This window comes from Vulpes vulpes, chromosome 14 (genome assembly GCF_048418805.1).
Source record: "Vulpes vulpes isolate BD-2025 chromosome 14, VulVul3, whole genome shotgun sequence".
In the NCBI taxonomy this organism is placed as follows: Eukaryota; Metazoa; Chordata; class Mammalia; order Carnivora; family Canidae; genus Vulpes; species Vulpes vulpes.
The window spans coordinates 5,157,529-5,298,589 of NC_132793.1; the positions used below are offsets into that span (position 1 = coordinate 5,157,529).

Consider the following 141,061-nt stretch of genomic DNA (forward strand, 5'->3'; position numbering starts at 1 on the left):
TGCGGCGGCGGCGGCTCTGGGTGACCTTGGATGACTCGCTCCGAGTCTGCGGCCAGCAAGGGAAACTTGGGAGCCTTCAGATCCGCCGCTTCCCTGCTGCGAGCCTCAGTTTCCCCACCTGGAGAGACGGGGCAGGGTGGCGGCAGCGCCTCTGCCCGCGTCCCCGGCTCCGGGGGTGCGTGTGAGCCGGGCGGTGGCCGGGCGGTGGCCCGGCGTCCGGCCGGGTCTGCGGGAACCAGAGACGCCGTGGGGCTCACAACAAAGCCCCCTCAGTCTCTCGTGCGCGTCCACGGCGGGAGAATGAAAGCGGCGTTTCCCTCCAGGCCTTCCGGGAGGGAGGGGACCCCAGGAGGCCACCGAGAAAGGACTCCGGCTCGGGGCTGCGCACCCCGCAAGCACTTGAGGGGGTGGCGGCGGGTGAGGATGGTTTGTCTGGGGAAGGAGCAAATGTCACAGGCTTAGCTCTGGGCCAGGAGGCAGCTCCGAAGTGCTGGCGCAGCCCACCCAGCGGCTCGGACCCCTGGCACAGGCCTGCTGCCCGAAGCCTAGGGCCCGCCGGGCTGCTTGCCCAGGAGCCCCCCGAGCCCCCCGTGGGGATAGCCCTGAGCAAATGCTCCCCCGGTTGCTCCGACTTTCACTCCACCATTGGTAACGTCTGCAAAGCCCTGGCTCCACCTGGGCCGATAGACGGCTGGAGGGCAGAGTGATGGATGCAACCCCTCTGGGCTCGGACTCCTCGGGGTTCAAGCCCTGCCCTGCATCCAGTGACCTCGCAAGTCACTATCCCCTGTGCCCCATAAGCCCGACCTTGGTGTCGTGGCTGCCTTGGCATGGTGGCTGGGGGCTCAGGGGGGCGGCCTGCTGCAAGCGCCTTCTCTGCCACAGGGGGGCCCGTGGGAGTGTCAGCTCCAAGGGGTGTCCCCCAACATCTGCTCGGCACTGGGCACCGCGCGGGGCACCAGTGGGTGGGGGTGGGGGAAGTCAGTACGGATCAGCCCTGTTCCTCGGTGGCTCCATCAACAGATGTTCATCAGTCCCTTCAGACCACAAGAAGCTCGTAATGCCTGTCCCCAAGGACCCACTGACACACTGAGGGGCGGCCCTTCCCCGAGTCCCGGCTCCCACCAGTCCCTGCAAAGTGGCAGCGTCCCCGGGGACTGAGGCTCGCCGCAGCGGCCTCCAGGGCGCCCCTCGCAGATCAACATGACAGCAGATGGGTCCTCCCCTCCGCAGGGTGCTGCGGCTCCGCGGGTGCGGGAGGTCCTGCTGCGTGCACTGCAGCATCCCAGCGCAGGCTGCACAGCTCAGCTCCTTCGTCCAACACACTCTCCCCGGCGGAGCCCCCGTACACAAAGGAGGCAACCATCGAAACGAGCTGACATTTATTGGGCACTTACACTCCGAACACCTGACACGCATCCCCTTCTTTGAGCCCTCACCAAGAGGCAGGCTTTGTTATTATCTCTCTTGTACCAAAGAGGGAGCAGAGGCGTAGAGAGGTGAGGTGGCTCGCTCAAGGTCACACAGACCCAGAAGTGGCTGACACCAGAGTCTATACTCTCACCCCCTGCAGCGGCTCCTTGCCCCAGGAAGTGTGCGTGGCAGTGTCAGGATGTAGTGAGACTCCGCTCCTTGAAAACAACTATCTGACCTGGGGAGTCACGGCACCACTCTGAACCTCAGGCTCCTCTTCTGCAAAATGAGAACAAGTGAGCCCACTCCCAGCTGGAATGTTCGTTCGCCAGGCCCACTGTGAAGAGGCACCTAAAGCACCAGCATGGTGCGGGGCCGTGGGTAGAGCCCCACAAACACACCCGCTCTCCACTTCCCGCCACTCTGGTACACACCCTGTGTCAGAAGTCCACCAACAGCCAGCCCAACTCTGGGAGAAGGGTACTTTGGAAGGAGGTGAAGGGGGAGGCAGAGGCCAAAGCTGGGGCACAGCTTGCCTACTTGGCATTGCCTGCAGAGGGGTGGAGGGTGGAGGGTGGAGGAGCCTGAAGCTCACTGGGGAAAAGGTCTCAGCTTCTGAGAACAACATTTCCCGGGGGGTTCAGCCTCCACTGCTAGGGTTTCTGATCTATGGACTTTTCACCTTGGCACCAGCTCCCTGACCACGTTGGCAGTATTTACCCTGAGGGAGGAAGAAGCAGCCACATAGGTTGTGTGGGTATGTGTGCATGTGCACTGGAGCAGAAGGGCAGAGCCAGGACAGCGGGCCCCAGGCCTTCCGGAGCCCCCAGAATCTCGGGTGTAGGTTCCCCTTCTGGTCTTTCATCCTTGCTCTGCCCCTCTCCTCCTTCAACTCTTGCTCTTAGGGCTGAAACGCTGGTGGCTGGAAGATGCCAAACCCACAGCCACCTTTCTGAGGATTTGCACCCAGGATGGAGACAAGGGCTAAAAAATCCAAGCTCCCACCCTCGCTAGCTAGAAGAACTCCCCTGCTGCCTCATCTATAGAGTGGGGATCATAGTAACACCCACGTGTTTAGGTTGAGAGGAGGAACTAAGGAAAGGTTCCTGGAATGTGCCTGCACACACAAGCACTCAGGAAGTGGCAGGTGCTGTCCCCAGCCATATGGGTGCTCAGTAAACGTTTACTAACTAGACGGATGGAGGGAGGAGAGGATAAATGGGTGGGTGAGTGGAGGACAGACAGATGGATGTATAAGTGAACGGATACCTAGATAGGCAAATAGAAAAAGGCAGATACGTGGATATGGATGTGCAGTCACCATCCATCCATTGATTTATCCATTGGTCCATCTGTACATCCCGTCATCCATCCATCCATCCATCCATCCATCCATCCATCCATCCTTCCTTCCTTCCTACTATCTCAGTGGATGTGTGCATACGCACATGGCTAGGTGGATGGAGAGAGGGACAGATAGAAAGACAGATACGCAGACGGGTGGGTAGAAGAGTGAATAAACGGGGGGCTGGCTGGCCTGATGGATGGATGGATGGTGGGTGCATGGATGTTCCAATGGACAACTGGATGAATGAACAGATGGAGAGATAGATGAATGGACAGATGGATTGCTGGATGGCTGGGACCAGAAACTAAATGCTAAATTGCCTCCCTCCCGAAGGTGGCAGATAACAATTGCTTCAGCTCCTGCCTGGTACCACATACATTACCACGGCCACGGGGGGCCGGAACACTGCAGCCGCCACAATCTGCTCATTAACTGACTCACGGTGCTTTTCACCTATTCGAAACCGACGGGGTAGCAGCGTGACATTTAAGATTTCCTTTCAGCAATCACTTGCTTGGCCTTTCACAGAACACAGCGTGCAGCTGTTCGCTGGCTTATATTCTGCTCCAAAGGTGCCTTCAAGCCCCCCGGGTGCAGTAATGGGCCCAGCTTCCCCGGGGCTCGGGGGGGGGGGCGGTGTGCCCTAAAAAAGTTGGGTGCCCCCTTCCGACCCCCCCTCAACCTCCTTGCCACACTGTCGCTCTGCAGCAGTGCTACCAATTACCTTAATTACCCTTCAGTTAGGGGGTTTCATTTATAACATAGTGGCGAGGAAGTATTGGAGAAAGAGTTTCCTTGGCAACCAAGTTTTTAAACACAAGATTCTCTGAGTTTTAAAGCCACTTCTCATCTAATTTCCCCCCTGAAAATTAGCTTGGAACTTTTCAGATGCTGAAATTTTTAGCATAACAGCAGGCTAGCACTTATGTCTAAAACCATAAAAGACCTAGATTTCTCCCCTGCCAGAGGCAAGAGCCTGGGAAGTTGTTCAATTTCCTGTGTCACTTTGTTCTTGGTGGATAAGCAGAGACGGCCGTGGCCATTAGGGAGTGACCGTGGGGAGCGACATTTTCTGACCTGTGGCCCGTCGTACTCCCCACGCCAACCAACCTGTTCTCTGGACTCATGTTGTTCGAGATCCCTGCCGGCTGAGTTCTGCACCATGGGCTCGATGGACAGGCCCCTGGGACAGCCAAGTGGTCTGGGCCCACCCCCGACCCCCCAGCTGGAGAAGGATGGCACCAACACGCACCCCAAAGCGGGAAGCACACCATGTCAGGGTCTGCTCTCCATCAAAGCTTCTCTCACTCAAAACTTCCCTCATCTGGAAGCTCCCTGACTCCTCTCTGTGCCGACAAAATGAATCCCAGCTCATGACTTGGCTTTTCATAATCTGCTCCAACCTGGGGCACCTACTCCAACTCTGCCCTCTTCCCACTAGCCCCACGCTGTCCTCTGACCGAGCCAGCCTCCCACCGGCTCAGCCTCCAACCATCTTAGACAACACCTACTCCCACCCTAAACACTCCACCCTCAGCTCACCTTGATCCTGGCTCACGCCCCTTACTACACCTGCAATCTCTATCCTCTGCCCTCTAGGTCCTGGCTTTCCAAATTTGACGTCATTTTACAAGCACTGCTCACACGCCGCTTCCTCTGAACCTTTGTAGTGATCTGTCTACACCTCCGAGAACATCCAGCTTCTTGCTCTGCCCAGCTTAGGGGTTATTTTGCCTTGAAGGTACCCGGTAGAGTGGGAAATCAGGGGGAGTTGATTCGGATTCTGGCCCTCATAGTTGGTAGCTGCGTTGCCCTGGTGAGAAGATGGAAAGGCGGATTGAGGGTCAGTGAAGGGTTTACATAGATGGGCCCTATGGCAGTGAGATGCGCCCCTAAGTGGAGGCTGGAAGGTCGACTGGGGAGATGTGTGGATGGATGGAGGGCATGTGGAAGCATAGATGGTTGGAAGATAAAGGAATGGATAATTAAGTGGAAGGGTATGGGGTCGGATTGATGGATGGAAATAAGCAGGGAGAGGGGAGATGCGGCGGGGGCGGGGGGGGGGGAGGTAGATTGCAAACGCCTCCAGCTGCCCAGGAGCAATTACAAAATCTGACCACTCGGCTGACCACCCGGGAATTCTGGAAGGGGCGGAAAGTGGATTCTTGTCCACAGGAAATATTGCTTCTGATAACTTGAGGCTTGAAGTTTTTCCATGACCCTGGGAAAAGGACAGAGGCTCCTGTGGGACCAATTCATTAGGAAGGACAGTCCTGATCAGCTCACCTAAGCACTTGGGCCGACTCTAAGTGCCAGGCAGTCAGAGGGCGTTCAATAACTATTCATTGGAAAGTGACGGATTGATTTGGAGGCCTGCCATTCTAGGGAGGCATGGCCAGCTGGGAAGCACACAGGCGTTTTGCTCATCAGAGGCACGCTCTCTCTCTCTCTCATATTCCGCAGCAGGAAAAGCTGACCCTGCTGTAAGCCGCCCGGCCTCCAGTCTTCAGGCTTGCTCCCATGTTTGCCCGGTGACAGAACCCACACCAGAGAGGGGCCCGGGGCACATGCCTCCCTAAAACACCAACACACCCGTGGTACAGGGGAGGCCAAACTTCCTCTAACCCATCGGGGTTGGGGACGCAAGGAAGATCAGATTGGAGCTAGTCAACCCAAAGCCACTTGGCTTACAGGTCCATTCTGGGAGTCAATCCACCCAATTCACCCAGGAAGACCCTATAGATAAGGGCCCTACTCCCCGGAGCTGTTGGGGGGCTAGCATGAAGCAAGAAGGACATCTGGAAAACGTCCCTTTCTGGGGAAGGACAAATCTCACGGGGCGTTGGTCACAGACACACTCAGAGGCCACAGGAAGGTGCAAACGTCTTCAGCTTTCCCGCTGAGTCTTCATCTCAGCCCGCAAGGTCTATTCGGTCTTGGACACTCATAGGGAAGGGGCACTGTGCGACCCCAGGGGGTGCTCTTGCATAGACACGGGGAGGGCAGCCGAGCGGGCCTCCTGTTCCTGAGCAGTGAATCTGCAAGACAAACAAACTTCCTAACCTATCTAGGGAGCCTTGGGTTGTTAATAAAACCCTCTTTACTTCTTCCCTCTGACTCCCTCCCCATGAGGGACGTGGGGAGGGGACCAGAAAAGGGGGTGCAGAGGGAAGACGAATTCACCCTCCCTTATCTCTTAAAGTGCTTAGCTAAGTGCCAGGCACATAGTAAGTGCTCGATAAATAACCATTATTAGGGGAGGAAGAGACGGAGGCAATCGGACAGATCAGAATTTAATTCTGCTGCACGGATCTATTGTGCTTCTGTCCGGGGAGAAAGAGGGAAAGAGTATCTCAGCTCCCATCTCCCTCTGCCGCTGAGGCTGGCTCTGTGGCAGTGCCCTCTCGTCCCCTTTTGCCTGCAGCCTGTTGAAGAAAAGAAAAAGAAACAGCCAATGTGGCATGCTTGGCCGAGCCTCTACCTCCCCAGCCCACGGCCCCTCTGACTTTATGTTTAATTTCCCCGGGTCGAGAGGAAACATTCTGATGATCCAAGTTAATTCAAAATGTAAATTCCGTCTCCTATCGGCTAATGGCTCTGAGCTCCGCTTTACATAACGGGGAGCAGCTGCCGCATGAGTCACCGGGGCCTCTGGCTCCCTGGTCTCTGCTCTTAATGGTGATGAAGCCCTCGCTGAGCCTCCGACAGCCACAGCCCCTGTGCCCACTGAGGCCAGACCGGAGTTGACCTCTGAGGGCGGGGTGTGCTGCTCACCCAGGGGACCGCGGGGTGCGGGGCCTATGCCAAACCGGTGGGGGGGGCGGGGTTTGGCCAGACCGGTCGGTCCCCTGGGGCCGTGAGATGCGTGTGCCCCCTCGCCCAGATGCGAGAGCCTCAGGCCCTGGTGGAGAGCTTCACCGCCAGCCAGGGGGCCCCACTGGGTTCAGGGAGCGGCCTTCACCCAGACCCCAACAGCAGCCTTGAGCCCTGCAGGAGCCAGCACTTGAATGGCAGCCAAGGCCTTTAGGGGCTGGCTTCCCGTGGCTGCTGCGGGCCTGGAGCTGCCCTGGGCCATGGAGCAGGTGCCTTTCATCTTCCCAGGAGATGGGAGGGCCTCTCTCAAGGCCAGCTGAGTACCCCACTGCCCGTGTCCTTAAAGACCAAAGCAGCCACAGGTCAGGAGTCTCTCTCCCTCTCTCTCTCTCCTTCCTGGCCTGCAGGGAAGCCAGGCTCTGGTCCCAGATGGAGGATGGAGGGGAACCGGGGACGTGTCGGGGTGGGAGAGCATCCTGTTCCATCCCACACCGTCCTTCCTGGGGACATGGCACTGGCGGAATTGAGCAATATGTGAGCGGCGGATGATGTCATCAGGTGGGACACACATGGGTGGGGGGCGTTCCAGGGTGGTCGCAGGCATGCTGAGGAGCAGCAGGTGAGCTGTTCGTGAGTGGAGTGTGTTCTCGCGGCCCTGAAGGAAGCTCACCCTCTCCACCTCGTCCTTCTCCCTGCACCTGGACCTAAGGGTCTCACCGAAGAGCCACATGGTTCCAACTTCATGGCAGGTTGGAGGTGAAAAGACTTCCAGGGGGCAAGGCAGGGCACTCGGGTACCACTGGGTAAGCTGAGGCTCAGAGAGGAAGAGCCCGTCCCCGGACCCTGCCAGGATTCTAGTGGTTGCAGGGGATACTAGTTTCATATCCCCAATCCCACTCCCCAGGCTTCTGCTACAGGGGGATGGGGGATAGGGAAGTGGACCCCCCTGCACGGCTGGAGCCCTTGTTGTTTAGAGCACCCGTGTCCAGACCCGCCCTTATGTGGTGTCATGAGCCCAACCCTCCCTTCCACGGCTGAGCCAGTGTGTGTGCATTTCCCAACCCAGTGTCAGAGCTGGGATGGTCTCTGGCCTCCTGACTCCGGGGTTTCTCTCTCTGCTGAGGACCAGGTTGGGATTGTAGCACCAGACTCGATGCCAATGCAAACCGGCCTGGAGTCCCAGGCTCCGGGTGGTCCCAGCGCTGCCACCTGCTGGGCTCACGACTTTTGCAGGTGTCTCTTCTCTCAGGCCTGATTCTCCCAGCAGTTGGTTGAGATGTTTTTTATGGTGCTGCTCATGACGACTGGGAGAGGTTCACGGGCCTGCTGTTAGACGACTTTGAACCCCATAATAAGAAGGTCTGTCCTTCTTCCATCTTCTCCGAAGCCTTCTGGTTGTCTCTGGGAGGGAATCTCAAGGGGGCTGCACCTGCCCCGTCACCTCCCTCACCCCTCAGTTCGCGCTGCCTTCTCGACAAGGCGAGCGCAGGCGTCCAGCTCAGAGCCTTTGGCAGACGACAGGTTTCTAAAGCCAGTGAAGAGATACTTTTGTTTTTGTTGAATTTATTCCCTTTTCCAACCACTTTAAGAGCTATAACTCGCATATCGTCAAATCCATCTGCTTAAAATCCTCCGTTCAATGGTTTTCAATATATTCGCAGAGTTGTACGACCTTCGCCACAATCTAATTGGAGAGTGGTTTCGGCACCCCGAAAAGAAACCCCATCCCCGTTAGCAACCGCTCCTCGCTCCTCGATGCCTCTCCCCACCCGACCCCTGGCAACTGCAAATCTAATTCCTTGTTGTGGTTTTGCCCATTCTGGACACTTACCATAAAGGGAATTGCACAACGGACATGTCTTTTGTGGCTAGTTTCTTTCACTTCATGTCATGCTGGCATGGTTGCTTTAGCCAGGAATGCCTGTTTTTTTTTTTTTAACTAATGGCTGGAATGCAATGATTTCTTCTAAAACAAACGCCTTTCGATCTAGTCTTTTTTTTCCAACTAAGGGAATTGATCATTTGCTCCAGCTACTACCAGTTATCCATGGGAGGTGGGCCATTCACTAGAACTTTTGGAAAACACAGTGCAAATCCTGTTGGGGGGGAGGTGGGTGCGCTGGGGGCACCTTTGCTGTTGGTTCTCAGATTGGGGGAACTTTACCTGCCCCTCCCACAGCCACCAAGCCCCTTCCTCCATCCGCCCTGACTGCTTTAAAAACCCCCACTGCACGAAGGCAGTGGGGGGAGGGCGCAGAGCAAAGTCTTTGCAAACAAATGTTCAGTCCCCTCCATTCAACAAACTCAGAGGGACAGCTGTGGTCTCAGCTTCTCTCCGGTCGTTTTGTCCAGAAGCAGCATCGACAACGAGTTTAATTATGCAATTAAAGTCATTTTCCTGGGCTGAACAAATATTTACAGCATATTTTGCTGCAAATTGCTTCGCCTGGAGAAAGGTTCTGCCGAGCGGGCTGGCGCGCGTTCCCACATTTACATAGCCCATTACCAGGGGGCCCTCGGCGCCGAGCAGGTGCCAGACAAGCCAGCCCCCAGGAACGCGCGTCGTGCGAAAACGGTGACAGGTGTCAGCCAAGCAAATGTGTTCCTGGCCCCGCCACGGTGCTGCCGCGGACCAATGACGTCCGCTGTTCCTCTGCGGCAGCCCTAAAGCCCAGCTCTGCGGCATCAGAGAAACCTCTGGGCTCTGTCCCGCTGCTGGGCGGGGGGCGGGGGGGTGCCCAAGGCAGAGGGAGCACCGTGCGTGGAGCAGCTCCACGTCCATCGTGCACCTGTCGCTCTTCTGGCCTCTGTGCGGTGGTCCTGGGGGGCGGTCCTTGACAAGAACCCCGGGGTGCAGCCTCCCCCAGGGGCCCCACTGTGTTCAGTTTCCTGTCCACGCTGGGGCAGGAAAACTCGAGGCAAAACTCTAAAAAGCAGAAAAAAGTCAGGACTTTGTCACCATCTCAAGCTCCCATTCCACCCCAAGCAGAAAACTTCCTTGTAGTTCACCGGGGTGATGTGGGCTGACTCAGGGTCTTCTCAACTGGAGGGTACCTCCCCCGGCCCCCACCCAGCTCCGTGGTTTGGAGGAAAGTTCTGGGTGGTGCTTGTGCAGCCGGAAGGCATCAGTGCTGGGGGAGGACAGGGGCCACCAGTGGGGGCAATGACTGCCAGAGGCTATCCAGACCCATGTTTGGGAGCCCCTCAGCTGTGGAACAAGGTCTGGTGGATGCCATCATCCCAAATGCCTGAGCCGGGGGTAGTTGGGGGGCCAGGTGGGGTGATTTCAGCTTCTCACCTCAGGCCGGCCATGGTAATATCAGCCCCAAGTGGAGGGGAGGGCTGGTGCTCTTCCCACCTTGGTCTGGGTGACTGTGTGCCCTCGTCCTCATGGGAGAGCTGCTTGGGTCAGTGTGTGCTCCCCCTACCCTGCCCCCCTCTACCCTGTGTCCCTCCCAGGCACAGGACCCCAGAGCCTCTTGGGAGTCCAGGGTGGTCATCGGTGGGCCAGCTGCCCTGAGGGACAGTGAGCTCCTCGCCCCCCATGTCGTGCGAGCATAGTCGCATTAAAGACCCAGACCTTGCAACCGTGTCCTACTGTGTGCCAGGCTCCTTACTCACATCATCCCGATTGACTTTCTCAACCCCCTGAGAAGATATGGCTGTTATGCCCATTTTACACTTGAGGAAATAAGGCTCCCAGTTTTGTGCAATCACCCAAGAGTATGCTCCTAGGAAGGCGCAGGGTGATGACTCGCACCCAGATCCCGGGACCCCAGAGCCTATGCCGAGCTGGGCTGTTTTGTTTTATCCTCATCAGACCCCAGCAGGCATGTTATTGCCCTACGACACAGATAAGTGTCCCTTCGGGTGACACTGCCGGCCAGAGGCAGAGCTGGGATGTGTCCAAGGTCGCCAGTGTTTACTGCCCCCTGGGAAAGGCAGGAGGGCAGGGGCAGGTGGGGTGAGGCAGGCCCTTTCCCATAGATGATGGAACCTGGTGCCCTATTTACTGCAATTGCTGACCGTGATGGCAGAGGTCACTGATCCGGTGCCCTTTGCAGGGGAGAGGTCAAGGGAGCCTCCGGAGCCTGTGCCCAGTGGTCTTAAAGCTCTGGGAGGAACATGCTGTGTGGCACCCAGAGGGGTGAGAGGGCAGCCTGGGGGCCTCGGGGCTGCTGGGCCTGAGGAGAGAGGGCAAAACGTGTAAGCACCTGCAACCTCCAAACGCACCCCTGCCTCACCCCGCCTGCCTGCCCCGCTGCCCCTGGATGCCTCGAGTGAGCTTAAAGGCAGGTTTATTGTCCTTTTTCAATATTTGCTGTGTACCTACTGTGTTCTGGGCTCTAACCCAGGCTCCAGCACTGCTCTGGGGGCCTGGGGGTGGCACCCACGCTGGGATCCAGTGGGAGATCTCAGCCAGAGGCGGCCCCGGGCTCATGTGTGCTGCGGGGGAGCTGAGCAGGAGTCGCACCTGCAAACCAACTTGGCCTTGTCAGTGCTTCTGCCTCGCAGAGACTGAGGCACCACACGGTACTGTGGGCAACTAAGGGCAGAGTGTCCTGATTACTGCAGCCACAGTCCCGGCACAGAAGGCAGGACTTGGAGGTGGAGGGAGCACTCGGTTGGTGTAGTTTGAGGAAAATGAGTCAAGGACCAAAGGCAAGGGTTTGCAGTTCCCTGGAGACATTTATTCTGTTCAAGGCATTTCCTCTAGGCTGCTCCCCAGACTTCCAGGGCCTGGAGGCCACACGGTCATACATACACCAGGCCACCGGGCACATGGATGATGCCGCATAGGAGCGTAAAAACCTCTGGAATGGCCAGCTTTGCCTGCCGATGGCCTAGAACAGGACACCTGGGGCCTGCATCTTAACACCGGGGCCCAAACTACCTGGGAGCCCCTCTCAGGGATCCAGGTAACCGCCTCAGAAGCCAGTGCAGGGGGCAGGGGCAGAGAAACAGAAGCCCGGTGCCCGCGTCCCCGCTCTCCCCAGCCTGGCGTGGACGCTCCCCTGCTTTGTCTCCCTCAGACATTCGGTTTCTGAGTCAGAGCACATGTCAAGCAAGGGCTCTGTAGCGAAAAGAAAAAAACAGGTTCGAAAGCCACCGATTTAAATTAATACAGCAGATAACATTTAATTCCATTAAACGGCTTTTCCCCCTCAGTGGTTTTGACAGTAGAACATGACACTTTGTCGGGAGAGCTGGGTCAGCTCTCAGCTCTTTAAAGGGAAAGAAGACTCTGGTTGCCATTTCCCAGCTCCGATGGACGCCCCTGGCCTCCGTTTCCCCAGCTGCGAGACTGGGGTGATCTCGGCTTCGCCTTCCAAGTGGAGCAAGGCACAAAGGAGTTTAGGGGAAGGAGCCAGTTTGCAGGTGGTGAAATCAAGGAAAGCCGAGGTGCTGGGGTGTGATGATTAATCCGAGAACACGCAGCTCGCAGAGGGGTGAGGGGTAAAGCCGCTCTACCGCCTGTGCGCAGACGGGGACACAGCAAGCCCAGATGCCGCGCTTATCTGCCGAATGCATGTGCCCTGCCCAGCTCCGGGTTTCTTTGCCTTGTTCCCAAACACCCAATCAACGCTGTGAGCCCAGGGATCAGGTGAGGGCTTGAGGCCAAACCACACCACCTGCTCTCATCAGGGCAGCCCACTGTTGGCGCACTGCTCTGTATACAGAAGGCGCTCCATTAATGCTTGTGCCATGGAACTCCGCTTGGCTTTCTCTCTATTCTCCTCCGTCGTGGATGACAGATGAGAAAAGTGCTGGCCAGGAAGTGTTGACTGACCAAAGCCCGTGAAATTGGCCTCAGTGTAATGTGGAAGCTGAGCCCCCAGACCCAAACTTTTGTCTGACAAAAAGCACATTTGAAATTCTCCCACTCGGTTACACAGGACCTATCGTTTAAAGACACTCACTAGTGGCTTCTAGACAGTAACTGGTGGTTAACTCAGAAACCCAAACTGTGGTGCCACGTCACCCCGGGGTGACATCCTCTCTGCTCATACCTCCCGTCTGGCTCCTTTCTGTTCCTCCACACCCCCTCCCCCAGCTCACTCCATCCTTAGGGACGATCCTGATGCCCCCGACCTCCTTTGGAGGTGATTCGGACCACAAGATGTTCCATCAGAGGGCTCCTTGCTTCTCGGCGGTTCGGATGAGAAAAACCAAGCAAATGAATTCATCTTTTCTACAAAAGTTTATTTTGCAATTTTTCCAAGAAGTGTCAGGGAAAACACTGAAATTACGTAAAGGCAAGTAACAGGAGTATATAAAAATAATTTAAACACACATATTAATAATAAAGCAACATTTCTTTCTAGCAACAACTAGGTCATCTTGCCCAAGATTTTTCCGAAGGTACTATATACACCTCAGATAACGAGAAGTACACACACACACACACACACTCACACACCCATATATACAGCTCAAGTATTTTATCTGTGCATTCCGGCTAACTGATAGAGCTGAAGTGATAAGAATGGGAAAGCCTAACTGCCTAGTGTCCTCAGGATTGAACAAATGTGCATCAGGTAGTGAATTTTGGAGACCTGCTATGATTTCCCTTCCTGATCTCATAGTTACGAGCCTGGAATCTGCAGTCTGATCTGAAAAATGAAAGCATTTTTCATTTGAAAATGAATCGGCTCATCAGTGTGGTCATTACGGTGGGATAGGCTGCGTCCGCTCGGGACATCGCGCTCCCTCCTGCTCCCGGTACATCTCAAGGACTAGAAAAGGGGATGATTGGAAAGATGACGCTCTCGGGTCTGATCACATCTGGCTGATTCTTTGCTTCAGGGCAAGGACCTCTCTCTCGATTTCGTAGGGGAGGTCGGTGTTAACCTGCTCGTCCAGGTACTTCTGGATGTCTTCCACCTCCTTCTCCCAGAACTCCTTGGAGATGTGGAAAAGCTCCTTTGTGTTGATCTCACCTAGGCCTTTCAGATTCAGGCCGCCGTCCTCAGGGACATAGCCTATGGGTGTGAGCTTGGCGCCCGCCTCCCCGTTGATGCGATTGAACATCCACTCCAGCACCCTGGAGTTCTCACCAAAGCCCGGCCAGAGGAACTTGCCTTCCTTGTCTTTCCGGAACCAGTTCACGTGGAAGATTTTGGGCAGCTTGGCTGCTGGGCGCTGGGCCATGCTGAGCCAGTGAGCCAGGTATTTACCAAAGTTGTAGCCAAAGAAGGGCCGCATGGCGAAGGGGTCATGCATGATGACCTTGCCTGTGGACAGAGCGGGGGCGGGGGGGGTGAGAATTGGGTTGGTAAGTGCTCTCATAGGATGATGTTGGTACCATATATCGTTGACATCAGCATGCTGGGTGTCGTCTCTCTCTCTCACTGCACATACAGATAGGCAGAGACAGAGAGAGACAGAGACAGAGAGTCACAGAGCACACCATCACCCTTTGTGGCTTCGGATCCTCCATTTGATTTACCTTTGTGCTCCGCAGCCGCTGTGGCTTCTGATCGCATGGCCGCCCCCACAAAAACTCCATGCTGCCAGCTGAGAGCTTCGTAGACCAGAGGGACACCTGTAGCAGGAGAAAAGAATTGTCCCTTAAAGGCTTTGGTCCAGACCCGTTGGCTGCTGATGGCATCCCACAAAATGGAAAGACAGGGCAGGACGGTATCTTTCTAACTGAGCTAATTTTGTCCCCCTAAAGCAGAAGTGCGCAAAACTGTCGTCAGAGTTACATCACCAAGGCTGTGCCACAGAAAGGTAAACTGGATAAAGCTACGTTAGGTCAAGGATCCAGAAAGGGTCCAGGTGCCTTGCCAATTATCCGGGATTTTTGGAAACTGGAGCTCTTTGGCACCCTCTGACAAGGTCATGAAAAAGGAGATTCCAGGGATGTCCTCTGCTAGGCAACACACCCACGTCCCCAACCTGAACAAAGGAGAGGCTCACCAGTAGGTCGGCGGCCTCCAAAGATGATGCCCTCAATGGGCACCCCTTCCGGAGACTCCCAGGCAGGGTCGATGATAGGGCACTGGCTGGCAGGGGTGCAGAAGCGTGAGTTGGGATGGGCACAAGGTTCCCCTACAACAGCAAGAAAGGGGAGGCCCCTCAGCATCTGGCCCAAACAAGCAGTGCTTGCAGGCTAGAGCCCTGGGGCCTCCAGAGGGGGCTCACCATCCTGGGGGGTCCACTCCTTGTTCTTCCACGAAGTGATCCTGATGCCTGGGGCCAGTGCCTGGTCGATACCTTCCCAGTAAATGCCCCCATCACTGGTCTCGGCCACGTTGGTGAAGATGGTGTTCTTCTGGATGGTCTTGATGGCGTTGGGGTTGGTCTTCACGGAGGTTCCAGGAGCCACACCAAAAAAGCCATTTTCTGGGTTGATAGCTCTTAAATTGCCTGGAAAGTTTTAAAGCAGAGAAGTAGAAGTGAATGTCGAGCAAAACCCAGCAAATACTCTTAGCTCTGGCCAGTCTAATTTTTGCACCAAATTCTCAAGTCCTTTTTTTCTCCCCCCTCCTTCCTAAAAGAGATTTCTCTTGTCTCATCTGAGCATTATTTTCCACTTTGACACTTTTACAACCCTTTCTTCCTTGTCCGTTTTCCTCCAGTACTATTTTAACAAATTTATTGTGTCAACAAGCAGCAACATATGGCCCCATTTCAATCCAGATTCTATATTAAATTAAAGAATGCTTACAGAATACATATTCCTAAGGCTTTGCAAGATGTGAAATAACTAACTGAAAAATCCAAACAGTGGATTTGGGAGGATTTGGCACGCCTTGAAAGCCAAAAGCTCACTTGGGTCCAATTCTTATTGTCAACAGTTAGGCCTAAAAGAGTCACCTTGTTGGTCAAACTTCATCCAGGCGATGTCATCGCCCACGCACTCTATTTTCCACCCGGGGAGGCTGGGGTTCATCATGGCCAGGTTGGTCTTCCCGCAGGCACTGGGAAAGGCTGCTGCAAAGTACTTCTTCTGGCCCTTGGGGTTGGTTATGCCCAGGATCTGTTGGGAACAAGATTCCTCCTTAATCTGTTCCTTCCTGTCCTCCTGGTGGTCAGTGGCTCAGTCTAGGAGAGTGCTCACCTCCCCCCAAAGAGAAGTTTCCCAAGATCTATGTCTTTTGGTAGCAAAAGGTACATTTTACATAATAAAGTCTAAAGGAGCTCTATTGGTTCCATTGCATTCAAAAGAGCATTGACAATCATTGGTAGAATTTCTAAATCTGTCCTCCCTGGTCAGGTCTTGCCCGATGGGAGATGCCCTTCCACACATGTTCGGACCTCCATGCTCCCACCTCCACATCCCACCGTGTGCGTGCAGAACTTCCTGGCCCCTTACCAGCATATGCTCTGCCAACCAGCCTTCTTCCTTAGCCAGCCGGCTGGCCATCCTGAGGGCAAAGCACTTCTTCCCGAGGAGTGAGTTCCCGCCGTACCCACTCCCGAAGGAGATGATTTCTCTGCGGTCGGGCAGGTGCGCGATGAGTGTCAGCTCCGGGTTACACGGCCAGTTGTTCACCAAAGGCTCTGCACAGGAGGACACATCCAGGGTGAGAGTGGGCCCTGTCCCCACCTGGGGATCCCCAGAGCAAAGGCCCAGGGTTTAAGGCCAACCTGATTTGTTGTTCGAACTTCTGATTCTGAAATAATACACTTACTTTTTAAAGGCAAAGGACATCCCACAGAATGGAGGCACTTGACGAATTCCCCGTCACCCAGCGCTTCCAGGACAGATGTGCCCATCCGCGTCATGATGCGCATACTGGCCACCACGTAGGGCGAATCCGTCAGCTCGATGCCGATCTTTGACAGAGGCGAGCCCAGGGGCCCCATGCTGAATGGGATGACGTACATGGTGCGACCTGGGGGAGCCAGTCAGTGGGAACTGGTGAGAAATGACCCCACAACCACAGACCAGGTGAGCTGGTTCTCACGGTCCCCGCTAGCAACATCAGGCCCTGGCTACCAGCACCCCCCCTAATTTTGAAGACTGCACTGAAAAGTGAACAGAATGCCAAAATGAAATAGTTTTCGTAAATGTGCCACTGGGTTCTGCTGAGCTATCCTCAATCTCAGAAGTGAGCTATACATTTTCAATCCGCTGCCAGTTTCATACATGAATTTAAAGCTATCTGAGGCCACGGGAGTGTTCAGTGCTGTCACAATTACCATTGGGAAGATATAATAATGAGAGGTTTGCCTTTGCCTCTATTTGATTTTTCCTGGTCAAACAAATGTCTCATTCACCTTTCATGCACCCTGGAAATCGGGCATTGAATGCTTTCTCAAAGTCCTCCTCTGACATCCAGCGACCTAGTTGGCTGAGGCCTGTTTTGGGGATGGGCACAGTATCTCTTTGCTCTTGGGTAATGATGACTGTCTTGCTTTCAATTCTGGCCACATCCTTGGGGTCAGTGAGAGCCAACCAGCTGCAAAAATAAAAATTAAAAAAAAAAATACACAAGTTAAGAATGGAGAGGGAAGTGCCACCATTGTACATTGCATCTGTACCTTGGATTCCCTTCAGTCAAGCATCATGTAGGAATGGGCCAGTCCCATTCATTGTCGTGCTCTTTGCACACCTCGCTGATGCCGACCATACTGACAGTTCTCCGTGACTGTGGACAACCACACCAGCTGGGGCAAAGTCAAGGAGACATTTACTAGGCTATGAGCTTGTCTTTTAGGACAGGGCAGGTCTGTCTGTCATTCTTATCAGGGATTTAGCTGGCAAAAAGTGTCTGTATGTACCATCTCATTGCAGACTTGAGTCACTCTATGAATATCATTAAATTGAAGTCTGTATGATTCCAGCCACTTCGTTAAGTGAAAAAGACTTAAGACTCTTAACAAAAAAAAAAAGAGTCTACAACCCACCCCAGCCCCTGCTGGGTCTCCATCCACCTCTTGCCAGTAGCACTGCAGGAGCTGAGGGGAGGCTGTGAATGCTAGGGCTGGGCGCCGGCTTACCAGTTGTTGAGCTTCCGCAGCCTCTTGATCATGCCCTGTCCCTCCATGTGCTCCAGCAGCTGCTGGTTCTCCTCCTCGGAGCCATCACAGATGTGGATGTGCTCAGGCTGGCACAGCTTCACGCTGTTCTCCACGAATGTTCTCACCGCCTGGGGCAGGCTGTCTAGGGTGCCCTGGATGACTTTGGCTGAGAAGTTGAGGCCATTCTGGAGCTGAGGAGGCATTTCTGCAGGGTTGTGCTAAGGGCCACGGACACCAAGGCTTCCTGAAACAGAAAACACAGGCTCCTTGAACAAAATGACAGACACCCTCAAAGAAATTCAACATGCTTCTTCGGGTGACACATCACGAGACAGCCGAAGGTCTAAGGAGAAAAGGAAACGGGTTGGTGTTACCTCTGTAATTTTTAGAAACGTAAATTAAAAATCTCTACCTACTGTTCTTGTTTTGGGATGACCTCGATGAGAGATCCAAGGGTTTCTTTCGCGGTTCTTCCTGCTGGTAGCCGTGCGTTCCCAGTGGGAAGGCCGTGCTCGCTGTTGGGTCCCAGAGCCTCCTGGTCTTAAATCCCATTGAGGAGAAAGGCCCCACCCCTCGGCTACACCCGGGGAGGCTCGTCTCTGACGTCAGGGGCAGGACTTTGGATCATGGCCACTGTCCGTCATGCTTCTGGACGGGCTCACCACAATAAGCCCCAGGGAGATAATCATTGAACAGATAGTTGTTAATGAGTGCTGGGAGGCCTTTGTCCTTAGACCAGCCACAGCAAGTTCTTACACAACCTGTGATTGACTAAACTTTGACCCAGTTCACTGCTGATGTAAAACACTCCGTCCTTCCACTGACAGGCAGGTGGGATCCTGCAAGGCTGGCGGGAACACCTTCCGGACATCAAGGGTTATTGGCAGCACATTCTGTGTACTGATGGCTGCTGGCTGACAAAACACAGCAGTGGTGAGGTGTCACCACACAGCCAAGGCCTATAGGAAGGATGTGCCCAAATGTAAATAAACATTTGGCTCATTAGCAAAAGTCCAGACCTCACGGAGGGCTAATAACCTTACTGAGTCTCCCCTGTGTGCCCACCACCCCAAATATAAACTCTACAAGGGCAAGAATCTCTGCCCGTCCTGTTATTTTCTGTCTGTACGGTTCCTAGCACACGGTAGGCACTGAATGCGTGCAGGCCAAGCGGCTACTCCCAACTCCTGGTTGTAGAGTGATAGAGGGAAGATTGGAACATAAGCCACTGAGGATCTGGAGCACCTCACCATGCTGTCCCTTGTGAGGTGCCATTCTCTTTTCTGGAACTTTCCATATATTCTCCAAGTAGTTCTGGGCTGGATGCAGCTACCCAAAAAGATGACTGCACACTTCTCAATGCCCTTGAGAGTCTGAGCGTCTGGGGAGGCGAGGGGGCTTGGTGGTTTTGCTAGATTACACTTGAGCAATGAGACCTTTATGCCAGCTGTAAAGAATTCGCTTTGCAAGCCATAAGAACTTCAGTCCAATTCAGTGAACTCTGGAGCTACTTGCTGGCATTTTGAGAGCACTGGGTGAGAAGTCAGGAGCTTGGGGCCAGGCTCCCACTCTTCACAGGCAACCCAACAGTGCAGCCAGTGGGCACCCTGTGCTTTGGAGGACAGTGGGTAGGGATTTGCCTGCCTCCCACATGGGGTGTGCAGAGATAATTCTGTGACTGTGTCCGTTAGGAGCTATAGGAATACAAAGCTTTGGGAATGGCAATCTCAGACCAAGAATATCTGAAGGACTATCCCTTAAGCCTTGGTTCCCATTGCGACATTAGGTATACACACATCACCAACTTCCACCAAAATCGCCAACCCATTCCAATGTCTCATTTACCCGGATTCGTATTTAACCAATTGAATCTTTCAGTATAAACAGAGGTTTTCATTTAGTTTAAAATTATTCCCCATTTAGGTCCCCAGATTTCATTCTTAGTGGCGCTGCCAACCATATAAGTTTGTGTCATGTCGAAATTCAACTACGACGTAATGTTCAGTTGCTGAGGGACAATGTCTTAGCATCTGACACCAGTGAAATTAGCCATTCAAATGCACAGCCATAAACACGCAACACACACATTTATGCCAGTGCGGCCCATCTCACCAAATGGGTAGAGATTCCCATTTTGCTGATAAAACTGTGATAGGTTTCATTCCCTCGAAGAGCACATAGATTGAAAACAAAAATGAGAAACCAGAACTTATCTGTGGTTCTAAATGCTACCCATAAATTCAAGGTGTTTATGTTTGGAGTCTTCCTGGAGAGAAATAGCCAGCTCGATTAAAATGTAGGAGCAGGAGGCTACCACTGCCCCCCGCCAATTGCTTAATTATTCACACTGACCCCAGGGAAGGCTGGCACTATTCCTTTGCAACTGTCCCTCAAAATAACATGAAAAGGTAAACATCGGGTTGCAGATTTACCTGAAAGTACTGAGTCCGTTGGAAAAGAGTGATGCAGACAGAAGCCAGGATGTTGAGGACACGCAGCAGAAGTATGGACAAAGTTCGCTTATCCCAGTGTTTTGTTTTTTAAAGATTTTATTCACTTATTCATGAGAGACACAGAGAGAGAGAGGCAGAGACATAGGTAAAGGGAGAAACAGGCTCCTTGCAGGGAGCCCGATGTGGGACTCGATCCTGGACCGCAGGATCACAACCTGAGCCAAAGGCCGGTGCTGAACTACCCCGGCGTTCCTATCCCAGTGTTTTAGGGCCCAACGGGGACTGCGTAAATCATAATGGTAATGGTCTCCCAGTATGGGCTGCATTTGTCACTTCTGCAATAAATGCCATAGGGACCTCCTAACTTCTCAAGGCTGGCTTAAGATGTAAGACTGCTCCTCTTTTTAACACTGTATACAAAGTTGAACCCAGACAAAATTGTTTTTGCTGAAAGAAGGAGAAGGAGGCAGTAGACACAGAAAAAAATAGTTTCCAACTCCAAAATTAATGTCTTCACTTCTCCTTGTGAGGTTCCACGCACATTTGTTGCTGTTGAAGCTGCAGGCTGGGTGTCCTCAGGATCCGAGGGAGGGAGGGAGCAGGACTCTGGAAAGCCTGTGTGGAGCAGGGAAGCTGAGAAGGCACCATGGAAACCGCAGGGCAGTCTAGAATGGCCAAGACTCAAAAGGTGTGAGCAGGTGAGAGTGGGGGCAAGGAACAGCTGCCTTCCAGGTAAACAGTGGAAAGGAAGCCATGAACTTAGGTGGGATCTCAAAAAGGGTACTGAAGACAGTTTGATTGAGAGATATATTGATGGTTTCTTGGTTTCCTGAGAACCAATTAAAAAAAAAAAAAACAAAGCAGAAATTCCAAAGACCATCAACACCAGTGTGTGGACCTACTACAGAGTCAAGAGATGGTTTCAGGTGCTGTGCTCTGAGGGATTCAGGGGGATTCCACTGAGCCACTTCACAGCACAGTGGGGAAGGCCCAGTGAGACGGGCTCAGAGCCTTCTCACACACAACATTCCTGACTTCATCTGTGGTATATCTTAGGCTTCCATTTTGGATCTTTGTTTAAATAAGGAATTGCACAGCCACAACGCATTGGGAATCCACCAATCACAACCCATTCCTTCCTTGGAGCTGTGAAACAGCTGAGACCCCGAGGGTGCAAGCGACATTTTCCTGAGCTGAGGCTCTTAACTACAAGATCGTGGCCTCCTCTCTCCACCCCACCGGTGATAGGGGTGCCCACAAAAATGCCCCTCAGTTCGGGCATCTGAACTCATAGGAAAGCATGACCCTTTCTTGGTAAAGATGGAAAGGGACAGTTGTTTTCCAGAAGGTGATAAGAAACTAGCTGTGTAAATCCTATATATCATCCTGGAGCTAAAGGTATGTGCGCAAGTCAATTCTGGTCTCCACTGCCAGGATGCTGCTCCATGGGCATGGACTGGCCCCGCCATGGAAGTTTCCAAACAGCAAGAAAACATGTTCAGCTGTGCAAGGATCTGCCATGAAATCATTTGCCAGGGCAATCCCAGTTGTGTTTGTTAAGGACAAATATTTATATGTTCTACATTTATGGGGTAATCCTAATATCTTTGCAGTCTGGAGGGTATTTTTACAGAGTTGAATGAGTTGAGTTTCTATTTTGGAGCTGTAGCGTCGTGTAATTGAAAGGGTCCTTAAAATACTAGGTTAATCCAGCTTAATGGGTAGGGGGTCTCCTTTGGGGGTGATGACAATGTCTTAGAACTGGACAGAGGTGCTGGTTGCACTGCACTGTGAATGTACTAAACGCCAATGAATTGTACATTTTAAGATGGGTGGGTTCATGTTATGTACATTTTACCCCAATTAAGAAACAAAAAAAGATTCTGTAGTACAATCTTTTATTTTGAAGATGTGGGAACAATGAACAGTTGTAGGGAGCAGGTGTACAGGGGAGGCTTATCAGAAACCTTCTCTAGGATACAGGCAGGTATCAACACCCTCCACCAGCCTGACCTAATCCTTTCCACTTCTCTCAATGGCCGTGCGATGTCTTAAGACCTTGATTGTGGGCTGAATGTGCACTCACCCATCAGAGAGGACAATTTATATCATTTGGGAATCTTCCCTGGCGGGGAGAGGGGGTCTCGATTTTGTTTGCGTATTCTTTCCACAGTGAAGAAATAAAAATGAATCTAGAAGTAAGACACTTTGCTCGGTGCATGTTAATAAAGCATGATTTTTGCTGCAAAGATGTGCACATGAGACGTGTTAAAATGAATGTTAATAACCAGGTGTTAGAACCTTTCTAGAGGGCTGGTTATCTCCTGTTTCAATCATTAGTGACCCATGGAAATAGTGACTCCATAAAATCTTGTTTATTTTCTTTGGAGATTTCTCTGTCAGGTTTATGGAGAGGCATAAAGGAGCTCTGGCCATGCAGAAATGATGCAGTTGGTGGACTCCAGCGTTACATGCCACATCCATCCCGTGAATGACTTCACCCTTCAGAGAGCAGTGTCACCTCTGTGGGATGCCGGCAGCTTATAGGGAGGCTGCGGCATTGGGCCATGACAAGAGAGTCGCCCTCAAAGTCAGGACAAGCAGATTCGAGAACTGCTCACATTATGCGCCCAGCCCTGCTCTTTAGCGGGGGCAATGTGACATAATGACACCAGTTTGCCTAAGCCATTTGGGGTGGGGGGGCCTGTAGTTTGCAGCCAAACACACTCCTAAGTGAGACAAGGATCCCACACCCAGTCGGCACAGGACCCAGACTCAGGAACCCTGGGTTGATTCCAGTCCCAGATTCTCTGGAAACCTGACCCGATCCCACTCTCTTCACCTGCACAGGGTGGAGGTAGATAAGATACAAGCCAAGGCTGTTTTCATCCATAAAGTCCTGCGCGTTTATCGCTGCTCACATCCACTGCACCATCCGTGGTGGCTTTGGTGTCATAGTAGTTCTCTCTCGCCTGCCTTGGAAGACTGGTGAGAGTGTGTTTGCTAAGCCTCTCTTCTTGTCGGAGACCAAGGAGGGCTTTATTGCCATTAGAATGTGAAGTCTGAGTCAGGGGCCAGGTGACGTAGGAGCACAACTATGTTGGGTGGGAAAAAGAGCTAATCAAGATGAGACAAAACAAAATTAAAAACTCACATTGGCCCTAAGTTTTTACAACCCTGCCTTAGCTCTCCCCCCATGCTGTAGATGGAGGGGACCCACATTGTGGCCCAAACCACCAACGTCCCACCATTCCCTTTGTTCCAAAGCTTTGTTTGCATCAGACTTTTGGTGTTGAAAGTGCTAGAGGTGCGGCAAGGCCCCGGGGCCCTGTGTACTCTCGTGCATTCTCCAGACTGACCCATGTAAGAGCTCATTCTAGATGCCCCAAGGATACAGCTGCCCCCAGGCCCGGCCCTCAGCGGTCCCCAGAGAGGTGGCTCATCCTCTACAATCTCAGTTTCCTCATTTCTAGACTGAGGTGGCCCTTCTGACTCCCCAGGGCCTTGATTTCAGGTCCCGCAGAGGAAGCCAGCCCATGTTCTGAGTTTGCAGCACGCAGAGTGAGAACAGGTTTGCCATGAAATACGGCTCCAAACATACTCACCGAGGAAAGACAGCCGCACCCGGCAAAGCACGGGGCAAAGAGAACTAATTGCATAGTTACCACAAAAACAATCCAACGCACTTATTTTGCAGCAAGAAAATGGATCCACTTTGCGACGCAGTTAACTCTATTGGAAATAATGGTAGTCCCTCTGGAACTGAACACCCCCCCCCACCCCCCCACCCTCCCCACCCCCCGATGCTCACTGATAACTATGCAAACTCTTCCCCTTGCCTATAATGTGGCGGCTCAGAACACAAATGCCTTTTTTAGTCCGTGCTGGGAATAACTCCTGAACTCAGTAAATCTTAACACACTCTCAGCTTCTCACACGGGGTGGGGGTAGGGGGTAGGATTCGTACCAGGGAGGCTCAAAGACACAGCCCCCTGGGGTGGGGGTCCAGCCAGCATGTCTCATCAGGAGCTTGGGGGCTTCTAACTTAGCCGTGGAACCCTAAAGTCTTTCCACATTGAATTATATCAAAATTGAGGCCCCTCAGGACTGCTGTTCTCATAGCCTGGCACAGAAGCAAAGCCCGACATCACACATGCAGAAAATCCAGTTGGTCTGAACAAGGACCACAGAGTCCGGTGGCAAAAGAGGCCTGCCCGGAGGCCCCCTTCCCCAAACTGGCATGCATTGCTCTGAGGAGACAACCAAGTGAGATAAGTGGTGAAGGGGAAAATAAATTTTTGTTTTTGTGTTTTAGATATTTAAAGTAAAAGCGTGATGGTTGGAGGCATGAGAAACCTGCTATGGGCACACGGAGTCCCAAGCCAACATGGGTCGGGACAATTCACGGTGTCAGGAGGTGGGTGTCTGGGGAAGGAGCATGGGAAGCAGTGACTGGGGGCCCCCTCCATACCCTCATACGCAGGAGGCTCTGTGATTCTTTCATTTCCAACCAGGTTGGCTTCCGTCCTGCAGTTCTTCTGCTGAAAGCGGGCGAGATTATGCCCATTTTCTTTCCCTGCCTTGCGCAAAGAAGCTGTGAGGTAAGAGTCCTCTTTCGGAACCCTTGTCTGCCTTGTGCAGAGCTGGCACGGCCAGTGCCGGCAGGATCCAGGGCTGGACACGTCTCAGGGGCTGGCTTCAGCTGCCAAGCCCCGTGGGCCCACTCTGTTCCAAGCTGGGGAGCAGGGACGGGCTGGGCCTTCAGACCCCAACTTCTGTACAGAGGCAAATCAACCTCACCGAGCAATTGTTTCTATCTGGCCATTAAGGTCATCTGAAACAGGGACTGGACCCACCCTCAGATCTGCAGATAGGGCCCACGGTGTCCTTAGGGGAGGCAGCGAAAGGTAGCCGAAGACATGCACGCCACAGGCAAATACTTGCCTTTGTGTCTTGACCGTGTGGCCCTAGTCAACTCATGCCCTCTCTTTGCTTGCTCAGGTCTCCCTGCTGTTAGCTGAGGACAATTACGGTACTTGCTTCCTAGGGAAGTTATGAGGATCAGATCTGGTAACTTGACAAGCCGAGGCTCAGAAGTACTAGAAGGAAAAAAGCGCCGTTCTCTATGCGTGCAAATTCTTTTATTTGCTCGACCATTGAGTCCTATGGGTTCATGCTAGGCACGGGAGGGAAGGGACAAAAAAAGCAAAAGCAAAGTCCTCGACTTCTAGTCATCTGGGTTCTCCCTCCTTTCACCATCCTCCACACCTCAAACCACACCTGGCATGTAGTAGGTGCTCAGCAAACATGCACTAAGGAAGCCCCTCCCCCACCGCTGGGGAGACAGGTTCTGCAAACATTGGAGGCACAGACGACTAAGCACCGAGTGTGGTGTGCAGACAGTAAATACACCCAATCAATAAACGTACCCGCTCCCCGATAAATCCCTAACCATAGAGTGATGGCAGTATCACCTCGGGTTTCTATTTAACTTTTTCCATATGCCTTCCTGTCTACTCGTCTTCGCTCTCATTTCCTTGAATCAGATTTATGTTATTATGTGTGTGGAATAACCGGCTCATTTTTCACTCCCGACGCTGCTGTTCCCCCACTCATCGGCTCCCCAGAGCACGTACCGCTTGGCCTTATTCGAAGCCACCCCGAACAGGCGTTGTTCTGAGCTGTGTTGTTTACTTTTCCAGAAGTCCCACGGTGCTTTCTCATAATTGCCAGCATCAAGAGCCGCAAGACGTACCCACATTCAATGAAATAGGTGTGCTACGTAGCCCGAGCCGTCCTAAAAGTCCTGAGTTACGGCCGAACAGGCTCCTATTAGCAGGACGCGGGAGCTCATTGTGAATAGTGGTAAACACTTCTGGTGGGAGACGGGTCTTGACAGCTTTGATGAATGGCTCGAATCATTTTCCACCTGCCCGACTCATTCCAACCACAAGATGCTGAAAATACCCTTTTTCACTTGCCCTTTGCTAAGTGCTGAGGCACGAACAAAAGTCCATTCCCGAGCTGGGTACCTAATTTTTATTAATAATATCTTCACTCTATCAATCATTGTTAACTAACGGGAACATTTGAAGAAATTAATTTAAGCCTGGCGAGAGGAAACATGGCAGCTCATTACAAGTCCCCTCCCCGATGGCTTCTGCAGCACTCACTGCATCACAAATACGCACAGTGACTCAGCCCGGCCCGACTTGACTTCCTCCCACAGAGGACACTTTCTCCTTCAGAGAGCCGCTTCCTCTACTAGGGGCTGCACCAAGGCTGCTTAATTAAGGCTTAACCTTAATCAACCTGCTAGCACAGGTTTCTCCATACCCCACCTCATCCCCCAGGAGCGTGGCAGTGGCCGCAGGCCCTGGTGATGTGGGAGCTGAGCTGTGGGGTGGGGATGGTCTATGGGCGAAATTCAGCTGCCACGGTCTCAAAAATGCACTTGACACCAAGGTGAGCCATTTGCAAGGTGACCTCTACGTTCTTGCCCAAGGGGGAAGAGCAAAGGAATGGAAAGATCTGGATGCAGGGAAAGGCTCACCTCCAGGCACCCTAGCAGATTCCTCGGGGACCCTTCCCTGAGACCCGCCACGCCAACCCAACCTGAACAGTGCCGACTGAAAAGCCTGATGTTCGTCTACCCAGATCTTGGGAATAAGACGATGGCCACGGAGCAGCCCTCTGGAGGATCCTGTTTGATATGGAAAACAAAGGCGGAAAAAAATTATCAAATTTCCTTACCATCTACAGCCCACTGACAAGTCCTTGAAACAGGCAGAGTGACCTTCCCTTAGGGACTCAACTGCCTTGTAGTCGAAGGCAATCTTAGCTCAACCCCCAGGATCCTGCGAGTCTACTTTAACACATAAAAATTCCTTTGGGAACTTCCTTTATCTCTACCCCTCCAAGATACATGTTGGCAATCATCCCCCAAGCATAGGACCCACTGATCTACATCTGAAGGGTCTCAGGACTGAGCTTTTCCTAACAATGGTCAGCCCCCTCAGGACCCTAGAAACCTTGCTTCCAAAATACCTGGGAGGCTTATGCTCCCCCCAACGGCCTCCCAACTTGAAAGCATAGAAGGGGCCACTCCTCATCACCTCACGACCCCAGGCCAGCTCTTTGTGCCCATGAGTCCTGTCCCTGTGTTTTAATCAAACCACCTTTTTGCACCACAGATGTCTCAAGAATTCTTTCTTGGCCGTCGGCTTCGAACCCTACCGTCTTTCCTACATCAATGTTTATTTCTACCCAGCAAACTACAACCTCAGGATGAAAGTTCAAAGAGCTCCAGAAGCATACTGAGCATGGAGCATTTTTCAAAAAAAAAAAAAAAAAAATCGTGAGGCACCATCAGCCAGCGAGATTGGATTTTCAGTGAGCTGCCCTGTGGTGGTAAATGAAAAATTCAGGCGCTTTGGGTCAAAACACGTTTTTAAAATACGTGTGTTTGATGATTTATATCAAGTACCTCTGCGTTTAGACATTTCTGCATACGTTTTGGGATGTGTGGAGCCTATTCAAGCAGTCTTAAGGCTTTGTTTTTTTCTTTCAGGTGAAAATCCCAGGTGTCCTTCATGTTCCAATGAGTCTTCACAGCCTCCATTTGCAGAGAGACGGGAAGGAAATAATTGCATTCAGTAGGCGACCACATATAAAGTAGCTCATGTGAATTATTAATGATGAATTCTTTGGGAAAAAAAAAACTTCTTGGACTTTCTTTGTTGTACTTTTAACAATTGAATGCAATGCTCGTCAGATGTCTTCTTGTGAGCTGTCACATTATTTAAATGAGGGCATGTCTGACATTTCCAGAGGAGCGTACTCGGTAAGTACTGGAAAGGGAATGGCCTCGCTTCTTTGATGGGCACCTCTTGGGCTTTTCAAAATAAAGGTTTTGAGCACTTTAATTTTGGAGCGACTTGCCAGAGTTCAACACAGAGTTAAAAGATTCTCAGGTACTTTGAAGACGATCAGCCAAGAAGTTTCGTGCTTCACTACAAACAGAACACTGCGCGAGTGACATTTGAAAAGCATCGATGGAAGGTAATGCCTGCTCAAAATACACTTAGAAACGCTTAGCTCTTCATTATTCTTTACGTATCTCATTATTCCAGGTATTGTCATGTCAAAAGAAGGTTGCGTGTGACATATGTTGTTCCTCGGGAAAAGAAAGTTCAAGGCTGGAGGTGAAACCTACCGCGGGAAGGGAGGCCTGAACAGCATCTCCGCAAGCACAGAGACCTCATGACCTCTGGCTGCAGGCATTTTCACCAAAAGCCACTTACTCGTTGCAGGCTCGCCCACCACAGCTCCACTGTACCTTCTGCGGTGCCTGGGACATTAGTTGCTACGTATGTGAGCTCACTGCGCAGGGCCAGGCGCTGTGCTGGCTGACTTGAGAGGGGCGACAGGGGCGTGGGAAGGCGACAGAGCAACCAGAAGAATCCTGAACATTCTAGTCCATTGTTTCAGTGACCTGCTCCGGCTGCTGACCCCACCGTCGTCGTCGGTATCAGATTGCGGCCGGCCAGTTGGCTCAGTCCTCGGGAGCTGCAAGGGTCATCCCTTCAAACCCAGCTTCCCTTCTGTGTGGCAAACTTGGTCCCATTCTCGAGCAACCTTTATTTGGACCTTGGGGCCTTTGCAACTGTTATCACTTCTGCCTGGAGCACTGCACGTGGCTCGTGCGTGGTTGGGCCTCCTCGTCGGTAGGGGCTCGGCGCTTCCTGGCACCCACCAACACGCGGTCCCCTAATTGTGTTTCCTTCCTGGCACTGAGAACTGTGTGACATTTGTGTCTTCATTTGTCTACCTGTTACATTGCCGAATCCCTGACATGCAAACTTGTTCTGAGCTCATCTCTTTGAAAACACAGCCCTGTGCCATGAGTCACCTCGGGCATGAAAGCGTGAAGCAGAAGCGCACTTTGTATTAGTGATTCATTTGTGTTTTTGAAATTAAACAATAATTTCCCTTATGCTCTGTTCTTTTATATAACCGTGCTGGTAAAAACTCTTATGAGTCAGGAAGTGGGGAGGGGGGGTCCTTGAGTTCACCTTTTATCATAAGATGATCAGTCACTGCTCACCAGATGTCAGCTGAGCACCCCAAACGCACACTGTTTTAATAGGACCTTTTTCTGGTCATCATTAATTAATTTATTCATTTATTCATTAAAACTTTCAGGGTAATTTACCATCTGAAAAGAGAGATGACAGCAGAAGTATAGGTGTGTTGTAGAAAGTCTACAGGATAAGACCTGAATGAGCCACTTTAGAAAATATTTTTAAGTTTTTCAATAGTCAAAGCTTAAAAATTAAGGGTGGGGGAGAAAGCCAAGTTTTGGTGGTAAATGATAATGTGATAATATACAAGAAATGCAGTTACTTCATCATTTGCAGTAAAATAGTTATGATAATAGCATGGTATTATAAAAATAATAGGGTTATTATAAAATCATAGGGAATCTATCTTACCTTTTTTGCATTAAGATATAATAAAATTATACTCGGAAACAAATTATCCCTTCTATTATCCTCATGAAACATTAGCTCGGCCTGGGCAGTCCGTTGGAAACTTCCTTCATTCTGCCATGAGTCTCCTTTAGTGGGGACCTGCCACAGAATTGCTCAGAGGTCCTGCTTGGGGGTAGAGAGGAATAAGTGAGGGGTCTGAGCTGGGTCCCGCAGACCCACCCTCTGAGGATGCTGGCCAAGAGGCTGGCAATAATTTTGAAGTCAGCATTCCTTTCTTCATTTGATCACGATCTTTGAGAACTGCAGAGAAACTTCGAGAAGGAGATTGAGTTCCTCCTCCATCAGCAGAGGCCACCGTGGCTGACGATGGCTGCACATCCCGGTGTGGGCCTGAGGGCAGGTTGACAGAGGAGCCCCAGTCTCTCCAGACCCACCCCCACTCTTGCCAGGACATGAGAGCTGAACTGCTCTGTGAACCCAACGCCCATCTGGACTGCAGGTCTTTGCCAGATCCACCCAGCTGGTTGGGCAGCGCCAGTGTTTGAGCGTACAGGGTTCTTTGTGCAACTTGTTTCCGTGACGCACTGGGGCACGCTTTTTGCAAGGCATTATTTTGACCAAGAGCTTGATGAAGCCACTGTCCATGAAGGGAGGCCAGAGGCAACCAAATGCCAAGAAGGTAAAGTGCTCAGAACGGCCCTGCCCATTTCCCTTTTGGTGACATGACAAACGAAATCAATGTTGTCCAAGGTTGGGTGGTCCATGAAAACCCCTCCCTGGGTCTGGAAACCATGCTCCATACCTCATGGGGATAGGCAGGTCTAACCATTCATGCAGTGGCTTCAGAAGGATGCCCAGCGGGGGAGCTGTCAGGGAGGCGAGAAGCACAGTCCCTGCTGTGTGAGCAAGCAAGCTGCCTCAGTGTCCTGGTCTGAAATAGAGGAATAAGAATAGTACCTACTGCCCAGGGCCCAGGCGGGAGGTCACCCGTGGCAGCCAATGCCAGGTGTACAGAGGCCCTCCATCACCTTAGCATCTCTTTCCCAGTGGAGAAGCCAGGAGATCCAGCAAAACCTCAGACATCACCCTGGTCCTGCATCATGGACACCTGCAAACTGGCAAGTCCGGACTGTCCCCGAGCTGAGTCGAGGGGTGGGCACCCACAGGACCCCACCCACCACGTCCCGCCACCCACCCTCCCAGCAGTGCTGATCTCAGGCTCTCCGATCACGTTTCCAAAGGAAAGTACACTTATAATTTGTCTGGCTTCTTCGTTTCTCCTAAGACAGAGTGACAGCCTCCCCTGCTCTCGCACTCTGTGTTGGCTTTTAGCCTTTTTCCCTCTGGTTTTCCATCTCGCCTGCTTTTCTCCATGGCTCAGCCCCCGCTGTATTCACTTGTCACTTCAGTATTAGCCCACTGTCTGCCTGGCAACCCGCTATTATGCACTTATTTTATTATTTGGTTTCCTACCCTGATCTTGTGATTCATTTCTAACCTTTACTGACTATAACGTAACTCCTTTGGTGTTCTTTCTTTCCTCCTCACCAGCCCCCTCAACCTTTAACTTTCAGATGACAGCTTCAGTTAAGGCCTGGAAAAACACTCTTATCTGCAGCTCCCAGCTGACAGTCTTGTTTTTCACTGAGCAATCAGTTTAATCAAATGAAGTGCTGTACTTAATGCTTTCAAGTCCTTTTGAATAAGATCGGAAGAGATAAACAGGAATCAAGAAGGAAAATAAGGTGATCAATTGGTCCCACAGGCACCTATTGGACCCAAGACAAAAGTCAAGACACTCCTGCTTTTCCCCTGAACTTGCTCAAAGGTGCATCCAGAGGGTCACACAAGTGTAGGTCCAGGATCATCATCCTGATGATCCGCCACTTGGGGCTTCTAACTATTTTTAGAATTGAATGTGACAGGTTAAGAAAAAAGAGGAATCTTGTTGGTTTAAGGATGCCCCACCCAAAGCAGACCCCAAATATAAAACATCACAGTTACATAAGGCAGTGCGTTCTGTTCCTACGGGTGCCAGCAACAAGGTGTCGGGTGGGATGTTCCAGGGGGATGCTAAGAAAGAAAGAGGACAGACAGCAAGAGATCCTTGGAAGTCGACGGGTGGTAAAGGCTGGAAAGGAGCACATGAATCATCTCCCCCAGCTCCCCAATGTTCAGATGAGGAAACAGGTCCCGGGTGGTTGAGAAGCTTGCCTGAAGACTGAAGCCAGATCTCTGAGCTCCAAAACCCAAACTCTTCCCAGCAATTCAGTACCTGGAAGCAGAATTTCTATTGATTTCCTTTAATTCCCATCTCAAGTTTTTATGATCATAACATCCTATGACACACACTCTCTTTGCTTTCTCTCATTTATTTGTCCATGGGGTGCCTCTCCCCTCTCCCTCCCTCTCCATAACAGCTTTGTTGGGACGCAATTCATACACCCTGAAATTCATTAAAAGTATACAAGTCGGTGGTTTTTACTATATTCCCAGAATTCTGCAACCATCACCCCAACCACTTTTAGAACATTTCATCCCCCAAGAAGAAAACATTTCCCCAATAGCAGTTGCTTCCCAGTCATCTCCCCCCAGGTCCCTGGCAACCACCAATCCACTTTTCGTCTCTATGGAGACTTTCACCTATTCTGGAGATTTCATGTACATGGAATCCCATAATACATGGTCTTTTGTGATTGGTTTCTTTCCCTCGGCATCATATTTTCCAGGTTCATCCATGTTGTAAAACTTTATCAGTACCTCAACTTTTTTATGACCAGATAGTATTCCATTGTGTGGATGTGCCACATTTCGTTTATCCGTTCCTCTGCTGGTGGACACTAGGGTGGCTTCCATTGGGAGCTGTTATGGATCATGCCACTGACCATTTCTTTTTATCTTTTATTGATGCTCCATAAACTTACTTAGTAACTGCAGCTGGCCCAGCCTTCTCCTAATCTTGCCTGTCTGGCACTAAGTCATGATGTGACCAGAGACCAAATATCGTTGGGCTGACCCCCTCCCCACTCCGTCCTCCTTAGCAGGCGCTGCGTCTCCTGTCTTAAACTTGACATTATCTCTAAATGGCAACGTGCTTTGTGAAATGTCCCTTGTGACATTTCTGTTTTTCTCTACAGCTCCCTTTCTGTACACTTGCTTAAAGATCTTTTTAAAATTCTGATATGCCAACCCATCCATTTTCATTTCGCAGATCCGTGAGACCCTGTTGACAGGGTTTTGTATGGAACATTTCTGCTTTCGGTCTTCGGATCCCCTCGCTTCCTGAAGCCAATCTTCACAACAGTGAAAGCCAGGAAAATCAAAGACTGTGCAAAAATAATGAAGCTGAATATCGAAGACATGAACATAGCTTATTAGAGACAAAACCTGGTCCTCGCCAGGGTCTGTTAGTGTTCAGTTCCCGCGAGCTTTCCAGTAGACCCCGCAGCGATGATTCAACTCACTAGGAACCAATAGAGTGCTGGTACGTGTGAAAGGGAATTAAAATTTCATTTTAAAATCATTCCTTGGCAATCCCTGGGTGGCTCAGCGGTTTAGCGCCTGCCTTTGGCCCACGGCGCGATCCTGGAGTCTCGGGATCGAGTCCCACATCAGGCTCCCAGCACGAAGCCTGCTTCTCCCTCTGCCTGTGTCTCTGCCTCTGTGTGTGTGTGTGTGTGTGTGTGTGTGTGTGTGTGTGTATGTATAATGAATAAATAAATAAATCTTAAAAAAATAAATAAAATAAAAATAAAATCATTCCTTTTCCAGGAGTGCCTGGGTGGTGCAGTCGGCTAAGCATCCAACTCTTAGTTACAGTTCAGGTCATGATCTCAGAGTCATGGGATCGAGCCCCGTGTCAGACTCTGTGCTCAGCTCAGAGTCTGCTTGATTTTCTGTCTCTCCCTCTGCCCTCTCCTTCTGCCTCTCCTGCTCGTGCTCTCAATCTCTCTCTCTCTCTCTCTAAAATAAATAACTCTTTTTAAAAATTCATTTCTTTTCCAATGAAAAGTCAATAGGTAAAATGGGACATAATTAACATTGGATACCCCAAACTAAGTGATGGGAAGCATCTATAAAGACGGTGTCATGATACGAACGTTGCCCAGCTCACGCATGTGGAGTGATCGCCCCTAGTGAGCAGTGAGCTAGCAGACCACATCAGCTCTAGACCTCTGCTAGTCATTCTGACAGGCGCTGGGTTAAAGTTTACCTCTTAAGATCTTTTAAGAAAGGCTCTGGTAAGCAAATGAAAAGTGTCAACAAGATTCCTATTGACTGTTGAAACTACTTAAGAGCACAAGCTGTTTCCAAACACATTAAAGCACAGCAGGGATCACATAGGCACTTATCTCTTGGTGGGTATTGTAGCTGGACATAAAATGAGCAATTGATATAGAGCTCGCAAAATGAAGTTCTGAGTCATTCTTATCTGTTTACTTAATACTTCCCTAAAGAATTTTATTGTCATGGTTTCCTAGGCCAATTCTTGCTTGGTTTGAAGGTAATAAAATATCTTCTTTTAATTGGAAAATAATTTAAAATTTTACTCATTGAGCCGGGCCTGCTCAGACATTAATCCAAATTACAATGGGACAAACTCTTCCAGTCATGATATAGAGATTTACAAACCACTGAGTTCCGCTGGTAAGGAACATTTTAAATTGGACAGTAATGCAGACAAATATAGGCACTGGGATAATAGAACAAAAAAAAAAAAAAACGAAGCCTAGACACATTAAGTTAGACTCTATCCTTAAAAACCATTTTGTGGTAAATATCAAGAGGCCAGATGAGGTGCTGCTGCAATTTAGAATAAGATTATCATTGGAAAGGAGAGAAAAGAGGTAAGAAACCATGGAATCTCAGTTAACTGGCTTGCAAGCATCCAACTTGGTGATCTGTCATCGTCCCCATTTTGCACGGGAATCTGTGATCCAGTATGGTTAAGTCACGTCCCTGAGATTACAACGCCAGTACCTGTAGTGGCCATCTACACAAGGAAAACGATGAATCCTCTAAAGAAAATGAATCCACGCAGAGAAGGTTTGTCACCATGGGGCCCAGAGGTGTCCTGCCCAGACTGCAGTGAGCCTCAGAAAGCTGTGGTCTAGTCTGTGGCACGTGAGCAAGGGCAGTGCTGACGGAAGCCAGTGGAGGTAAGAGGTCTATGGGCATGTCCCTGAGGGTGGAGGCTGAGCCTGTTCCCCAGATCCTTGGCTCATAATAGGCATTTGGAATTTGTCATAAAGTGGACAAAGGAGAGGACAGGTTAAGTCTCGAACAGGAGAAGCAAAAGTGGACAAAGGAGAGGACAGGTTAAGTCTCGAACAGGAGAAGCAAAGCAAAACACCGGCAGGTGGGAGCCTGTATGGGTGTGGGCAATGCAGCATCCATGGAGGACCACAGGCTTCTCCAGGGTCTGGGTGAAGTGGTCACCTAGCTCAGTGCTTTTCAAGCAGGGTGACATTTGGCAGTGTCTGGAGACATCTTTGGTGGTCACAGCTGGATGGTGCTGCTGGCTGCATGTAGGCAGAGGTCAGGGATGCTGCTAAGCTGTCTATAATGCATGGGACGGCCTCCCCCAAGAGAATCCTCCAGCCCAAACATCAGGAGTGCCAGGGTTGGAGAGCTCTGCCCTAGACTGTCCACCCCTCCATTCGGTTTTGTTCTCACTGAGCGACCTTCATCTCTGGGACGCTTTGCTTTTGTTGCCGGTGGTGCTACGCAGCTGCTACGATTTCTACCGCCCCAGCTACTCATGTTCCTGATGACAATGGCCTCCATTCAACAGAGCCCTCGCCATGGTCAACATGCCACCTGCTTTCCACACGGTGTCTCATTCAACGCAACAGCAAGTCTACGAGGGACATAACATTCTGCTCCCAATGTCTAGATGAGGAAACTGAATCTCAGAAATATGAAGCAGCGTATTTCAGGGGACTGCAGCTGGGCTAGGAGTCCACACACCGGCTCCGCGTCTATGCTCATCACCACCGCATCCGGCTGTCTCATCAAAACCTTCCCATGCTTCTTCCTGGACCCTGTGCATTAACACCTATTCTCCACTAATCTCCCCCCCTGCCCTGAGGATGGGATGCACGTGGCTACCTTACAACTATGGAAACTGAGGCTCAGAAAGGTCTGGCTCACCCCAAGCCGTTCGCGGAGCTGGGCTTCTGTTCCAAGTCTGTCTCTTCACCCTAACAGCTGAGATGAATCGGGCGCCCTGAGGCCTGTCCCCCTAGAAAAGGAGTGTTTATTGTGAATAAAGACCTTGGCATCCTGATCCATACCCTAATAGTTTTTGAGTCTAGATTGTTCCACTATGGAGTCCTAACAATCAAATTTCTGGACATTCAAGGCTACGAGTCAGATCCTGAGCCAGCCCAACAGGTCCAGGGTGACCCCCCTCCCCCGCCCCCATCACCCTGTGCCATCAATCACCCCAGGACATCCACCCATGACAAAACACAGCAATTAACAAAGCCGAATGTCACCCAAACAACTGCAGAAAAAACACAAACGCCACCTTATAAATATTAGCACGTATACGTTTGACATTTTTGCAGATAGCAACAACTATACAGAAAAACTTCCACTCTCAGATTAAAGCCCCAGGGTGTCTTCAGGCGTGATGACCTAGAACAGGCGTCAATAGCTGCTGCATCTTAACGTCTGTACTGACGATTCCGACTCAGAAGCGTTCCATGAAATGAGATGAACATTTTGATGGCGCTAAGAGCACGGACGTCCTTGAAACCGGCTCCTTTCATCAGTTCTGCTAGCTTAACTTCCACGCCTGGCCCGGTTTGAACTCCACTCTCAAGCAGCCAAACCCCGCGCAGCGCCGTCCCGCATGAGCGAAAGAAGCAGAAAGCTAATTGGTTTTTAAGCTGCTGATTCCCTGCATTCATCACTAAGACACAACAACCAGCTCCTGCTGGCGCGAGGGCCCGTGCGTGCCAAGGCGAAGAGTCAGCAGTCTTTTGTCTCCGTCTCCCTGACCACCGCTGGTAATTGGAAAAGCACCTCTAAATTCATCTTCCAGAAACAACGGAAGTTCAGTCGCATTGCTGAAGGGGTGCGTAGCCTGTAACTTCCTGGCAGATCGCTGGAGGCAGGCCAGAGACAACTCTCAGGAAGAAAGCAGGACTCGGGCACTGTAGGGACAGAAGGGACAGAAGACGTGTAGGTCCACGTTAACTATAGGCTCTGGGAAGCTGCACGTCGGAGAGGGTTCGCTTGCCCGAGCGAAACGCACACACAGGGATAACGAGGGGAAGAGTGAGCTGGGCCAGTTAGACTGTTGTCGAGGTCAAGAGCATCAACCGTGCCTTGACTCCAGTTCACCGCAGGAACCCGGAGTTAAAAGCACGTTGGTATTTGGACTCTTCCGGTTCATTCGGCCAATGAATGCCGGGTATGGTTCAAGGCTGTGTGGGACAAGGATGATGGGGCCCCTGCTCTCCCAGGGCCATATCCCAAAGGGAAGCCAACCGAAAAGAAGGAGCCAACATCCTGGCCTCCTTCTAGATCAAATGTTCCAGGTCAACGAACCAAAGACTAACATCCTTCCGCTTCGGCCAGCGCTGCTTCAGATAGTCAAGGCTAAATAGATCCCCAGCGAGCATCCCGTAAAGCGTAGCCCGACGGATGGGAAAGCAGTGGGGGCGCCTCAGAACTGCAGACGCGGACGGCGGCTTGCGTCGCCTCCACTTGGCCAGTCCGGCTATCACCCTCCGCGGGGCGACACTTTGCCGTCCATCATCCCTCAGAGCAGATGGAAATCCGCGGGGATCGCAATTACAATTTTGAAGTCTAAAGCACTTGTCCTGGGCTCTCCAGAGGAGACAAAGCCACGAGACAAGAATTAAAGGGAGGAAAGGACTTTGTAAACTGTAAATTCACCTGTGGGCGTGTTATGGGCGTGCGCGGAGGGCAATGGCTGCTACGAGGCTTGTTTGAGGGTGCTGAGAAGTTTGCTCTAGGAAAGCGCCGAGGCTCGGTTGCTGACACGGTCGTCTAAATTCCATGCAAGACAAGAAAAAGAAATTATAAATAAATAAATAAATAAATAAATAAATAAATAAATAAGTAAATAAGTAAATAAATAAATTCCATGCAAGAGCCCCTCAAGCAGCTCCGATAGCCTCTCGACCTCACGTCTACAGGGCAGGGCCGGCATCGCCAACGCTTCCTCTCAAGTGGGAAAAGCTCACTGCGTCTTCGGTTGGCTGCTGGAGTGGTGGGGGCTCGGGTGGGCGCCCCCGGGTGCCCTGCGCCACCCTGATCCCGGCCACTCCTGCCGTGGCAATGCGGGCTGTGCCTCCCCCCGGGCCTGCGCCCTCGGACGAGCTATCTGTGCCCCGTACCACCCCCTGGCCCCCCGGGACAGGATCCCACGCATGGCTTTGGTGAGTTGTCGGGCACTACACACACGATGATCACTGTCCTTCCAGAGCTCTCATTTGGGAAACACAACGACTTCATGAGTTAATCAAGTGCCACCAAGGGCCACCAAGGCGCCAACCAGCCAATTCCTCTTTCTGTGTTTTCTCGTTCTGTGAAGATGTCCCAGAGTCGGGGGCACCGGCCGGCTTGGGCCAAGTCAGGTTCCAGCATCCCTGTTGTTCGGTTGACAAGAGGACTTCACATGGTCTTTAAATTAGTTGCCGCCGTTTAAAAATCAGGAGAATTTACTTCCCCGTCTCCGTCTCGGCTTCTGCAGAAAAAGAAGACAAGTGCGCACCGGCCGCTGGCGGCCGCGGAGCCGGGAGCGCCACCCGCACCCCACCTCCGGCTGCTGAGAGCCAGTGACTCGCCGGTCCCCAAGGGCCGCAGGCTTTGCAGCCCCCTCCCTATGTGTCAATAGACATGCTTGACCTACAACGTACCCACAGTCTTGGGGCGCCTGACGTGAGCGGTCGCCGCCATGGGCCAGCAAGTCGGGTTCTGGGGCGCAGGGACACGAATCTGACCAAGTGGAGCCTCGGTGGGTCTCCGCACCCCGAAGCCTCGGTTCCCAGTCGGCAGGGATCCCGGGCTCAGACCCTGGCCCTTGTGCCGCCCCCGCTCCGGGGCCAGAGGCCGCTCCCGGCGTGACGGACTCTGTGAGCCCAGAGGCCTTTGGAGCCTGAGCCACTTGGGGTCCAAATCGGTGTCGGCTCAGTAACCCCGCGAGCTGCCGGCTTGCGCCCCGGGGCCCGGCGGCCTTCGTAGCCAGATGAGCCGGCGGGAGCCTCCGCCAGCCCAGCGGCCTGTGGAAAGGTCCAGCGCCCCGCAGGAGGCCGGCGGCGCCGGGCGGGAGCACACGCGATCCCCTGGGGTCCTGATGCTCGCGCAGGTCCTCACGTGGGACCCACGGAGCGCCTGTGACGGCGACCGTCGGGACGACTGAGCGGCCCCTCTGTCAGCCGCTGGGCCCGAGAGCGCACAGTCGGGCCGGAGGACGTCACCACGGAGGGCGGGTGCTGAAGGGGCCGCTTCTTGGCAGCGTTCTGTGCAGCTACGATTATTTTCGACAGAAAAAAAATTCAAAACAAAACCAAAGTCCGTGTGGGGGTCTCTGCGTCCAGGCGCCCGGTTGCAGGTTGATTTCATGTCTGGATCATTCTCCCAACCCTGCAGATGCCTGCACGGCGCTCACACGCGCGTGGAGCCCAGCCTGCTCTGTGACTCACACACACACATTCACCTCACACGCACCACACACACCCACACACCACAGACACACACATTCACCTCACACACACCCACACACCCACACACCACAGTCACACACGTTTACCTCACACATACACCATACACAGCACCACACACCACAGACACACATTCACCTCACACACACCACACACACCAACATACCACATACACGTTTACCTCACACACACACACCACACATACATTCACCTCACACACCACACACACCCACACCACATGCACATTTACCTCACACACACACCCCATACATAGCACCATACACCACAGACACACACATTCACCTCACACACACACCGCACATACACCACACACACACACATTTACTTCACACACACGCCACACACAGCACCATACACCACATACACACATTCACCTCACACACCACACACACCCACACCACATGCACATTTACCTCACACACACACCCCATACATAGCACCATACACCACAGACACACACACGCACCTCACGCACCACACACACCTCACACACAACCTACAACACACCCAACATGCGTGCTCCATCGTACCACACGTGCCACACACACCACACACGCACACAGCACACACACACACACACACATACCACACACACACTCCACGTAACGCGCACAGCACGCTCCAAGGTCTTGGTGTGCACACGGAGCTCCCTGGAGGTTGGAGGAGAGTCCCAGGACCTTTGGTTTGCGGACACAGCCCCGTAGGCCATGTCGGAGCCCTTTCGCGGAGCTGCTGGCCGTGCCTCTGCCCCCTCCTCTCCGTCCTCTCCCTCCCTCGCCCACCTTCCAAACCAACCAACCAACCAACAAAAACCAAAACGAAAGCAAGTGGATTCTCCCTTCCTAAGCAGAGCAGGCCCGCTCCAGCGTGGTCGGGGTCTCCCTTCCCGCCACCGGCAGCTGGGGGGGGGGGCGCCCCGTCAGCTCGGCTCCACCCTCAGGAGAAGTACGAGAGGAGCCGCTCCTCAGAGTCGTCACCCTGCGGGTCAGAGGCCCGCGCCTGGCCTCCGGGGCCAGGAACCCCACTTTTCCTGCCAGCCCCCCACATCCAGAGCCCCGAGTCTGCTTTCCCAGCTGCGGCCTCCCCCCTCCCCCCACAGATGCCAAGCGCAGGCCTGAGGACCCCAACGTGGAGGGGGCCGGCGCGCCCCAGGGCAGCACGAGGCCGGCGCCCACAGGCACGGAGGACAAAGCCGCGCGTCCTGCGTCCTCGGTCACCCTCGACGGGGAGCCTCCTTCCAGATGAGCGGCGTCCCTCCCCGCGGCCAGAGGAACGATCCTGACGTTTAATTCCGTAGACAACGCGTTCTGGACCGTGCGGATGAGGCCAGAGCCACTGTGGGCAAGGAAAGGCTGAAGCCCTGTCAGCCGCCCGGATGCCGCTTACGCTGCGTTACCCCGGCCCGCGGCCTTCGGAGTTTCAGACACGGAGGACGTGAAGAAACGTCAGACGCCTGTGACGTCCGACAGCATAGACAACCAAACGTCAGGGTAAAGCGAACGCACCACGCGTCCACTTTGAACGCTCGGCTCCTGGAACCGGGTGAAACTGTTGCGTCCAGGGATGGCCCAACCGCTCACTCGTATTCGTTCATTCGGAAGCCGTCGGCCCAGTGCCTCGCAGGTGGCGGGCATTGATCCCGTCCCCGGGGAGGGAACAAACAGGCCGAAGGTGACACGGAGGGGACCCTTGCCCTAGGGGAGCTGCGTTCTAGAAACACGTGTTGTCAGCAGACCCCGAGCGCTCTTCGGGGCCGAGGGCCCAGCCGCCTTCACATGCAGAGGAAAATTACGCTGACGGAGGGCTGGGGGGAAAGGGGGGGCTTCGGTTTTCATCAGGGAAGTCAGGAAGGCCCCGGAGAAGGGAGGGTTGAAGGGAGATTTGCCGGGGCTGCAAGAACAGCCATCCTACTTTCCACTTCCAGAACATTCCACGGGAAGGGAACACGGAGGCACGGGGAGGCGATACGTTTCCTTTGCCCTCACAGGGCCTCCAGCAGGGCCTAAGCATGAAGCCGACCCGAGGCAGAGGAACAGGAGGCTCGTGTGCAGCGCAGGTGCCCGCCCCAGAGGGGAGACGGGCCCGGCCCGAGTGTCTCCAGGCCAAGCTGAGCGAGGAGGGAAGCCCCGGTGCAAAGCAGCGATACACTCAGGAGACGGCAGGCAGACTGGAGTGATCTTAGCAAGGCCTGTGTGGGCGGATTTCTCTTGGCCTCGACGACCCGTCCTTGGTGACAGGAACGTCACTCTCTCCCTGGTCCCTGGAGCCCATCATCCGTGCGGGCTCTCACCTCCCACTTTCAGGACGATAGGGAGAGGTCAGACTGCTCTTCTGCTCTTCTTCAACTGCCTTCGCCTCAAAAGAATCCGCTTGCCAAGGTGGCGTCATTTGGGGTGACACATTCCGCTGCCCTTCAGAGTCCAAAGTCCCTGAGGCACCAGCCTGCCTGGCAGGTGAGGAGCAGCAAGGGGCCATGTGATGGGAGCAGGGTGGAAGGGATGGTGGTGGCCCGACGTCTGAGAGGAGAAAGCAGGGTGGGCGCACCAGCCCTCGTGGGGCCCGGAGGGTCCTGCGTGGGGCCTGGTGGCGCTCTGAGGGGAGGTGTGATGCCACAGCAGCGGCCTGTGTTGGGGTGCGGGCTGGGGAGGCAGGCGGGGGGCCAGTTCTGGGAATATTCTCACGTAGAGCCAACAGGATCTGCTGATGACTACATGCAGCTGTGAGAGAAAGAGGATGATCCCCTCCGCCCCCCAAGGTGTTTGGCTGGAGCACCTAGAAGAGGATCCCATTAACTGCGGTGGGAAGGCAAGGAAAACGGAAACGGATGAAGGGGCTCCAGAGTTCTGCTTTGGACAAGTTAGGTTTGCCCGTCAGGTTTGCCGTGATGGGGACGGAAGATGGGCAGGTGGGCGAAGGAGTCTCCTGTCTGCACACGCACACTTGGGAGACATCTTGCACTAGCGGCGCATTGAAAATGTTGGTACCCCCCGAGGCAGAAGACACGGAGAGGAAAAGACCAAGGACTGTGCCCTGGGACCCCGACTCTCACTAGGAGGTCAGGAGGGCAGCCCGGTAGACCAAGGGGCAGCCCTGAGTGGGGAGAGGCCCGGGGGGGTGGGGTATCCTGGGTACAAGGAGTATTAGCTTCTCCCTGCTGCTGGAACACATTGTCACAAACCGAGTGGCCTAAAGCAACACCCATGTGTTCTCTTACAGCCCTGGACGTCCGAAGTCTAAAATGAGTCAGCAGAACCACGCCCCTTCTGGAGGCTCCAGAGCAGGATCTGTCTCCTGGCCTCCCCCAGCTTCCCGGGGCGCCGGCATGCCTTAGCTCGGGCCCCTTCCTCCGTCAAAGCCAGCAGTGCGGCACCCACCCACCTCTCTCTGCTCCCGTCACCACATGTCCCTTTCTCTGGCTGGGCCCCTCCGGCCTTGTTCTTACAAGGATCCTTGCGGCCACACGGGGCCCACCCAGAGATGAGGGCCATCTCCCCGTCTCAACATCCTTGCCTTCACCACGTCTGCAAAGTCCCCTTCACCATGTAACCTATTTGCACAAGTGGAGGAAGTGCATGAGAGAAGCGTGACTGAGGCACCTGGGCAGCTCAGTCTATGAGGCGTCTGACTCTTGATTTTGGCTCAGGATCATGAGATCGAGCCCCACGTTGGGTTCTCTGCTGTGCGTGGAATCTGCCGGAAATTCTCTCTCTCCCTCTCCACCTGCACCTCCCCAATTCGTGCATGCACGCTCTGTAAAAAAAAAAAAAAAAGGAGCAAGCGGCCAACAGTATCAAATGCCCCAAAAGGTCGAGTAAGGTGAGTCCTGGGAACTGAACATGGATCCGTGAGTTTGGAGACACCTTTGACCTCGGCAAGAGCAAGAATAGACCAGCTTCTGCGGAAAAGCAGGACATTCCCAAACCGTCCTCAGCACTGGACAACGTCGAGCATCATCCTTCTCAAGTTCTCGGCGTATCCTCTGGTTAGCATATAATTAGATGTGACCTAACTATGCCACCGAATCCATACTGTTCCCTAACGCTAGCCCCATTTGAGAAATACAAAAATGTAAAATAATGTAAAATAATACCTCCTGACCTGTCCTATGCCAGAAGATCAAGGGAAGCCATTTTTTTTTTAAGGATGATTTAATTTTGGAGCCGGCAAAAGAAATCTAGAAAGCGAAATTCAGATTTGTAGGATTTCAGTGATGCTAAATAATTCTATTCTAAGAAACAATTGCTATATACCTGACTGCAAATAATAATAAAATAGTTAACATTTACTCTGCACGTACTATATCCCAGGCAATGTGTTATTTTTAGGCACTTGACACGGATTATTGCATTTATTCTTCACAATAATAACATTAGGGAGGTACTATTACTAGGTTCAAATTACAGATGAGAAAAGAAAAACTCACAGAGGGTGAGTGGCCTGCTGACGGCCACACAGCTGGGAAGGTGAAATCACTTTTCTGACCTGGCAGGCTGTCTCCTGCGGCCAAATGGCAGCTGCAAGCTCGGGAAGTAGGGACAAACGGAATACAGTCCATAAACCATCAGGATTTATCGTAGACACTTGATCCTCCAAGATTTCTTTCCCAACAACATAAAGATAGATCACCTTTCCTGTTGCACTAGCTATATGTACTACCGAAAGAAATTATGTAGAGCGATAGAAATCCTCCAAATTGGCTCCTTTGGCTCTCCAGCCCCCAAATGAACCACCATCAATAGGTTGGAGTACACAGACCCAGATTTCTCCCCCCAGATGCTTGTTTCTGGACTCCATTTAACCAGATGAACTGTAATAAAGCTTTTATTTATGATCTATTTATTTTCCAAACGCTTCTTCTTGTATAAGCAGGACAACGAAGAGGTTATAGTGATAACATTCTCGAAAGTTCCAGAACACCTGGTCCCCTTTTGCACAATAGTCAAATTCCCATGTGTGGACCCTGCCTCTTCCCTTCTCATAAACATTCCAAATGATTTTAAGAATACCCCCCTGTGCCTCCTTTGTCCCCAGATGCCTCACGCCTGTGGCCAAGTCCATGAGCAATTCTGAATTGTTCATTCAATATAAGTACATACACTCTGTGTTCATACCAAAGTTCAAAGTATAATGATCCGTATAAAAAAAAAAATTGTTTGCCTAACAGACTAACTAGGCGTGTTTGAAAATGGACACTCCTTTGCAACCCATCGGTTGAAATCAGTGACAGCAATCATGCCTTAAGCAAAAAGAGCTGGCCTGTTTACATACTTTTTTGGAACAAGTTATCTTTATGACACTTGGGGAAGTCCAATTAATCATTAAGAGTGGATTAAATCTCGGTTTCTGTGCCGGTTGCTATCGTGCCCCGGAGCAATATAAATAAATAAATAAATAAATAAATAAATAAATAAATAAATAAATACAGAACAACCAGCCATGCAGAAGAAAAACCCGCTGCCTCCTCTCTGATCCTAACATTGGACAAAGCAGTGTTTAACTTTCGGCTCTGTTCCTTGGGATTGAGCTGATTACGGCAGCCCGGGTACTTGGGGAGTACCACGGGGCCTTAGTACTACCCCGGTACCATAGAGCACTACCTAGTCTATGTTCCACTCTCTCTAACTCCGAGCAGGCCCAGTCCGTTTTGGGAAAGGCCACATCCAGTGCACAAGCTGGAAATCCTGGGCACTGGATTACTTTTATTTTTTTTTATAATAAATTTATTTTTTTATTGGTGTTCAATTCGCCAACATACAGAATAACAACACCCAGTGCTCATCCCGTCTTTAGAAAGGCCCTCTGAGCAACCTATTTTCCAACAGGGGAGACAACTGAGTTCGTTACAAATACGTACAGCATGAACAAACAATTTTTGTGTGAGTTAAAAAAAGTTTCGGGAAGGTTTCTTGAAATGAAGAGGTCAAAGATACCGTTTGGGTAAATATCACTGTAGAGCAGCAGAGGAAAACACCATGACATTTACTTAAGACTCTAGGATATAAAAATCAACTTCACCCTTCCTGAATGCTACAGAGGCGCTGAAAAAGAATAGTTAAAGGGCGCCTGGGTGGCTCACTCTGTTAAGCATCTGACTCTTGATTGCGGCTCAGGTCACGATCTCAGGGTCGTGAGATCAAGCTCTGCATCGGGCTCTGAGCTGAGCGTGGAGCCTGCTTAAGATTCTCTCTCTCTTCCTCTCCCTCTCTCTCTCTCACTAAAAAAATTAAAAATGAAAAAGAAAAAGAATAGTTAAGGGCTATGGACTCCAACATCCAGTGAGGCCACAAAGAGCTGTCAAGGCCCCTCTCTGTCCGAGGCACTTGGGTACAAGGGCCAGCAAAACAAAGATCTCCTGTCTTTGAACATCATAGGTAGATAGGTAGACAGACAGATGGAAGACAGATCGGTCAACCCTCATGTGGCAATAAATACACAGATGAAAGGAGCCAATTACACAGTATTTAAGGTAGAGATGCCCTGAATCACAGTTCCCATCACTTGAGCAAGTTTCTTAGCTCTTCTGTTTCTTTCTGTGAACAGGGGATTATGACACTGCCCCCTCCCGAGGCTCTCTGGACGCTGCGAGAGAGAACTCACACCAAGTGCTTAGCATGCTCAGCTCGCACCCGCTTCCTGATGCAGACCTGCTGACAATTCCGGCCTTCTCGCACCATTTCACTATTGAACTCTTTTCCCACTTGGGAGCTTCAAACACTGATGTGCTTACCACGTGCCTTGGAATGATTCTGCACTCAAGTTAGGGGGTCAGGGTACTATGAAGTGCTAAGGCTCGTGACACTTCACTCTGGAAGCACTGAGTAGTCAGAAGGATTTTTGAAAAGATGGCAGTAGCACCTGCTGGCCTACCTCGTTCCCTGCTGCCCTGCAAAACCCTCACCTATCTTTAAGTTTCAAACTAGTTTTATATTGGCCATGTATCTATCGCTGTTTAAATCTATTCCATTTCTTTTTTTTTTAAGATTTTATTTATTTATTCATGAAGACACAGAGAGAGAGGCAGAGACACAGGCAGAGGGAGAAGCAGGCTCCCTGCAGGGAGCCCGATGCAGGACTCGATCCCAGGACCCCGGGATCACACACTGAGCTAAAGCCAGATGCTCAACCAATGAGCCACCCAGGTGTTCCTAAATCCATCACATTTCTGAGTGGTATTATAGATCCTATCTGTCCCACACAAAACCTATGCCTACGTGGTCAAAACCATGCCCCGGAGCCCCGAGGGAAGGCTGGTAGCCAAGTGGGCTGAGTAGAAGGTACTAGAATATTTGTTTTCGGCAGCCAAGCACTAGAATGGCCTTCCCAGTCATTCCCTTTTGTGTGGTATGCACCATCCATATACTTGGCCAGGGCCCTTCTCTACTTTGAGCCACTTTGGCTGATCAAAAGCTGGTGACATGGAAGCACCAAGGAACACCACACCGCCTTAAACGCTAAGATGACGATGCTAGAGGGTTGTGAGAACCTTCAAGGAACCCGCTGGGCAGGCAGCACTGCTGAAACGAAGCCCTGACTTTCCAGATTCTTCCAGAAACTGTCAGACATGCCAGCTGCCTTGGGATCGAGGCCAGCCTACATGAGGGCTCCAAATACTGCCACTCACCCAGATCTTTTAAAGCCATTCACAGGGATGCCTGGGTGGCTCAGCGGTTAAGCACTAAGCCTTCGGCCCATAGAGTGATCCTGGAGTCCCAGGATCGAGTCCCGCATCGGCTCCCGGCATGGAACCTGCTTCTCCCTCTGCCTGTGTCTCTGCCTCTCTCTCCATCTCTGTGTCTCTCATGAATAAATAAATAAAATCTTAAAAAAAAAAAAAAAAAAAGCCATCCACAGGCACAACTAGGCTGGCAGCCTGGCCCGGGAATGCTGCTGTCACGTGGGCTGCCTCACAGCCCTGAGGATGGCTTTTCTTCATGATCCACTCATAAATGTTCTCCTTTCCCCAGTCAGTGGGGCTGCCTGGACACTCTCGAGGGAAGATGACCTTCTGGGGTGTCCCCACCACCCCCACCTGCTCAAACAGGGCCCCTCAGAGGCTCCAAAGGGACACATCTTTCACGGGCAGGCCCCCTAGTGGGTCCCGAGATGGCTGCGTCCCAAAATCACTCCCAGGAACATCTGCCAAGAGTAAGCATAACAACCTTTAGTGCAACCTCCCACCTCAGGAGCAAAGTTTAGGAAATCTGCTTTTCCTCCTGCCAGTCTCCTTCATCCATGTCCCTCTCCCCCCCAACCCCTCATTCTGGGCACTCCCCTCTCACATCCCCCTCTCTCCCCTTAATCCCCTACCTTTCCCCTCATAGTGCACCTCGGTTCCCCTCTCCAGCCTCTCCCATTGGCCTTATATCACCTTTAACACATTTGTTTTTAATCGGTAGTTCAAATTTCTAATCACAAATTTATAACATAAATAGCAGCAGAACTTTCCAGCTGCATGCGTGTTGGAGCAATAAATGCAAAATTACCAGAGAAGGCACTAAATAGGTGGTGATTGTTCAAGCAGAAAAACTCATTTAAATGATTTAAAAGAAGTTATTAGAACACACTATTTTCCCAGTGACCTTCAAATAGTTATCTTCTCCCATATAGTACACAGATTGTAATAGAAACCCCAGACACAGATCCAACCATCTAGCTAACAAACGCATTACTGCGGGTACATGAGGCTCTTTTAAAAAGTGAATTTAGTTCTTTGTATCATTGAAAATGGGGGGGGGGGGGGGGAAAGGCATCCACACTCTGCACAAGGATGTGAATCCAGAGAGCTACACGAAGCAAACGTGAGGGAGAGAAGGCCTGGCAGGTGGAAAGCACTTTTGTGGACCCAGAGAGAAACCCATCCCAAGCTGCTGGAAGACACGCTCAGACCAAACAAAAGCCAGCTCTCCATCAACCTATGGGAAACCCCATCACAGCTTCCTCCTCACACTCTGTTTTCTCCTCGAGTTGCCTGGAGGGGTTCCTCCTCTCCCCCGCCCCCCTATCTTCCAAATAAATCTATTCACAATCATCAAACAAGAAAATTCTATTAAAATTACATTGCAATTTTGGGGAAAAAAAAAGTAAAAACAGAATAGAGCGATTGGCTGGGATGTTGTAAAACCGTACCTTAAAAAAAAAAAAATCAGTGACCTGCAAATGATTTGAATCCCCTCTTAGCTCTCTGAACTTGTATTTTATGTTGCATCTAGCTGGAAACACCAACCCAACTCCTCCCGGAGACCATCAAAATTATTAGTTTCCATGAAAAAGCATGCACAGAGGTGCAACCGGCACAAGAGGCAGGGCCTGTGACCAGTCCCGCGTGTGCCCCCCAACCCCTTTCTCCCACCCGGCTGCAGATGTTTGGGGAAGTGCGTTGCAAGGGTGCTATTCTGTATGCTGGCAAATTAAACACCAATAAAAAAATAAATTTATTATTTAAAAAAAAAAAAGAAATAAAGAAAGACATCCAAATACTAAAAAAAAATAAAGCTCTGGGAAAGACCAAAGCTGGACTGCAGCCCCCCCCACCCCGCCCCACCCTCCTTGCCCTCCGCGCCCTGCTCCTCCCCTGCTCCACTCAGCCCTGCGCCCTGTCCGCCTCCCCACTTCTCCTCTCCACTCCCACCCCCACCCGTGTCCTGGGCTCCCTGCCATTCTCACGCCCACCGGCCTCTCCAGGGCTCCCTCCTCTCCACCCCCCTGCCCCTCCGCCCCTCCACCCTTCAAACTCCTTTGGCACTTCCCCCACCTTGTCCGCCCTCGCACGTGCCCCTCTGCTTCCCCTCCTCCATCTGCCCCCAGGGTCTCTAAGCGCCCCCTGCAGGTCCCCTCCGCACGCATCCCCCTCCATCTCAGCACCCCCTGCGGGCGTCCCTACACTCCCTCCACATCCATCCCCTAGGTCCCTGTGCACCCCGCAGGGCCCCCCCATTTCCCCTCCATAGCCATCCTCCTCAGGTCTCAGCTCCCCCCGAGGGTGCCCCACCCCCTTGAGCTCCCCCATCGCCCATTACCCCCTCTCCCGGGCTCCGCCCCTTGCACGTGGACCCCCAGCTCTCCCACCCCGCGCCTGCGCACTGCTGCGCTTAACCCTCGCACCCAGGCGGCTCACGGGCGACAGGCAGCGGCGGGCAGCACGCGGCGCGAGGCGGAGGCCACCAAGACCCGGTGGGCTGGGCGCCCAGGCCACGCCTCCCGGGTGAGGGGCCGCCCCAGGGACTAGACTCCAGCCCCCTGCAAACTCAGGCCGCTCCCGTGGGCGTGGGCGGGCGGCTGGGCGGGTGAGAGAGGCCCCGGCTTGGTGTGGAGAGGCGGGCCGGGGAGGGACCGGGAGTGGGGGGGCCCCGGGCTCTGAGGGTGCGCCATCCGCGTTGCAAGGGTGCTCAGCCAAGTTTGCGTGAGCTGGAGGCCGTGGGCCCAAGGCCGCGGCGCAGAGGGTGCGCAATCTAGAGTCACGTAATGGTGGGAAGCTTGCAGAGGCCCTACATGCTAGTCCTACCCTAGTGCATGTGCTGCAAGCCCACTCAGGCCCCAGCTTTTTAGGCCTGGCAGGGTGCACTGGCCCAGACCCTGCAGGGGCGCCCCCTTGCTAGTCCTAGTCCTGGTGCACTTGCTGAAAACCCCCTCAGGCCCCAGCTTTTTAGGCCTGGCCATGTGCACTGGCCCAGACCCTGCAGAGGCGCCCCCTTGCTAGTCCTAGTGCCTTTGCTGCAAGCCCACTCAGCCCCAGCTTTTCAGGCCTGGCAGTGTACAGTGGTCCAGACCCTGCAAGGGCGCCCCCTTGCTACTCCTAGTGCCTTTGCTGGAAGCCCACTCAGGCCCCAGCTTTTTAGGCCTGGCCATATGCACTGGCCCAGACCCTGCAGGGGCGCCCCCTTGCTAGTCCTAGTCCTGGTGCATTTGCTGAAAATCCCCTCAGGCCCCAGCTTTTTAGGCCTCGCCATGTGCACTGGCCCAGACCCTGCTGGGGCGCCCCCTTGCTAGTCCTAGTGCATTTGCTGAAAACGCCCTCAGGCCCCAGCTTTTTAGGCCTGGCCATATGCACTGGCCCAGACCCTGCTGGGGCGCCCCCTTGCTAGTCCTAGTCCTGGTGCATTTGCTGAAAATGCCCTCAGGCCCCAGCTTTTTAGGCCTCGCCATGTGCACTGGCCCAGACCCTGCTGGGGCGCCCCCTTGCTAGTCCTAGTCCTGGTGCATTTGCTGAAAACCTCCTCAGTCCCCAGCTTTGCAGGCCTGGCCATGTGCACTGGCCCAGACCCTGCAGGGGTGTCCCCTTGCTAGTCCTACTGCATTTGCTGAAAACCCCCTCAGGCCCCAGCTTTGCAGGCCTGGCCATGTGCACTGGCCCAGATCCTGCAGGGGCGCCCCCTTGCTAGTCCTAGTGCCTTTGCTGCAAGCCCACTCAGCCCCAGCTTTTCAGGCCTGGCAGTGTACAGTGGTCCAGACCCTGCAAGGGCGCCCCCTTGCTACTCCTAGTGCCTTTGCTGCAAGCCCACTCAGGCCCCAGCTTTTTAGGCCTGGCCATGTGCACTGGCCCAGACCCTGCAGAGGCGCCCCTTGCTAGTCCTAGTGCATTTGCTGAAAACCCCCTCAGTCCCCAGCTTTGCAGGCCTGGCCATATGCACTGGCCCAGACCCTGCTGGGGCGCCCCCTTGCTAGTCCTAGTCCTGGTGCATTTGCTGAAAACCCCCTCAGTCCCCAGCTTTGCAGGCCTGGCCATGTGCACTGGCCCAGACCCTGCAGAGGCGCCCCCTTGCTAGTCCTAGTGCCTTTGCTGCAAGCCCACTCAGGCCCCAGCTTTTTAAGCCTGGCTATGTGCACTGGCCCAGACCCTGCAGAGGCGCCCCCTTGCTAGTCCTAGTGCCTTTGCTGCAAGCCCACTCAGCCCCAGCTTTTCAGGCCTGGCAGCGTGCACTGGCCCAGATCCTGCAGAGGCGCCCCCTTGCTAGTCCTAGTGCCTTTGCTGCAAGCCCACTCAGGCCCCAGCTTTTTAGGCCTGGCTATGTGCCCTGGCCCAGACCCTGCTGGGACGCCCCCTTGCTAGTCCTAGTGCATTTGCTGAAAACGCCCTCAGGCCCCAGCTTTTTAGGCCTGGCCATGTGCACTGGCCCAGATCCTGCAGAGGCGCCCCCTTGCTAGTCCTAGTGCCTTTGCTGCAAGCCCACTCAGGCCCCAGCTTTGCAGGCCTGGCAGTGTGCACTGGCCCAGATCCTGCAGAGGCGCCCCCTTGCTAGTCCTAGTGCCTTTGCTGCAAGCCCACTCAGGCCCCAGCTTTTTAGGCCTGGCCATGTGCACTGGCCCAGACCCTGCTGGGGCGCCCCTTGCTAGTCCTAGTGTATTTGCTGAAAACGCCCGCAGGCCCCAGCTTTGCAGGCCTGGCAGTGTGCACTGGCCCAGATCCTGCAGAGGCTCCCCCTTGCTAGTCCTGTGCCTTTGCTGCAAGCCCACTCAGGCCCCAGCTTTTTAGGTCTGGCCATGTGCACTGGCCCAGACCCTGCAGGGGCGCCCCCTTGCTAGTCCTAGTCCTGGTGCATTTGCTGAAAACCCCCTCAGGCCCCAGCTTTTTAGGCCTGGCCATGTGCACTGGCCCAGACCCTGCTGGGGCGCCCCCTTGCTAGTCCTAGTGCATTTGCTGAAAACGCCCTCAGGCCCCAGCTTTTTAGGCCTGGCCATGTGCACTGGCCCAGACCCTGCTGGGGCACCCCCTTGCTAGTCCTAGTCCTGGTGCATTTGCTGAAAACCCCCTCAGGCCCCAGCTTTGCAGGCCTGGCCATGTGCACTGGCCCAGATCCTGCAGGGGCGCCCCCTTGCTAGTCCTAGTGCCTTTGCTGCAAGCCCACTCAGCCCCAGCTTTTCAGGCCTGGCAGTGTGCACTGGCCCAGACCCTGCAAGGGCGCCCCCTTGCTAGTCCTAGTGCCTTTGCTGCAAGCCCGCTCAGGCCCCAGCTTTTTAGGCCTGGCTATGTGCACTGGCCCAGATCCTGCAGGGGCGCCCCCTTGCTAGTCCTAGTGCCTTTGCTGCAAGCCCACTCAGGCCCCAGCTTTTCAGACCTGGCAGTGTGCACTGGCCCAGACCCTGCTGGGGCCCCACCTTGCTAAGCCTAGAATGTGTATTTCCCAAAAGCTTATTCAGGCTCAAACCTATTATTTCTAGAATCTTCTGGACTAACTCCTGCTTTTGCCTAAACTCTACTTAGCCCCAGTCCCTCCTAAGCCTAGGTCAAATCAACTTAGTCCTGACTCCTAAGAGGCCAGGACCTTGTCATTCCTTAACGAAATCGCACTGTGCCCTACCAAGACTGCTCTCTTCTCTCTCAAATAGGCCACGTCACAATGGCGGGGACTGAGATCTCTGTCCTTCCTGAGCAGTTTACCCAAATCAAAGAACTGGAGCTGATACCAGAAAAAATCCTGTTAGAGGAGGAAGAAGGTGGAGTGTGCAGGGGGAGGGAGCACCTGAGCCCCAGAGATGGGGCTGTGGAAGCCCAGTGCCCCTATGGGCCCCTCCAGGCCAAGGTGCTGGAGGCCGAGCAGGAGCTGCCGGTCACCACGGAGGAGAGCGAGAAGCACATTCTGACCCTGCAGACGGTACACTTCTCCGAAGATGTGGAGCAGCAAGACATCAGCTGGCTGACCCCGCAGCACCAGGAAGGGGTGCAGGTGATGGTGCAGCAGGCCAGCGGTGGGCTGCAGTCTCTGCTGTGGCTGGGCGAGGGCTCCCAGCAGTGCATGGCCTTTAGCATCCAGCAGGAGGTGTACTCCCTGCAGGAGATAGAGGTGATGAAGCTGCACCTTCTGGAGGGCAGTGTGGCCGTGGCCAATGAAGAAAGTAAGCTTGTGGTGAACCCGGCTGAAAGCACCGGATTGGTCAAGGTATGGTGGGTTTTAATAAACAGACCCTTTCCATGGAGAAAAAAAGCTCAGACTGCTTTTGTTTTTTAGTTGCCCTTTGTGATATTAGGTATGAACAAGTGGTTTAAAATTGGCCTTTGAAATAAAAGTAAGTAAAGAGTAAACAGTAAAGAGTAAAGAGACTGCCCTAGGAAAATCTTGGGAGACCTCATGTTCTTTTCCAAGAGTCTAAAAAGTTATACCAGTCAGAAGGCTGCAAGGTGCATTGCGTTTTTAAAAGAACAGTGTTAAGTTTCGTTCCCAAAACCCTGGCTACTTAATAATTATGGTGTTTGGGTGCAAGAGATGATCTTCTGTGCTTCCTTCATTCTTGTCTTTCTTTATGTATTCCATGGTTTCATCAAGGCAGAGTCTCGTCGATTGTCATTAATAGTAGAGGATTTGTCTGAATACTCACTTTTATCCATTAGCTCGAGAAAGGTCAGGAGGAGGACCAGCAGCCAGCCGAAGGAAGATTCGATGCACAAGCAGGAGAGCAGCTCTTTTTTGTGGAGGCGAAGCCGGGAGATGAAGGAAGAGACGAAATTGTTCTGACCATTTCAAACTTAAACGTGGAAGAAGAAGAAGAAAAACCAGCATCCGGTCAAGGACATGTTGAAAAAGCCAATTCTACAAAAATCCAAAAAAAGGCGAAGGGTAGGCCAGTTTGTTTAGCGTTAGGCAACCATGGGTATGAGGGGGCTGCTGTTTCCCTTTAGGGGAACGAGATGGTGGTTGAAATTTTATGTGGTTGACTTTTAGTTGCTTTCAAAATGCCAGAAAATGGGAGAAATTTTAAAGTAGTGTCCTGTGTTGTGAGTCAAATCTGAAAGAGTTTGTGTCTCAGACACAAGGGGTTTTAAAACAGAGGAAAAACATTCCTACAAAGTGCTGTGTAGGAACGTAGAAGGTGGGCCCCTGATCTGCCCCGGGTTTGCAGCCCCCTGGGGTGGAGGGATGGTGCGAGGCTGATGGAGGCCAGAGCGAGGCCTCGGGGCCAGGAGAAGGAGTGAAGTCCAGAAGGCATCAGAGGCATCTTCCAGGGAGGCGATGCTTAGGTGAAGCCAGGGAAGAGGACTCAGAAGCCATTAAGCCTGGGGATCACCATTCCAGGCAGCAGGAAGTGGCCTGTGGGGGCAGCCCCGGCAGTGTGTGGCTTCTCAGAGAGGGTGGGCAGCTCTCCGGCATCGGGAGAGCCCCGAGGATGGGTGCTCAAAGAGCGAGATGAGGCCAGGTTTGCAAGGACCGTGAAGCTCAATCAAAGTCATATTAAAATTGAGATTGCATCACAGCAGCCACGGGGTGAAGGTGACCCTCAAAAATCACTTGTTTAGCTTCTTAGAAAATCCTAGTTTCAACCCCCCACCCCCACCCCCAGATCTCCGTTTCCAGCTCATTGGTACAAAGTCCCACCCGGCAACACCCAGCTGTTTCCTCCCAGCAACAGGTAGCTGGGGCTGGAAGGTGACTCAGTTTCGAAAGTCACACCACCACTGACTGCTCTTACATGTGGTTCAAGTCATTAATTTAGGTTTATGGTGTCTGGCTACAGGTGGCTGAGTTTGCAATCTTTGCTCTAATATGTATGCGTATATATGATGCCTCTCATATATTTAAATCGAGAGAACATACCCCCCAAACTCCCAGTTCCTGTTCATTTTATTTTTAATCTATTCACAGTTTTATGCAGCCATCCCCACTAATTCCAGGCTCCTTTCATCCCCCAAAGATAAGTGTACCCATGGGGCGCCTGGAGTGCTCATCTGAGTCGCCCTCAGATGCTGGTGAAGCATCTGCCTTCGGCTCAGGTCATGATCCCGGGGTCCTGGGATCGAACCCTGAGTAGGGCTTCCTGCTCAGTGGAGAGCCTGCTTCTTCCTCTCCCTCTGCTGCACCCCCTGCTTGTGCTCATTCTCTCTCTCTCTCTCTCAAATAAATAAGTAAAATCTAAAAAAAAAAAAAAAAAGAGAGAGAGTGAGAGAAAGAGAAGTGTACCCACATAGCAGTCGTTTCTGGACGTTTCATCTAAATGGACTCGTACACATAAAATGTGGCCTTCACATTTCTTCACTTAGCATTTATCAGAGCTTCATGCCTTCATCCCTGAGTGGTCAGTCGTCATGTGGATATAGCAGGTTTTGTTTATGCTCCGAGCCATCCATCACCATTTGGGCTGTTTCTACATTTTACTCAGTGTGAGTAATGCTGCTGTGAGCCCTCATGGACAAGTTTTTGTTTGCACACTTCTTTTCTCTTCTTTTGAGTGTGTGCCTAGGAATGGAATGGAACTGCCGAGTCATGTGGTCAATCTATATTTGACTTTTTGAGGAACTCACGGTTTCCCCCAGCAGCTGCACCAACTTAAACTCCCACCAGCAATGTGGGAGGGTTCCAGTGTCCCCAAGCCCTTACAGCACTTATTTCCCATTAAAAAAATATTAGAGCCATCCCGGTGGCTATAAAGAGCTATCCCATTGCGATTTTGATTTGCATTTTTCCCTGATGCTAATAATGATGTAGGAAGGTGGTGAAAAATTAACTGCAGGATGGTATATTTTCATGTGCTTATTGGCCGTTTGTAAGTCTTTGAAGAAAGGTCTGTTGAAATCCTTTGCCTGTTTTTTTTTTAATGGGTACCTGTATTCATTTCCTGGCACCGCCCCCAACAAAATGCCACAAACTGGGTGGCTTAGACAACAGGAATATGTTCTTTCACAGTCCCGAAGGCTGGAAGTCTGAGATCCTGGTGTTGGAAGGCTCTAGGAAGGAAGGAATTCTGGGCTTTTTCTTAGCTTCAGGCCTTGTCACAGTCGTGGCATTTTTGGCTTACAGGTGTATCTCTGGTCTCTGTCTCTGTTGTCACATAAAATTCTCCCTCCCTGTGTGTCTCTACCTGTGTTTCTTCTCTTCTGAGGGCACCAGTCATACCCACCCTCATGCAATATGATCATCTAAACTTAATGACATCTGCAAAGACGCTATTTGCAAGTAAGGTCCCAATTACAGATACTTACCCTTAGGATTTCAGTGTATCTCTTTGGGGATCACAATTCAACCCATAAACCTTCCATTTCAAGTTTGTTGGGTGTGGCATTGTGAAGACTGCTGGAATTTGTGAAGCGGTTTTTTTACTCTATTGAGATGATGGTGCTTTTCCTCCCCTTCCTTTGGCTAATAGGGTGTGTTGCACTGAGTGGTTTTCGTATGTTGAACCACCCTCCCATTCCTGGGATAAGTTCTATTTGGTCTCGGTGCACAATCTTTTTAATAAGCTCCTGAGTTTGGTTTGCTAATATTCTAGTGGAGATTTTTTCATCTATAAGGGATCTTGAAAAAAAAAATTAAAAAAATATATATAAGGGATGTTGCTTCATAGTTTTCCTTTGGGGTCTTTGGCTTTAGTATCTGAGTAATACCGGCCAATTTGGCCAGAATTAGGAAGTGTCCTACTTTTTCGTGTGTGAACTTTGAAAAGAATCGATGTTAGTTCTTTAAGCATTTGGAAGAATTCTCCAGTGAAGCCTTCTGGTGCTAGGGATTTATTTGTGAGTAGTTTCTGATTCATGACTCAATCTCTTGATTTACGATAGGGCTATTCAGATTTTCTATTTCTTCTTGAGCCAGTTTTGGTAGTTTGAGTGTTTCTAGAAATTTTCCATTTCATCTGGGTCATTTGGTTTATTGGCTTGCTCCAAGTTGTTCAAAGGTTTCTCTTATAAGCTCCTTCACCCTTTACAGTTGGTAGTACTGTCCCCCACTTCCCTTCCCTTCCTGATTTTGCTCATCTGACTTTTCTCTTTTGTTTCTTGGTTACAAGTCTAGGTAAAGATTTGTCAATGGTGATCTTTTAGAAGAACCACTTTTGCTTTCATTGGTTCTGTTGTTTTTCTGTTTCAATCTTATTGATGTCCACTCCAGTCTTCATGATTTCCTTCCTTCTGCTAGGTTTGTGTTTAGATTTCTCTTATTTTCCTAGTTCCTCTAGATGTAAAGTTAGGTTATTGATCTGAAATGCTTTTTCTCTTTTAACGTAGCTGTTTGCAGCTAAAAATTTCCCTGTGAGCACTACTTTAGCTACACTCAGTAAGCTTTGTTGTTTCACTTTCATTCAACTTGAGTATTCCACGTCTTTGTGATTTCTTCTTTTACCCATTGGTCATTTGTAAGTGTGTTGTTTAATTTCCATGTATTTATGAATTTTCCAAATTCCCTTCTGTTGTTGATTCCTGATTTCATGTCATGATGGTCAGAGAGCATATGATTTATATTTTTTGATTCATCAACATTTTTTTAAAAGATTTCATACTTATTTGAGAAAGAGAGATGAGGAGAGCATGAACAGGGGGCAGAGGGAGAGGCAGGGAGCCCAAAGGATCATGACCTGAGCCAAAGGCAGATGCTCAACTGACTGAGCCACGAAGCTGCCCCTAATTTATCAACATTTGTTTTGTGGCCTAACACATGGTTTTTCCTGAAGAAAAACATACTCACCTGTGAAGAATGTCCATTGTGCTGTTGTTCAGTGGAATGTTCTGTAGATGTCTGTTATATCTGTTTGGCTTATAGTGTTAAGTCTTATGTTTCCTTGATGTCTAGTTGTCCTCTCCATTGTTAAAAGTAGAGTATTGAGGGGCATCTGGGTGGTTCAGTGGTTGAGCATCAGCCTTTGGCTCAGATCATGATCCCAGGGTCCTAGGATCAAGTCCTGCATCAGGCTCCCCATAGGAAGCCTGCTTCTCCCTCTGCCTATGTCTCTGCCTCTTTCTCTGTGTGTCCTCATGAAGAAATAAATAAATAAATCTTCTAAAAAAAATAATAGAGTATTAAAGTCTCCTGCTGTTACTGAAGTGCCTCTTTCTACCTTCAGTTCTGTTTGCTTCAGGTATTTTGGGGCTCTGTTATTAGGCGCATATATGTTTATAATTGTTCTACTTATGTGATGGATTGAGTAACCATCCTGTGTCTCTTGTAACAATTATTGTCTTACATCTGTTTTATTATCTATTACTAGAGCTGCCCCAGCTTTTCCAGGTACCATTTGCATGGAATGTCTTTCATTGGGTTAGCACATTATGCTAAAAAAGAAAGAAGTGCTGAGTTACTTTGATGTATCGAAGTGGAATTTAAACATCTCAAGGAAGATTTTTATCAACATGTGAACTCTGTATTTTCTTCCTGCAGAAGTAAAACGAACCTTCCGCTGTGATATCTGCATGTACACCTCTTCTCGAATTTCAAGTTTTAATCGTCATATGAAAATCCACACGGCTGAAAAGCCCCATATGTGCCACCTTTGCCTGAAAGCTTTCCGCACCGTCACTCTACTGAGGAATCATGTCAATACCCACACAGGTAAGCCAGCTGAGAAGGATATTTGCCATTAAGGATGAGTATTAAGGTTTATACATAAATGTGAGTCCACCTGTTTGCACATCAAAATAATGTGTTTGGTTTAATGACTTTAGTTTTGTCTTCAATTTTGCCTAAAAACATCAAATGTTATGAGGATTTTTCTTGTTTATGTCTAGGATATTTATGCTCTAAAGGGCCTCTTAATTTTTTTTTAAAGTGTTCTGAAACTGAGGCTCATTTATAGGTTATAAATTCCTAGGAAAACTTGTGGTTAAGTCTCGTTTAATAGGATAAATATGGGATTTTACAGGAACCAGGCCCTACAAGTGTGGTGACTGTGATATGGCGTTTGTCACCAGTGGAGAACTTGTCCGACACAGACGTTATAAACACACTCACGAGAAACCCTTTAAATGTTCCATGTGCAAGTATGCCAGTGTCGAAGTAAGTTCACTCTTGTACTTAAAGCTTCATGGAGTTATTAAGAAGTTGACATATAAGTTAAGTTACATCATAGAATCTCTTACAAAGTAGGTTTTACTAAAGGTATTATTGGTACAAAATCTATGCAGGAAATAAAACTCATTCTAGTTTCTGAATTTAACATAGAAAGTTGGAGGGGCACCTGGGTGGCTCTGTCAGTTAAGCATCCGACTCTGGATTTCGGCTCAGGTCATGGTCTTGGGGTCATGAGATTGAGCCCCGTGTCAGGCTCTGTGCTGGGTGTGGAGTCTGCTTAAGATCCTCCCTCCCTCTTCTCCACCACTCACATACACACTCTCTCTCTTGGAAAAAAAGAAGAAGAAGAAAGAAGAAGAAGAAAAGAAAATTGGATTTTTTTCTTTGATTATCAATTAGCGAAAGCAACACTTAAAAGTGTACAAATTATAAATAAAATCATTTCTACTTGAGAAATAACTCTCAAGTGTGTTAAAAAGTTCTGTATGGCGTTTTATGGAATGTACTCAGGTCTACAAAATCCAAAGGCATTTGCTCTAACGTAGAACCCAGATCCAATCTGAGTTTTTGCTGCAGGTTTGGATCTTACCTCAGCAGCACCTGGTCAGATACAAAGCTTGTTTGAAGGTTCAGACAGGGCCCATTTCCTCCTTAATTACAGAAAGACCACCTTTCTTAAATGTCAGTGATGTGACAAGGTCATTTCAACGTTTTATTTATACCTTCAGGCAAGCTCGGCAGCGCCCCAAATGAAATGACAGCTGAATGCGACACTTAACTTTACAAAGCCACTTGTCTACAATGAACAGCTCCGTCAGCACGCATGCTGGGTCCTGAGTCCGAGCCCAGTTGGGAAAGGAATCGCACACTCCCACGAACGGAGTTAAAGGGGAGGGTTGAAGTTTAAATGCAGTCATGATGCAACCATATTTCGCAAATGAGGGAAGCTCACGGACAGGGTCAGGATTGGGTTCCAAGAATTTTTTCCCACTATTACTATTTTTAAAAATTATCTTCGGAGTTAAAGGTGATGGCTCTGGATAGAAACACACAGTGAAGGTTTCAAAGTACAAAGCCACCTGAGAATCCTAGGCCCCAAGAGGCCCCCATGTTGGTGCCTGGCTTGCATGTTGGCGGAGACCCTCCTCGGGGGGTGGGCAGCCGGCACACAACCCGAGGGGTGGTCGGCCTCAGCGTAGGGACCCTCTGCCACTGCCATCATCCTTTCTGTACAGTTTCCAAGCCCTGCCCTATTGCTGTTTTAAGAGGGGGAAATAGCCTAAGCTCCCCCAGCACCATCTCTCGACGCTGGGGCCAGCAGGGATGCAGAGAGGCTGTGGGAACCTCACAACACTCCTGGAAGCTTGTGAACACCCCTCGTCCCCTGCTCCCTTCGGAGCCACAGAGGACATCTGTGCACAGCTGCCTTTGCTGCTCCCACTGCTCATCACGCCTTTTGTGCTAGAGTTGTTAAAACTTTTTATTTTGTCTTTTTATATACTCAAAGACTTCCAGTTTCCTTCTAAAAATCTAAGCTGAAGTTTTCGGTGTGGACCTCATCGTCCATTCTAAGACTTCTGCAGTTCTTGAATGTTCTCCAGGCTTACGTATGCTTGTCCCATACTGGGGAGTCAGACGAAGCGTAGCCTTCCTGAGATCGAAGGCAGGGCTGACGCAGGCTTTCGGACATCTGTCGCCCAAGTGTGGCTGATTGCCCTGTGTTCTGCTGCAGGCAGATAAGGGCCTGCTGTAAGTGTTTACAGAAGAAGAACAAGTTCTAGAAGGTGATCAGACAGGCAGGCAGAAAATGATCAGACGAGAGGGAATATGTGGTTTGCCTTTTAATTAATTGCCTGGGATATGTAATTAATCAAATTAGACTTTGCTCCCTTTTACTTTGAAGTTTCTTCTTCTAAAGAAACCCCTAACACCCAGAACTTGTCCTTAGTTGACGGCGAGGGCCTTCCTCCATTCATGGGCCATTTAGGGTCCACAGAACTGTGAAGCACCTCTTAAGGATGCTGGTCCATTAAAGACCCGCCGTTTCAAGGCCCCGGCTTTATTTATGCGAACAGAAGTCTCCTGGCCTCCGCGCGCTGCTGCGTGATCCCAACTTTGCACTATTGAATGTATGTTGCCTTGGAAATGAAAATCAGCGCGTGTACGGCTCCGAGCGGCTAGACCTCAATTCTCCCTTTGTAAAGGGAAGTTGAGTCTGAGAGTCTCTCGAAATTACTGCTCGTTATCCACAAAGGGCCTTATACCCGCACATCAAATGAAGAACAACATCCACCGCGGAAAATAAAAAGTAATGACGGGTTCCCAGTTTTCAGTGTGTGAAATCCGCCCTGACGTTAACATCTGACCAATTTCCAGATCTTTGATCACGCTGATTAATTGAAGGCTCTTGGGACTTTTAAGTGCCGATGGCCCTCAATGCCCTTCATTTGTCCGCCAGGCGAGTAAGCTGAAGCGCCACATCCGCTCGCACACCGGGGAGCGTCCCTTCCAGTGCCTCCTATGCAGCTACGCCAGCAAGGACACCTACAAGCTGAAGCGCCACATGAGGACGCACTCAGGTAACGCACGCCCCAGGCCCCGCGACAGCAGCACAGGCTCCCCCAGGTTCAAGCGAGCCATGCAGAAGGTTCCTCGCGGCACAGTTAAAGCTCCGATGTCGAAGCGCGTTTCTCCATCCTTTCCAAGGTGGGGATTTGGGTCTGCACCTTTGCATGTACTTAGCACTGGGGGAGCCCACGTGAATGCCGGGCTGTGACCTCACGCTGCCACGTGTTTGCCTCTGTAGGGTTGTCGGGGTTTTAAAAGTCACCTGCTTCACGGGACCTCCAATTGCAAGGCAAGACGTAAAGCGTGCTGCTTTCGTGATGCGCTTACTTTACTTTTTATTTATTTTTAGTGGACCTGAAGCTGACATAGACACTAGCTTCAGGGGTACCACATGGTGACGGTATTGTCACATACTTGACGCGATGCTCGCCGTGATAAGTCACCTTCAGCCACCGTACGAGGTGACGCCTACCACACAATTACGGTACTATTGACCACATTCCCCGTGCTGTGCTGTTCATCCCCAGGACTTATTTGTTATCTAACGGAAAGTTCATACTTCCTAATCCCCTGCATCCGACAGCCTGTCCCTCAACTCCCATCTCCTGTGGCAACCACCAGTTGTCTGTATTTATTAGTCTGTTTCGTTGGTTTTGTTATGTAGATCCCACATCTAAGTGAAACCATAGGGTGTCTTTCCCTGCCTGACTTTTTCACTCAGCAAAACCCCCTCCAGGTCCATCCATATCATTGCAAGTGGCAAGATTTCATTCTTTTTTATGGCTGAGCAATATTCCTTTGTGTGTGTGCGTGTATATACATTTATATATATATGTATATATATATATATATATCTCATATATCTCATATAGATAGATAGATAGATATAAAATCTCACATCTTTTTTATCCATTCACCTACCGGTGGAGAGTTGGGCTGCTTCCGTATTTCAAGTCTTGTCAATAATGCTGCAGTCAACATAGGGGGCATATATCTTTCCAAAGTACTGTTTTTCTTTCCTTTGCATAAATACCCAGAAGTGGAATTAGTGGACTATATGCCATTTACTTTATATTTTTATATAATATAGCTTTTACTGTGTGTGTGTGTGTGTGTATATATATATATAGTATGTTTAGGTGTGTGTCTCGGTTCTTTATACCAGGGAACTGGGTAGCTAACAGAGCAGTAGCCATGAGATGTTCGGGGAGCTGCCTGTTGGGACGACTGTCCACATGGCTGTACCTGCTGTCACGGTGTCTGGGCTTGATGTAGGCATCTGGCACTAATTATGGAGCTAAGTGTACAGGGAAGACACTGAGAAAGGACCCTGGGAATAAAAGAAAAGCTTTCGGCTCTCATGACCTTTGGAGATGATCAGGGCTTGCTGGGCGCAGCCACCGTGCAGAGGGTCACTTTTGTTCATCCGTGTCACAGGGGAGAAGCCCTACGAATGCCACGTGTGCCACGCACGCTTCACCCAGAGTGGCACCATGAAAATACACATTCTACAGAAGCACAGTGAGAATGTCCCCAAATACCAGTGTCCGCACTGTGACACCATCATCGCCAGGAAGAGTGACCTGCGTGAGTGTCTGGCTTAATGAACTTCTTTTAATTACGGTATCTGTTATCTCTCGGGGCGGGGCACAGCCTGGAAACCTGTGGATCCCGGGGCTGGTGACCAGGAGGCAGCTGGCCTGCGGGACCAGCAACAGGAAAGGGTGGGTTTTTCCAGAGGTCTTGTGGCCCCATCTAGTGGCGAGATTGCAGAAGTGCCGTCTCATGCCTTGTTTTCGGAGCCGCTCAGTTCTGGGTGCACCTGCTGAGCAATCACACAGGTAGTTCAGCTCCTAAGACGCGTCCACAGATACTGGTTTATTCCGTACCGGGCCCGTTTTTACTGATGATGAAGGGGCTTAGAGACACAGAGTGAGCTGCCTCAAGGCAAGCTAGGAGGTGCCCGGGTGCCAGGTAGTAGTTCCGACACTATGAATCTTCTCACCAGTTATCACTGCAAACCTTCCTTAGACTCTTGCTAAAGAGTTCAGGGAGCTGAGGTTACAAAAAGAAGCACCAAAACAGCCCTCCCCTTAAGGAACTCACCTGAATAAAAGAGGCCAGCCTCTGGCCTGACATCCTTGCAGTGACATCGTACGCCCTCTTAATGGCACGCCACGCCACGGAGCAAGAATGGCACTAACTGTGAGTGACTCTGAAGGACAGATTTAGGAGTTTGGGGTTTTATCCTGCCCTCCAGGAAAGCCAGGCAGGATCTAGCAGTGGCAGCAACCATGAATGAATGAGCCTCTTGGTTTTGGGGTTTCCCGGGCCTCCCATGTTCCATGATCTTATATCTCTTTCCAAAGTGTGGAACACGTGATGCTCAGAACACGGTGGCCCAAATACAAGTCACCACTTTGCCCGGAGAAAGCCTGGTGACAAGGTGCGTCATTCTGAGAACATTTCTGAAAGAGTGAGGGTGTTTGATGAAGACTTAACATTTTTTTTTTCTAACTTGGAACATTCTGTCAATGTTCCTATAGTTGCCTGCATGCCACAAAACATAGCCCAGTGGGACCTTGTAGGACCCAAGGGCCACAGGACTGTTGCCCAAAAAGGAAACAAGACTTTGACAACAGGACAAAGTGATGGAGGTTACACCTCACCCTGGTAGGCGGCCCACTCTGCATACCCCGTATGATGCTTTGTGAACCAGCAAGGTCTTCTTTCTTGCCACAATGGGAGAAATCAGGCTCCTCTGTGACTGAGTCAGCATGTCTAGGGTGTTCCTCCTCCAGTCATCCACTGGGGTTTGGCCTTTTACACAAAGGACCACAAACCACCATGCGTTAGACTCAGTTCGGCAGGAATTACTCTAGAGCGTGTCCCATCAGACCTTATGACGGGTCCTAGGTCAGTAACAACACAGGAAAAACAAACAAACAGGGCACTGACTTCTAACAGAACATCTGGAATTTTTTTAAGTAAAAATAGAGACGTTATAGCTCTGTTATGCAAAACCACCTTAACATCATCCTAAAGACCTGCCCACACCGTGATAAAGCTCTCAGGGCACTTCGTTAAATGAACACGTTAGGTCAAAAATGCAACATGCCTCACCTTCAATGCCGTCTCACTCTGTAGTGAAAGGGGATTCAGTTGAGTTGTCAGCGTGAGGTACATTTTGAGCAGCACCCAGCAGGGAATGGTTTCATTCCCTAGGAGACAGTTGACACTATCTGGAGGCATTCTGGTTGTCACAGCTGGGGAGGAAAGGATGCTGCTGGTATCTAGTGGGTGGAACCCAGGGATGCTGCTACACTTCTCCAGGGCACAGGACAGCCCACCCCAAAAGAAATCAGCTCCAAGTGCTAATAGTGCTGAGATGGAGAAGCCCTGACACAGAGGGCCCGGGAGAGAAATAATACCGTCTCAGTGCCTAACGTTCTATCACTGGTTTTAGGTGTCCACTTGAGCAACTTGCATACTTACAAAGCCATGGAGATGAAGTGCCACTACTGTTCTTCTGTCTTCCATGAACGCTATGCCCTCATTCAGCACCAGAAAACCCATAAAAATGAGAAAAGATTCAAATGTGAACACTGCAGTTATGCCTGCAAGCAGGTACTACATTTCAGGGGGTTTGGGAGATGGAGGAAGGCAGTGGTATACGGAAGCAGGGGTGGTTGGAAGGGGATTCTCTGTCACTTTGAAAATACTGAAAAAAAGGGGCACCCAGGTGGCTCAGTGGTTGAGCGTCTGCCTTTGGCTCAGGCGTGATCCCAGAGTCCCGGGATCAAGTCCTTCTCTCTCTGCCTGTGTCTCTGCCTCTCTCTGTGTGTCTCTCATGAATAAATAGAGAAAGGAAAGAAGAAAGGGAAGGGGAGGGGAGGGGAGGAGAGGGGAGGGGAGGAGGAAAGGGAAGGGAAGGGAAAGGAAGGGAAGGGAAGGGAAGGGAAGGGAAGGAGAAAGGAAAGGAAAAGGAAAAGGGAGGAAGGAAGGAAGGAAGGAAGAAAGAAAGAAAGAGAAGAAAGGGAAGAAAGGCGGGATCCCTGGGTGGCGCAGCGGTTTGGCGCCTGCCTTTGGCCCAGGGCACGATCCTGCAGACCTGGGATCGAATCCCACGTCGGGCTCCTGGTGCATGGAGCCTGCTTCTCCCTCTGCCTGTGTCTCTGCCTCTCTCTATCTCTCTGTGACTATCATAAATAAATAAAAAAAAATTAAAAAAAAAAAAAAAGAAAGGGAAGAAAGGAAAGAAAGGAAAAAAGAAATAAAAAATACTGATAAAAGTCATGCTTTCCTGAAAGAGTGTATTCAGAATAACCAGAAAGCAGTAAGCAGTCTGGGGCCAATATTTCAAAGCTACGGTTCCTAAAAGTGTAGTTTACAGGGGCACCTGGGTGGCTCAGTTGATTAAGCATCTGACTTTTGGCTTAAGCTCAGGTCATGATCTTAAGAGTCCTGAGGTCGAGCCCCGTGTCAGGCTCCATTCTCAGTGAGGAGTTGGCTTCAGGATTTCCCCTCTCCCTCTGCCCCTCCATCCACATGTGCATCACTCTCTCTCTCTTCCTCTCTAAATAAAATACTTTTTAAAAGAAAGTATAGCTTACAGACCTCTACATGTCTTTGAAACCAGTCAGGGCCCTAAGAACAAAGTTATCTTTAGCTAATAAATCAACACCAGGGCATTATTTGCCCTTTTCACTATGTTGACATGGGCCGTGATGGTGCCAAAGCAGCAGAGACGCCTCAGAACAAAGCAGAGCAGAGACACCAGGCAGGACTAGTCTGGGCTGTGTTCTTCTCGCCGTCCTGTGCTGGACCAAAGATAAAAGACAGTTTTATTTAAGAATGTCAGCAGTTGTCTGGAGGGAAGCTCAAGTGGCATTGTTGGAGTTGCCAGCTCAACTAGCCACTCTTTCACTAACCACTGTTTTCACTTGAAAATGCAAGTGATGGACTCTACTGCTTCAGTCTGAGACATTTGGCAGGACTCCGTGCCTTTTTCTTGAAAATAAATACAGTGAGTCCGTCACTTCGAGGAAAATGTGTTGCCGAGGATATGATTTCAGCTGTCAAGAGAAAACTAACAATTAGAAATTTGTGTAGCCACCACCATGAGTTCGACAGCTTTCTAACACTTTAAGGCTTTTTTCATGAGATTGGAGTGATTTTAAGAAAGCATGTTTTTTTTTTTTTAATAGAGCGTTATGAAATGTGTCAGCATTTAGAAGCTCTCCATAACTCAGTAAACTGATGTTTGCCAAATGACCGATCGGTCTCTTATATCACAAAATCACGTGTAGGTAAAAGATTCATGCAAAGTATCAGATCAGGGGATTTTTAATGTGATGGAATACAAAAAGAACCTTCTTCCCCCCCCCGCCACGCCTGTCCTCTCCCCCTCCTCCCAGGACAATGTGGCTCATACCTCCCCGGTATGAGTTCATCACGGTCCCACGGGGCACCACGCTGTCCTGGAAGGAGGGAGAGAGGACAGGCGTTTGGGGAAGAGGGTGCCCTTGAGAGAGAGCCTTGGAGAATCACGGTCGGGTCCGCTGTGAACAGTGATGTCAACTTGAGTGTGTGTCTCCCTTGTGTGATCATAACATTTAAGTAAAACAGATAAAATTAGTACTTTTGCTTGACTTTATATATATATATATATATATCTGCGCCCGGCTTTTTCTAAATTATTAACTCATGTAAATATTAGTTAAAACTTCTGGTTATTTCTTTGCTAAGAACAGTTGTTATCACTTTTAAGCTTTTAAAAGAGATATTAAGATGCGTCTTAATATTTATCAGGAAGCAGGAGGGGAAATGTTTAAATGCTTAATGTACTTCCAGCCCCAAATAGCCACTGAATTGAAACTCTGACATTGGATTTGTTTAAAAAGTTTTTAAAGATGTATTTATTAAAAAAAAAAAAGATGTATTTATTCAAGAAAGAGAGAGAGCGTGAGCAGGATGAGGGGCAGCAGGAGACTCCCCACTGAGCAGGGAGCCTAATGCAGGGCTGGATCCCACGACCCCGAGATCATGACCTGAGCTGAAACCAAGAGTCGGATGTTAATCAAGCCACCCCAGTGCCCCTCTGACATTAAGATTTTAAGTGTGCAGGTTCTATCTGCCCTACGTAAACTCAGGTCGTTGCAAATAGTTATAGAAGTCGGGCTGCAAATCCATGAGCTCTCTTGGAGCGACAGAGGTTTATCATTTCACTCCCCAAGGAACATTCCACCACATGCCCCGAAGGGTTGCACGACCCGCTGGTGGCCTGATGGCAGGGACGGTGCGCAAGTCTGTGTCACAGCTGGCCAGACTGCTGTCACCGTAGCAGCCCCAGGCTGACAGTGTATGTGCTGTCATTTTTCTTAATCACATACTCGTCTTTGGAGAGGGAGGAAAGGCATATAATAGAAAATGTCAAGGACTAAAAAAAATCCCAGTAAGTAGCTAAACTGCTTGTGTTCCCTTCCCTCCCAGGAACGTCATATGACCGTCCACATACGTACCCACACCGGCGAGAAACCATTTACCTGCCTCTCCTGCAATAAATGTTTCCGACAGAAGCAACTTCTAAACGTGCACTTCAAGAAATACCATGATACAAATTTCATCCCGACCGTTTACGAATGCCCCAAGTGTGGCAAAGGCTTCTCCCGCTGGGTAAGCTTACTTAAGTCACAGGAAATCCTCCTCCAAGAGGTTCCTCTGCTTCACAGGCGCTGACACACTCGGGGAGTTCAAACCCAATTATAGAAACTTGCCGGGGCCGAAGATGGCATCTACCCTGCCTCAGGGAAGTGCTTATTAGTTTTTTGGAGTCACAAAGCTCTTGAAAATCTTATGAAAGTGTGGTCTCTCCTTCCGTGAAAAAAAAAAAAAAAAAGACGACTCTACAAACAAAACCTCGCAAACAGTTTTAGGGAATTCTCATATTCCCCAGAATCTGCAAGAACCCCTGCTTTGAGTGTAACATTTTAACATTGTTCCTGTGAATTAGATTTAGGCTGCTTCACAGAGAGAATGCAATTTTCGGAACATCTCAGAGATGTTCTTAGAACAGCATTGTTGGTACTCTGCTAAGAAATACGTTTAGTCTTCTGTGTTATTTATTTTTTTTAGGCGCCGTATTAGTTCTCTATTGCTATATAACAAAACGACCTCAAAACGTAGTAACTTAAACATTTATTAGCACACATTTTTTTTTCTTGGGCAAGAATTTGGGAGGGACTTAGCTGAGTGGGTCTGGCCCGCTGTCTCACGAGGTTACAGTCCACATGTTGTCCACTGGGGGCTGCATCACCCCAGGCCTGGTGGGGGTGGGGGCTCCAGTCCCAAGATGACGCGCCCTCCCATGGCTGTTGGCCATATTCTCACCACATAGACCTCTCCGTTGGGCTGCTCCAGTGTCCTCATGAGCCAGAGCAAGTGAGACAGAGCGAGGGGGAAGCCGCTGTGCCTTTTGTCACCTAGTTTTAAAAGTGACCCCTTACTTCTATTCATTACAAACGAATCACTAGGTCCAGTCAACATTCAAGAGGCCGGGGATCGAGGTCCCTTTTTAAAGGAAGAACCACACGAGGTTCTTCTTCGTGTGGAAGAACTTGTAGAAAAACCACCACAGATGATAAGCCAGGTCCCTAGACGATGTCCATGCTCCCCAGACGATGTCCATGCTCCCCAGACGATGTCCATGCTCCTTGCTGGCTTTATGCAAGTTTTGAATTATCTGAAAGTGACACTTTTTCTGGGGGGAACGCTTTATCTTTCCTCTTTGTGGTTTTTCCGGGTCACGTAGTGGGGTCGTCCTGGAGCGTCAATACTCTGAAGTTCGCCATTTCAAATACAAGTAGTGGCAACACTCCAGACACGGTCATGTTCCTACTGAGTTAACATTGCAGAGTCAACATGGCCAAGAACGTGCCCTTGGGTGTGAAGAGCCAGAAAACAGAGAAAAAGAATGAATCCACCTCATAGAATCCCTCGGAACATCCAATCAGTAGTTTTGAAACTTTTTCCTGCGTTCACGAAAGTGTGTTTCGACTTGCATCTAGAATTCAGGCATACCTTGGAAATACTGTGCATCTTAGTTCTACCGTAAAGCACATGTTGCAATAAAGTGAGTCAGAGGAACGTTTTGGTTTCTCAGTGCATATAAAAGTTACATTTACACTATGCTCTAGTCTATTAAGTGTGCAGTCGCGTTATGTCTTAAAAACAAGTATATACTTTAATTTAAAATTACCTTATAACTAAAAAATGCTAAGCATCATTTGAGCTTTTAGGAAGTTGTAATCTCTGATCACAAATCACCGTAACGAATATAATAATAATGAAAAAGTTTGAAATAGTGCAAGAATTATCAAAGTGTGATGCAGAGACATTGTGTAAGCTTTTCTGGAAACAGCATCAGTAGACTTGCTCGATGCAACATTGCTATAGACCTTCAATTTGTAAAAAAAAAAAAAAATGCAATACCTACAAAGTGCAGGAAAGCAGAGTACAGTATAATGAGGTGAGCTATATATAAAACTTCTGACAACTTCATGATAAAAAGATAAATATCCAATGAAAAATGGGCAAAGGATCTAAATAGACGTTTCTTCAAACAAGACATACAGATGGCCTGTAAACACATGAAAAGGTGCTTAGCATCGTTCGTTGCTGAGGAGAAGATGCAAAGTGGAATCATGGCAAGAACACCTAGGGCCGGGCAGCCCCGGTGGCGCAGTGGTTTGGCGCGGCCTGCAGCCTGGGGTGTGATCCTGGAGACCCGGGATCGAGTCCCACATCGGGCTCCCTGCATGGAGCCTGCTTCTCCCTCTGTGTCTCTGCATCTCTTTCTGTGTCAATAAATAAATAAAATCTTTAAAAAAAAAAAAAAAAGAAGAAGAAGAAGAACACCTAGGGCCAGCCATGAGGGTGGCTACAATCAAAGAAGACACGTAACAACAAAAGATGTGGAAAAATCGGAGCCCCCTAACATTGCCAGTTGGATTTTAAAATGGTGATGCCACCTCGGAAGACTGGCTGGTTTTCAAAAAGTGGCACATACCGTAGGCGTACGATCCAGCAATTCCTCTCCTAGGCATATAGTCAAAAGAACTGAAAACACAGGACTTCACAAAAACTTGTACGTAAATTTTCATAGCAGCCTTATTCATAACAACTCCAAAAAGTAGAAACTACCCAGATGTACGTCAGCTGATAAACAGATAAAACATTGTGTGTCCATACAACGAAATGTCACTCCGCCATTAAAAGGAATGAGGTACAGGTACATTCAACAGCGTGGTGAACCTTAAAAGAAGTCATATATGATTCCCTTTCTAGGAAATGTCCAGAGTGTTCATAGAGGCAGAAAGTAGCTTAGCGGTTACCAGGGGCTGGGGGAGGAGAACACGGAGAGTGCCTCCTAAGAGAATAGGATTTCTTTTTGAAATGTTCGAAAATTGATTGTGGTGGTAGTTTTACGACTCTGCGAATAAAACAGAATTATCCAATTTACATGGACGCATTATATAGTTTTCAAATTCAGTCTCAATGAAGCTGTTAAAAAAAATTAAAGAACCCGTTTCCAGTTCCACTTGGAAGTCTCCAGTCTGTCCTAAGAGCAAGTAAAAACCTGAATAGATTGAGAAATCAACTCTTCTAGGATCTGTGGGAGAGGAGAGGACACAGGGCCAACCACTGCCCCTAAGAACAGAGACAGACAGGCGGACACAGAGTCACGGCTGCCCAGGGCAGACACTCGGTGGGCGGAGGCCTCCAGGGGGCCAGCACCGGGGTGGGAAACCTGAGCGGAATTGAGGACTTGCTGGAGGCTCAGGTGGACAAGTGTGAAAGTTAAAACGGGGCCCAGTCAGAGGGGCCCCCGCAGTACTGTGAGTTTTACCACCAGGAGCTCGACCAGGTTCCCACGGTGAGTGTCTGAAGAAGGATCCCTCCTGCTTCCTTAAAGCAGGGGACGGGGAGGAGGCCATCTGAAACAGCCCAGAACACTCCATTCCTCCCGCTGGGGAAACCAGTTCACCTGAGTCTAACCCACTGGGGTGTCATCAGAGCCTAACAGACCTGGCGGAAGGAAGACACCCAACTCCAGCCCACGAGAGCCATCCGGTCCCACCGAGTGGGAAACACTTGTGAGGCTCGCAGTCCAGAGGCCCGGCTCACGGAAACAGTGAGACCAGGCCACGGCCCACAGATCACGCCCTCCCCGCGCCTCCCCTCCACTAACCAAAGCCTGGTTCACAGCAGCTTGCGTCAGGTCCAGCTACCAGGAAAACGTGACCCAGCACACCAAAAGGCAAAATCACAATTGGAAGGGAGGGAACAGTAAAACCAGGTGTGGCAGGGATGCTGGGATCATCCGACGAGGAATTTAAAATAACCCTGATTGGGGATCCCTGAGTGGCTCAGCGGTTTGGCACCTGCCTTCGGCCCAGGGCGTGATCCTGGAGTCCCGGGATCGAGTCCCACATCGGGCTCTCTGCATGGGGCCTGCTTCTCCCTCTGCCTGTGTCTCTGCCTCTCTCTCAGTGTCTCTCATGAATAAATAAATAAAATCTTAAAAAAAAAACTGATTAACGTGCTAAGGGCGCTAATGACTACAGCAGATGGCACGCGAGAACAGACATCAGCAGAGATGGAAATCCTGTGAAAGAACCACAAAAAAATTACTACAATGGAAATGAAAGATGCCCTGGTGAATGGAATCAAAGAAAACCTGGATAAATGGAGAAAGAGTCCATGTTTATGGGTAAGAAAATAATGTCGAGGTGTCACTCCTTTACAACTGGGTCTATAGATTCAGGGCGATTCCTATCAAAATCTCAGCACGTTGGGGGCGCCTGGGTGGCTCAGGTGGGGGAGCGACTGGGTCTTGATTTCTGCTCACGTCGTGATCTCAGGGTCATGGGAATCTGCGCTCAGCGAGGAGTCTGCTGGAGCAGCTCTCTCCCTCCCCCAGCCCCTCCCATGCCCCCCCCATAAATCAGTCTTTTAAAAAAATCTCAGCACACGATTTTGCCAATACCGAGAGAATGATTTTAGAGTTTACGTGGAGACACAAAAAACCCAGCATAGCCAACACAGTAGTGAGGGAGGAGAACAAAGTTCTATAGAAATCACTGACAAGCTGGCCTTCGCTAAAATGCACAGCTTCTGACCTGAGAAGGCAAGGTACAGACAGGGAGAAAAGACACACGGAGGTCCCCCCTGGTACAGGACGGTCGTCCAGAAGACACAACCCTTACAAGGCAAACCTAAGAAAACACATACATGTAACCCGATGCCAAAATGGGCTCGGGACTTTTACAGACCCCGCACCAGAGAAGAGGTCCAGGCGGCCAGTAAGCACATGAAAGGATGCCCCACATGGTACATCAGCAGGGAAATGCAAGTAAAACGAGACGCCACCAGACGCCACCACACACCTAGCAAAAATGGCCAAAATCCAGAGCGCTGATGACACTGGATGCTGGAGCAGCAGGAGCGCTCGTGATCGGGATGTGTCCACGTCGGTTCATCGAATGTAACAAAAGTGCCCCCTGTTCTGGTGGGGATGTGATGATGGGGGACGCTGTGCGTGGCGGGGGCGGGGGGGTCAGGGGGCACAAGGGAAGTCCCTCCCTCCCTCCCGATTATGCTCTGAACCTGAAACTGCCCCAAAATACGAAGCCTTGAAACATAGAGAAATACGTGCCCTTCTGGATACTTGAATCCAATTTAAATTCTTAGAAAGCACATCATTCACAAACTCCCATTCTTTAACACACAGTAGGCAAGTGTATCTCCATACCAGGTCGTCGGGCCGTCCTTCCTCCCTGGTGAGGACTCCTGCTCGGGATTCTGAGTGCTGGGTCCCTCCTCTCTTGAGAAGCGTCCCTCCGACACACATGTCTGCCATACAGCTCTGCTCCTGCACCCCAAACAACCTAAATGTCGTATCAGTTACTTAAGATCTTAGCACACTTACTTTTTAAAGGCTGGATGTGTGTGTGGGGTGGGGGGGTTGTTTGTTTATTAACCCAAAGCCGACGTCCGGAGTCATTAGCCATGAGCTCTGTGAATTTGGAGGGAGATTGTGTATCCGTGTGCACAAGTCTGTGGTTTGCTGGAAGGAGCCACTGCGATCATCATATCCTCCAAGGAATCCTTGGCCCCGAAAGGTTTAGTTTGTGCATAATCATCATATAAATCAGGGGTTGGCAAATTTTCTTCCGTATAAGGCCAGGTAGTAATATTTTCAGCTTCGCAGACCCGTTTCTGACCCAACTACTCAAGCGTGATGTTGTAGCACAAAAGCAGGCGTAGACAGTTCCTAAATGTACAGACACAGCAGCGTTCCAGAAGACTTGTTTTTCGAAATCATTGGCCGGCTGGATTTGACCCCTGGGCCATTGTTTGCCAACCCCAAATGGAACAAGTTTCAATAACTTACAACATCCTCCCCTCCACTTTCATGTGAATCCTTCCGCTTCTACCCATGAACCAGGACAGGCCCACAGAGCATCACACTGGAGCCAGAGTGGAAGTTAGGTGGGAGACCTTCTATCTTCAGCAAGTTGAATGACACATCACCACTTTCTCACTGTATCATCTGAATTTTCCAAATGGTGAAACATTTCTAGCTTCGTTTAAATCATCCCAAGTGTTCCTATGTAAGAATGCGTTGTTAATAGGCTTGACCAGGGAACCTCTGACTTTGCTGTTAAATTCAGAATATTGAATATCCGGTCAGTAACCCCATGCATGGTAGGTCAGGAGAGAAGCTGGCAGGCTGGCAGGGCAGGAAAATTCATATGGTATATTATTGATTTTCTTAAAATTGACAATCTGTTGAATTTCTGGTTCAATATCAAGCCTCACTTTGGAAAGTAGACGCATTCTAGAAGAATAAATGTGTCTTTTCGTTGACTTTTATGATAAAATAACATATATATATATATATTCAAAATAAGCTCACTTTTGGCTAGACCTAAACACAATAGAGAGGGCCCCCCCTTTTTAAAAAGCTACCTTTTGGGGGCACCTGGGTGGCTCAGTGGTTGAGCATCTGCCTTTGGCTCTGGTCATGATCCCGTGGTCCTGGGTTCGAGCCCCACGTTGGCCCACTCTTTCTGCTCAGCCCACTCTCTTTCTGCTCAGCACCCTCTCTTTCTCAGATAAATTCAAAAATTTTTTAAAATAAAAAGCCATGTTTTTTGTATAAGAATATACCAGGCATGGGGCCCCTGGGGGGTTCAGTCAGTTAAGTGTTCAACTCCTGACTTCAGTTCAGGTCATGATCTCAGGGGCATGAGATTGAGCCCAGCATTGGGCTCCGCACTCAGCGGGGAGCCTGCTCGTCCCTCTCTCTGCTCCTCTCCTCGCTGTCGGGAGCACTCTTTCTCTCTCTTTCTCTCTCGATCTAAAATAAATAAGAATCAAAAAGAAAGAAAGAAAAAGAAAGAATGTACCAGGCCCACGTCCCCTGCTTTCCTGCGCCCGGGCCTGTCCCTGTGGGGTTCTAAATGACATTCCATCGGTGCTGCTGACTCCACCGCGTGCTCTGTGTCATTTCTCCGACAGAGTAATATGCAGAGACACTTGGCGAAGTGCAGTGCGGGGCCAGGGAAGCCGGCTGCCTCGGGGAAAACAGGAAGGATGAAGAGCAAGCCGGCCGTCCCGAAAGAGGCGGCAGTAAAGAAAGACGGTAACTCATTTTAAACAAACTACATTTTAATTTGAGAGTGATTTTGCCCGTGTCTCCCCCCGGGTGCTGAGTGTTACTGCGCAGGGCACCCACCCAGACACCCGAAGTGCAGGGCCCCAACAGGTGCCTGGGCCTGGGCTTGGGCCCCGCTCTGTTGCTGCCCCCTGCCACCTCGGGGCACTGGCACAGCGGGGGTGATTGTTTCTGCACCTCCCAGAACTGCCAAGAGCCCCAGGGGGCGTCCACACCCCCCATCATGGGATAGGGGCAGTCCTGGTGGGAGGGTCTAGCAAGGCTGAAGGCTGCCCCCTCTGGAAGCCCGTGGACTGTTGCCTGCGCCCGGTGCCATGTGCGTGTCCTGGGGGCTGCTGCAGCAGTTCTGGGTCCCCGACGTCCTACATCAGGGGGTCAAACCTCCCTCTGAAGGTTTTGGGGAGATGCCCTCCTGCCTCTTCCAGCTTCTGGTGGCTCCAAGCATCTCTTGGCTTGTGGACACATCACCCGAGCCTCCCTCCCTGTTCTGTCTCTCCTCTTCTTTCCAAAGACACTTGTCCCTGGTCGTACTGCCTGCAAGATCCAGGATGTCTCATCTTGAGATCCTTAACCTAATTATATATATTCAAAGATCCTTATTCCACAGGAAGTTACGTTCACAGGTGTTACGGGGTTAGGATGTGGACATATCTCTTTGGGGGCTGCTACGGGCATCACAGTCTTTATCCTCCGCCTCGGGGGGCGGGGGGCAGATGTGGGTTCCCAGATTAGGGCAAAAAGCCTGCGTCCCCACTGCCCTGTGAAAGGTTCTGCGCCACGAGGGGACAGACCTAACTCTTAGGCAGGCATTGTGCTGTGTTTTCCATTCCTGTCATATGAGAGTCTCAGAACTGGAAAGCATGATTGGAAACCACTCGACGTTACCTCGAAAACAAATGGAAAATGTGTGCATGACATCCTCATTCTTAAATCCCCCATATTTTGGAGTTCTCCTGAACGGGCCACTATGAGCTGTTCAGACCTTCCTCCACCAGCTCCCAGGCTTCCCCATCCCCATCCCCAGGTCGGCCTGCGGGGTGTTGGGTGAAGCTAGAAGAGAAATGAATGTGACAATACGCATATAAAAATGACGACTCCGGCCTGGACCCTATTTGTCTTTGCATTGATGATGTCATCAAATACCACTCTTCATAGTTTTATGGAGGAGCCCCCTCGCCGTTCCCGTCTGAGGTCTGAGGCCCGTGGTGACGCTGCCTGGCACTGCCTTCCTGTCCCTAACCCCACATTTCCCCTCCCTCTCCCGCTGGCCTGTGGCCCGCACCCAGCCTCTCCTGCCCGCCACCTTAAACACACTCAAGTGTCCTAAGAAAAGATGAACCCCTGCACGATGCCCACCCCACCTGGCCCATGAAACTGCCACCGTGTTCGTGGCAGACTCAGTCCTGCCCCTGCTGGGCCCCTCCGTCTACTCTGCTCCATCACACCACTGAGCTCACCAGAAGCTCCCTGTTATGACGTTCCGCCGCCGTGGCACCCCGGACTGGTCACCCTCTTGACCCTCTGCCCTCTCGCTTGCCCAGCATGCATCCAGCCTCCTGGTGTTTTCACTGGCTTCCCCAGCCACCTCACCTTGTCCTGTCCTACCCACAGCTGTTCTCACCTCACCTTGCATCCACAGCGGCACCACCTCCACACCTGTAACCACTGCCACACCTGGCCCCGTGTCCATACCTGCACCCACTTCCATACCTGCCTGGGTGACCCTCACCTTCTCCGTGGCAGGTCCCTGGTGATCTGGGACTGCAGCCCCCAGGCACCCCCCACAGGCTGGGAGCGAGTGTCCCGCTGCCTGGTGAGTGTCCCCTCTCCGCTCTCTCAATCTCAGTCCATTTACAACTGAAGTCTTGACACCTCTTTCCTTCGCTCCGACCCTCAGCCTCATTCTCTCCCGCCACCCTGATCCATGCTGGTGTTTGAAGATGTGACACACTGGCAGCACCCTCGCCCACTTCTCAAGGCCACAGACATGGGACAGGATCCACCCTGTCTCCCCAAAGCCCAGGACCTCATCTCAGCACCTCTCCCCTCTGTCCCTGCTACCCAACCACCTGAACACCTTCCCTGTGCACCCAGGGCTCTGAGGACTGGGACCTTGGGCGTGGCTAACAGCATCCCACCCGTCCCAGCCAGGTGAGATTCACCCTTATCTTTGCCTGGAATTCCTGCTGACTCACCCACAGATCCCTAGGATCTCACCTCTGGATCCCAGAGATCTCAGCTCTGACCCCTGAACCGGTCAGCCCCATCTCACATACACCCTAAGGCTGTGCCTCTGCTTTGCACATCCCCACCTGGTGCTCGGCGTCACATTTATCTGATTCTTCAGTAAGTGCCAGCTCCGCCCACACTGAGCTCCCTTCCAAGGCGGGCCTGACCCTCGAGTCCACACCAGGCCTGGCGTTAGCAGGGTTCATTCGTTCCCACTAAAACAAACAAGCAAATAATGAACACAGCCCTTTACTGGAGAAGATAATAAACAGGTGCGATCCACCTCAAATCTTCCAACCACCATAACGGGATCCAGAGGCCAGGCTACTGGGATCCATGCTCTAACTGGGACCCTATAATGTCCCTACAAATGTGTGACTTCCCGGCTAATTAGGCACCTGATGGCTCTCGCTTGATATCTGAATGCAGTGTTTTCTTTTAATTATCTATTAGAGCCTCTAAAAATCTTGGGCCAAATTCTGTCTGAATAAGACTAGCCTTCACTAGGAGACCGAATGATAGGGGACGACGGAAAAGTTTTTGAAGGTGTCGCCCTTGGTTGGTGACCTGTTTGCAGTGCAGCAGAGTTAAAGCATAGGGGCCTCCACGCTGGCCATGGGCCTCTGTGGTGGGGTGACGACTCCTCATCCAAGCCAACCCTGAGCTTCCAAGACAGTGGCGCTGAAGTTAATGATGAACAAAATCAAAGGGATGAAAGTGGACCCACGTTTACACCCCCTCCCGCTGGACCTACACCGGTGTCTGAAACAGGAGCGACGCTCGGACCAGGTCATGCAGAGCACCCAGGAGGCAGCCTGCCCTGCTGCTCGCCTTCCAGAGGGCAGAGGTGGGCAAGCCTCGGAGGTTTAAAAACGGACAGCAATCAGACTGGGTGCATTAAAACATATCTTGCATGCGGGATGGTCAGCTGTCGCACCCCAGACAAAGCATGAATGGAAAGAGTACACCGGCTTATGTTGGCAAAAAATACTTAATTTGCATTTCAAGGGTTTTTGACCTGTATTATCCAGATAATGGTCTGGCTTCTACTTTGCTGTGTCAGTGGCTCAGCCTTTGCATCCGTGAGACGCAGCTTAGTGCTCTCCCCGGACGCCCCGCAGGATGCTTCAGGAAACCACCAGCAAACATATCTTCCAACCTTGCCCCGACAGGAGGTGGAGCTCTGGGGAGGGTGGGCTCCCGGGCAGGCGGTGAAGTCCCGTGGGTGTTCCTGGGGAGTAATTTGGGAAGTGGGTAGAGGGATGACTATCATCGGATTTACAGTGACCTATTTTTAAACTCCCAAAGTGGAGCTGACTATTTTATAAGCCACTGGAGGGTGGGCAGGGATGGTTCTGGACCTGGGTGTGGCTCGCGCTGGGTGCCTAGCACAACGCGTGACCCCGAACTGACTCTGCATGTGTTCGCTGGCAGTAGGGACAAGTGCCCTGCGAGCAGCTGCCTTTTTTTCAGGCTGGTGGTGTCCTTCCGTGAACACCAAAACAAGACGGGCGAGCAGCTCAGCCACCATATAGGTCCGCAGGATCCATGTTCAGCCCGCTCAGCCGGGGGCGATCCTGCTTCCCAGCGAACATATGGCAGTGCCTGGAAACATTTTTTGGTTGTCACAAGCGAGGAGGAGCATTCTTCTGGCATCCACCCATCCCTGGTAGTGGCCGGGTGTGCTCCCAACACTGTGCAATGCACAGGACAGCCCCCAGCAGATTATCCAGCCCTAAAAGCTAGAGGGCTGAGGTGCAAAATCCCCTGAAGCACATAGGTGCCATCAGAATACTTATATGAATGTCTTATAAATGGAAAAAATCCTTTTCTAAGACATTTGCTGTGTTTAAAAACCAAGTGATTATTTCCGAAATGTATATGCACTGATTCCTTGACTTTATTTTCAATTTGCCCAAACCCTGTTCCTTTTCTCCAAGAAGATGCCGCGAAGGAGGTGTCCGCTGTGAGAGTGCAACAGTCCCCGGGAGAGGTGGCTCCTGTCGGCTGCAGGGGCGTCATGGCCGGAAACCAGGGCCTGAACAAAGTGACCTGTGATGGATAAGTGACAGAGATTCAGAGCCCGTGTTTATAGGGGTCAGCTCTTCAGCAAGTTAGAAGTTTCATAGAATCTCTTTGAAACAATTAAGTTCATGACAATGGATGGTCTCAGTTTTTCCAAAGTTTGAGGTTAGTGCCAGGAATTGTTTGCATGTGTTTTTCACTGGATATTTCAAAAAAACATTGCAGGTATTTTATAAAAGGCCTAGATCTTAAATTGGAGGATAAAACCTCAAACCTATGAATTCATTCACTTGATACTGGCAAGGTGGCCTGCAATGAATGGGCAGTGATTTGAGGGGGATACTAGTTATTTCAGTTGTCGTACAGACTATTTAGTGCTTCAGTGCAAACAGCCAAAGCTGGGAGACTATATGTTAAATTGTACACACCCTTTCTATTCCAAATAGCATTTTTTAGACCTAAAAAACTGATATTATATCCTTTTTAATACAAATGAATTTTCCATAGTTTAAAGTTACTGTAATGCGTTTAATTCCTCCTAAATTCAACAAAAAGATCTTAGTAGTTGGGGGGGGGAATGAGTAGAAGATGGAATCTTCTAGATTAGATGGTAATGCATAGTTATTTTACTTTGATGTATGGCAAGGCTCACTTTGAGTTTGTATTCTTCCTAAATTATGTTTTCTGGCAGGTGTGAAATTTCCCTGGTGAGCTACTGTCACCTACTACTATACAGTTCATCACTCTTTTGTTTTGTTAAAACTACTTTGTTGATACTTTTTTAAATAATTAGCAGAGTGAGAAGAAACATAATGAAATGTGTACTGATAGTGAAATGTGCTTCGTGTGTCATGCCCTAGAATTGGTGAGTATTTCTCCTTTGCCAGTGGAAGAGACTTTCCTCAGCGTCGAGAAGCCTGCGAAATGCCTCTTTGGTACTAATTAACTAGTGCCTAATTAACTAGTTAAGCAATTCCCTAATTAACTAGTAACTAATTAACTAGTAACTAATTAACTAGTACCCGTGTTTATAATGATATCTTTTTCATACTTTTCCTCTTACCTCAGCAGTTGTTTTTGCTCTGAACTTTCCTCCTCCTGGTATAAAATCACCCATAGGTCCCACATTTCACTTTTTCAGCTTTATTGAAATCTATTTGGCAAATAAAGTTGTGAGATATTAAAAGCATGCTTCACGATGATTTGCTACACAGGTACCTTGTGTAAGGACTCCCCCCCCCCATCTCTCATATTCTTAAAATGCTGGCCTGCCAGTCTTCCAAGTCCAAAAGCCCTGTATAAAGTGAACACGTAGAAGCACTTTCCAGCTGGAAGGGGATTATATTCTTTTCATGACAGCATATTAATTGAGTTCACGTAATGAGGCTTAAATTCTGTAGCCTATTGTAAGCTATTATTGTGACTATTTGAATTTTTATAACACCTTATTTGTTGTTTAAGGATATTTTGCATAACTTAATAAAATGAAATGACTTAAAGTTGCTCTTTGTTTTATATGAATGATGGTTCTAAAAAAAAAAATCTGGGCAGCCCGGGGGGCGCAGCAGTTTAGCGCCGCCTGCAGCCCAGGGTGTGATCCTAGAGACCTGGGATCCAGTCCTGCTTCTGGATCTATCCAGAAGCAAGGAGCCTGCTTCTCCCTCTGCCTGTGTCTCTGCCTCCCTTTCTCTGTCTCTCTTGAATAAATAAAGTCTTTTTTAAAAAGTAATTAATTAATTAATTAATAGAAAATAAAAAATAAATCTTCACCTTTGCCTGGTGAGGATGTGGAGAAATTGGAGCCTTGTGCACTGGTGGTGGAAATGTAAACTGGTGCAGCCAAATGTAAACTGTGGAAAATAGTGTCATTGATCAAAAAATGAAAAATAGAATCACCGCATGATCCAGCAATTTGGTTATATACCCAAAACAATTGCAAGGAGGGTCTCAAGAGATACTTGCACACCCATGCATGTGGCAATAGCACAATAGTCACAACAGCCAAAAGGTGGAAGGAACCCAAATGTCCGCCACTGGATGAATGGATAAATAAAATGTGCTCTCTCCATATGGGAGAACATAATTCAGCCTTAAAAAGGAAGGAAGCAGGCAGCCCGGGTGGCTCAGTGGTTCAGCGCTGCCCTTGCCCTAGAGTATGATCCTGGAGTCCTGGGATTGAGTCCCACATCAGGCTCCCTGCATGGAGCCTGCTTCTTCCTCTGCCTGTGTCTCTGCCTGCCTCTCTCTGTCTCTCTCTGTGTCTCTCATGAATAAATAAATAAAATATTTAAAAAAAAAAAAAAAAGGAAGCTCTGATGAGGGATGAAGATTGAAGACATTATGCCCAATGAGATAAGCCAGGCCCAGAAGGCAAATACCACCATAGGATTCCACTTACCTGGGGTGCTTGGAGTTCATCTGATTCAAAGCTACAGAAAGTAGCCCAGTGGTTACCAGGCGCTGGGGGGAGGGAATGGGGAGTCAGTGTTGAATGGGGGTAGAGTTTCAGTTTTGCAAGACAGTGAAAGCTCTGGAGACCGGTGGCACAACAATGTAATGGACTGTACGCACTGGACTGTATGCACAGAAATGGTGAAGAGAGCAAATATTTTTTTACTGTGTATTTTACTACAATTGAATTCTTTTAATTTAAAAAGAAGCGTGTTTGAAAAATGCAAGCCCAGTGTGTATCTCCACTCCACCAAGAGCTCTGAATATTCGTGAATTAATATTAATTAATATCAGTGAATATTAGTCATTGCTTTGCTTGTTAATTATTTTATAACCTTTTATTGATATGCAGGTATGATGTACTGAAATTATTTTATAACCTTTTGTGGATATTTAATTACTAGAAACTAAAAAGAGGGGTAAGTATTTTATAGGTAATTTACGGTGGTTTTTTTGTGGGGGGTTTTTTGCATGCGGCACACCTGGAGGAGATATTACATAGGACCAAATGCACACGCTCAGCTTTGATGCAGTCGTGCCCAGGCTCCCACCAGACAGACACCCGGGGGGGAAAGGGAGACTCATCTGTTCCTCCTCAAGTGCACGAGGCCTCAAATGCTCCAGGAGTACCTGGGATTTCCGTGACAGGAGCCAGGACAACAGTCCCCACAAGAGGGCAGGCATTTCTTTCTTTTCCAACATCGGACAGCCCCGGCAGCTACTGGAGACTGATCAGAACACGGAGGTATAACAAAGTCTCGGCGGTTAGTTTGGTCCGTTCTGTGCGGTACAGAAAGATGAACAGAAAGCGATCCGCCTTCTAGAAGAGCAGGAAGGCTTCTCGCACCCGGGGCGGCGCAGAAAGGGGCCTTCACTTCATCCCTCGGCTCTGCGTTTCAGAGCACCTCGAAACGGTTCTGAGATCCAGCAGGAAACCATTCTGGAATGTACATCTCTTGCACAATTTAACGTCTCTGTCTAGGAGGAAGGGTGCTTAGATTACAACATTGTTTGACAACAGCTTTACTGTCCAAAGGATGCTTTTCAAACAAACCTAAGGCCTGACAGGATGCCATTTATTGTTCAAAGTCAGTTACTGAAAGGCTTGGGGACGGGGCAGGGAGCGGTTCATATTATGAAGTGCCCACCTCCTGAAAATGCCAAGGGATGCTTATTTTCCAGGTGGTGTTTCCTTTAGAAATGTTAACACTGTTTTTTTGTTTTTTAAGATTTTATTTATTCATGAGAGACACACAGAGAGAAGCAGAGACACAGGCAGAGGGAGAAGCAGGCTCCATGCAGGGAGCCCGATGCGGGACTCGATCCCGGGACCCCGGGATCATGAGCTGAGCCCAAGGCAGAGGCTCAACCACTGAGCCACCCAGGTGCCCCAGAAACATTAACACTTCTTGATAACCACTGAGAAGCTCAGCAAACAACCCCTACGAACGTATTCTCTCTGTGACGATCCAGCGTTAATGGGCAGTGCTACTAAGCACGTCCGGTCAAAGCCTCAAATAATCGACTGTTTCCACGTGCCCCCCATCTTCTTCTAGCAGTTGATTACTAATTGAGTGTATCAGACAAAATGCATATTCAAAGTGGCTGCTCAGATGATGATGCCACTGTGGTCACTTCGGTGTCACTTCCAAGCCATAGCTATGATTATGAGCCTCGTCTCATTAAATCATTGTCCTCCAGTATACATGGTTTGGGATTTCAAAAGACTCACATGCCGGTTTTTCCACGGGGTCGCAGGGAGAATCCTGCGTGGGACGCTCACTGCACTTGCGAGGATCAAAAATTTGGTAAAACAACAATAAAACCCCTCTTAACTGAGTCACCGTGGCTGGAAGCCAGCCACAGGAGACCATATAGGGAGGCTGCAAATAGCTGTCATGGTGAAATATTCCCCAAAGGAGCAAGCAAATGAGCTGAAACAGCACGTGGCTGTCACTTCCTGCTAATGAAATATGACAGTTTGTATATGAGTCCAGAGGTCGCTGATTAAAAGACTCATCCTGATAGTGACTATAATTACATCCCGAGGCCTGGACTAGCAGAATTGGTCAAATAACAGCAGCAAATATCATGCTAGACAATGAATCACCTTAAGTCAATCAGCAGCAGTCACTAAATTGGTAGAAAAGGCTGTTTAACCTTTCCTGAGGCAGCCCTGTCCCTTGCCAGCCACCCGAAGACTGGAAGCATGCACTCGTTTGCGGGGAGAAGCTCCGCATGAGAACTTCTTTTCCCCCTGCCAAAATGAGAGCAACCTGCTGGCAGCGTTGAAATTATCCAGGAATACTGACAAAACCATTTTTAAAGAGATTCTAGGATTTCTCTATTAGATAAAAACAACCATTTTGTCAGTTAAATAATTTGTCTTAAGCAGAAAAAGAAACCAGTTTCATTGCAGAGGCATGCTGCCCGGGTTTGCGGCTGGTACAGGAAGATTCAAACACAGCTGCCCTCAGGAGTTCAAAAATTGATTTTAAAGGAAATCCAAGGGGCACCTGGGTGGCTCGGTGGTCGAGTGTCTGCCTTCGGCCCAGGGTGTGATCCCAGGGTCCGGGGATCGAGTCCCGCATCAGGCTCCCCACAGGGAGTCTGCTTCTCCCTCTGCCTGTGTCTCTATCTCTCTCTGTCTCTCATGCATAAATAAATAAAATCTTAAAAAAAAAAAAAAAAGAGGGAAATCCAAGAATAAACATGCTGGTTCTGTCCCAGCCATGGAGCAGCATTAAACCAGCCCCCAGTTCTGATGCCACCTCCTTCAAAAAGCTAGTATTTGAAAGTAGGACACTTTTGGAGGAGGTGGAGAAAATCAGACTTCACCGGCAGACACGTCCCACTTAGCAGTGAGACCCCTGGAACACTTGCCCCCCGGGGCCAACACTGGAGGCCACGGGGTCAGCCCTGCATGACCTTCCCTGGAAGTGGCCACAACGGGTGACCTCCATCTTTTTTTGACTTTGTCAGCCTGGAATTTAGAACATGATCCCCAAAATGTTGACACACGATCCCGCACGAATGACCCCTGTCTTGACTGCTGAATGTCCAAACCAAATCTAAATGCAAGTAGTTTTTCAAGAAACTGCAAAGAGCCCTATTGTTCACACGCTGCCAGGTTGCAGCCTGGTGCCTTTGCTGGAGGAGGTGGGAGCGTGGGGTAGAAAGGAAGGAGTCGCGGGGGCTGCTGTCTGTCCTGCTGTCTGTTGGGCAGCAGGAGCCAGGGGGTGGCACGCCCACGTGGTCTACAGGGGCTCCCCAGTCTGGTGGGGGGGCTTCCTGCGTGGGCGGCAGCCTATACCGAGTGCCTGGGTCTTGCTCGCAGCAGCGTCACCTGGCACTTGGATATGTCCTTGTCATTGTGCCGGTCACCTGGTCACTCCATCTGCTTTGGCTTAGCAGGGCTCCTCCTGAAGTGCAGCTCTGCCTGTGTCTGGCCACACAACACACCTGACCTTCACCTGATGCCGTCACCTTGGGGGGAATTTCCAGCTGTCCCAAGGCCCTCAAGTGACAGTAGTTCAGGAATCTCTGGGTTGAGGGGCGGGTGTTATCCAGGGAGCTTGTGAAAAGTACAGACTCCAGGACCAGACCCCTGAAGACCCACAGAATTAGAATCTTGCAAGGCTGTCACCTGAGAATGAGCATTTTCCATAAGCAGTTCTGGTGCAAAGCCAGCCCTGGGGGGACATGGGGAGGCGGCCACCTGCTCTCCAGGCTGGTGTCTTCCCTGTCTGCACAAATGTTGGAAAAACTGAAGATGCTTTAAGGAGCCAGGCCCTAAGCATCTCATTCTAGGTGATTCTACCCCAAAAGAGCGACTCAGCATCTCTCTGGTGACCTGTCAACTGGTTTTGTTCCAGAAGGAATGGAAGAAGGCAGAGCTCTGGAAGTGACATGTGACCCGTGTTGTGGAATTTGCTGGGCCTCCTCCATGGTTTAGCACTGAGATCACACACTCAGGTGACCTGAGAGTGTGACAGCTGTTTTACAGTGACAGAGCATAATCCGTGGGAAGGGGAGGGAGATGGCCAGAAGATTCAGGATCTGCCGTCGGCAACGAGTTACTCTTGCAGGCTGACAGGACATGTATCATGTAGAGCACGAACAAGACTAATTGACCGCTGGAAAATGCATTTGTCTGACCTGGCAAGCTTTCCTGTCCTATGTCAGGGCAATGTTCCGCTCTGAGTCATACAGACCCATTTCAGAAAGAGACCAGCTGGGTCTTCTTAAAAATTATTCCTACCTTTCAGGGGCGCCTGGGTGGCTCAGTCGGTTAATCATCTGCCTGCAGTTCAGGTCGTGATCCCAGGGTCCTGGGATCGAGTACCCACCCTCCCCCCCACCCCCCCGCCCCTGGCCATCAGGCTCTCTGCTCTCTCTAGTGCTCCTTCATTCTCAAATAAGTACATAAAATCTTCTAAAAGAAATTATTCCTACTTTTTATTTAGCCAGGTAGGGTGATCCCAGCATGGATGGATGGATGGATGGATGGATGGATGGATGGATGGATACTATAGATAGATACTTGCTCATGGTTTTCAATTTTTTTGTTTAAAAAAAATTCCATGAAAAATCAGAAATTAGTCATGGGAAGGTGGGGCCTTCAAATGTCGGCCAAATGCAAATCCGTTTACCAATCACACTTTTTATCTAAGTGAAATGGATACCAGATTTCTTAGTGCCATTGTCCAAGGACACTTTTTTTCCTTTTTCTTACATATTTTTTTTTTGAGGTATAACTTACGTACCGTGTAATTCTCCTTTTGTGTACAATTCGATGAAGTTTTGACAAATCATCACGGTCAAGACTCAGATCACGTCTGTCACTCCATCTGGCTTCGTAGCCAGCCGCACCCTACTCCGCGCCCCTAGCAACTACTGGTTTCATTCCCCGCGTGTCACAGAGAAGGAGCGTACACTACGTATTTGGGTCTGGCTTCTCTTGTTCAACAGAATGACTCTGAGATTCAGCCCTGCTCCTGTGTGGATCACTGTTCCTTCCTTTTGATTTCTGAGTCACATTCCATTGTACGACACTCTGCAATTTCTTATCCGTGCACCAGCTCAAGGACATGCAAGTTGTTCCCAGTCCGGGAAGATTATGAATGAAGCCATTATAAACACTGGTGCATAAACATGTATTCTCGTTGCTCTCAAGGTGAGAGTTCTGGGTCATAGGGTAGATGTATGTCAAACTTCCTCACAAACTGCCAAACTGTTTCCCCAAGTGAGTGTCCCATTCTGGCCTCCCGCCAGCCGGGGATGAGCATTCCAAGTGCTCCTCAGCCTCATCATCCCTTCGTTTTGTCAGAGTTTGCTCTGTTTTGTTTTTAGCCATCCTCGTGGGTGGGTATGCAGTGATATCTCCTGGTGGTTTTAATTTGCATTTCACCAATAACTAGTGATTTTGAAAATGCTCCCATGGGCTTCTTTGTCATCTGCCTATCTTCTTGGGTAAAATGGTCAAACCTTTTAACTATTTTTAAAAATTGGGTTGTTGGAGAGTTATTTACGGACTCGGGACACAAGTTCTTTATCAGATATATGTTTTGCAGATACTTTCTCATGGTCTTGTCTTTTCATTCTCTTAATGGAATTTTCAAAAGAGCAGATTTTTAAAAAACCTTTATCTTATTTAATCCAATTTATCCTATCATTGATGGATCGTTCTGTGAGTGGCATGTGTAAGCTTTGCATAACTCAAGGCCACGGGATATTTTCCTAGGCTTATTTCTAGAAGTTGTGTAATTCTATGCTTTGCGTTCAAGTCTGTGATCCATTTTGAGTCAAATTTGCAAGGTGTAGATCCAGGTTCATTTTTTTTCACCGTGGATGCCCAATTGTCACAGTGCCACTTACTGAAGAAGCTATCCTTTGTCCATTGAATTCTCCTTGCAGCTGTGCCCAAAGCAAATTGGCCACACATGTGGGGATCTATTTCTGGACTCCATTCTGTTCCACTGATCCAGTTTTTCAACAGTACCAGGCTGCCTTGATTATTCTAACTTTAGCGTAAGCATCAAAACAGAAAATGTGAGTCCTCCAACACTGTTCTTCTTTTCCTAAATTTTGATCTTTTCCCTTTCCCTAGAAACCATCAAATACACTTGTTGATTTGTACAAGAAAATGTGGCTGAGACATTTGGTGGTGGGGGGGGGGGGGATATACATTTATAGATCCTTTTGGAAGGAATTTAACATTTTAACAATATGGTCTTTCAATCCACGAACACAGTATATCTCTCCATTTAGTGAGGTCTTTGGTTTCTTTCATCACTGTTTGTAGTCTTCAGCATATAAATCTTGCACAGATGTTGGATTTATACCAAAGTTCTTCATGGTTGTCTGGTTTGTTTTGGGCTTTGATTCTATTGTAAATTGTACCGTTTCTGAAATTCTGATTTCTCATCATTCATTGCTAGTATAGAAATGTGCAGCTGAGTTTTGCATATTGACCTTGTATCCCGCAACCTTGCTAAACTCACTTAAAATCAGTTCTGGTGGTCTGTTTGTAGACCCCTTTATGTTTTGTAGACAATCATGCCATCTGCAAATAGAGACAATTTTATTTCTCCCTCTCCAATCTGTTTTTTATTTTCCTGCCATATTACACTGGCTAGGACCTCCAGTATGACCCCAAACAGGAGTTGTGAGAATAGACATTTTTGCCTTGCTCCCAATTTGGGGGAAGAACATTGAGTTTTAGGCCATTATGTTAGCTATAAGTTTTTTGTAAATGCCCTTTATTGGGTTGAGGCCATTTCTTTCTGTTACCAGTTTGCTGAGAATTCATCATGAATGAATGTTGAATTTTGTCAAGTGCTTCTTCTGCATCAATTAAGATGATTATATGCTTTCTCTGTGTCTAGTATATGATGGATGGCATTGGCTGGTTTTCTACTGTTGACTCAGCTTTGCCTTTCAGGATAAACCTGACTTGGGCATGATGTATTATCTTTTTTAAGTTTTGCCAGAGTTGATTTGATAATATTTTGTTGAGCATTATTTCTTTTATTTTCACAAGCAATATTGGTCTATAGTTTTCTTGTAATATGTTTGGTATTAGGGTAATGCTAGCCTCATAAAATGAATTAGGAAGTGTTCCCTCCTTTCCTGTTTTCTAGAAGAGTTTGTGTGAAATTAAGATTATTTCCTCCTTGTATGGTAGTATTTATCAGTGAAGACATCTGGCCTGGCGTTTTCTTTCTTTTTAAGATTTTATTTTCTTTTCTTTTCTTTTTTTTTTTTTTTTATTTTCTTGAGAGACACAGATAGAGAGGCAGAGAGACACAGACAGAGGAGAAGCAGGCTCCACGCAGGAAGCCCAACGTGGGATTCAATCCCAGGACTCCAGGATCACGCCCTGGGCCGAAGGCAGGTGCCAAACCGCTGAGCCACCCAGGGATCCCCAGTTTTCTTAATTAGAACATTGTAACTGTGAATTCCATTTCTTTGATAACTATGGGATTATTCCGGTTATCTATTCTTTCTTTTTCTTTCTTTTTTCCTACCCATTCCCCCACTCACATTCCTTCTGGCAACAGAGTGTGTTCTCTGTATTTATTTAAGAGTCTGGTGTTTGTTTGTCTCTTTTTTTTTTTTTCATTTGTTTTGTATCTTAAATTTCACATACAAGTAAAATCACATGGCATTTATCTTTCTAACTTATTTCGCTTAGCATTATACCCTCCAGATCCATCCATGCCATCACAAATGGCAAAATATCATTCTTTTTTATGGCTGAGTATTTTTGCATGAGTAGCTTTGGTAGTTCATGTCTTTCAGGCATTTGCCCATTTCATCTCACCTGTCAGATTCTAGGGAATAAAGTTGTTTGTGATATTCCTTTATTATCTTTGTCATGTCTGGAGAGTCTATAGCAATTCCTTCCTTCCTTCCTAACACTGCAGATTTTTGTCTTCTCTCTGCCATGGTCAGTCTGGCTGGAGGTTTATCGATTTTGTTCATCTTTTTAAAGAAGCATCTTTTTGTTTCATTAATTTTCTCTCTCGTTTTCCTGATTTAATTCTATTGATTTCTGTTCTTATCCTTATCATTTCATTCCTGCAGATTAAACTTGCAACTCTTTTTTCCAGTTTCTTTTTTTAATATATTTCTTAAAGATTTTATTTATTTATTCATGAGAGACACAGACTGAGAGGTAGAGACATAGGCAGAGGGAGAAGCAGACTCACTGTGGGGAGCCTGATGAGGGACTCGATCCCAGGTCCCCAGGATCACACCCTGGGCCAAAGGCAGGCGCTCAATAGCTGAGCCACCCAGGGATCCCTCTTCTTCCAATTTCTTAAGGTGGAAGATTGGGTAATTCACTCGAAACTACTTTTTATTTTCTAACCTAAGCACTTGATGTTATAAAATTCTCTCTCAGGACTGCTTTATTTGCATCTTATAAATCTTGATATGTTGTGTTTTTTATTTTTAGTCAGTTCAAAATATTTTCTACTTTCCCTTGAGATTCCCACTTGGACCCATGGGTTATTTAGAAGTATGTTTAACTTTCAAATCTTTGGGAATTTCCCAGATAACCTTTCCATTAGTGATTTCCAGATTTATTACATTATGAGCAGAGAATACTTTGATGTCATTCTCTTCAATTTGTTAGGATTTGTTATTATCTGGAGGAAGGTCTACCTGGTTCAAGGTACAGTGTGCCCTTGGGAAAAATGCGTGTCTGGCTGTTGGGTGGAATGTCCTAAAGCATCAGTTAAGTCAACTTACTCATGTTATCTGAGTCTTTTATATCCCTACTGGTTTTCTGTCTTTTTGTTCTTTCAACAGCTTAGAGAGGAGAGTGCTGAGGTCTTCAACTATAATTGTGGATTTGTCTATTTGTCCTTTTGGTTTCTGCTGCATGTATTTTGAAAAGCCATGCTCCCCCCTCTACCTTGGGACTCCGTGTTATTACATGCTGTGCCCAGGAACTTGCTGAAATCACCTTGCAAAGTTGCAAGCTGCCAAGACATGAGCGCTGGAAACAGAGGCCTTGAACATCAGGACCCCTGGGAGGAGCAGACTGTCCTCCGTGGCTGGCGGCAGAGCATTTTGGCCAAGCCACCCCGTGGGGGTCCTTCAGTCAGGGAGGTGTCGGAGAGCACTGCACGAAAGATCCCAAGATGGGGCTCAGGATCCTGAGTAGCTGTGCCCAGGGCCTTACCCCCTCCGGTGACCTCGGGCGAAGCCCTTGACTTCTCGGATGCTCATTTCCTCAAGTCAATCATCACACATAAATCAAATGTCTCCGCTAGATGCTGGGAAAATGAGAGATAGCATGGTTCTCGCCCTGAAGATGCTTACGCTCTTGATCTCTCTCTTTCCTATTACTCGGGGTTCCTGAAGAACAGACGAGCCCCTGCTGTGTTGCCTGGCCTCCTTTCAGCTGGTAAGTGTTTTGGGAGCTTTGGGTGGGAGAACCATGTTGGTTCTCCCTCTATGGCAGGTTCCAAGCCACCAGCGTGGCTCCCTGGGCGTGGAGTTGGGAAGAGACCCCCACCAGGTGCACATCACCATGTGGCATTTCTACTATAGAGAGACAACAGAGTAAGTAACCCCAAGGGCATAGATAACCGTACAGTGTCTCAAAATAAGCCAAGGAGGGATATGTTCTGAGTATTTACTACCTTTGGCTTTAATATAACTCATTTAATTATAAACTTCTATTATTTAACTTTAACATTGGCCATGTCTAACAACCGACAAGCAGCACTCCTGAGCGTTTGGCCATCAGCCATGTGGGTTCGTGGGTGCACTGCCTCCTTTGCTCACAGAGGCCCAATCCCAACTCAGACAAGCCTCAGACCAGCTCTGCCAACAGGGAATGAATTGGTTCGTGGGATGGGAGCTTCCACAGTAACTGCAGCAAAGGGTTTTGGGTCTTCTGTTTCCAGCAACGTCTGCAGTTATCTCCCTGCAAGGGGCCAGGCCCAACCCCAGGGAGCCAGAGACAGGCCGTGCTCTGATTGGCCAGCCCTGGCCATGCCCCCTCCTGGGGCCTGGTTGGGGGGGTGGGGGTGGAGTAAGCCCCAGGGGACCAGAGCCCAGAGCCAGAGCCTCCCAGGAACATCTGGGCGACCAGGAAAGAGCGGGGGTGCGGGTGGGGGTGCAGGTGTCAGAGTCACCGAGGGTCCTCCGCTGGGAAGCCTGGGAAGCAATGAGCTGAAATTCCTTAGGAGCGTTCAAGTTGAGGCTTTTCAGCCTTGGGATGTTTTTAGACTTTTGATGCTCGGGGTTTTCCCATTACAGAAGTAACACATACTTGTTTTTACAAAGGAACCAGTACATATAAACCGTTGATAAGAGCACAGTTCCTCCTCTCCCCAGCCCCCAGCGCCACCCCCTACCCCACTCTACCCCCATTCCCGTGGTTAGCAGCCTGTGCAGAGGGGGGCTGCCTCCCCCACTTCTCTCCTGGTTCTACAGCCCAGACACACTCGCACGTGGGGGGTTTTGTTGTGCTTTTGCGGAAGTACACCCAGACCACACACGTGACCCTGCAGCTCGCTTTCTGTCACTGCTGGGTAAATCTTGGGGCTTCCCTACCAGTCAACAGAGAGAGCCCTGCAAACGTGAGGGTTGGCTCTAGCCAGACTGGCAGCTGGAGGCCTTTTCATTCATTGCTCCTACTGAGGGCGTGGAAGTGGAAAGACCTCTTGAGATTTCTAAATTTGGTCAGAGTGTAGGAGGCTGTGCAGGGTGCCTGTGTGCTAAAAATACCAGCCCCAGTCTGGGGTGGAGGCTGCCCTGCGTGGCAGCACATCCAAGATCCTGGACAGGTTTATTCAGTCTCCTCCTCCGACCTTTGGCCTTTCTGCCAACCCGGCGCCCCTGGGCCGCGCAGAGGGCAGCCTGGCACTGGCCTCCAGGTGACCGGGGGCGATTATAAAAGCTGCCCCAAACTGAGTTACTTCCCCTGTGGTCTTGTTACCCCATCGCTCAATACCACTGCAGGATTTGGACCACTCCACTGATATTTACTTATTTTCAACTCACTTTTTAAAACCAAATACTGGGACTCCTGGGGGGCTCAGCGGTTGGGCATCTGCCTTCAGCTTGGGGTCCCGGGATCGAGTCCCACATCGGGCCCCCCTCATGGAGCCTGCTTCTCCCTCTGCCTGTGTCTCTGCCTCTGTGTGTGTGTGTGTGTGTGTCTCTCTCTGTGTCTCTCATGAATAAATAAATAAAATCTTTAAAAAATAAAATAAAAAAATAAAAGCCAAATAGTTCATTTTTAAATAAAACCTCACAACACTACAGTAAATGGAAAACCAACACCACCTGCCGTAAATAGAAATCACACGTAGACAGATAATAGATATCATGATAATAACTCACGTTACTGTTATTGAGATTTTTGAGCATTTGTTCTGCGCCAGGAGAGGCTCCGGACTCTAGAGTATTAACTCACATAATGAGTTGCAATAGTGTGGTTCCCTTCCTGTATCATCCCATTTTGTACGTGAGGGAAGAGGCTCAGAGCAGCGGCCCTGAAAACAGACACAGCATCACTGAAACCCAAGGCAAGGATCACCGCGAGCACCCTTGCGCCCGTGGGTGGGCACCGCAGCTCTGCCGGACTTTGACCTGCTCTCCGCTTTTGCTTCCTTCACTCATCTACTCAACAAGTGTTCCCTGAGCACCCACCACGTGCCCTGGCTGGGGAGAGGGGGCGGTGGGACTCTGTCCCTGCCCTGGAGGAGCCGGCCTGCACTCGAGGACAAGGGTGCATATGCACAGGCCCCGGTGGGTGCCTCTGAGCTACAGAGCTGGGAGGGGCGAGGGCATTCTCCAGCCTGGGCTGCAGGTGGAGGGGTGATGCTGGGCGACGTTTCTCAGCTCTGAAGGACGATAGAAGCTAGGTGAGTTGAAGTCAGGGTCGAGGAGAAGGGAACATGGCAATTCAGGTCCATTAAAAAGGTGGATTGAAATAGGTTGCGTGTCTTCATTGACACCCCTGTTGGATCGCTTGGACCTCAGTTTCTTCATCTGTAAAATGGGAATAATGGAGCCAGCCTCGCAGGGTAACATCCACGAGGAGGCACACGTCACACAGTCTGGAAAGCATTCCGGCGCTTCCTGCCACAGAGTAAATGCTCAAAATGTCCCAGCTAATAACGACAATGATGATTATTGCTTCTGGCAAGTAACAGTGTTTTCTATTTACCCTAGCAGCGTGCTAGAGATTTTTTTTTTTTTAACGTCATTGGATTTTTCAAAGTGAGTTAAGAAGTGGCGCGAGCGCGGCAAGTTGAAGCTAATATCCGCATCCCCGAGTTTGTTCTCATTTGCACACACCTTGGAATTTTACAAGCACACAACAAAATTAACCCGTAATGTCCACATGTCCCTCTTCTCTTCCTGAGGCTTTATTTAGAAAGAAAAAGAAAAAAGTGGAAATCCGAGGCTATTCTTTTAAACTAAGAGCAATTCATTTACTTGATGGGGGATTTCAATTTCTTACCAAATGGTAAAAGCAAGCTAATAATGAGCAATATTTCTAAGTAGCACAACTCTCAGCGTGGGGCTTTCTAAATCTGATCTAGACGGGCACAACATTCATCTTGTACAACCGATGCTTCTCTTTGCAAAGCGATGTGGCTTTGCAAGGACATCTATCAGAACAAGCAACCCTCGACTAGGAGGCAGTGACTTTTCCCCTTGTCTTCCCACGTCCAAATGTGCTCAGCACGGTGTCACGGAGGAAGATGGCATTTCGGGGGAAATTAAAAAACTGGAATTATTGTTTAATCAGGCGACAGAAGAAAGAGTGCAGGCTGAGTGAGACCAGCCTGATGTTGGGATTCCTGCTACCTCCTCCCATTTGTAAGGGACGCTGAGCTAGTTCCCTCTCTGCAGGACAGGCTACCTCTTGGATTCTTTTTTGTTTTTGTTTTTTTTTAAGATTTTATTTATTTATTCCTGAGAGACACACAGAGACAGAGGCAGAGACACACGCAGAGGGAGAAGCACACTCCCTGCAGGGAGCCCAATGCGGGACTTGATCCCAGGACCCCAGGGTCACGCCCTGGGCTGAAGGCAGACGCTCAACTGCTGAGGCGTCCTACCCAGGTGCACCTTCCTCTTGGATTCTTGAGATACTTGGCACGGACCCTGGTCCCCAGGAAGTGCTAAGCAAGGATCTCCTGTTATTATTACTGTCTATATAGACTGCGGGTAATCCCCCCTTTTCTGCAAGGGACATTGAGGATCACATGGGATAGTCCTGGACAGCATCTGCCCTTTAGAAACAGCCTTAGAGGGACATCTGGGTGGCTCAGTGGTTAAGCACCAGCCTTGGTCCCGGGATCGAGTCCCATGTCAAGCTCCCTGCAGGGAGCCTGCTTCTCCCTCTGCCTGTGTCTCTGCCTCTCTCTGTGTCTCTCATGAATAAATAAATAAAATCTTTTTAAAAAAGAAAAAGAAAGAAAGAAGAAAGAAAGAAAGAAAGAAAGGAAAGAAAGAAAGAAAGAAAGAAAGAAAGAAAGAAAGAAAGAAAAAAAAAAAAGAAAGAAAGAACAAATGAGCCTTAGAAATTTGGGCAGAGCTGTGACTAGACACCCCTGGTGCTGAGCGGGGTGAGATCCAAGGTCAAAGCCGCCTCACACCAACTATAAAAGTGTAACAGAATCCAGAGTAAAAAGGGTGAATTGCTGCTTTTAGAACTTTGCAGGAAGCACAAACCTGGGAGGACCCCGTGGCAGCTCCCTGCCCCACCACGAGCACCCCAGGCCCCTGCACACATGATGCCCAGACAGAGCCTCAGCTGATAGGGGTCGCCCACCGAGCCCACAGCTGGAGCAGGTGCTGCCCCCACGGCAGTAATAGCAGTGGGATTACCAACCCAGGCTCTCCCCAGAGCAAGCAGTTGGCACTGATTATCTCACTTAATCCACCATCCCTTGAGGGAAATGCCATCATTATTCACCTTTCATAAGAGAGGAAAGCAAGGCACAGAGAAGTTAAGAAACACGCTCCAGTCTCCACAGCTCACAGGTAGAGCCTGGATCTGAACCCAGGCAGTGGGATTCCGCAGCCCAGGCGCTCAAGCACCACCCCCTCCCCGGCCTGCCTCCCCAGCCCCTGCCAGAGCTGGGTGCTGATGTGAGCACCCCACAATCTGGGCCTCAATGAAACGACCACCTGTGGCCACTCGGTCCTTAACCTCTCCAAAGGGGAGCTGTCCCCTGGTGGAGCCGGGCCGTGGGTGGCGACAGGAGAGACCCTCTGCCTCGGGCCCAGCATTTCAGGAGGTATCGTTGGATGGGGCAGCGTGTGCCCGAAAGAGTGAGCTGGCCTTCCGAGCTGTGCGTGGGGGCAGGAGCTGGCCGAGGAGGCAGGAAACCCCCGGGGCCAGAAATAACAAACACTTGTCCAGGACAGCTCAGAAGCGGGGGGAAATGACACCGTGGCCTGCGGCTTGGCCAGGGCCTCCCGGCCACCCTGCCCACACCTGGCCTCCACCTGACTGGCTGCTGACAGCCCTCAGACCGAACGCAACCCTCATTGCTAAGTGACAGTTCGGTTTCTGGAAACGCCCCCATTTGTTACGCACCACTCTCGGACACCCAGGACTTCATTCCTGTGGTAGGCAGACTGTTGCCTTCCAAAGGCGTCAGGCCTCCAGCCACGTGGCTCTGGACTCTGCCCACAACCCAGATGAGCAGGAAATGGGTTCTCCCCGTCCCCCGGAGCCTCCAGAAGGAACGCAGCCCCTCAGGCCCGTGTGGAACTTCTGGCCTCCAGATCTGCAGGAGAAGAAATCTGTGCTGCTCGAGCCTCCACGTGCATGGTCACTTGTTACAGCAGCAAGAGGAAACAGGCACAGTTCTTACCTTATTCCTGTTAAAATGGTCACCGCTGCGGGGGGCGTCCGGGTGGCTGGGTGGCTGACGCATCTGCCTCCAGCTCTGATCATGATCCCGGGGGTCCTGGGATCGAGCCCCACGTCAGGCTCCCTGCTCGGCGGGGAGTCTGCTTCTCTCCCTGCCTCTGCTCCTCCTCCCTGCTCGTGCTCTCTCTTGCTCACTCTCTCTCTCAAATAAAAATAAATAAAATCTTTAAAACAAACAAAATGTTAATCGGCCGGTAGAGCCGGTGTTGGTGTGTGGTTTGCTGCGTACTTTGCAGTCCAAAACCTGCATCTGAGTCTGGCCAGGAAGCGGGGGGCCAGTGGGGGGCGTGAAGCCAGGAAGGCCAAGAGAGGAGGCCTGGGCGGCCGGACACCAAAGATGCACCACACATGCCTTACCCTCATTTTATTTGTGTATCATGATATATCCTGTGCCTAAAAAGGAGACGATTCTTAGCCTTGTAGACAAGGATTCTGCCGAAAGACATGCTCAACACCATGTTATTCCACTTTAGTTATTTTGAAGATGAGCAAAAGAGGCCCAGAGGGGTCCTGGGCTTGTCTAAGGCCACACGGCCAATCAACTTAAATGGAGCAACACTGTGACGTCAAACTACCCCCCCATCCTCAGATGGTCCTCCTGAACAGATCTGATTTGGGAAGAACACAGCAGAGAGGGTGGGTTGTCTGTGGTACCTGTGCTCCTCTCTCACCCCAGCTGTAATTTCAGCTGGTCACAGCACCACCCAGGATAAAGACACGTTTTCCTTGCAGTGAGATGTGGCCATGTGACACAGCGGTGCGGAAAGTGTTCTTAAAAGGAGCAGAGGACACCCTTCTCTGCTCCTTTCTCCTCCCCCTCCCCCCACACACCCCAGCTGGAAAGAACATCGATGGCTGGAGCTCAAGCAACGATTTTGGCGCACGAGGATGGCAGAGTTGCAAGCTCAAAAAATCTAAGACCCCCAAAAACTTTGTGAAGCCTCTCTAGCCAAAGCTAAGTCAACTGATAAGGGGGGGGGGGATTCAATTAGCAGATTTTCTGGGAGATGAAAACATGATCTTTCACAGAGAGCTTTTTAGTAAAGGCCTCTGGTGCCCTCCACGCCTACTGCTGACCCTTCCAAATTCCCACCCTGAGAAGACTGTGGGTCCCTTTCCTAAGGCGACACCCTGTCTGCTTGGTCCAGGATGGCTCAGCTCGGTGTATCTCTCGCCTCTAAGAGTGCCTCCCACTGGCCTATGCCAGTCACATGACCATGCCTAGCCCCAGGGAGGCTAGGAAGCATGGGGCATATTGGGGCAGCCTCTGCTTATAGTCAGGGGTCTGTTACTATGGGGGGAAAGGATGTTAGGGTTACTGAGGTCCTTGCCACACGGGGGTTTGAAAGCTATTGAGGAAAATGTTTGTGGGAGAAGTCCCTGCTTGTCCTGCAGACAGAGCTGGGTTGTCCCAAACTCGGTCTCTTATGCAGAGACAAATACTGAAATCAGGGCTGTCGCAGGAAATCCAGGCTCTGGGGTTGAGTCCATGCCTTCTGAGGCTGCAGAGTCAGGCTGCCTGGGTTCAGAGCGCGGCACCGCCACCCCTTGCTCAGCTGGCACGAGGTTCCTACGGCTGCTATAACAAAGCGCCACAACTTCGGTGACTTAACACAGCCCTCAATTGTCCCCTCCCAGTTCTCGGGGTCAGACATCTGGAACAGGTCTCACTGGGCTAAAGTCAAGGTGTCAACAGGGCTGCGTTCCTCCCGGAGGCTCTAGGGAAAAATCTGTTTTCTTGCCTTTCTTGGCATCTAGAGGCCACCCAAACCCCCTGATGCATGGTCTCTTCTCCCATTTTCAAAGGCAGGAGAGGCCTGTCTTATCTTCCTCACTCCGACATTGGCCCTCCTGCCTCTCCCTTCCATATTTAAAAGACCCTTGTGATGACTCTGGGCTCATCCAAATAATCCGGAACAATCTCCCCAACCCCCTAACTCCCATGGATATTGCAATGAAGAAAGGCACCAACCCCGCCACCTGCTGGCTCCATCCAACCTCTGGACACGACTGGTCCTCCCCACCCTCTTTCACCTGAATCAGTCGCTGACATACTTCCGCATGAAAATTCACAGTTCCTGTTTCTTTCGACTCAACAGAAGCTCCTGCACACTGGGTCTGCTCCCTAGGACGCTGACGTGGGCTGCACTGAGCCACAGCTCTCCACAGGCCCCACCATTCCCTAGCGCCTGTCACCCAGTCTGCTGCTTCCATCATGAGGGCTCCCTGCAGGGTCTGCAGTTCATAACATTAAAAAAAAAACAACAAGGGGTGCATGGGTGGCTTAGTCGGTTAAGCGTCTGCCTTCAGCTCAGGTTGTGATCCCAGGGTCCCAGGATTGAGCCCCACATCGGGCTCCCTGCTCAGCGGGGAGCCTGCTTCTCCACCTCCCTCAGCCTGCTGCTCCCCCTGCTTGTGCTCACTCTATATCTCTCCCTCAAATAAATAAATAAAATCTTAAAACAAATATCTAGTATGCAGAAGATGCCCAATAAAGGGCAGTTAATATTACCCCTATTGGCAAAGATGCATTAACATGCTGCCTCTCTGTTTGGATGTGCATCAGAATTCCCGAGGGAATTTTTTAAATTCTTCGAGTCCAGACCAATTGCACCAGAACCTCTGGGGTGGGGCCCAGCTCAGTATTGCTACAGCTCCCCAGGGACTCCAGCCAGCAGCCGGGTCAGAAAACCAGGCCATTTTCAGACCTACACTGGCTGTCACAGCTCAGGCGACCTCCAATGGTCCCCGGTGCTGCCACAGAGCAGACCTCTCTCCCCAGCTGTCCCTCTCAGAGAGAAAAAGAGGGCAAATGTGAGCATTGCGAAACCATTCACGAAATGCCTGAGCTCTAACAATGAGCCTTTGCTGCCCGAGCATCGACTTCCTGCTACAGATACCTGAAGGCTGGCTGGAAGCTTCTGGAAGCTTCTAGCACTCAGGCACGCAGCCCTTCAAAGTGACTGGGGTGGACTCCTCAGACCAGTGAGGGGCGGACTCCAGACCCTGTAGCTCCTTTCTGTCCTCATCACCGACCCCCTAGATGTTAGAGCCTGGGTGTGGGCCCCTGACACCCCCGGAGGCCCATTCTGGCTGCTTTCCCAGTGATTATGGGTCCTTTCTGCTCCTCGTTCTGGGGGTGGGAAACCCCGGGGCTGCTGCTTCCTTGCCCGTTCTGGGGAGATGCTGATATCTCAAAGCCCCACAGGCAAGATCAGAGGGTGTTTTCGTCATTAGCAACGACAAAGAAGCACACCATTTATCAGGTGGGGCAATTGTGTCCACAGACATTTATGGAGCACCTACTGCATGCAGTCTGGGGACAAGACAGGCTGAGATCTGACCCCGGGGCAGAGCTTACAGCCTAATGGCAGGAACAGACCCCAAAGAAAGAAGCCAGGGGCCTGCCCGGTGGGGCGGGTGGTGGTCGTGGCATGGGAAGAAATAAAGCATGTATGGGCCGGTGCGGAGAAGCGGCCAGATTGAATTTTTTTTTTTTTTTCACTTTCCAAAAAACATTCTAACATTAGTTCCACGGAGAAAAAGACTTGAGAGACAGAGTCCATTTGAAGGAGAGGCATATGAACAGGAGGGAGAGCTCTCAGCAGGGCTGCGGCGGGGCTTGTCCTCCGGCTACGACGAGGGCCGCCCCCTGGACAGCCCGGGATCGAGCCCTCCCGGGGCCACAGTTCACATACCTTCCAGGCCGGGAGGCAACCAGGATGCGCAGCAGAGAGCGGCAGGCCGCGTTGTCATGTCAACATCGCCCAGGAGCCTCACACGCCGGCCGCTAATTTGCAGTTTTTAGAAACATCCCTGTTTGCTAGAAGCGTCATGTGCGCTAGCTCTGCCTGTAGACCTTCGTCCTCCCCTCTCGGCTGGCTGCTCTGGGTGCCCTCTTGGTCCTCCTCAGAACACGGCATCTCCCCGAGGCTTCCCATGACCCAAAAGAGCCACAGGCAGGCTATTTTTTCCAGGACTCTGACAGCACAGATCTGATGGGCCCAGGAGCCAGGCCGGGGCCAGGGCAGGAATCCTTTATTATCCACTTTCATCCAGCACTGCGGGGACTCGGGGTTGGGGTGCTGGAGTCATTCAAGGAGCCCAGGAATGGTCCCACTCGTGACTGCTAGGGTGGGGGGTCCAGGCAGCCTTTGGTGGCTATAACGAGGACACCCCACACGGGCGGAGCCCAGCAGGTCCCTGCTCCACGTCCACTCAATCTGATCCTCTCCCGGGGCCCAAGGGAGACATTTCCCTAAACATTTGCATGGCAGTTGCCTGGGTCCTCAGTCAAAATGCATGCAAATCCAAGTGCTGCGCCCCAAAGTTAATCCTTGACGGGCATTGTCTCTGAGATGCCCTGAACTGATCTCTCCAGGGAGAGGGAGCTGGTGTTCTTTCAACCCCTCAAAGCAAACTAAGCCCCGGCTTTGCGCGGGCGACAGGGGCGGCCGTGCTGGATGACCAGAGAGGGCAGGACGGCTCGGGCCCCCACGCCCACGGGGACGGCCGTACAGAACAGTCGGTGCCCCTCGCAGTAACTGGTGATGTCTGTCAAATGTGAGGGTAAAATCCAAAGCAGGATCGTGCCAGAATATTCTGTGCAGCTTTATTCATAAGACCCTCAGACTAGAAATGCCCATCAGCCTGGGATGGGGAAACAAAGGGTGCCCTATCGTGATGGAATATTCTAGATCGCTGAGAACAGATGAGGCACCCGGCCACAGGGATGCGGCTCGGGACGTGGTGTCAAGAGAAAGCAGCCAGGCCACGAGAGCATACTATGTGCTTCCTCACACCGATCCCCCAAAGCAGTTCGGGCCATGTATGGGGCTGGGAATAAAGAAGGTGCTTAGCTCTGGGGGGGTGCGAGGCCCGGAGGGGCACAGGGGTCATCCAGGGTCACATCCCATCTCTAGATCTGGGTGCTGGCTACCCGGGGTGCGTGCTTTGTGAAATCCCACGCATCCGGTCGGTTACGATTTGCGCCCCTTTCTGTCCGTGTATTTCACGCCTCGATAAAACGTTTACACGAAATAATAAAGTGGGGGGCGGGGTGGGGGGGGTCCAGGAAGTAGCGCTGAGATAAGACACAGGACATTTGAATTTCAGGTAAACGAGGGATCACTTCTCAGCATAAGGATGTCCCGAGTGTTGCCAGACCCGGCAGGCCTGTGCGTGGGCGAGGAGCGTGTCCCCAAACCGGGCCCCTCCAGCCCATCTCGCAGCCTCTGGGCGGAGGTTTGCAAACAGCACGTCTGTTCCCCAGAGGGGCCGCCTGGGGTGCTGCCCATGGACCCCAGGGCTTCCGGGGGCCTGGGGCAGCCCGGCTCTGCGCAGACACCTAGAGCTTAGGGACAGGGAGCAGGAAAGCCCAGCCCAGCGCTGCCCCCGAGGACCTTGCTGCCTCCCGAGGAAATGTCAAAAGGGGATGACACACGGTGTCGTGGGACGGCCAGGAGAGGGCCTGAGTGCTCCGCAGGGTCGCGGGCCTCGGCTGTGGTCAGCAGCGGCCCTCGGGGGGCAGCTGGGTGCCAGCGCGAGCCGAGGGAATCCCAGCACTGACCCAGAGAGGACGTTTGGAGAGTGTCAGTCAACCAGACGAGCTGGTGGTCTGTTACCATCACCGTCGCGGGGCTGTCACAGGCACCACATACCACACGGGCCTGGCTGCAGCAGCCTCCCCTCAGCCTTGTTCCTTCTCTGCACAACAGGTGACGACCAGGCAGGTGTCTCAGCCTCGCCAACAGCGCCTTGGGCTGACTGACTCTACTTGTGGGGCTGCCCCAGGCTGGACGGGGTGCAGCCGCGGCCTCCCCGGCCCCTACCCACAGAGGCCAGCAGCACGCCCCTCCCAGGTGCAACAGCTGACCGTCTCCAGACATCACCAAGCACCCCCGGGGGGGACAGAAGGCCGGTTTGAGGGCCCCTGGGTTGTAATGAAGACTAAGGGGATGGGCTGATGTCCGTGAAGGACTCGGCACGAGCCCCAGCACTTAACAATCGCTGTCAAACTGAGCAGGCAAGAATGCTGGGGCGAGGATTCGAACTCAGGGCCATCCGACCTCACGCCAGGACTTGCTTCAAAGCCTCACTGCATGCTCAGAAGCCCGGGGCCTGTCAGAGTGCAGGTTCTGAGGGGCGCATCGGGGGTAGGGAGACTGCGCCCCTGCACCTGGGGTTCCCCCCCACCCCTGCAGTGCCTGAGTCCTTGAGGTGCTTCTGGTCCAGAGGGAGAGATTAAAAAAGGCCCAGGCCACACAGGTTTTCACTGCATTAAATTCTTTCACCTTTTCTGCATGCTGGGAAATTTACATAATAAAAACTGGCAGGTGGAGTCGGAAGCAGCACATCCACCAGAACCTTCTCTCTGTAAATTCAAATCGAGGAACTATAGCCCCTGGCTGCCTTCTGTTTGTGCTGATGACGTTTACTGGCACCGTCGGGTTTAGGGCACCGTGGGTGAGGCAGCACTGGGCCAGGGCACATCTGTAGCCTGGCTTTGTTTTATGTCTTCCTTTTTTCTACATCGTGGGGAGAAAGTAGAGCTTGGTTTTTGTGGGGTTTTTTTTTTTTTTTTTGCATTTTGATTTTTTAAAAATTGCATTAGAATAGTATTTGTCTCCATGAGTATTTTCTGGGCCCGAGGGAGTGCCTCCCTGGCCTCACCCTAGTCTCAGCCCTGCTGGAAGGGCCAGATGGGCTCCGTGTGGCCACATGTAAAAAGTATGAGCCCAGAAATGACACTGCCCTGAGTCTACACCCCACTTCTGTTTCCTCTTGGCTCCGTGGCTTTGGGCAGCAGCCTGAGCTCTGTGGGGCCTCAGTCTCCCCACTGCAAAATGGGGCCGATGGTTCTCATACCGCCAGCTGGCAGGGGTATTGTGGGAATTAAGTGAGATGATATACACAGAAGCTTTAGGGAGGGTTGGTAAATAATAGTTATGGTCAACTAGAAAGCAAAGTCATATTCAGATCCGTGGTGCGGAGGCCGAGGAGATGAGGGGACAGCCAGGGACGGGCCAGGTGGGGTTGTTGCCCGTGACTCTGCAGTGCGTCTGGAGGATAGGGATGGGCTGAGAAAATCCATGATGCTCAGGTGCAGGAGCCCCTGGAGGGCAAGGCTTGGAGGAAGGAGGAAGGAGCTCTGGAAGCAGACAGCCCACGCAGTGTGGCCGAGAGTGCAGAGGCCCTGGCTGGGGAGGCCGTGCGCCTGCACCACAGCACGGAGCTCCCCTGTCACCACTCCGGTGAGAGAGAAGCCCCAGCCCAGCAGGGAGAGCAGCTGAGAGCAGTCACCCCTCCAGCAGCCCCCTCCCCAGGCTTCCCAGCACCCCTTCCTCTGGCACCCATGCCACATGCTGTTTTGGAGGTGACAATCTACACGTAGGGTGGTCCAGGCCTGGGGGGAGGCAGGTACTGACTGCAGGGTGGCCTGGACGCAGGAAACCAAATTGAAAATAGGAAGTAGAGGATTTGGTGATGGGCATGGGGGGGCGGGTGGGGGACAAGCAGCCAGCGGCGAGCAACCTCAGAGATTTCGGCTTCGGACATGCTGAGTTTCCAGATCCATGGGGATCCCATGCAGGTCCTGGTGAGCAGCCAGACGGAGCCGGGAATGGCCAAGTCATTCTCTGGCCTGGACAGCAGCAGATTCCTCCAGGAGAAGCAGAGTCTGGTCCAGGTGATTATGCCCCAAAGGTCCCCAGGGGGGGTCCCCTATACCATAGCAAGTCACCCCAGCTCACAGGCATCACCTTCGCACACATTCCTTTGGTGTCTGGAGCCATACGGCACAGCCACTGAGGCAGCAACCTGTGGCATCCGTAGAATGTCGGCTTCCCACCTTGATCTGTGCCGTCAGCGCCAGGATTAGCCCCTCTGGCAGGTGAGTAGGGGAGGGGTCGGAGAGGTGACAGGTGGCGCAACCTGCGCATTGGTCACCAGCATACACGGTAGAGGGGCGCCGACAGCCAGCTCTGGCCCATTCCAGAACAAACGGCTCCCTCCCCACTGGCCTCTTCCCCAGAGGACTCATTTTTGGCCAAATTCCTCTCAAAAGATGCTCCTCCAAAGGTCTGTGAGAGCTGGAGGCTGTCGTGAGGGAAGACCCAGGCCTCAGGGCTCCTTGGAATCGGAAGACATTGCTTCCCCGGGACAACACACCTCCACCCACCAACCAGCCTTCTGCCCATCGGTCCACCCGAACCCACCGGCTTCCCAAAGAGCCCCCGGCGGGGAGGCGCGGCCTCCGGGAAGTCGGCGGCCCGGGCTTCAGTGTTGTGAAGAGGTCTGATTTCAGCAAGGAAATTGGCCAAGTCAGATTGCAGGATGTCCGGGAAAGTTCCTCAAAAATCATGTAGCAAGGGAGGTGGGGAGGAAGGTGCGACATACCTCCCACACTTGTGGTTGAAATATGCCTCTGCGTATCTCTGTAGATACATCTCCTACCACCGACATGCAGTCTGGACATTCTTCCAGAATTTTACTTGAACGTACAAGCAATGCCACATGGAGATCATGTGACAAAGACCACCTCACCTCTATGGTCTTTTTCCAAAACCCCAAAGCCCTGGTCCAGCCATGAAAAACCTTCAGGCAGACCCTGATTGGACAATGTGTCACCAAATTCCCGAGCTGTGCTCCCCCCAAAACGGCCAGATCACCAAAAACAGGGAATAACGGAGAAAGTGTCAGGACCCAGAGGAACAAGGACTCGGGGGCTTAGATGCACCGCATCCTGGACCAGGCCCCGGAGCAGAAAAGCAGGGACAGGCCGGTGAGCTGCAAACAAAGCCTAGAATTTAGTGGATAATAATGTGCCAGTGTCAGGTTCTTAGCTGGGACAAATGTCCTCTGGTCATGGAGGATAACACTACGGGAAATCCAAACTGACTGAGGAATAGATGGGAACTCTCTGTACTGTCTTTGCAACTTTTCTTCAAAGTTCAAGGGCATCCTTGAAGTGCACAGAGAGCCCCGGGGAGCTTGGATATACAGAAATGTGCAAAACAAAAAATTCAAACGTCCTTTTCAGCCCTTCTGCCCCAAATCCCCTCCCTAGTAGCTCAAATGTGACGTGTGGTTTTTCCTTGCCTTTGGGAGTTCTTTTCCTTCTTTTTAATTTCTTTAAAGATTTTTTTATGCATTTGAGAGAGACACAGAGAGAGAGAGAGAGAGAGCATGAGATGGGGGCAGAGGGGCAGAGGAAGAGGGAGAAGCAGGCTCCCCGCTGAGCAGGGAGCCCGACATGGGGCTCGATCCCAGGACCCTGAGATCATGGCCCTGAGCCAAAGGCAGATGCTTAACCCACTGAGCCGCCCAGTCGCTCCCAGGAGTTCTTTTAAAAGACTCTTCCAATGGCGGATGACCTATCCTTGTGGAATAGTCCTAAAGTGGGGTGGGAGGTGTCTCTGGAAAGATCCACACTTGGTCACATTTCAAATAACATAAAACCCACGTGGTGTGAGACTCCCCCTGGCGCCAGGCCCTCTGCCTCCTCACGCCACCCCATCAAGCAGAGCCTGTCCTTAGCCCCATTTCCAAGAGGGGGAGACTGAGGGCCAGAGTCACAGCCAGCCTGGATGGAGCTGGGATTCGGGCCTAGAGCCTGGTAGCCAAACCCACACATTGCAGCACCTCCTGGGGCTTCTCTCCCACTGGGGTACATGCCCCCCTCTCCCTCCGGGTGCCCACACACCAGCAGCATCAGTGGCACCTGGGAGCTGGCTACAAATGCCTCCAGCTGCCCCAGGCTTGCCTCCAGAGGAGCTTCTGGAGCACTGGTGGGCACATAGAGTCTGAGAAGTCCACTCGGACCCTCTCCCCTTGAAAGGGACTCCAGTGAGAGGCTCTGGGACTCCAGGACACGTGCTGAGAGCGGGGACAGCCGTGCCAGGAGCTCTGTGACTCGGCTCAAGGACGTTCGGGTCTCACGCTTCAGCCAGGCACTTAATTGGCATCTTCCTCTTTCCGGCCCAGGAAATGCCTTTAAAAAGCTCCCTTAGAACCCAGCCCTGGGAACCCTGGCATGGCCAGTGGCTCGAGTCCCTGGGGAGGCCACTCTGCCAGGCCGGGCAGGGCCAGAGGACGTGTGCATGCAGAGGCCCCGGGCTGCCTCTGGTACTACCACACATGGCTCCCATGTGAGTCCCGTGGGCGGCTGATTCCCCGCCCCCAGCCCCCCACCTTCCCAGGGATGCAGCCACAGACACCCAGGGCTTCGGGGATTTATGCCACCTCCAGCACAGAGCAAGCGCTGGGACGGAGCCGGCTGGGGAGGAGGGTGTGGACCCTCCCTCTCTCCTGTGACCCCTGCCCTTTGAGGGCGGGGAAGCTTCAGGCAAGGGTCTGGGGAGACAAGTGGAGACAAGTGCTCTTCCCACCGTGGGGACAACCCCCAGGGCCGCCGACAGCTCCCGAATCCAAGGGCAGGGCCCAGTGACAAAAAGGAAATTCAGGGCACTTGTTTGAAAAGTTCTGAGAATTTCAAGACCATGAGTGCAGAGCACGAACCGAATGTGGGGGCCCCCGGGATTCGGGCCCTTAGGCACCCTGCTGCGTGGAGCCCAACACTGCCCAGGGGACCTTCCGGGAACCGCCCCCCTGGGATGCCTCTGGCGGGTGGCAGCCAGGAGAACACGCCTTGAGCCTGCAGACTGGGGGGATCCACACGGGCAAGGGCCCCTGCCTGAGGCCCTGGGACCTTCTGGAGGCCTTCGGAGGGGGGCACACGGGGAAGGGAAGGAAACAAAGCAAAAAGGTTCTGGGGGTGCCAGGCTGGCTCAGTCGGGGGAGCATGCGACTCTTACGCTCAGGGTTGTAGGTTCGAGCCCCACGGTGGATGTAAAGATTACTTTAAAAAATAATAAGGGATCCCTGGGTGGCTCAGCGGTTTAGCGCCTGCCTTTGGCCCAGGTCACGATCCTGGACTGGAGACCTGGGATCGAGTCCCATGTCAGGCTCCCGGCATGGAGCCTGCTTCTCCCTCCTCCTGTGTCTCTGCCTCTCTCTCTCTCTCTATATATATATATATACATATATATATATATCATAAGTAAATAAATAAATCTTTAAAAAAATAAAATAAAATAAAATAAAATAAAATAAAATAAAATAAAATAATAAAATAAAATAAAATAAAATAATAAGATCTTTAAAAAGAAAAAAAGAAAAAGAAGGATTCTGGTAGAGGTGTCACCACAGCAGCGGGCAAGGGCCTGTGGGTGCGGAGGCCAGGTGACAGGAGGAACATGGGAGTGCAGGCCCAGGGATCAACTCCTCACCTCACACTGGAAGCGGCGCCAGCAGAGGTGGTCACAGACAGAGACCAGGCCCCGTTCTCAGGGTGTCCAGACTCTGGGGCGATTACAGACAGCAGCACCCCCCCTCCAAGCATGCTCCATGCCATGCAACGGTTCTCCCCACGGGCACGGAGACCAACCACAGAGCCACCCCCGATGCTGTCCCGCATGGGCTCAACTAAGCTGGCAGCAGCTCTGTGACATGCCACTATCAACAGCCATGCCCTACAGAGGCGGAGACTAGGGTCAGAGAGGAACCTGCTCTCTGGGCTCACACAGCTGGCCAATGGCAGCAGCAGTATAATCGCGCAGATTGAATCACACTCACTTTCCCCCTCCAGCTGCCCCCAGCGTACACAGCAGAGTCCCTCTTCCTACTGCAGCCGAGAGGAGACAGGGTCCAGGGCAGAGCCTGGGGTGACAAGGACGCAGCAGTGGGGGCAGGAGGCATCACTCGACTCAATTCTTCGGAGTCAAATGACATTTGGGTTTTGGAGGGAAATGCTGGGCTCCCTCCCCCACCGCGGGTGGGCTTTCAAGGTGGGCTGTCGTGGGGGGATCACATGCCCCCCCCACCGTGTGCACCCAGAAGGGCCTGCCCTTGGGTTTAATGCTCTGCTGTCAGCATCTGGGAATTTTTCTTTTTTCTTTTAAGAATTTGGGTGGGTTTCTTTTTTTAAAGATTTTATTTATTTATTTGAGAGAGAGAGAGAGGACAAGCAGAGTGAGGGTCAGAGGGAGAAGCAGACTCTCCACTGAGCAGAGAGCCCGACATGGGGCTCCATCCCAGGACCCCGAGGTCAACCACTTGAGCCAAAGGCAGACGCTTCACTGACTGAGCCACCAAGCACCCATGGAAATTGTTAATGGTTTCTGAAAGCAGGCCTGCATCTTCATTTTGCACTGGGCCCTACAAATTCAGCTGCCCATCCTGCCCCACTGTCCCGGGTGTCGTGCAAAGGCAGGGTCCTGCCCAGGTGGAACATTCCAGGTGCTGGTTGGCCAGACCACATTCAGTGCCTGGGTGGGCTCATTATTGGAGCCCAAATCACCCCAGTGGGGTGGATCTGCAGCCTCTGGCCGCGCCGGAGCTGGGAACTTGGCTGCAGCCTGAGCTCCCCAAGATGAGTTGAGCCTTACTAGGTGCCCCAGGAAGATGGTCCCCCCAAACATCCTGCTGTCTACCCCTCAGCCCCCCACTTCAAGGGGAGGCCAGTCACCCTCCCCTTCTCAGGCTTGAGGCAGTGTTGCTCTCCCAGGGATGTCTGCACCTCCTTTGCCCGCCAGGCTTGTCCCTTGACCCATCCATCTCCGGGAGGTCCCACCCATCTCCCTCTGCATGTGAGCACGCACATGCTCAGGCTATAGAAGTTCCCACGGTGGCTGCTTGCCCCTGGGAGGTATTTACACTCCTCCATTTGTCTCACCAAATGCAGAGACAACTGTCACCTTTGCTACCACTGTCTGCCCTCCTTCCCATCTCCCAGTGTGCATTCCCACATCTTCTGGAAAGAGCACTTAGAATGTTCTTACACGATGCCAACCCCACTTGAATCCCTGTGGCCTGGGCAGAGAAAACCCCCCTCCCAGAATCCAAGGGTGGATATGCAGCCAGGCCTGGCCGATTAGCTCATTCTACCCTCTGGACCTCCACGACTGGTTCAGGGTGAAGAGCGGGACCCAAGTTGATAGGATCTGAGTTAATTCTGTGGAAGTGTTGGGAAGAAGGAATCTGACTTTCTATTGGAAAGGGAAGGGGGGAGATGTAAACCTTGAGCCATCAGGGGCCAACTAGAGAAGAAGACAGAGCCAGGGCTGGAGAGAAATCAAGTCCTGATAACAGCCCCTGGATCCAGCCATGCCTGAAGCTAGCACAGACCATTTCAGTTATGCAAACATTGTTTTTCTTGAGTCAGTTGAGTCAAGTTTTGTGCCACTCATGCCAAAAAGAGCTTCCCTCTGTTGTGAAGGACACAGCTGTGTGTGACTAGAACCCACAATTGGCTCCCCAACACAGTTTCCAGGACTTGCAGAAATTCCTAAAGCTGGCCAGAGGAACGCTTTGGAAAGTAGTCTGTGCCTCACACTGGTTTTTCTTTCTAAGGTGGCTCGGCCCACAGTCCTTCCAAAGAGCGCTCTCGTGTTTTCTTGCAGCGCAGAAGAGGCTACATCCCTCGTAGCAGGGAGACTCCGGGTCCCGGGTGCGGGCCCCTTGCAGAATTCCTTTCCCTTGAATGTGAGCAGGACTGTGGATATAACTGAAGGTCACTCCCACCAGTAAGGTACTGATTCAGTGACGTGGAGCGCACCAAAACGGAGATTATCCTGGATGGGCCTGACCAAATCAGGTGAGCTCCTAAAAGGAGCCAGGCCCTCCTGAAATCAGAGGCTGAAAGCATGAGGGAGCCTGAGGAGGGCAGCCACCTGGTAAAGACCTACGAGCGGCCTCTAGAAGCTGAGCGCCTTCCCCAGCCAAGAGCGAGCGGGACGACGGGGTCTCGCTCCTGAATCAGCAACAGCCCGACGGAGCTTGGAGGTGGGTCCTTCCCCCGTTGAGTCTCCAGGTGAGAACACCACCCAGCCCGCAACTTGTCTGTAGCCTTGTCAGACCCGAAGCAGAGAACCCAGCTAAAACAGTGCTGACTCCTGGGTGATCTTAGGAAAATAAATGGGTGTTGTGTGAGCCTCTGAGCTCGTGAAGCTTCGCAGCACCCAGGGCGCCTGGATGGTTCAGTTGGTCGAGCGTCTGACTCTTCGTTTTCGGCTCACGTCATGACCGCAGAGTGGTGTGATCCGGCCCCGTGTGGGGCACTGAGTGTGAAAACTAAAGAAAATTCTGTGAAAGAAAGGAAGGAAGAGAAAGAACGAAAAAAAAGAGAAGAGGACTGGAGGGGAGGAGTATGCAGCATTAAAAACGAACACACCTCTCCTCGCCTGGCTCTCTCTCCCGACGCAGGTCTCTGCTCAAATGTCACCTCCCCAGAGGCCCTCCTCGACCTCCCCGTGTCAGGGGGGATCCTGTCTCATCACCCACCGCCCTGTTACCCGCCTCGACACCCTTCATGGCCCTACCACCCACCACCACGTCTACACCACGTGCTTGCTGATTCCATGCCAGCTCCCCTTGGGATCGGGAACTCGAGGGAAGGGGCCTTGCCCTGTCCGTGCCCTGGTGCCCAGAAACAGGCCATGAGACGGCCTCGGTGAACCCTGGCTGAACAAATGAGTGAGTGAGTGAGTGAGTGAGTGAGTGAACAAGGAAGTGAATGAAGAGCCACCATCTCAATTGCCCACGAGTGCTGCCAAGTTGCAGCTCTTGTGGGGAGCAGATAAGGCTGCGGTTTCCAAAGTTCCGGTTCCTCTTGAGCAGCTGAGGCACTCCCCATGACCCCTGTGGCCAGAGCCCCACGACTCCTCCTCTCACGGCGCAGGCCCACAGGAGGCTCGGCGGCCTTCTCCCCAGAAGCCCCGGGCGAGCGGAGGCCCCCGCTGCCCCCGCTCTGCACCCTGGGCTTGTTTACCGATCTCCCCGTGCCTTGGTCTTCTTATCTACAAAATGGGTACAGCAAGGGTCCACCTGGCTCCCACGGCTGCTGCAGGACTGATGGAGTCCTACGCGTGCAGGCTGAGAACAGCTCCAGCAAGTGTCCAGCCAGCAGGCGTTGGCACAGACACAAGCGTGCAGCGCCATGGAGGAGAGTGGTTTCCCACCAATGCCTCCCCTGCCCGCCTCCTTGGGGCAAGGTGTGGCATGAGATTGGCCTGATGAGGGCGCGGCCAGGCCAGAGCAGGGCACACGACAGACGCTCAGCACGCTGATGTCCAAGGCCACGGGTAGAGGGGCCGTGTCAGCAGTCGAGGGAGTTGGTTCATCATGTTGCCGCCTCACCTCTGTGGGGGGGAGTTGCCCAGACAAAGCCACAGCGCCCCCCCCCTTTCCTGCCCCAAGCAGACCCCGAGTCTCTCCATCCCCACTGCCTGTTGCAGCCTGGAAGACACCGCCAGAGACTGAATGCCCAGTCCCCAGCCAAGAGGCGAGGGGACGGCAGCCCTTCGGGGAGGACAAAGCCGTGAGTTCCAGAAGAAGAGGGCCCGGGCCACGGGCTGCGGTGGCCGGGCCCCGGGCAGACAGACTGTGTGGTGCTGGTGCGACACCGCACCGGTCCAAGCGGGGACCCCAGAGCTGTCAGGGGTCGGGGGCGGCGAGAGCCACAGCGTCACGGGAGGGCAAGAGGAGCGTGTGCGTGTCCCACAGCGGAGGCCTGCGAGCCGCGCCCGTCCCTCGCTGGCTTCCACCCCAGGCCCGGCTGTGCCACCCCTTCCTTGCTCCTTCCAGCTGGTGGGAGCACAGGGCAGAGCAGAGGTGACCTGGAAGCCTTGGACGGCGCACTGCCCCCGGCAGCCCCTGCTGCCTTCCTGCCCCATGGGCCCCAGAGGCAGCTGCCCATGGATCCCGGATTCCCGGGGGACCTGCCAGCAGGCTGACAGCAGCCAAGTACAGTCGGGATTGGGCGACCTGCCAGCGGCCCCCAAGTACGGCCGTGAGGGTGCCCTGGTCCCCGGGCGCCGGGGTCTCTCTGCCGGGCGCCGGGTGCCCACCCCCCGTCTCTGCAGCCCGCTTGTCGCCCAGGAGGAAGGAGCGCCACCCTCGATGGAGTGGGGCTGATGGACAAGGGGTGCCCCTGTTCCCTGACAGCCGCGTGCTGGCCGGTCGTACGTCAGCCCTACGGCTGCCCGACCCAGGGACCCCGAGCCAGGTCACAGCCACACGGGGTGGGGGAACCGGGCCAGTGGGGGGAGGCCCACGTGTCATCGCAGCTGCCGGGCCTCTGCGACGCTCCCGTCCCTCTGTGCTACATGACTCTCTCTCTGGCCCTTCTGGACGGAGCTCCCACCTCGGCCCTCACTTGGAGTCACCCCGGGAGCCTACAAAAAAATTGCCTTAGAATCTCCAGAGGTTCTAGGTATGGCCCAGGCATCAGGATTTTGGAAGCCCTTTGGATGACTCCAGGGGCAGCCAAGGTTGGGAACACAAGCTCCAGGTTCAGGAGCAGAGCCAAGGCCCACAGGCTTGAAGGCTGGGCCCCACTCACTGACTGCAAGGATCACACGGCCTGAGGGAGTGAGCAGAGCCCTGCAGTTGTGCAGTCCTTAAGGTGTGCAACTGGACCCGGCAGCCCTGATGGGAGCATGGGAGAGAACGAGCATCCAACCTCCTTTGTTGAGAACTATGCAAAGGTGCAGGTTCGACTCCTGGTCCCACTGTCCGTTCAGGAAATTTGTGCTCAGTTCCTCCAACCACCAGTCATGGAGCCTGATGGTCTCAGGAAGGAGACAGATGGAAAACAAAGAATCTCACAAATGAATATATAATAACAAGTTTGACACATGCACGGGATGGAAAATATCAACAAGGTGAGTGTGGAAGACAGAATAATGGTCTCCCAAACCCGTCCACGCCCCAATCCCCAGACCCTGTGAACACCCTAGGTTGTGTGGCATGAGGGAATTAGGGCTGCACGTGGAAGTAAAGTCGCTGAACAGCTGACCTTTATTTATTTTTATTTTTTTATGTATCAACTAGATTCTTTTTTCTTGATTTTAAACATAAGGTACAGTTTAAATATGTGACAATTTTTTAAGATTTTATTTATTTATTCATGAGAGACACAGAGGGAGAGAGAGAGAGAGGCAGAGACACAGGCAGAGGGAGAAGCAGGCTCCCTGCGGGGAGCCCGATGCAGGACTAGATCCCGGGACCCCGGGATCACGCCCTGGGCCGAAGGCAGGTGCTCAACCGCTGAGCCACACGGGTGCCCCAATCCGTGACAATTCCATATGCATAGATTAGAAGGCCTTAAAGCTGCGGGGTCACTGAGGCAGCAGACAGGATAAAGAAAGGCACGGGGAATGACAGAGTGAGAACATCTAGGCAAATTAGAATGAATCCACTTCTAAGGGAGCAAGTTAAAGACGGTGTTCGCCTCCTTTTCAATTTTACATTCCTACCCCTTATTTTCTTTTACGTTTTCAGTCTACACTGAGGAAATCTCTATTGTTTTAAATATATCTAATTATTAAAATTATGTATTTATTCATCTATCTACTGAGGTATGATTGGCATGTAACATTATGTGAGGTTCAGGTGTGTGAGGTGATGATTCGATGCACGTATGCACCCAAAGCAATCACGATAATAGTCTGGTTAATGGCCCTGGCTATACATTGTTACAAAAAAATGTTTTTTCTTTTTTTTTCCTTGGGGTGATGAGGACTCTAAGGTCTGCTCCCTTAGCGACTTAGCAATATGCAATGTGGTATTGTTAACTCTGGCCACCGTGCTGGGCATTACATCCCCAGGACTTATCTAAACAGCTGACCCAGAGGTGAAGACATTCCCCTGGATTATCCAGGTGGGTCTGACGGAACCACAAAGAGCCTTCAAAGTGGAAGACAGCATATATTTAATGTTATACGTCAGTTATGCCTCAAGGAAAAAGACGGGGAAGAGAGAATTAAAAGCAGAGAGACAGCCAAGTGAGGACCTCCTCAAAGTTGCCGGCCTGAGGACAGAGGAAGGGGCCGGGAGCCATGGCACCGCATCCTGCCAACAACCCAAATGAGCAGGAAACAGGTGCTCCCCAGAGCCTCCAGATGGGAGTGCAGCCGGCCAGCTCCTCGCATCTGGCTTTGTGAGACCCTGCGCAGAGCCAGGTGAGACTCTGCACCTGTGACACATGTAAACCATGGTAATGTGTTGTGATGGGAAGTAGAAAGTGTGTATAGTGTAGTGTGGTTTGGGGGTCAGGGAAGGAGGTTGCCAAAGAAGTGGAGTTTGAGCTGAGACCCACAGAATGAATAAACATCGGCCCAGGAAGGGAAGAGGCAGAGATGCAAGGGCCCTGGGGCCAGAGGGGACCTGGTCTGAGGAAGGGAGGAAGCAAACGAAGGCCAGTGTGATTGGAGGGCAGAGCACTTGGGGCGTCACCAAGCCTTTGGAACCCCAGATTCCTCACCTGTGAAGTGAGATTACAATGGCGTTCGCTTACTGTGATGATGAACTGGGCCCGGGGGCCTTGTAGCGAAGTAGCTGGAAGGATGGGCTCTGCAGTCAAACCAGAACTGGTTCAAACCCTAAGTCTTCTGGTTACAGCCTGGGTAACCTTGGCAGACTGTTCCCCTCTCTGAGCCTTAGTTTCTCCATCTGTCAGGCTGCTGTGAGTTTTAGATAAGAATGTGTCAGGCACGCTCAACAAACACTGGGTGTCATTGTTAGGAGACTGCGGGCCAGAGCTGGAGAGGAATGTGCTCAAGGTCACACGCCCTGGTGGCTGAGCTGGATGGAAACGAGTCTCCTGACCCTGGCCTTGGACCTGCACAGCTTCTCTGCCTGCAGGGCTACAGCCAACTGAGGCTGGGACACTCAAACCCAGAGAGCTGTGTGAGTGTGAGTGTGTGTAGCACATGTGTTGCAAGAGCATGGGGGTGTGCTACAGAATGCATGTGTGCAAATGTGCACATGAGTGTGCCTGCAAGTGTGAGTGTACAGGAGGGTGTACATGGGCAAGGGTGAGTGTGAGAGATGGCAAGTGTGTCTGCATGTAAACAGGCGTGTGTGCCTGTGAGTGTGTGTGTGCACATGTGCATGTGCAGGTGAGTGTGTATGTGAATGCACACACATGAATAGGAGTGTACGTGTGCAAATGTGCTTGGTGGTGTTGAATGGAAAAGTGAGGACACCTACATGGCTTGGGGGACAGACAGACAGAGGCCAGTGAGTCCTTATGTCTGAACAACTTCAGTCCAGCTGAACAAGGGAAGTGGAAGAAATAGTTAACAAAAGGCTCCCGGCCCTGGTGGGTTTCTTGCAACCATAGGTTCTCATTTTGCACAGTGTTCTTCCAGAAAGCAGCTCACCCTCCAGGCATGCTTCACAGAGATGGTGGGGAGGGGCAGGGAGCAATCCTTCCCTCCAAGGGCTTGTGGTGGCTCCAGCCCCGAGCATTCACTCTCCACTGGGCACGATGCTACTGACTTCATGCGCATAATTCACCCAACAGCCATGTCGTTCGCTTTACAAGTAACAGAACTGAGGCTCAAGGAGCTGCACGGGGCTCGGTGTGATATACTGTTTTGAAAAAGAACACTGTGATTATCCAGGCCTCTGTATTCAGAACACTTGGCAAGTGACTTGGCAGCTGCCCCCATCAAAAGGTAGTGTTTAGGGGCACCTGAGGGGCTCAGTTGATTGAGCATCCCATCCTTGGTCTTGGCTCAGGTCGTGATCTCAGGGTCATGGGATCAAGTTCTACATCGGGCTTTGTGCTCACTGGGAGCCTGCTTAAGATTCTCTCTCTCTCTCCCTTTCCTTCCACCCCTCCCCTCGCTTGCATTCTCTCTCTCAAATAAATAAATAAATAAATCTTAAAAAAAAAAAAAAAAAAGGTAGTGTTTATGTCCCCACTTCTGGAATCTGGGTTGGTCTTGTGACTTGCTTCGGATTCCATCATTTCTGGAAATGGTGTTGCACCATACCTCAAGCTTAGGGTTCAAACAGCATGCCTCTGCTCTCTCTCTCTCTCTCTTTCTCTCTCTCTCTCTCTCTCGGACTCTTGTCTCCATCAGGAGAACAAGCCTGCCGGAGAATGAGAGACACACTACCCAGCTGTCTCCATCACCCTGGATGATGGTCAGCCACTCCCCAGAAACAGAGCCTCCAGCAGACCCAGCAGCTGACTACAAGTGCATGAGAGATACCAGCTCAGGCCACAAGAACCATCCAGGTGATGGTTCAAGCTAAACTGTTGACTCACCAAGTCATGTTATTTTAAACAACTAAGTTTAAGAATTGGGGGCCCCTGGGTGGCTCAGTGGTTTAGCATCTGCCTTTGGCTCAGGTCGTGATCCCAGGGTCCTGGGATCCAGACCCACATCGGGCTCCCCGCAGGGAACCTGCTTCTCCTTCTGCCTGTGTCTCTGCCTCTCTGTCTGTGTCTCTAATGAATAAGTAAATAAAATCTTTAAAAAAAAATTGGGGATCACTTGTTACACAGCAATAGCTACCTGACATGCTCATAATTGTACAGCTGTTAAAGGTAGAGTCAGGACCCAAAGCCAGGTTTGTTTGACTCCAAGCTCTATGATCTCAACCCCTATACTCAGCCACCTCCCCCAGAAGGGAAATAAGTAAGAAAACCCAAAGCTGCTAAAAATCCCACTCTGGCTTCCCAAATGTCAGTCTACACCTTCTTTGGAACATGCCTCATCCCTGCTGTCACCCGCCTCAAGACCTCCTGGCTGGGTCCGGCCCTTTTGCCTCCTCCTCTTCCCAGAGTTCAGGTGGGGACAGAGCATTCCTTTCAGCCCTGCATCCTCCGCCCCCACCCCCCACCTCCCCGAGCTCCCGCTTGATGAACACCACCCCTGCTCTTCTGCAAAGCTCATTCGGAGTGTTGGCAGAATGAACCCAGGGCTTCTACACGTACATATCAGCAGCTGCGATAAAAACCAGCTGTAAGGTCTAAAAATAGCCTCCCCAAGTTGCCAGAGATGCCAGGTTCTTGGCTGCGGAGAAGAATCACCCCCAAGGTGGGGGCACCGTCTTCTGGGGAGAATAACACCTGCCAGATGCCCAGGAGAGCCCTGAGCCAGGCCCAAAAACCTGCCCACGGGCGGGCCTAGCAGAGCCCAAGTCCCTGGGAGCAACACCCCTCCGGGAGGCATGCACAGGGAGCCAGGCCCTCTCCTCGGGGAAGTCGAGGCAGGGCCCAGAGAGTCCTCCAGAGCAGGGGCCTCATCTTGCCCCCCCATCAAGGCTCTCTCTCCCCTTCTGCTCTTCTCTTCCCACTTCATTGCCTCCATAAATTAAAGATCAGGCTGTGGAGGGACGCCACCCAGGTCCATCCTCACGAGCTGTGGCTTCACCCCAGGAGCCTCAGCCTCCTTGGCCACCCGGAGCCCACGCCTCGCTGCGTGGTCCTCAGGGTCCAGAAGACAGGGCAGGCGCAGCGACTGGCCAATGAGCCAGTGCCTGGCAGATGTTGCTCCTTCTGAGAAGGGTGGCAATGATGGCGACCCCTCCTTTCTTTCTCTCCCTAATCCTTACCCTCCTTTTGGCCCCCAGTCCTCCGGCTGCTGCCCTCGGGCACCTGTCCTGCCCCCCGCCCGGCAGGCTCGGAGCCGGGGCCGGTCTTACTGAATTCCACCTGCAGCCCAGCCCCGATGCTGGGACTCGCCCCGTGTCCGGCTCGCAGGGGGAGCCAGGGCAGGCACGCTGCCACCCCACCCCCCACCCTGTCAACTCTCACAACAACCCCTGGGGGGCCGTTTGGTTCCTGGCCAAATCCCGGCACCCAGAGTGAAGTGTGGCACATAGTAGGTGCTCCAGGAATGTTTCTTGAGGGACCAGAGGATCCAGCCGTATTCTCACCATTCCCATTTTACAGATGAGCAACTGAGGCTCCAAGAGGGCGGCCAGCATGTAGCAAAGCACAACCCTCGGAGGCTGAGGGAACCCAGGCTTGGGTGGGTGAAAGCTCCCACGGGCAGGATTCGAACCCAGTTTCACTGGCACAAAAGCCTGAGTCTTAACGGCCGATGATTTGCCCGTTCTCCTACCTCTCCTAGCTGACGTCTCCAGTTCAACGTCCTCCAATCCAGACAGTCGTGCACGCGCCGTGTGGCCTTAGGTAACTCCGCAACCTCTCTGAGCCTTGGACTCTGCATTTGTGAAACGGGAAACCAACCTAGCCGCACCCAGGCAGGATTTCCCTCAGCTCATTTTTCATCTGATTTCTCGGTACCTGGGGCTGGCTGTGGCATGCAGTCGGGGCCAAATAAATCTCTGTTGATTAATTAATTGAAAAGACAAGTTTACTTTAGAGCACAGGAGTCTGCCCAGAAGCTCGGGGCTGATGGTCTCCGGGAACATATTTCTTCTCTCTCCACGTTAAAGAAAGAGAAACGGCAAATGGTAGGAGAGCCACTGGGCCTGCGGTTTATGGGGGAAGGACGAGGGGGATCCCTTGTGTGCAGACCCCCCAGACCCGACTTTTCTAATCGAAAAGTAGGCAAGTGCGTGAGAAGCTTTCTTTAAAATGAAACATTGAAGGGCTAGATGCCACGTTGGTTGTGATCCCAGCTCCCGGCTCTGTGGGGCTGGCTGAGCAAGGTCCCACCATCCTCCTCCACTGGAGGCCGGTCGCTCCTCCCTTGTGCGCCAGCACAGCGCCAGGCTCTGAGAGACTCCGGAGACAAGCTGAGCCCACTCCCCCGACCCTGAGGCAGCAATCCAGAAGGATCTGAGTGGAATTCCTGAGGTTCCAACAGAACAGCCACGAGTTCCCAGTGAGCACGTTCAAGCACCAAGGTGGGTGCTTTCGGGAGATCCCAGAGTGCTTTCCAGAGAGGTGGGGTGCCTGCAGCAGACTGCACCCCCAGGGCCAGCATCAAAGGTGGCACCCACCAGGGGGGCCCCAAGTCCCTTGCAGGAACTCACAGGTGGCAGCCTCCTCTTCCTACACCAAGGAGAGGCTGCGGGCTCTCAGGACATCTGGGGCCCCCTGCCCTCCACTTTCCAGGGCTCCCCAGCTCGGCTGAGCTGCACCGTCCAGTGGAGCCCACCCTGGGCACCCAGAGGGTGTGCAGCTCACGGACAGCCGTGCCCGCAGCTTCCTGGCCAGCACCTGCCGGGCCGGCTGAAAACAGGCGCCGCACACACCCACCGGCCTGCGGTCTGTGGGAGCGAGCCTCACTCTGGGCTCAAACAGGACAGTGGGGAGGGTGCGTTGTGTAGGGTGCCATGCCCTGGTGTGCAGCTCCTGGCTGCTGCCACGACTGTGGGAACGAGGGGCACTTTTACAGACTTTACAGACCCTTCCTGCTGATCCTACCAGCGCTGCCAGGCTCAAGGGGCTAGCGGGCCTGGTCAAGGCCACACGCCCAAGCTGCCAGGGAGAGGGAGGGGACAGGGGCCAGCGGTCACACAGGCCCACTCATGCTCAGGAGGGCCCCACCCTTAGTTTAATGCTCTGCCCTTGCCGTCTTGAGCGTCTTGCTTCTTTCTCTCTGAATAGGAGCTGCACATTTTAATTTTGCACTAGGCCCCCAATTCTGTAGCCAGTCCCGGAAGAGGGGGCTCGGGGACCCAGCAGGTGAGCTCCTTCCTCCTGAGATTCTCAGATTTTATGCAGATGCTTCAGACACAGGCTCTCCATGATTAGAGATCCAGTTGCCCCCCACCCCTACTTCTGCAAACCTCCTTGAGTGCACAACTGGGCTCATGGGGGCTCACACACTCACCCGCACCCATGTGTGCCCACATGTGCAACAGCAGGTCACACCAAGGCACAAGCTTCCTGCTCGGGGGACCTCAAAGTGCCACTCAAGCACACCCAGAAAGCAGATAGGGCAGCACAAAGCTGGGGAAGGGGCATCAGGGACAGAGGGAGAGAGCTCCTGCCTCCCCCAGTCTCCCAGGAGAGGAGGCACCCCCTCCCTGGCCCAGAATCCCACTCAAGCCCTTTGCACCTTATCCCATTGAATCCCTGCAGCCGCCCCTGATGTAGGGTGTGCATTATACCCATTTCCAGGATGGAAAAACTGAGGTTCCAAGAAGAGAAGAAGTTGCTTGCTAGAACCAAGGCGGGCAGGCTCAGGAGCTCCATGCCACGCAGTGACTCCTGAAATAGGACAAGCCTCCCTGCCCTCCTCTGTGCCTCTGGCAGGTGTATCCCCTCTTCCAGGTCCCTGTCTGCAGGGTGCCTGTTCCTCAGGGGGTTGCTCAAGCTGGGTCGTACGGATGGAGTCCTCCCTCCGGGGCTCCACTCCCACCTCACCATGGGCACAGGTGGGACCGGGGAAGCAGGGGTCAGTTTTTCCCAGGGTTCCCGGGCTGCCCCCACCCTATAGCCCTTTGGCTGGCCTCGCCCTCGGACCTCATGGACTGGGCCCCAGGAAGGGCTGACGGGTGTGCCTGGTGAGCCACAGGGGAGGGGAAGCAGCAGACCCCACCCACAGGGTGCAGGGGCAGGTGTGCACGTGCAGAGCAGGGAGGGGAGGGCAGGCTGCGGCTCTGGCCAAGCTGGGAGGAGGGAGTGGGGGGCCCCCTGTAGCTGCCCAGGAATTGCAGGAATCTTCCTCTCAAGATCCTAAATGGAGCTTCTGAAGGTTCCAAATGGAACATTCCAAGGGACCTAGTGGACCTCCTCTCCCGGGTGACGCCGGGGGCACCCCCGGCTCCTCTCGGGCCGGGCTCTCCTGCGCCGGGGGACAGCGTGGGGATCAGCCTGCGGGCCGGCTGCGTGGCCAGAACGGCGGGGAGGAGGGCGGACGGGGAGGCCCGCCGCCCCCAGTGAGCCTGTCCAGGCCCCGCGGCCCCAGCCTTATTTGGTCAGAGGCCGCGCCAGCCGCTGGCCAAGCTGCTGGGGGCACCGGGGAGGCCCCGCGCTGCCTCCCCACCGGGCTCCCTGGCCGGAGGCGGGCACTCGGGGGGTGCGGGGTGGCGAGGGTCAGGCCCAGGCCACCGCGGCCTCCCCGGGCTCCCAGCCGGGAGGGGACAGGGTTTCCCCGGCTTTTGCCTATATATGGCCGAGGAGAGGCGGCAGCGCTCGGCCGGGCCCCCGGGCCCCGGAGGTATTGTCTTAAGAGGGTGTTTGGCATCGGGCAGGGAGGCTTGGATTCTTGTACAATCCTGGCAGGGAAATTGTTTGACAGCTTTGACGGTGTTGGTGTTCTGGAGTCTCCGCGAGGAGCCTGGCCCCGAGGGCCAAGGGCACACGGCCCATCACCGGGCGGGTGAGCTCCAGTGGCGGGCCTGGGGCTGCCCCACTCAGGGCTCGGGGCGGGGAGGACGTGCAGCGGGTATAGTGGAGCCCCAAGGATGGGGGGGTGGGGCGTGGAGGGGCACCTGGTAGGTCGCCACCGGGGAGCTGCCGGGCCCGGGGTCCCCCTGCGTGTGGCTGCAGCGAGAGGACAGGTCCACGCCTCTCAGGCCCCAAGGAGTCAGATGCTCCTGTCGTCCCTGCTGATGGACGAGGAAGCCAAGGCCCAGAGAAGGAAGGGGATTCAGGACTCTGGGTTCTTCCTCCAACCCTGTGGGGACCTCATCAGGCCAATGCTCGTTGTTCACAAACATGTTCACAAGCGTGTCCTGAGCTCAGCTCTGGGCGGGGCATCATCCCAGGCTTGGGGCAACCACAGGTGAACCAGCTAAGAAATGCTTGTCCCCAAGAGAAACATCCTGTCAAGTAAGGTACACAGAGAAGGTCTCTCTGTGCAGATGATCTTTAAACTGAGGCCCAAAGACGACACGGAGTCAGTCCTGGGAGTAACAGAGGTGGTGTCGCAGGCGGAGGAAATAGCACGTGCAAAGGCCCTGAGGCAGGGAGAAGCATGGTCAGGCCTGGGCCAGCCAGGATGCCAGGGTGGTTGGGGCAGAAGGTGCAGTCACAGGTCGCAATCACAGGAGCTTCAAAGGTTCATGTCAGGAGGGGGGTGGGTTTTACCCCCCGAGCAGTGGGAAGCTGTGTTTTAAGTAGAGATCTAATATAATCGCATGTGCTACCGTGCATGAGAGTCTGCGCTTGGCTAAGTGCTGTATGTTCATTTTCTCATCTGATCCCCCCACATCCCTGCGAGGAGAGTGGAATCCTTACCCCCATTTTACAGATGCGGGTTGAGGCTCTGAGAGCTGAAATGACTCGCTGTGTCCTTAATACGGGATGGGACAGGAATCCTGCCTTCCGTCTTAGCCAGGGCAGTACAGACCCTCCCACATGCCCACCCGGCAAGGCAGCAGAGCCTGAGGGGGGGCCGACCCCACCTCCTCCCACCTGCCATCCCTCCCGCTGCCCCCTTGCAGAGCCAGGGACCCCGCCTGTTTCCCAGGAAATCCCTCGGTTGCAGGCACAATGGGATGGTTGGTCACCTGTCCTCGGGGGCTCGGGGCCCCACTGGCTGCTTAGACTGGGGCGCAGACATCCAGGGCCGCCGCGCCCACACACCTGGCCCCACGCCCACCCCGCCCAGACCAGGAAGGGGCCGCAGAGAGGAAAGCAAATAGCAACCGGTGTGTTCGCAGGCCTCGGCCTCCCACCGGCACCAGGGCAACACCACCTGCTCCCGGACAGCGGGCGGCAGGAGGACAAAAGGAGGGCTGGGGCTGCGGGCCAGGGACGCGGAGCGCGGGAGCAGGCCCGGGAACCGGCCTAGCAGGGCAGGCTGGTCCCCCCAGGGGGAGACTCAGAGTCAAGGAGGCCTGCGGTGAACCCAGAGGTTCTGTGACCTCGAGCATCTTCTGGGCCTCAGTCGGCCTGTTTATTAAATGGGAACGCAGGGACAGCAGGCACGGCCGGAGGTTCGCTGAATGCAGGCCCCGTGCCAGGCGGCACCTCCTGGAACGCTCGAGCCGTCCTCGGAAGGAAGGGCTGTTCACTCTGTGCAGACAAACAGCAAAGCCCAGAGGCGCTGACACAGCCACCCCAGGCCACACAGCGGGAAACTGGAGCAGGGATGTGAGCCGGGGACCATCTGGCTTCAGACCCAGGCCCAGCGCGGCAGACAGTGCTCTGCAGAGGTGGGGAGCTAAGGGGCTTGACCCTAGGCCCAAGAATCAGCTCCCCGGACACCGGGACTGAGGGGAGGCCAGGAGGGGCCAGGCTGTCGAGACCCACACCATCCGGGCTGATCTTGGGGGGCGGCGGTCAGGAAGGGGTCTTGTCGGTGGGTCCCGAACTTGTGACCTTCAGAGGCGGGTTCTATGACTCTGACCACCTCCCTCTGACCTTCAGCTCCTTCATATCTGTATTTAGAATGACTCACCTTATTATTTTTCTTTTTTTACCTAAATAAGTTTATTTCAAAAGGAAATTCTCTATCACCGAGGTCAATGGAAAACCACTATTACCTGCCACTAAGGGAAGATGCCCCTGAACATGAGCACGGTGCAGAACCGGGTCGCTAAACACTGTTGCTTGCCCGTGGCCCTGAGCCTGAGGCTGCTCTTTCTCTGCCACAAAGGGGGTTTGGAAGGGGCTGCTGGCCGTGAAGACGCACGGAGCCTCAAGCTGAACTAAGAAGGATAGAAAAGCCGTGAGAGGGGAGGGCCTGGGGGTGCCTGGGGGGCTCAGGGCATGATCCCAGTCCCACATTGGGCTCCCCGCAGGGAGCCTGCTTCTCCCTCTGCCTGTGTGTCTGCCTCTCTGTGTCTCTCATGAATAAATAAAATCTTGAAAAAAAAAAAAAAAGAAAGAAAGAAAGAAAGGGAATGGCCTCGTCCCCGGGCCCCATGCCCAGCCCGTGGCAGCCTGGGTGCCACATTTATCACACGCCCATCTGGGCCGGCCCCATCCTTTAGAGATGGGGCGGTCGGGCCCCTAGAGCAGGAGCCACTGTTCCCTGAGAGTTTGGGGCACGTCCACACCCACAGCAGCCTCAAATGTGCCACCAGGATATGTCCCCTCCTGTCTCCTGCCTAGGAGGCCCAGGGTCTCCAAGCTCTGCCCTGTGCCACGTACATCTCCAAAATGTTGTGCCCTCCCTGACGCCGCAGGTGCCTAGACTGTCACTCTGCTTCCAGCATTTTCCGCCCACGAGGCCGCTGGCATTTCTGCCCAGCAGCAACCCTGAAAGGTTCTAGGCAGCGGCTCAACGGCTCAAGTCCCAGGAAGGCGGCGGCGTGAAGGGTGTTGGCTTGGTTCCCCGGGGGGTTCAACATGCGGTGGGGCTGCCGGCCGGGTCCACGGGCTGGGACCCTCCGTCTTGAGAGCAGCCGACCAGGCCGGCCTCCGGGGGGGGTGGCTCGCCCACATTCCAGAACCGCAGGCCGGGGCTTGCCTGCCAGGCAGCGGGCTTGCGTTTATCACCGGGCAAAAGCAGAAAGAAGCCCTTCTGTCTTCAGGTGGCATCCCGGTGACAGACGCCCCCACGGAGTTGTGTGTCACCTTCTCCCCCACAGCCAGGTGAGGCCCGGCAGCCTGCGCTCACACCTCAGCTCTGCTGCGAACTGCCCAAGTGACCCCAGAGACGGGGGCTGGCTCCCTGCACCCCCAGGTCCTCGTCTGTGACTTGGGGGCTCATAAAACACACCACTCTCCGAGGACTAAAGAAGTAAAACACGTTCTGCGTTTCAGATAGTGTGAGCCCTCCACAAAGGCTGGCCCAGGGCATCTGGGGTTTTGGGTCTTTGTTTTCCACCCTCTCCCACTTTTAAATAAGGCAACTGTAAATGTTTTTGTCCCCGAGGATCAAAACATTTTGCCAAACAACAGAATGCTGGATCAGAGGGCACGGGCGGTTCCACGGCCCTTGTTCCTTGCACGGAGATTGACCTTCCACGTCGGAATGTGTTTACAGCAAGAGCCGATTGTGTCATTTTCTCCGCATCCCTGCCAGCACTGGGTTTTACCACTTTATAACTGTTTCCTAATTTGATCAAAGTGGAGAGGGGCTTTGTCCGCATTTCTTTCTTTCTTTGTCTACAAGTCTGTGCATTCTTTCATGTTACAATTAACTCTTATTTCCTTGGGAATACACGGTGCGGCAGCCTCCTTGGAATGTTTCTCAAGTGGCATCTGTGATGCCAAAGTCCCCTTGTCAGGTCCACCTTAGAAGCGCCTTCTGAGCAGGGGAGACGGGAGAGGATGTCGCTCGGGATGGCAGTGAAAGCCTCTCCCCTGCCTACCCCAACCCGTGCCTTCCCGTCACCTGATTATCCTCAGAGCCTCCCCAATGGAGGAAATCCTCTCCTGGGACTGGGGCTACAGGCATGGAGGCCGGAGGAGGAAGAGTCTATTGCATTCTTGGAGCTAACAAGTCAGCCAGTGAGGCAGAAGGGTAACAGACGCCACCCCTGTACTCCCCACCACTGCCCTCCTGCACCGCCCTCCACGCTCCTCCAGGGACCCCTGGGTCCCAAGAAACTTTCCTTCCAAACCATGGGGTCAGAGCAAAACCCCTCCACCAAGTCGTGATAAGGTGATGACTCTCTGTATTCCTTTTTTTTTTTTTTTAAGATTTTATTTATTCATTCATGAAAGAGACACACAGAGAGAGGCAGAGACGCAGGCAGAGGGAGAAGCAGGCTCCATGCAGGGAGCCCGATGTGGGACTGGATCCCGGGTCTCCAGGATCACGCCCTGGGCTGAAGGCAGATGCTAAACCACTGAGCCACCCAGGCTGCCCCAACTCTCTATATCCCGTAATCATTTCAGTTCCTGGTGTCCTATTAGCAAGACACCCAGAGCTCCTTCTTGGGTCCTCCCTCCCCCGGAATCATCCAAGGACCCCACAGTCATCCTCAGCAGGCGGGGCTGCCACTGGCTCCCCAGCGAACGTCCCTGCTGTTACGGCATCCTGCCACCGTGTGGGGTGGCTGTTGGAGACGGCGCCAGAACAGTCCTGCAGACCCTTGCCCGTTGGGCAAGGACGCCTGAGCTGGTTAAGCCCTTGCCTGGGGCCTGGGGTCACCCATACTAGAGACTTGAGTTCATGGCTCTAGGGGGTCATCCTTTCAACACTTAGCAGAGTGACGTGCCCCACCACCACCCTACACACACCTTGCTGTAGGGTCCCGACACCTAGCACCTTGCTGACCCTGCCCAGAGCCCCCTGGCAGGACAGGATGGCAGCACGGCCCCTACTTTGATGGAGGGGGACCTGAGGCCCCCAGAGGGTATTTTTTCCAAAGTCACTTGGCCAGTTAGCCCCACTTCAAGCTGAAACCCAAGGTCTGGATTCCCCTGTCCAGTGCTCTCACCACTTTTGCATTTAGAGGCTCCCAGTGAAAGTCCTCTTCGGCCCCCGGAACCAGGCAGGATGTGACCCCCTACTTGCCTCCCCGGCATCATCCCACCTCTTCACCCAAATTCAAAATCCTTTCCCACCTGCCTGCAACCTCCACCACCTGGATTTCAGGAGCACCCCCACCCCCCCCCCCAGTCGTGACACCAAAAAATATCTGCAGATTGCCTGGTGTCCCCTGGGGAGCAGAATCGGCCTCAGCGGAGAACCCCTGCTCCTAGACTCCGGCAGAACAAAGCTAGCGTCCGCTGCCCGGTGGCCTCTCCTGACCTTGGGAGCCGGGCCCTGTCCTGGTGGCCCCAGGGGCCCTGCTGACCTCTGCCACTCTGTCTTCCAGCCCGGGCACCCGCTGTCCCCTCCGTCTCCGGTCGCCTTCAAATCTCTGGTCCCGTTCGAGACCCTTCACACCCTGGGGGCCGGCGGAGCGCACCCCTGACCACACAGCTCGAGTGACCCCCGCCCATCAGCCTCTCCATCCATCTCCCTGATTTATCAACCTCGTTGCCTTTTCTTAAATCCCTCTGTTTCTGTTTTGTCGTTTACGGATGCCCTTATTTCTGCCTCGGCTCCGTGGGGCAGGGGCCTGTGTGTCCCGTTCGCCCCGACAGACCCCAGCTGCACAGCAGACATCAGGAAACCCGAGTTTCATGACTGAACGAATGAGCTGGGTGGGCTTCTCTCGGCTTCTAGAAACGGATCCTGTGTGTCCCCAGGGCTGCGAAGGTAGGGAGAGCCAGGAGAGCCAGAGGGGGCCCCTTCCGTGGGCCTCGGGCCCTGCACACACAGCCTTGACCCAGGCTTTCTGGGGTTCTTGGAGACGAGAGGGGAAACCCGTCCCCTGGGGTTAAGGAGCCGCAGACCCGGCCCTACTCACCGGGCCTGGCTCGGATGGTGAGGCCCGGGGCCTAATTATAGAAGGCAGGTCTGAGAGGAAGTGGCTGCTCTGATTAACACCCTGAGGTTTGTTCACCCCTCACTGAGACAGTCCCCACGGGGAGAGGAAACCTGTGAAATGAACCCAGCCGCCGGGCCGGGGGGCCTCCGGTTCCTGGCTGAGGGGCGGCCGGAAGCCAGCTCTGCCTCCCGCGGCCTGTCCACGTGAGTGAGCCTCACCCCCTCTGCACCTTGGTTTAAGACAAAGGGACCCGGGCCACATTTGATCTTCGAGGGGGCTGTCCCGCGGGGGTTCAGGCAGGGGCACCACAGTCAGGAGCCCTCTCTGACCTCAGTTTACCCAACCGCAGAATGGGCTGACAGGGACCCGCCTTGCAGAGAGTCTCTGGGAGGATTCAGGGGGGAGGCTCATGCCGTCAGCTGGCCCAGGACGGGGTCTGGCTCAGGATGAGCGCTCGGCCGGCGCTTCCCGTGTCAGATTGGCGGGGCCCAGTCAGAATGAGAATGTGGGGCCCCTTGCTCAAGAGAAACTGAGAACTTCGAGATGGAGACAGCAGAGCGTTAAGTGGGGCAGGGCCCTTCTGAGCCCCGCGTAACTGCCCGAACTGCACACCCCGGGGTTGGGGAGGGTGGCCCGAGGGGCGAGAGGGGGTGGGGTGGGAGTAGGGGCAGCTGCTCCTTACAAGGATGGATCCCTCCCCACGACCATCGGCAGCAGACCTCAGCCCGCGGTCAGATGGAAAACCCCGCATCAGAGCACCACGCACAGCACCAGGCGGCTCGCGCACAAGTCACAGCGGCGCGCGCAGGACGATGCAGTAAGTGGACACTCATCATACGTATTTGGGTGAAGACCAGGGCAGGAGGCCGAGGCTCCCACCTCCTCTCCCCGTGCGACTCGCTCGGGGCGGGGGCAGGGTGCAGTTAGAGCAGAATTCACCTGTATCTGTAACATTTTATTTCTTAAAGAAAAAAAAAGCTCAGCACCTACTGTGACATCATAAGCATGTTAAAAACTGGTGGCGGTGGTGGCGGTTGTATTCTTTTTCTGAAAGCTTTCCCTTGTTTTTGCAGTTTTAAAAGATTTCACCACTTTTAAAAATGTGGAAACCCTCAGATTAGAAAGTATCTATTCTTTTACTACCATCTGGTGATTAAGGGGCCTCAGAAATGCTCAAGCATTAATTGAGCACCTACTACGTTGCCTGGCCCCATAGGCAGGGAGGCAAAACCAAGCATTTTGCCCCTCAGGAGCCCAGGGCCCAGCAAGGGGAGACAGAAAGGAGACCTGCCTGCCCTGTGCCCACACGACGGGACCCACACGATGCAGCCCCGACCCTGGCATGGGGCTGCCACTTGGCTACTTTCACAGGAAAGCGGCACCCGGTGTTTTTTGCCTCCTGCAGAAGGAGCCTGGGAGCCTTGCAGAAGCCTGGTAGGTACTGAGGGCTGTGGGCAGCAGCAGCAGGTACATTCAGCCCCAGTCTCAGGTGGGTGGAGGGGAGCCCCCGGGGAGGCCCCCACCACTGCCGAGCCCCTTAGGTGAATGAGAGGCATCCCCCTGAATTTTCGGCAGCCTCTCTGGCGCTAATGGGGAAACTGACCCCAGTCAGGGCCACCCGCCCATCCCCCAGCCCAGGGTTTAATTTTGCCGAGGCCTGGGCTGGTGGTCCCTGCTGGGGAGCAAGGCAGCCCCCGGCCCCCTGCCACTCCTTGTCATTTCTGTCTTCTTGGTTAATTTTTTATTTTGAAATATTCCCCCCCCCCCAAAAAAACACAAATAATTTCAGACTTGCAGAAAACGTACAGAGAGAAATGTGTGTATCCCCGCCCCCCAGCTTCTCCTAATAGTAACAGCCTACGTGATGGCACAACTGTCAGGACCAAGAAACTCCACATCAATGCAGGACCGTTAACTGAGCTTCAGACTTTATTTGGAGTTCACCAATTTCCCCCCTCACGTCTCCTTTCTGTTCCAGATGCACGTGGCCTTTGGGCATCCGCCCTCCGTCTCTAGATGTCCCCTTGTGTTTTAAAATGAGACATAATTCACATTCCACAAAATGCACCCTCTTACAGCGTACAATGCCGCGGCTCTGGGTATGCACAAGATTGTGCAACAGTCACCAGGATCAAGCCCCAGGACATCTCCCTCACCCCAGGAGGACGGCCCCGGCCCCCTTCCCACCCCCCCATTTCCCCAACCCCCACCCCCCGCCAGCCATGGCACTTTCTCTGGTTCCCTCTCTCCGCGACTCCGTTCCTGCTTTTCTTTCAGTTTCTGTTTGTGTCTCTGCCTGTGAGTCACGCTGTTGCTCTCACACACGTTCTACTTTTCTCTGTGTCTGCATCTGTCTCCCTCTTTCATTCTGAAGGGGACACAGGCAAAGCCAAAGAAAACAAATAAAGAGCAACCAGAAGGCAAGCTGGGGGCTCTGGAGACAGACGGGTAGGGACAGAGAATGTCTGAGGGTTCCAGCTAGATGGGGCAGCCCCGGGGACCCCTCCAAGGAGGTGACGATGAAGTCAATCCTACAGGAGGGAAAGCAGCCACTGCTGGGACACATCCAGGCAGGAGGACAGCATGAGCCAAGGCCCTGGGGTGGAAAAGAACCCCAAGGGACAAACCAGGGAGATACAGGGGGGCTAGTCAGGGGTCTCCCTATGCACCAGGATCACAGGCTTTGAGGTGGGAACCCCAGCCAGCCCACGGTGCATAAGTCACTGGTGAACCTCTGAGAACCTTCCAGAACCTTCCAGGCAGAGCCAGACCATGTGCTCAGCACTGGGGACCCTGGGATAGACATGATCCACCTCTGCCTTATAAGAAGCTGCAGGGGGAAGCTACAATCCAGGCTCTAAACAAAGTTTGTGGGTCGATTTGCTCAATATTTACCTCGGAAACACTTAGTGAGCGTTTGCTGCAGGCCAGAACCATAAGTGGGCGTGGGCATGGGCAGTGCCCCGGCCTCACGGGGCTCCGAGTCTAGAAGGAGAAGCAGCTCCCCGCACCCCCGGACCCATGCCGAGAAGGCCACCCACTCACCCAGCACACAGCTGCTGCTGCTCCCTGCATGGTGGACACACACAGGTGACCCCCGAGGGGGATCCCACGTCCACAGTGCAGTTTCTAGAGCAGAACGGCGTGGGTTCCTGTCCGTGTCCTGTGGGGCATGATTCGCTGAGCAGCCTTGGGCATATCAGTCCGCCTCTCCGAGGCTCGGCCCCTCCTCTGTAGAGCGGCCTGGCATGAGCTCAGAGAAAAAGATGTCAAGTGCCGAGCCCCGTCCACCCCCCCAACTGCCCACATTCAGAGAGCACCCCCCACCCCACCCCACGCCCTGCCCTTGACCGGCACTGAGGGGGCAGGCTGGCCAGGAGGATCCCGGGCAGGCTGGAGGGTCCGCACCTCCCTGGGGGAGGGGGCAGCGGGGGCAGCAGCTGGATCCTGGCTCTTGTCCTTAAGTCACCGAGGGCAGCACCAGGCCGGCTGGCTGGAGCCCAACAGCCTGGGTCTCATTTGTGATGCAAATGGCTGGCTGTGGCTTGGGGCCAGGGCACATGTCCCCAGCCAGGGCCCCAGCTTTTATTCTGAGCGGAGCCTGGGGAGGGAGGGAGGGAAGGAGGGAGGGAGGCAGGGAGGCAGGGAGGGAGGGGAGCCTCCCCAGGCAGCCACGAGGGACCTTCCCAGGTGGGTTAGGGGTAAGCAGGGACCCCAAGGCAAGGGGACCCATTCCCAGAGGTGGACAGGGAAGGCTGAGGCTGGGGCCACCCTCTGATTGCTCAATGGGACGAGGGGGACTGTGGTGGCTGGCAGAGGGCCCGTCCCGCTGGAACCCAAAGGTCACCCGTCTGGGCGTTCTCCCTGCAATCCCGCAGAAACCAGGGCACCGCTGTGTCACAGCCCGTCATTTCCTGGCCAGTGCGCGGTGGCTCTGCGGCCCCTCCTGGATCCCCTGCGAAGCTGTGGCCACGCAGACCTTCTCCCTTGTCTTTCTCTGGCTCCTGGTCACCGCCAGCCCTTCCCACAAGCTGCTTCTTGCGCCTGGAGGATCTTTGCTTTCACTGACGCCAGTCTGGCTTTGGGTCTCTGCCCTAATGCTCTACGTGTAACTGTATGTAGATTCTTCTTCTTAAAGATGGTCCCACAAAACCCGCATCTCTCCCCAGTGGTGGGAAAATGTCCCCTGACACTCTTCCCCGGTGCCGGGTCAGCTGAGTAGGTCCCCCGTTAGGTCATTCATTCATTCAACACATACATACTGAGCAGCTCTTCTGTACCAGGCACTGTTCTAGGCACTGGAGACAGGCCAATGGACAAGACAGACAAAAATGCCTGCCCCGTGAACCTACGATCCCCTGGGGGTACAGACAATCGACAGAAAAATAAGGAATATTCAAGTAATAATAACTGACGAATGTCGGCTTGAGGTGTGACGAGAGCTGCAGGGGAAAATGAGCGGGGAGCGTGGGGCTGTAATTTTTAATGGAACAAGGTAGGCGGTGGACACCTGGGGATGAGCGGTCTAGGTAAAGGGAATAGCATGTGCAAAGGCCCTGAGGCAGAGGCTCACCTGGGAGGGCTCAGCACTTCTCTGTGGTGTTTACCAGCCAGAAATTAAACAATCATTCCGGTGATGATTTACACACTTTCTGGCGTACCCACTAGGGTCTTGTATTCGGTGCTTGTTCACTAAATAAATGGAGAAAGGACTTACGCGTGTTTTTATTTGAAGGGAGGGGTTGGGGCTGGTGAAGTTGTTGTGGAGCCTCACCCCACCCTGAGGCGCAGGGGCAGCTCACAGGCTGGAGCTCTGCGGGCACCGGCAGGCCAAGGCACTAGTGGCAGGCGACAGGGACAGCAGGCAGCTTTTTTCAGGAGCCTGGGGGCGGCAGGCACAAGCGCTGAGAGCAAAGCAGGGAAAAGAAGAACAGGGAAGACTCCACACTCTCCAGGCTTGGCTTGAGGCTTCCATGAGCCCCGTTTAGACACCCCAGAAGGAACGGGAAACCGCTTGCGGGGGGGAAGGAGGGGGTCCAGGTTCCTGCCCGGTCACTGAATTTGGAAAATGAATTTTAAAAGTGTGGCCGTGACGCCCCTTGTGTGCGCTTCCAGGTGGCCGCCTAGCAGGGCTGAGCCAGGACAGGGGAGGCGCGCGCAGGGGGGTACCAGCAGGTGCGCACCGACCCAGACCGCGTGTCCCCTTCCACCCACATCCCAGGGGACCGGTGACAGAGACGTCCCAACCACCCGGCGGGACACCCCATGGCCAGCAAGGGGGCCAGAGCAAGCCGCGTGGGGGCTGATGGGAGCCCTTGGAGAGGGTTCCAGGGGCTGGCGCGTCATCGAGCGCATGCACGTGCTCCGCCGGGCAAGGATGGAGGGCCCTGGGCGCAAGACGCAGGTGTGTCCAAGCTGGAGGCGCTGATGCTGGCTGTGGGACAGGATGGGTCTGACCTGCCTCCGTGACGCCGAGCCCGTGCGCTGGTAGACAGAAGCTGTGCGACTCTCCCGATAAAAATGCCACCATGATTCATGGCAGGGAGGTGACCGCCTGAGCGGAGGCTGGAGAAACCACCGGGCTGGGGTGCGATGGAGGCTGGGACGATGCGGCTCGCCCCACAGGGGGACCTGCCTGTCCCCTCCTGTCCCATTAAGCCAACCATCCCCACAACCCGTCCCCACCAGAGAACAGCAGCACGCCCCCTCCTCTCCAGGGAGGACGGTTGGGTGGAGACAGCCACCAGCGGCAGGTGGGGACCTCAGGGAGGTGTCAAATGCTATCCTGGGTGGCTGCACAGAAGCAGGAGGGGAAGACATGCTGGTGATGGGCTCTGGCTGTAGTGAGGAGCAAGTGAAGAGATGCTGGGGGAGTAGTGCCTGGGGGGAGGGGAGAAAACAAAGATGCCAGAGAGTCCTCCCAGTCTGCCCGTGAGTCCTCCCAACCCGCGGGAGGCTGTGCCAAAGCCACACCTGGTGCCAGCTTTTGTTTGGGGTTGGGGGGAGGAGCGGCTCCATGCGTTCATCCCCACCCAGTGTCCTACCTATCCCCTGTGCCAACCTCAGCCTCCACTCCCAGGCCACACTCTTGCTTTGCAGGCCTCCCTGCCGGCCAACCTGGCTGGACACATCCGACCTCAGGCCCTTTGCCCGTGCTTGTGACCACGTCGGGAATGCTCTTCCCACGCTTGCCTCTGCATAGGATCTCTGTCCAGTGAGACTTCCGTGGGGCCCGCCTCCCACCTGGACCCTCCTGATTCTTCTCCATCCACTCACCTGTTCGTCTCCTTCACAAATTTGTGACTCAGTGATTTCTTTGCTCGCCTTCCTGATCAGGCAAGCTTCAGTCAGGGCACTGCCTGGCTCGGGCATTCGGAGAAGGAGCAAAAGGATCTGGAGCCACCGGGGACCCAGGGCAGGTGCCCCGGAGGAAAAGAAGGGCGGTTACAGGAAGCAGCCCCAGGGCTGGAAGAGCCCCAGGCCAGGCTGGGGAGGGTGATTTAGAACCAGACGGCTCCCCAGCTGAGCCCCGGTCTCCTGCCCCAGAGCCTCGTTCCCAAACTTATGCAAGAACAAACAGGGAGGCCTCTCCTGACTCAGAAGCACACTTTACTGGGACAAAGAGTAAATAAACTGATATTTATACCACGGCCCCATCGGGTGGCCACTTGGCTCGGAGGCAAATATGGTCAAAACTGCGCTCGGAGGCCCTCGGGGAAGAGCGAGCGAGGCTGTCCCGAGAGGAGCCCGGTGGGGGGTGTCCGCAGCCCACACTCCCACAGACGCCTCTGATCGTCCAGGACGGTCCGGGTGGGAGGGGGTCACCTCTGGATTCCCGTAGACCTTTCCCAGGTCAGCTGCTGCCCGGGTCCCGGGCCGGTGGGCAGGGTCCCCATGTCCTCCCTGAACTTTCTCCTGAGGACACACCCCCACGCTGCCTCAGGTGACTTCTCAGCTTGGAAGATGATTTCATTTAAATTCTTTAGAATCCATACGTTCAGCAAGAACTATGAGTCACCCTGCTGTGCCCAGCTCCTGCGCAGTGGCTGGCTCGTAGGCGGCTCTGACACGCTCCTGATCCACCCCAGCAACCAGTCCGAGAAGGGAGACAGGGACTACATGAGCAAACAACGCCCTACACTGAGAAGCCCACCCCCAGCGGGTGCTCTGGAGGAGGCGGGCGAGGGCAGCTGGCAGGGAGGCGGCCGAGGGTGGGCACACGCAGGAATGCGCCCTCCGGGGCAGAGGGAGCTGCTCGTGCAAAGGCCCTGGGACTTCCTTCCCAGCTCCTCCCTGGTTCTCTAATTATCCTGGTTACTCGTGTCCTTGTTTACTGCCCATCTCCAGGGGGCACCTGGGAGGTTCACTGGGTGAAGCCTCTGCCTTTGGCTCAGGTCATGATCCCGGGGTCCTGGGATCAAGTCCCACATTGGGCTCCCCACACGGAGCCTGCTTCTCCCCACACGTCTCTGCCTCTCTCTGTGTCTCTCATGAATAAATAAATAAAATCTTTGAAAAAAAAAAAAAGAAAACCGGTGAGGTTCCACTGACAAGTATTTATGGCCGTGTCACCCGGTTCTAGGAGAGAAATCTAGAGGAGCAAACAGAAGCGTCATCTCCAGGGGCTGGCATTGCAGGGAATCCCTCATTGCACTTTGCCAGCTTCCAGCGTTTTACCGTGAGGTTCTGTTTATTTTTAATCTGTTCTGTTTTTCTGTAATTACAGAAGCAACATGCGTCTGTGGCACCACGTTCAAACAAGGTGTAAAGTAAGAAGAAAAGTTCATATTCGCAGACACAGCGCCTCAGCCTGCCCTGAATTCCCGGAATGCACCTTTCATCAGACCCCCTGACCTCCCGGGGTCACGCCTGCAGGTTGGGGGAGGAATTTGCCCCCCCCCACCCGTGTCCACCCACAGGCCACAGAGCCAGGGGCTCGGGGTGGGGGGTGAGTGTGGGCAGGGGCCTGGGAGGGCCGAGCCCGTCCGCAGTGTTGTTAAACCGCCGGCCACCTCCCTCCCTGTGCGTCCTGGGGACACCGCCCCCCACGGCAACCCACTCCCCGTTGAGGGCTGATCCTGCCCCCGGTCACGGCCTCTACCCTGTGACCTTGGGTACAGGCATTGAGAAGGACGGGGTGACTCTCCAACACGTCTTCCAAAACAGAAGCCACAGGTAGGTATAAATCAGTGCAGGGACGGCCCCCAGAGTTCTGGGTTTCCCCCCTGGTGATTTCTGTTGCTCTTTTCTGGAATATTCTTTCAGTCTTTCCTCGTTTTTTCCAGAGCTACTGCCATCCTGGTTTCCGAGCAGCTGCTTGGTGAGCGGCAGACACCCCCCAACCCCCCAGCGCCGGCACCCACCCTGCCCTCTGTGCCGCAGCCCCGGCGGCCCCCGCCCCTGGCAACCAGCACACGACTCGCTGTCTGTCTGGACGCTTCGTGGGAATGGGGCGCACAGGACGCCCCCATGGCGGGCTTCTTTCGTCCTCGAGGTCCGTCTGCGTTGTGGCGTCTATCAGAAGTTCATTCCTTGTTGTGGCCAAATAATAATATACCTGTTGTGCGGCTGGACTGTTTTTGTTCATCCACTTCTCAACTGATGGACATTTAGGTTGTTCCCACTTTCTGGTCACTAGGAATAGTGCTGCCGTGAGCACTCAGGTTCGAGACTGCTGTGTGGATGTTTGCTTTGGTCTCAGGTGGGCACCTGGGGCGGAATTTCTGGGTCATATGGTAGCTCTATGTTTAATCACCTGAAGCCCCTCCAGGCTGTTTTCCATCTGACACTCCCTCCAGTAGGAGGCTTTCAACTCTCCATATTCCTACTCACCAACACCCACCAACACCCACCAGCATCCACAACACCCACCAGCATCCACAACACCCACCAACACCCACCAGCATCCACAACACCCACCAACACCCACCAGCATCCACAACACCCACCAACACCCACCAGCATTCACAACACCCACCAACACCCACCAGCATCCACAACACCCACCAACACCCACCAACACCCACCAGCACCCGCCAACATCCCCCACATGTGGTATCGTCTGGCTTTTCATTCCAGCTATTCTATGGGCGTGAAGTAGAATCCTATTTTTTTTTGCTTTGATTTGCACTTAGTGTTATTCTATTTTTTTTAAGATTTTATTTACTTATTTGCGAGACACAGAGAGAGACAGAGAGGGAGCACGCACACACGTGGGAGGGGCAGAGGGGGAACGTCAGGCAGACTCTGTGCTGAGCAAGGAGCCGGACACAGGGCTCGATCTCCCGACCCGAGATCATGACCTGAGCCAAAATCAGGAGGCGGATGCTCAACCGACAGAGCCCCCATGCGCCCCGCGCTTAGCGTTATCCTCCTAAACCAGGTGAAGCTGTCCTGGGAGGGAGCCCAGGCTACCCTCAGGCAGACGTTAGAGCCCCAGAAAGGAAAAAGACGGGGCCCGCATCTCCCCGGCTCTAACCGGCTGTTCTCCAAGAGGATTCACAAAAAATATTTTATAAACTGAACCATTGAGACCCTAAAAAGGAAACAAATTCAAATTTTCCTCTGGCAACAGGGAGCAGAGTCTTTCTCAATCTCTGAAGAAGCTAAAGAGAAAAACTGGGGGGAAATGGCCAGGTGGCAACATACAAAATTGACAAGCACTAAACATGGTGGTTCTTGGGCCCAGCTTTACCGTAGAATCATCTAGAAGCTCTTTTTTTTTTTTTTTTTTTTTTCATCTAGAAGCTCTTAAACACATAGCCATGCCCGGGCCCTGCTCCCTGGGAGCCCGGGTGGGGTCTGGGCAGTGCTGTTTTGAGAAGCTCCCAGAGGCAGGTCCTGAGGTGCAACCGGGACTGGAGCCCTGATAACAGGGATTGCTTGGGGTGGGGCTGCAAAGGCCTTTCTAGATTCCACGGCCGAGTACGGACCGGGCGTCCGGGCGCCTTACTCCCGTCCCGCGGGGTTAAAGCCAGCCAGCAAGCGATGCTGCCGGTGGTGTTGCTCCAGTGCGATCCTGAGATCCCCAGAACTGGAGGGGTGGGAGGCGCTGAGCTCCCCGGAGACTGCCCTGTTTTCTCAGCATGGGGCAGCCAGGACGGCAGCCGAAGCAGCCCGGGGAGCAACCAAGAACCCCCTGGGGCTCCTCCCTCAACCCCGGCCCTAAATGCTCCTTCCTCGCGTGTCCCATGATGCACAACGAGCTATGACTATCCTTTTTTTTTTTTTAATTGATGGAGAAACCGAGGACCAGAGGGGGTGAGTGACTCGCCCAAGGTCACACAGCGTGTAAGGAAAGGGACTCCAATTCAAGCTGGGGTCTGATTCCAAACCCTTGAATAATCAACCCTGGCACCCAGCCACCTCCGGAGGCAAAGCCGACGTCCAGGCGTGGCAGTCTATCTACCCGTCCGTCCCTCCCTCCGTCCACTCAGGGCTGAACCGTCCCTAGTTGGACGTCGGGCCGACGAAACCCACGTGGACGAGATGTGGCCCCGGCCCTGGTCGTCCCCCGGCCCCTCTCCCGTGGCTCGCGGCCGACAAGCAGGGCCCCGAGAGCTTGGGGAGAGGCTCGGCAGGGCCTGCTGGAGACGGTGGCAAACCGGAGAGCGCGCCAGCTGGTCGCTGTAGGGGAAGGCAGCCCAAGAGATACGCCCCCACTTCATGGTCCCTCGTGGCTGCGCCGGGCATCGTGTCACTGCTCCCTCCAGCGGGGAGCCCGCAGCTGGCCGAGGGGCTGGCTTTGGGGTCTGCCAGCTGCCGGGCCCCTGGCCTCGAGCACACCCCCCAGCTACTTCGAGCCTCAGCTTCTGCGTCTGCACAACGGGGACAGCGCACACGCGTCCTGTACGGAGTTGTGTGGATTTGAGGAGCGGACACCGCTGGGCGGTGGGCACGGGGCCTGGCACCAGCTGGGTGCTCAGCAGGCGCAGGGTTGTCTGACCTGCCCGCCCCAGGAGGAGGAGCACGGCTGCCCCACACCCCTGCTCACCTCGGACACCTCCTAACACCTCGCCTGCAGATTCAGGGCGGTGGTCTTACCCACAAGCCGCTCCCAGCCCGGGCCCCTGGGAGCCACGCAGCCTCCTGCAGTGTGCACCCCTGCCTTGGCCCAGCAGGGTTCAGGCCGCCAGCTGGTCAGCAACTGGGCCCCACCGGTGCGCTGACCACAGGCGAGCAGGGTAGTGGAAGGCCTAGGCTCGGGCAGGGGCGAGGCCCACCCTCCGCGGGCGGGGGCATAGGGGCCACGCGGCCCAGAGAGCCCGGTCAGCTCCAAGGAGGAGCAAGAGGGGCTCAGGCTCACCCCCCGATGTGCTGAGGCCGGGCCCGGGCCCTCTTACGGGACGCCGCCAACAGAGGAAGAGACAGCTGCTCAGGGGAATTAAGAGAAAGAAAAATGAGAGAGAACAGGGATGGGGGTGGACAAGGAGACCCAGGAAGGTCTGGGGGTCTGGGGGTGGGGGTGACATGTGAGCCGACACCTGGTGACCCCGGAGCTAGGGCTAAGAGACGGGGAGGAGCCAGGGCAGGACATGGGGCAGGAGAGGGGACCTGAGGGCTGGCAGGGCCAGTTCAAGCCCGCCACGGAGGCTGCGACGGGGACTGGGGTTTCTTCCAGGGCAGTGGGGAGCCACAGGGGGCTCTATCCAGCGAACAGCGTATTCGGAGTTACCTTCTCAGACAATCGAGTCAGTTGCTATAGATGAGAGGCGGGAGGGGGTAAGAACAGCCGCCGGACCCCCTCCCCGGCTTGGGCTCCAGCACCCGGATCAGAATGAGCGGCTCAGCGGTCGAGCGTCTGCCTTAGGCCCAGGTCCGGGATCAAGTCCCCGCAGGGAGCCTGCTTCTCCCTCTGCCTGTGTCTCTGCCTCTCTCTGTGTCTCTCATGAATAAATAAATATTTTTTTAGAAAACCAAAACCAAAGAACGAAGCCTCTCCTGTAGTCCTGATGCCATTAACACGGGCTGTTTCCTTCCGTGTTTCTACATGTGTGCAGATTGTCTTAATACATTTACTTTATTTTAGAATTTTCCCGCAACAGTACTAACTTTAAAATTGAAAAAAAAAACAACTTTATTTTTTAATTTCTCTAAAACTATCCCCATCATGGGACGGGGAAGCCAGCAGGCGGCACCCAGCACCCAGCGAAAGACGACCTGGGTCATGCCTGAGGCCCCGGGCTCAGTGGGCCGCAGGGCCAGGCCTGGGGAGGTTCACCCATCAGGGGCGGCCAGGCTGCAGCGCACCGATGCCCAGGCCGGGCTCCGGCGACACCGGGCAGGGGGCGCGGCCGATAAGCAGAGCCGGGCACTTATCGGCCGGCGCAGCAGGCCCCGGAGGTATCGGGAGGGCCAGGTGCCCGCTGCACACGTGCCCGTGCAGACGCCCAGCCCCCACCCCGGGCGGCCCCCCTCTCCCCCTGGCTGGGCCTGGGTGGCCCCCAAGCCAGGGGCTCCCGGTCTCCTGTTTATGTGTCTGGGACACAAACACAAGTGTGACTCAGCAGCCAGGGCAGCAAACGGGGAGGTCCCACCCCAGGCAGGCTGTGGGGTGAGGCAGTGACCGGGCCCAGGCCTCGGGGCGGGCGGCATGGGGCCTCCTGATCGGAATTCTCCTCCCGAATCCTGGCTCTGCCCCAAGTGGCTGCGCCCACCAGCCTTGGTTTCCTGTCTGTGAATGGGGTGCAGTCGACCTCTGGCCCCGCCCGCGGCTAGGAGGGGTCAGGGAGGGAGGAGCCCCAGAGCCCAGGCAGGGGTGCAGTCAAACCCCTCCTTGCAGCCAGGAGGGGTCAGGGAGAGAAGAGCCCCAGAGCCCGGGCAGGGGTGCAGTCAACCTCCCCCTCTCAGCCTCAGCCAGGAGGGGTCAGGGAGAGAAGAGCCCCAGAACCCGGGCAGGGGTGCAGTCAACCCCTGCCCCCCACCCTGCGGCCAGGAGGGGTCAAGGAGGGAGGGGCCCCAGAGCCGGGGCAGGGGTGCCGTCAACCTCCCCCCTACCCCTCCCCACCCCGCCCTGCAGCCAGGAGGGGTCAGGGAGGGAGGAGCCCCAGAGCCCAGTTCTCATGCGCCCTGGGGCTTCAAGGACCCCAGGCCCAGGCTGGCAGAGGCCGTCATGTTAGACCCGAAACACGGGGTCCCTCGTCTACACGCACGACGCCGAGGGGCAGGGGGCAGAGGCGTAGCCTTAGGGCGCTTCTCTCACCCCC

The 141,061-nt window shown here is 52.5% G+C and overlaps 2 protein-coding genes and 2 long non-coding RNA genes across 6 annotated transcripts; 1 reads left to right on the plus strand and 3 right to left on the minus strand.

Annotated features, from left to right (window-relative positions):
* Positions 1 to 12,757: 12,757 nt before the first annotated feature.
* On the minus strand, positions 12,758 to 18,190 carry PCK1 (phosphoenolpyruvate carboxykinase 1). Of its 2 annotated transcripts, none has more exons than XM_026015140.2 (10): positions 17,965 to 18,190; positions 17,528 to 17,792; positions 16,805 to 16,986; positions 16,216 to 16,419; positions 15,897 to 16,084; positions 15,398 to 15,560; positions 14,723 to 14,947; positions 14,498 to 14,629; positions 14,025 to 14,120; positions 12,758 to 13,809 (listed from the first exon to the last, which is right to left on the minus strand). In XM_026015140.2, exons 2-10 carry the CDS (start codon positions 17,749 to 17,751, stop codon positions 13,355 to 13,357), a joined length of 1,869 nt encoding a protein of 622 aa, XP_025870925.1. In that variant the 5' UTR covers positions 17,752 to 17,792; positions 17,965 to 18,190; the 3' UTR covers positions 12,758 to 13,354. The 2 variants fall into 2 exon arrangements, with proteins under 2 accessions (XP_025870925.1, XP_025870924.1); XM_026015139.2 differs by having other exon boundaries at positions 17,961 to 18,190.
* A 17,841-nt stretch (positions 18,191 to 36,031) lies between these two features.
* Positions 36,032 to 37,529, minus strand: LOC140595332 (uncharacterized). Its single transcript, XR_011996852.1, has 2 exons — positions 37,407 to 37,529; positions 36,032 to 36,658 (listed from the first exon to the last, which is right to left on the minus strand). It is a non-coding gene; the product is annotated as an uncharacterized lncRNA (long non-coding RNA).
* Positions 37,530 to 52,551: 15,022 nt separating this feature from the next.
* On the plus strand, positions 52,552 to 76,983 carry CTCFL (CCCTC-binding factor like). Its single transcript, XM_026015082.2, has 10 exons — positions 52,552 to 53,091; positions 53,556 to 53,766; positions 58,291 to 58,461; positions 58,772 to 58,905; positions 61,379 to 61,499; positions 62,926 to 63,075; positions 64,955 to 65,115; positions 67,981 to 68,163; positions 75,073 to 75,196; positions 76,841 to 76,983. The coding sequence occupies exons 1-10, from the start codon at positions 52,552 to 52,554 to the stop codon at positions 76,981 to 76,983; spliced, it is 1,938 nt and encodes a 645-aa protein (XP_025870867.1).
* A 710-nt stretch (positions 76,984 to 77,693) lies between these two features.
* On the minus strand, positions 77,694 to 102,100 carry LOC112932258 (uncharacterized). Of its 2 annotated transcripts, XR_011996853.1 has the most exons (5): positions 96,799 to 102,100; positions 96,519 to 96,711; positions 81,254 to 82,912; positions 80,547 to 80,636; positions 77,694 to 79,510 (listed from the first exon to the last, which is right to left on the minus strand). It is a non-coding gene; the product is annotated as an uncharacterized lncRNA (long non-coding RNA). The 2 variants fall into 2 exon arrangements; XR_011996854.1 differs by having other exon boundaries at positions 77,694 to 81,333; positions 82,565 to 82,912.
* Between the last annotated feature and the right edge of the window lie 38,961 nt (positions 102,101 to 141,061).

Excerpts from the sequence above, each read along its gene's own strand:
- PCK1 (XM_026015140.2), bottom strand. The coding sequence starts at position 17,751 with ATGCCTCCTCAGCTCCAGAATGGCCTCAACTTCTCAGCCAAAGTCATC. Across the intron at positions 16,420-16,804 it reads ATTTCCAGGGTGCATGAAAG|GTCGCACCATGTACGTCATC; the intron begins GTGAATGAGACA and ends TGGCTCCCCCAG. Across the intron at positions 13,810-14,024 it reads AGCGGCTGCGGAGCACAAAG|GCAAGGTCATCATGCATGAC; the intron begins GTAAATCAAATG and ends CTCTGTCCACAG.
- CTCFL (XM_026015082.2), top strand. The coding sequence starts at position 52,552 with ATGGCGGGGACTGAGATCTCTGTCCTTCCTGAGCAGTTTACCCAAATC. Across the intron at positions 53,092-53,555 it reads AAAGCACCGGATTGGTCAAG|GAGGAGGACCAGCAGCCAGC; the intron begins GTATGGTGGGTT and ends GAGAAAGGTCAG. Across the intron at positions 58,462-58,771 it reads TCATGTCAATACCCACACAG|GAACCAGGCCCTACAAGTGT; the intron begins GTAAGCCAGCTG and ends GGGATTTTACAG.